Raw genomic sequence first — 134142 nt, forward strand, 5'->3', positions numbered from 1 at the left:
GAACATGAGAGTATCTCCATGTAGCAGATGCACTGGGGCCCGTCTGACAGATACTCGCTCTTCTTCTCGCCCAGCACCGCCTCCCGCCATCGATTATGATTTGACAACAGTGGAGATTTATATGACTTCTGTAAAACAAATGATCAATTTGCAGCAATTGCTGTATATTTTTAATGGTTAGAGGCAGCAGTGGGGGAGAAATAAATGATAGTTAGGAAAACGTCTGGGGGAAAATTGCCTTGATGGTCGGTGGTCCAACTGAGAGGCTGAGTTTAAGTGTTAGTAATTAGATCACATTTGAACAGAGAAACATTTGAAAATGATTATTTTGTTACCTACACACAGTACACATAACCTTCTGTTATTCTCAGAGGGGATGCTAGTTGTTTGAAACCAGGGCCAAACCAGATGTTTTGGGAACCAAGCGAGGAGTCCAATTTCACTTCCTACTTCTTTGTTACTTTTGTTGTTTTAGTGCAGGAAGAATAAAAGAATGTTACTCTGTGAAAAGAATATGTTCAAAGCATGCATAGTAATTGCTTGGCTTTTGAAGTTTCCGGTTAAAGTTGAAGCCAATGTTTCAACGCCACAATGTCCACAATGAATATTAGCCAGTCGGGATGATTAGGGGTTAACTCAACCCCAAAATGCTGCTCTTTGACAAAAATGAGCTTCTCAAAAGCCCACAATTTGCTTTGACAGCGGAAGCGGAGTGGGGAAGCTTTTATTTTGATTTGATTATTGGCGTTGTTTCATGTCACCAGTTTCTAAATGCTCACATTTCAGTGTGTAAAGTAAGCTGATCTGCCTAAACATAAGGGACTAAATCCTTTTGCATAACCTCCAAACAAATGTTATCTCTCAACAGGGCGCATGACACAAGAAAGAGTAAATTCAACAATGACTGTGATACAATCACTATCTGTTGTTGCAATGTAAGAAAAAAAATGCTGGTCTTGTTTTCATAGCCTGCTCATGTTGTGACATACTTAACAGGGTTTTTCACATTTCAGCAAGTAAAACTGGAGGCTATTTTAAGACCATTGCGAAGGCAATTTAAGACCCATTTCACATCGAAGATTGGCTCAAACAGTGAGCTAAAATGAGGTTTCTCATAATGAAATGAGTCAATCAAAATCATTTAATGTAAGAGGCCTTTTCCTCTTCATACTTCAGGACATCAGACTCAGGGATCGTGGCTCACCTATGTCCTCTTTGTTATTATAAGACTGATTTTTAACATATGTGTGCAAAGTCTTGTATAGATACAAATGCTACAGTTTAATCACTTTAACTTCATAATCTGGACCTGTCAAAATTCTGTTTATGATCATGAAAGTTGCAAGACATAAAATCAAGGGAGAAAACACCAGAAAAACACCTTCTACAGCTCTGTCATCTCTGTCCAAATCAAGACATTAGAGAAGTGAAGCCACTTACAGAGTATAGCAGTAGAGTCATGTCTGGTGTGGATGACAGCAGTTAATAATTACCCCAATCAGTCACAATTCAAACCCTCTTACCTGTCTGAAAACACCTGTGAGCAGCCAAATCTAGTATAGAGCATATTTAGTATATTTCCTACAGCCCGAGACGAGTCCAGAAAAGGGTGTCAAATCTTGTTTGCTGACAGACAATCTCCTGAAAGGTAATTGTAAAATGTCACTTTTTAAGGACCTGAAGAAAACTTGCTTTACTTTATGACAAAGTGTTAAATCACTTGATTTTACAAATCAAAATATTACGTTAATCATCACAGACTATGTGTAGACTGAATAATTAAATAATAATGCTATTGCTACAGTATATTGTTGCCTATATATCAGTATAGCCAAGGTTAAAAAGAGAGTCTGATTTGCAACAGTGTCTGTCACAGACTAGTCGAGGGAGGCAACATGACAGTGTGACAACTAGTCTGAAGACAACGAAGAAGGAGAAGAAAAAGAAAAGAAGAAGAAGAAGAAGGCTAATATGCTGCATAATAAGTTTGATCTGCAACTGTCTCTTACAGACTAGTCGAGGGAGGCATTTCTGACAAAGAATAGTTTGAAACTACAGATAACCATCTGATTCCATTATCTCACAATTACCTTACAGTCATGATTATTCAATATATCAATTGATCTGCACGTTGTTACCATCTTTAGTCATATCACCAAGTCCTAATTATTCATTTTTTTATGGTGGTTGTGGTCTTTTCTGGTACAAAATAGTTACTATTCTAACACGGACTACTCATGAAAACTCCTACTGTTTTTACCACTGTACTTTTTGTAATTAACTTACACCTCAGCTGAAAACTACCTGCCTAAATGGCGTATATAATGGCAATAAAAATTCTTGAATCTTAAATCTCACTGAAACCAACGATGTGGAACAGCTCATAAGACAACAGTTGCACAGAAGTTAATGTGTGCCACCAAAGTGCATTAACACGCCTGAAAAATGACCATAAGCCGGGCCAGAGAGGGACCTCCGCATTGACTCACAAGGCACCGCAGTATTGGGGGTTTTCATAAATACACAGAATAAATAGGAGAGGGCCCCAGGTTTTCCACTGAGCAAACCTGTGTTGAGTTTCAAACCACACATACCTAAGGAAGTCAGCAATACCATTCTTTTATTGTGTGGGGAGTCCTCATTCACCAAAGGCTTGGGCTCAGAGGACCACCCCCGTTACAACCACACACACACTGACTCACAAACACAGAGCATACAGAGACAGGAACACACTGGGAAACATGAGATGGACAGTCCAGCAGACATTATATATCACTTCACATCAAACAGGGCTTCACAATGCTGCTGTGAGAGGAATGAGAAGGAGGGAGTCCCAGTTTATAGTTGACCTATCTACAGACTCAGGAAGAGCTCACCGTTGGCCTGATGGCATGACTCCTGAGTCCACGCGGTTACAGCGACTAAAGCACAGTGGGGCCTGTAAAAACCCAAAAATGGTACCAAATGACACCTATGGAAACACATTCAATCTTGTGCGGTGGGAGGTCAATACGCAGTTATTTACACAGACAGCAGCCCTGTGTGTTGGAACGGACAGGGCCACCATCAAAGAGCTTTATGAGCAAATATATTCTCACAGCGTAAGCATTTTAGATGTCCCAGCATTAAAGGCCTCTTGTGTTTTTCCTCCTGTTATTTAATGGCTGTAATAAGATTCCTTTTATTATGATTTCTGCTCTCGCTGCGTCACTTCGCCATGTAAGTCAGTGGATAGTTATGACCAACATGAGACATGACTTTGTCTCAGCAGTGAAACTATTAAGATGTTGGACGTTGTCACTCTCACTCAATACTCTGTGTAACAGGACTGCAATAAATAAGAACAATTCATAATCATTTAAATCTTTTCCTGTTCAGTGGTGTAGAGAAAAATTCCAAAGAATGGTGCAGAATGGGCACAGTCAATAATAAACCAACATCTTACTGGTATGACCTGCACAATATGTCAAGTGAGTTGAGATAGTATTATTATTATTGGGTAGAGGGTCCATGTTAACAATAAACATACCACTAATCCATTCATATATGTATGTGTGTGTGTGTATATGACATGTACATGTATACAGGCATGAAACTTAATTGAAATCAATTAGTTTTCGACTGGTAAATCAACTAGGAACAATTGTTGATAATCAGTTAATTAATTTAAGTTGTTAACAAGAAACAAGTTTTCTTTTTTAAGTTTCTAGTTTCCTTATTCCTCCTCATACTTCAGTGAATACCTCTGGGCTTTAGGAGGTTCTAATAGAGATTTCTCAGCACTTTGACATTTTATAAACCAACAACTAATTGATTCCTGCACATTATCACTTGCACTCCTACTAGTTTATACATACCAGTTTTTCTTGAACTGAAAGAAGAAATATACATTTGAGATGCTGAAATAAAAAACAGTCCATGTATTAGTAACATTTACAGAATATGACATTTCTCATTGGCTTTACATGTAATTTTGCTTTAGTCTCTCTACAGGTTGCAATGAAATAAACCCCATAATGATCAATATGTATTAAAAGTGTTTCCCTTGTATAATTATTACAATAAAGCACCATCACAGCAAGGATATTACCATCACTATAAACATATACAGAAATGTAAATTAACTTCAATTAGGGCTGGGCAATAAAACAGTGATATATATTGCGAAATAACTTTTGCTTGATAGAAATATGAGACATGCTAGATACAATTTCATCAGAATTCATTTGTCTATGTTTTGACAGACATGAGAACAGCCAGTCATAATTAAGTAGCACCGCACCGAACCAATCATGCTAGAGCCACGGCAAGTTAGGCTGATGCACACAGCACCGGGGTAAAAGCCAGCCACAGCACACACACTACTGTTTGGGCTGCAGTGGTTGGTAATGAGTGTTCCCTCAGAAGAAAAAGGCAGTGCGATCAAACCCCCCCTTTGGTTTTTACATCCCTACTTCTGCTTAGTGAATTTCATCCTTGGGGAACACAACCAATTGAAATAACAGGCAGGTTGTGACAGTTTTCTTCCACTTATATCCTACATTACTGGCACTAACGTTCACCTGAACTGAACTGTTGGCAGTCTCAGAATTCACAAATGTCCCCATGCACTGGGGCACCGTAAAGGGGGGGTAAATGTGACAAATTCATGGGGCCCAGCATTTGTGGGGGACCCATAGAACAGTGGAGGGGGTCCAGTGGATACAGGTTAGAAGTTGTAAAAAATTTCGTGTAAGATCCGCTTTTTAATAGAGGAATAGAACCCGGGAGTTGGACGTTGAAAGTATGTTAAGTTTCACTTTTGTTTCACGCCAGCATTAGTTACATTAGTTATGGACCGCACCCCCACGTATATAACTACCGTCCCTACCACTCACCCCCCAATCCCCCGCTCTGACAAAAAAAAAAAACATCCCCCCTCTGTTTTTTCAACACATCGCACCCTGGGGCAGTGGATATAGGTTAGAAGTTGTGAAAATTTTGTGTAAGTTCCAGCGCACAACAGGCATAGAAGCCAGGAGTCGGACGTTCAAAACATGTTAAGTTTCATTTTCGGTTTATGCCAGTTACAGTAGTTATGACAGTTACAGAACGCACCCCCATGAAAAAAACCCCAGCATTGTTTCGTGAAGTTGGTCTGTACATGCACCTGTTTTATTTATCTGAAACAGTTGTATAATGTTCTTCAGCATATCTGTCATTTTCAACTTCTGACAGAAAATAAATCTTATTGAAATCAAAAATAACCTTCTGATGTCTTCACATCTAATTTATGAGTAACAGAAAATTTAAGCTTGACAAAAACAGTGATTTGATTTATATCATGATTCACATCGATATCGTCAGATCTGAAAAAAATTATTGTGATATGATTTTTTTTCCCTGTCGCCCAGCCCTAACTTCAGTGATTTCTGTAACTAAACTAATTCCCTTCCAACACCAACAGGGATATTTTTCAAAACAGATATTTTATTCCACCATTTTTATTTTTATTTTTAAAATTCTGTACAATATTTCTGTTGGACTTACAATCACATAACACTGTAGATTATACTGGACATAACAGAAGCAGAGCCTTTAATCTGCCATAAAGGTGAGCAGCAACAAGTACAGTTATAAAGTTAAGTTATGTTATGTGCTGGTTGGGGTTGTTGAAGTATATTCTCTACATGATGTGGATTTGAATTTCTGTTCCATTTCCCAACGATATATCCGATCATACACTAATTTATACATCTGGATTTGATGTTTCAGGTGCAGCTTCATTACACAAAGTAATATTAAATATGGGCAAAATAGTATGTGACACTGTTATATTCCAGTCTTTCCACAAGAATACATGCAAATCAACTTTTTTAGCATTTATTAAAATCAAAGTTTTTGCAACAGAAAGTGCTGCTTATGTGTACAAGAGGCACACAGGTAGAGAAAAATATCCATTTTACAAATTAATTAGTGTGGATGAGGCATAAAATTAGATTAGATTAGATTAGAATAGATTAAGCTTTATTGATCTCATAACAGGGAAATTCACTGGTCAATCCAGCAACAGAATAAAGTGGCTGAAAAAAAAAAAGTGCATGCATAACCATAGTGCAAAAGACAAACAACATAAAAAAAAAAAATCGTAATAACACTAGTAATGTAACAAAAGTCTACAGACAATGGACATATTTACAAAAGAGTGGAATTACAAAATGTCAACATGCACACTTATTGCAAAAGAAGTGTGATTTAGTGATTAAATACAACACTTTAATAGATTTGTATCCTTATAACTTGAGGTTTAAACATAACTGAGACTCAAAAAACAAGACATAGCAAACAAAACCTGAAATATTGCCTGAAACACCTCATCTTGAGCTTACTGGGGAAACTCAATGTGAACAAAAAAGGAAACTGCCATAAGTACACAAATGGAAACTGATGAAGCATCAACATTAGTATGATAAGAGAAAGTCAAGGTTGTTAAACTTGATAGATCTTTGGACGACGGTGAATGTAGTGGGAAGGAGCCTAATCAGACGATAACAGGCAGAAATAAAGAAATCATTCTTTATTTGGATCACTTGGCCTCTGAAATGTGTGTTTGGCTGCACTTGGACACAGAGCGTAAGAGCTGAATAAAACGTGAATCTCAAAGGGCTCTGGTCTGTACCATGTGTCAAGTCTTTCACATAACCTGGCATTCATTGTGAAGCTCTTTGACGAACCATAAAAAATATTCATTTTGCCCTTGACCTGTTTTCCAATATAGTCTCCAAACCCATAAAAGGGTTTGCTTTTCATTTATTTTTATTTGAACAACTTTGAAATGCAAATGTTTGTTTCCTTGCACGTTGAAATTGAGAGAAGCCATCTTAAAAGAAAAATTTGATGTGAAATATGAATTCTGGCCATTTTACATCATCCCTAACATAAACATGCGGGTTCTCGGTGCAAGGCTTTTTGTGCTGTTAAATGAGTGTACTTTGGCACGCTGCAGTGTACATATACTGATGCTTTGCCTCTCTCGCTGGACTCCTTCATGGCTCAGAGCTCTTGAGGCTCGTAGACGACTGGCATCTTTACAGTGGCCCAGATTGGTCATATTTTCGTGTCAAATGACAGGTCTGGCCCTGTAAAAGTGGGCGCTGTGGTAAACTGTGCATTTACATTTACAGCTAAAGCTATCAAGGACATGCTAACAAGTCCTGTTGACTTTTGTTGAATTGTGGTTTTTGGAGCTATATGTTAAATATTTCTCTAACTACAGCCTTTTCCAGGCCTCGGTACATCCAGGCTATGCTTTATTTTTTATTTCATCCTACTTAGTTTTATAGTTGTTGCTGAACTTCCAATCTTTTTTAAAGTTGGAATAAAAAGCAGCATTCTTTAGAACAATAATGACTGTGTTATTGCAGAAATTGTGGAAGATTTATTGTTCCCAGTGTATCAAATCATTCTCAAACATTTATAAATAATGAAAAAACACACACACTGGCAGTTTACGCTGGATGCCGGTGCTCCATGCCATTTCTGTGCAATCAGATATGAGCACCAAGACAATGAAAGCACCACATGTGCATAAAAATGACTCAAAAATAAACCTGAATTATTCATCACATACAGTAACTGCCTGCACGAGTGGGATGGTTTATGTTCAACATGAATATACTCAGATTTTGACAGGATTTAGACATTTCTTGCAGAGTAAACTTTAGGACACCTGAATTGTGTGGTGTTTGTTTAACACCAAAATAGCCTGAAAATGTGTTAAACACGTGTACAAAGTGGCAGTCTGAGAGACTAGTACTGCTGTGATGAAGCTGAAAGAAAATGAGGCAGTAAAATCAAACAGAGCTAAGGGGAGGTGTGAGGGTTTAGGGTAGTGGACAACAGAAGACCACTACAATGGGACAAAAGGTCTGCAATTTACCTGTACTGGCCACTAAAATATATCTATTTTAATATCTATATTATATTTTGCTTCAGTGGTTGGGTTACTTTCCAAGAGACACTGTTATGACGCACCTCCAGCTATTAAAACCAGCTATTATCTTTATCACAAAATCATTCAGTTGAAGCCAGACTGTTAAAATCTTGGCCGTCTGGATTATGGCTGTCAGCGTGAATTGTTACTTGCTGATTTATTTTCAGCGCAAATTTAATTCAGACTGAAAGGTACACTTGTTAGCAAAGAGAAAACACGCTGATCTGTTGTGCAATCTCCTTATTGTATTTGTTTGCCACTAAAATACAACTAGATTTCATAATGCAGCTGAGTATCTTTGCTAAATCTTTATTTATTCAGCACTTTTTCCAGCTTAAAAACAAAGCACTTCCCTTGAAAGACATAATGAAATATGGAACAATAAACCTCTCTTCAAAGGGTGCAGTATTTTCTCTTCTTGTGCACACTTAATGTGTTCTGTATCATCTTACCAACAAATCCTGAAAAGCCTGTAACACAGTAGGCCTGTGTGCTCCTCTGCAAAACAGCAAACACTCTGTCAAACTTCATGGAGCGCAGCAGAACGCACCGGTCTGTGTAATGCTGTGGAACAAGCAGCAGGTATTTGTTAGTTAATCAGCGTCTGAATTAAGCTGGAGGCTGAGGCTGTGTTCAGGAGCAGCAGGGCTGTTTTGACTAAGCCATCTCAGCGAGGGCCTGGTCATGGAGACTCCCAGCATTTGTAAAAGATTAGCAGCCCAAGTCCTGATGTACTGAGCTCAGGTCAGGCAGAGTGCAGAGCTTGGACGCAATGTGAGTCTCACCCTATCTCTCCCATCTGCAGCTCTCACACAGCATCTCTGCTAGTCCAGGTACATGAGACACACTGAATAATGTGATTAAAGGTTTAGGAGCGGGGTTTGGAGTTCACTGAAGGGAGATTGAACAGGAGTTGTACGTTCAGGAAGTTGTATTTCCACTTTGACAGACAGTCACTGAGGTCATGCCATGGAGTCACTTAGAGTATCTGTAGAAGACCTGAGCAATCTCACCATCATAACATTAAATCAATAAATAATAACACTGTCCAAACTTGACCACTCCTCCCATTAGAAGATCAGAACACAGTCCTCCATCAAGGCCAATATTACACTCTTCTAAAACTACAAAAAGATTAAGGTGCACCAGTACTTGTCATGTTTACGATATTAATTGTGCTTTGTCTATTACTTATAAGCAAGACAGGCACAAATTCAGTGAAAAAAAAAAAAAAAAAAAAAATCGCCATAAATGCACCACAATGGACTTTTTTATTACGTGAATTATGGGCAGGGGTAGAACCTATAGGGAGCAGCCATTGGCAGCTGGAAGTGAAAAACCCGCGCAGATTCTGAGTGATTGAGTGCAAGTAAACAAGCAGCAGTCAGTGAGCAAGACTGAGTGGAAAGCACATGTTCAAGAAGCAAATTATGGCGAGCAGTTTTGAGGAAATGGGTGTAAATGGTTACCTTTTCGATCCAATAGTGTCATCTTAGACTGGGGTCAGTGACCAGTCCATCGCAGCCCAGGTAATCAGACAGCGCAACGAATCTGCGTCATTACCAATCCAGGAACAGCCCATGAAGGAGGCAAAATGTCACTGACCATGCCTGACTGACGGAGCAGTGACTTAGTACTCGCGCATACTTGACAACGGGCTATAATGTAAGTTTCCTGATGGAACCGCTTGTATTATACGTGATCTTTTGAAATAGCTAGCAATGAAAATTCCCTACAGGTACTCTTTAAACAACAAACAATCACAACTTTTGATCTGTGTTTTCCTCTTTTAATCAGTAGAGAGCCAAAGTCCCACCCCTTCAGCTGGTTCCCACTGTACCTAACCTAAAAAAATATGAACTGTGGTCAGTGGCGAGAGACAAGTAATGTTTTGAGCCCATTTTATGCAAAACCATTTATACATATGATGTTTGTCAATTTAAAAGCTTGCTAATTTTACAAGTCGAGTCAGTTGTATGTAAAATGACTCAGTGGACTGCATCTCTCATCGAATGTGATATACGTCACTAATATTAAAAAGTTTACTACCTTGCTAAAATTAAGGTATCTGCAGGTTTGAGGGAGCCAGATTTATGACATTTTAAGAAATTTTTCAAGGCATCTTTGATCAAATTTGAGAAATAACATTAAAAAAATAATTTGAACAGTAATGCCTAATGTCACATTTACATTTCTCCATTACTAATGTTTTTGCTACTGATGTTGAAACTGCTAAAGCTCATACCTGAACCCGTCCACCCATGAATGATTGCTAGTGACTCCATTCATTCTGATCTCTGTTTTACTACAGTGATAAACACTACAGGGTGTCCCATAAGTCTCCATACATAGGAAAAACGTTTCTTGACATAAACCATTTTTATTTATATAATATGCTCTATATGACTGCCATTTTGTCGGGAACACATTTCAATGCGTGTCCTCCACTGCTGAAGAACTATAAAGAAGAAATATAAAGAAATACATGTTAGAACCATATGTATTATGTCTCCTATGTATGGAGACTTATGGGACACCCTGTAGTTACAAATTTGACCAATTCTTCACAAAATATTCTACAAAGATGAGGTTACCGCTGCACCTTTGTGTAGTGCCACTGTGTCTGGTCTTTGTCTCCCTTTGAGGACGACCAGGTTACAAACTCTTTACACCTGAAGGCATCTCTCCCTTTAATGAGAATAAAATTTAAGAAGTTCATCTTTGGCTCATGTCCTTAAGCTTTTGTCAAGTTTCATGAAAGCCAGCACAGTATTGACAGACAACTGGAATGATGATGTAACCTGCATGGCTGAGGTAATAATCTTATAACATGGGTCGACTGCCAGTGTAACATGTATGTGTAATATAACGGAGATCATTAGATCATGGCATGTTTGTAACATTAATGCTACTGACCTAGTAAGTGTACTTAATTACTGTTATAATGACTCTTGTCTGCGTTAAATGTGTTGGTTCAGTTAACTTTAACCTGTAAAAATAAGTGTCGTATGATTTAGTCAGTGAAATTGAGTTCAGGTTATGTTCACCTGTTATCTGTAGATGTCAGACCATGCAGTGTTCTGCATTTTACATATGCTCTCCTGAAGTCATGTAGCAAAACACAATGTTAGAGAGAAGAGTAAAAACATTCTCAGTTCACTATGAAATTAAGGGATAAATTTGACTAACAGAGAATTACAGCCTGCATATTTAAAGGTTAGCACTTTATCTTGATTATGCAATAAACTGAGGTATGAATGAATGAATGAATGTAATGTATTTTAATTGTGACACCTCTCATCGGTCTGCACTTTACAGCACATTTCAAATCTAAATAAAACTCTAATCATGGATTGTGATTGTAAATAAATGGCCTGATCATCCAACCTCATCTTATCTTCTCACTGTAGTTCTCAACCCTGTGTGTCATTTGTGTACATTTGCATTATTCTTAAGTCAATTTTAGCTCACTTTGTAGTGTCAGATGTGAATACTTCCACTCGATGCCTTTACTCAATGCTGAGTAAAAGGATAACAATAGTCTACATGCTCTCAGCCTATCATTAGCCAAAAGACTAAATGAAAACCAACTGTGTGGGAACAATAAAATAATTTGTCAGGGGAGAAGGGTGCAGATAAATTCTGAAAAGCATTTTCCAATTGGCTGAGGCTCCAGTGTGCTGGGCCAAGTGCTCAGCACCTGGCTGTCACGGCTCTGATTCTGCCTAATTCATTTCAACTTTCAGAAACACATGCCTATTAGATCACTGCAGATACGAGCTCAAAGTGCCTGATTGGACTTTTTATCAGAATTAGCCAATGTGCTGCGAGCTGACTTTTTAAGGGCAAAAGTTAGATAAACAGACAGCAGAGAAGAGAGAAATCCTGCACTCCTTTTCTCTTTTCATTCTCTCCATTCATCTTCGAAACATGTGACTCAGCTCCAGTGAGGACATACTGGGGGAAACGCCAGGTACTCATCCTAAATATTCTTGTCAAAAACTGCTGGTGATATATAAGAGACATTTCCTGCTAGGGGAAGGTTTATTGGTTATTGAAGCCGTGTGAACCCATGTGTCTTGTCTGTGTGGATCCAAGACTCTCAGCGTATCAGTTTTAAGGTGAGTAAAGCTCCTCTTTATAGGTTTTGGCTTTGTTGTAAAGGCTGAACACTGAGCTGCGGGAAAAGGCTGTAAATGCCCAAACAGATAGGACACTTATACATTCTAATTCCCATTCGACCAAACCCACCCCCCATTTTCATTTTTTAAAGTGACCCTCCCAATGCCACCAACTTATTGATAACAGCATCTCTCTCTCTCTCTCTCTCTCTCTCTCTCTCTCTCTCTCTCTCTCTCTATATATATATATATATATATATTTATATTTATATATATATATATATATATACAGGGTGGGGAAGCAAAATTTACAATGAACATTTAGTTGTTTTCTCTCAGCAGGCACTACATCAGTTGTTTTGAAACCAAACAGATACTGATGTCATAATCATACCTAACACTATTATCCACACCTTTTCACAAACTTTTGCCCATATGAGTAATCAGGAAAGCAAACGTCAAAGAGTGTGTGATTTGCTGAATGCACTCTTCACACCAAAGGAGAGTTCAAAAATAGTTGGAGTGTCCATAAAGACTGTTTATAATGTAAAGAAGAGAATGACTATGAGCAAAACTATTATGAGAAAGTCTGGAAGATACTATTAAAGAAGAATGGGAGAAGTTGTCACCCGAATATTTGAGGAACACTTGTGCAAGTTTCAGGAAGTGTGTGAAGGCAGTTATTGAGAAAGAAGGAGGACACATAAAATAAAAAACAGTTTCTATTATGTAAATTTTCTTGTGGCAAATAAATTCTCATGACTTTCAATAAACCAATTGGTCATACACTGTCTTTCAATCCCTGCCTCAAAATGTTGTAAATTTTGCTTCCCGAACCCTGTATATATATATATATATATATATATATATATATATATATATATATATATATATATATAAACAAACTGAAAACTGAAAACTGACAAACTGAAATCCTACAAGAAATTAGGATCTGAAGATTGTAATTTCAGTCTGTCCTACGATTTCGCCATCACTATTCCAGCTGAATTATTTTCATATCTTAGATACAGTATATGGCCCTTAGGTCAATACACATTGTAACCAGGATGCCAGCCGTCCTATCTGGTCCAACCTTATTCAATGGCCCTTTGTAACTGTCATTGGTATGTAAATGAGACACATTTGTATTCAGAAATCGGTAGAATTTGAAAAACGTACCTGTAAACAACCCGTTGCCATGGCAACATACAATTTTATTATTATCTAATTGTTGCCAAGCCATTCAGAAAATGTACAATGTTAAAGTTGGCATTGGCATTTTGCTGGCCCCTGGTCTAGATGGTAGGGTTAAAAGTAAAAGAAACAACAATATTCTTACAAACCATGATTTTATTCAGAATTTACACAGACTTTGAATCTAATATTCTATAGCTAAGCTTCAAAGACTTTTTCTAAGACTTAAATGTGCTGCATACTACTCACTAGTTAAGTGACAATAACCTTAGTCTATAGTACTAACTTCAAAATTTCAAACAAGTAATACTATAGAGGTTTTGTCAGTTGTTTTTTTCTAATACTTAAAGGTGCTCCATACTACTCAATAGTGACAATGAACTTAGTCTATAGCTAACTTCAAAATTTCAAACAAGTAATACTACAGAGGTTTTGTCAGTTATTTTTCTAATACTTAAATGTGCTACATACTACTCAATAGTGACACTAACGTTAGTCTACAGCTAACTTCAAAATTTCAAACAAGTAATACTACAAAGGTTTTTCCTTACACTGAAATGTAAGAAAATGTGTTAGGGTTAGGGTTAGGGGGGGTTGGGGGTTGGGGGGGGGGGGGGGGTTAGGGTTAGGGTTAATCTTCAGATCCTAATTTCTTATAGGATTTCAGTTTGTCCTAGGACAAACTAAAATTTCAATCTGTCCTAGTAGGATTAGGAATCCTACTGGATTTCAATCTCTACTGTGACATACATATATATACATATATATATATATATATATATATATATATATATATATATATATATATATATATATATATATATATATATATATATATATATATATATATGGGCTGAACAATATGGACAAAATTTCATATCTCAATATCGATACGATATGATATGACTACAGGTTCCATGACTACAGGTTTGGTGAAAACCAAGCATTTTTCAGAAGAATACAAACATCATAATACAAAAGAATGTGGAAAGTGCAGTTTTATTCATAAGAAATCTATATCGTTTATATCATTGCTTTTCGATGTTAATATCTTGAATGTTCATATCTAGATATAGATATGATAACGATATATCTTTCAGCCCATATAAATATATATATATATATATATATATATATATATATATATATATATATATATATATATATATATATATATATATATATATATATGTCAGGGTAGAGACTGCGATCTGGTAGGATCGGCAATTCTACCAGTAGAGACTCCGATCGTAGTCTCTACCAGTAGAAACTCCGATCACAGTCTCTACTGGTAGAAACTCCGATCCTGCCAGTAGAAGGGTTAGGGTTAGGGTTAGGGGTTAGGGTTAGGGTTCGGATTGGAGTTTCTACCAGTAGAGACTCTGATCGGAGTTTCTACTGGTAGAGACTACGATCGGAGTCTCTACTGGTAGAATCGCCGATCCTACCAGATCGCAGTCTCTACCCTGACATATATATATAAATAAAGGAGAGCTATGGAAACTCCAAAAGGGTGCTTTCTCAGGCAAATTCTTCATATATAGATATATAGATAAAAAGACTCCACATCTACAAAAAACACATGTAATTATGAACAGTTGGTTGACACAATAACAGACACAGATGAATATTTCAAATATTAAGTAATTAATATTGTGTGTCCACTGACAGAATCAACTTTCCACCGTCTGAATGCAGGGACCACCAACACTATAACATATTATCTCTAATATTGCAATCACTGAGGTTCCAAACAAGACAAACCAATGAAAGTACTAACTATGGTATAAAATGATGCAGATCACAGACTGGTCAATCCCGAATTGTTCAGTACACATTTGTCAAAATGTGAAGACGTGGGACACCAAGTTAAGGTAGCAGGAAAGCTCCAAAAATCTTGGAAATTTTCATGTAGGTTCTATCTTCATAAATTAAAAGCAGATTTGAAGTGAAAACTATATTCTCACCTGGAAAATCTTACCATAACTAGTTTTCTTTAACATTACATATTAAATTGTCATCCTCTGCAAAAGCTGCGTCACTTGCTTAAGATGTCACGATAGTTGATATTGTGTCACTATGACACACTAAGGTAGTAATAAACTTACACTGAAAATGCATTTACGAGCCAAGTCGTGCAAAGTGCGTGGAAAAGTAGAATAAGCATAGATAGTGTATACCAATGCCCTCTACCATAGAAAACATTGAAAATTAACCAAAAAAATGCCTGTGGTTAATAAGGTCCTTAAAAAAAGAAAGAAATCAGTGACTCAACAAAGTTGTGAGTCCCCTGTTGGTACCTCACAACAAATAGTATAAGAGTGTCGCAACCAATATTGCCCTAAAGCCAGAAAAAAAGCCAAAAACAACAACATTCTGCACTGAAATCTATTAACCTCATTGTTAGAGTTTCCTTTTGAATCTCCACTCTAATTAGCTGGAGAAGTTTTTTAAGTTTTTATAAGTTCATGAACTTATGCATTTTGTTCTCCACAGTGACCCAAATTTAAGCACACACACATACATGTGCACGTGCGCGCACACACACACACACACACACACGCACATGCACACACACACACTCTGGCCAAATCCGCTCACTGCTAAGACTGCCAATAACGAGCCACATAAGGGATCCTAAGTGTCCAATATCATGTTTGTGTTTAACAGTGTATTATAGAAGCCGCTTTGGGTCTTTAGGGGAATGTTAAGCATGTTAATGAAGAGTGCATACTGAGGCTATTACGCAAAGTAATATGGATCCATTTAACACACTTAATGTGCAGCCCAGTTCAAATGGAGAAATGGGTCCAACATTTGATCTCAGCAGCATTAAATCAGAATCAGAGAAGACTGTCCACAACAAAACTGCTTACAACAGAATTATTTCCCCATTTAGGATTACAGGAACTCACTGTCAAAAGAGAAAAAGCTCCACAGGGTTCTTTAAGACGTAACTCCATGTAGTGAATATAAACTAGGGGAATACAACAGGAGCCAAAAGATAACAGATGTATTCACTGTTTCTAGTGGAAACTTTTGGACAGGAGATGTGGTTTTCGATTCCAGAGGGTGAAATCAAGTTGACATCTTTGGTAGGTAGCGACATCTGTACAGCAAGTATGAGCCAAAGTCAGCTTAGATTTCTTCAACTCCCTGTTTGGCAACCAGTCTGTCAAAGACCATTAAACAAAATGATTAAACAAAGTTCTGACATGTGACCGACACGAGAAGGAGAACAACACTTAGGCAATGGTTGGAAGAGTTGAGAAAATGCTTAAGCGTTGTCAAAGAACCCTGAAGTCACTCAACCTCCATCTGGGTTTGTAGTTAAATAACAAACGTAGTCCAAACAAAGTAACACAGAGAATAACAAACAGTCCCTCTCTACTACAAAACAAGTACTTTGGAAGAAGCAACTTTCTCTGTGCCGTTCAAAACTACTAGAAGCTATTTTTAATATTTCTACTCACAAAGCATTGCAAAGACACCTAATATTATCATCATTGTGGAAAATGGTGTTTCTGATGTTACGCCACAGATTTCACAGATTTTTCAACTGTTAGCAAAGTAACTAACTAGCCTCAGGAAATGCACAGCTCTTTACCACATTAACACATGTATGTTGGTGCCGACTGGATCAGCAGGAGTGATGATCTACTCTGTACGCAAAAGTAACACATTTAAGGCAGTTAATGTCTCATTTCAACACACCGTACTGTTTGACAAAGCAGTACAAAACAAGTAAAAAAGTAAATGGAGCTTCCCATTACCACTGCCCAGTTGCATAACACTTAGCCCCTCCTGCTCACAGATACCCCTACGCAGGGATTCATTTTGAGTCTTGACTTTCAATCTTTAAAAAAAAATATTTCAAAAGTTTGTAAAAAAAAAAAAAAAAAAAAAAAAACTGAGAGAAAGGCACATGGAAAAAACATGTGCTTGAAATTTTAAAAGAATCTTGTAAATAGTGTCTGAGAAGTCAACCGGACAATTTTTCTACGTTAAAATGTTCAAAAATTTGTACAAAAAAAAAATTAAAAAATAAAAAAAGAGGAAAAAATCCAAAAAAATTAATTCAGCTATCAAACTGTGCACTGAAATTTGAAAAGAGAAATCATTTGGACAACAGTCTCCGACAGAATTCCTATTATAAACACAGATGGATACTGTTGTCCTACTAAGTTTTTTTGTTTTTTGTTTTTGTGTTTTGTTTTTTAAATCACATTTCCTATCCCCCTCACTAAAAAGCACAAAAAACACAACAACAAAACAAAAAAAGCAATGAACATGGAAAACTAGCTCGAATGAAGAACACAAATTTTTTGTGGCCACTATATCTTCTTGAGGCCATCAGGGTACAAAGACTGAGAAAAAGAGAAGGAGAAAACATCTCACGCTAAGCAAACAAACATAAGAACTTAACGCCATTTGCTTAGAAAATCCAGACTTTTTCATTGAACGTGAAGAGTGTGTAAATTGGATAATTTTTAAGAAAGATGTTGAACTTTATTGTGGAAAAAGCAAACTTAAGATTCAGTACATAACATTCCCTTGTGTTTGTGTGTTAATGTGACACTAGATAATCTGGGTGGAATCTAGAGTTGCACACTGCTGCTGTTGTAGAGGAGCAAACAATAAGCGCTGAAGTACCCAAAAGAGAGCAGGGATTTTGACAGAAAATCCCCCTCGAGTCCTCTACACAAAACTCAGTGTTCAGTCTGTTTTCATGGATGCAGGCAACAGAAACAGTCATTAGAATATTAATGTTAACAAACAGACTCCAACACAAGCTTCACGTAAAGATACAAGAGCAACAGAATCATAATCAGTGTTTCCTGTGGAACTGATCTGTTGGTGTGGTTGTGTGTAACTGGGAGGGGGCACGTGCACGGTTTGGCCGGGGTGGGGGTATATGCACATGTGTTTTGGTGGGTGGGGGGGTACATGCGTGCGTTTCGGTTGGTAATGCCCTACTTATAATACTATGGGGGTACAGGCCGGTGCAGGCTGTGCCCCCCACAGAAGTGAAAGTGAAACTTTATGCTCATTTATCTAGGGCTGCACTGATACCATTTTTTTCCAGACTGAGTACAAGTGCGAGTACTTACATTTGAGTACTTGCCAATACTGAGTACCAATATGAGAACTTAATAATACCATTACAGTTCTTAATAGTTACTTTTGAAAATGTGCTTTATTGTCGTTGTCATTAGTCTGACTGGAACAAAGTGCTGCTACTGGCATTTAATGTGTTGGAATGAGCATTTCTAAATCAATCCACCAGGGGGAGCTACTCTTAATTAACCATACTGGCGAAATACCACAAAAAAAAGTAAAGTTTTTTGAGAAGAAGAAAGTCAGTAATAATAAACAAGGAGATGATAGAGGTAACACTAATGTGGATACTAATGTTGTAGCGTTTCCACTGGTAAGGTTTAAAAGCGGAGCTTCAGGAGGGAAAAGATAAATGAATGTTAAGTTTCGTTTTCACTTCTGCTAGCGGTGGTCCGTACCCCCATAGTATTGTAAGTGGGACAGAAACCGGCCCAGCCCTGAGTAGTTGTCTAAAATATGTCAGTAGTTTTTCTCCAACTCACACAGTCGCTCTTTGAACAGATCCACTACCTCCACAGCTCCTGGTGGTATTCTCTGTCTGAGTACACATCCGCGAGCACCTGGAATATGGATGGAATGTACGCAGAGGATGAACAGAATGCTCCGTCCGTATCCATCTGTGTCTTTAACGTTACATGCAGTTAGCGTTACTTTTGTCACAGGCATTCATTTTGAAAAATCTCCACACTCTTCCCAATCCCCACACATTATTCCACCGCCGCGTACCTGCTGCACTGAGCTGCGAATGTTACGCTGCCATAAGTGGTAACAGTGTAGTTGTATCAGAGTACTTTTACGAGTACAAGTACACGTGCTGAGTATCAGACCCGATCCCTACATTTATCATTGCTTACCTCCTGAAGCTTTGCAAACTTTCATTTGAGGGGGCACGACATTTGTCCTGGCCTGTTATATATTACACATATGTATAGTAACTCTAATGCAACAGTGATGATTTTTTTTTGTATGAAATGTTTGGTGTGGTGGCAAGGATTTTGCCGTGGTGCTGCACCACAGCAAAACCTTACCAGCTGAAACGCTGATAATTATTGAACCTTTTAACTCAACTTATCATTGAACGCAAAGTAGTTTTAAAGTGTCTAAACTTACACAAATATATCTTTAAGTGAAATCCCACTACTATAAAATGTTATTTTCTTGTTTGTTGTTTTAGTTCTACATGGGCAGTTCTCATGAAGAAGATATTCCCACACAATGAAAAAAAACTCCAAACAACATCACATCATGGGAAATTGCATCTTCTTATCATATACACCATCTCCTTGCTCTGAGTCCTCTGAAAACAGGGTTCCCTTTCAAATATAATTGTCTGTAAAAGTCTGTAAAAATAACCCTAAGCACTACAGATCACAGTGCTGGCACAGAGCCTCTAACCTTTATTAACATCCAGAGTCAGCCTGGCAACCCTCCCAGCTCCCTGCAACTTTAACTTCCAACATTAACCTGAACATGGGACCAGCCTCACCTTTCCAAAATCCTTCACTTCCTCCCATCATGCAGCCCTTTTCTGTTCAGATTTGATTCAAATGGGCTAAAAAGAAACATTTGTGTCCACCTGTGCTAAGTGAGTACAGGACAACCAGGATGATGTCACTCAGCAATGAATTACCCTTAGAGATTTTGACTTCAAGCAATAAAAAAACAATACGTAATCACTCGAGTTTTGCTTTCTGTCACATTAAAACGTATCCTTGGAGGACTAATTCAATAGATACTAGTGTGATGAAACCTGGCTCTCTGTCTTGGACAATAATGTGTACAGATCTCTATCTGCCAGTATAATGTGCATATCTGATTCCAAATCTTCAGAGGACAGAGTAGCATTGCTAAATGTTTGTGACTGATTATGACTCACATCATTCACGAATGAGAGTAAAGAGCTTTTCTAAACAGCACTTTTCTTTGCTTCATCATTTGCCTTCATGCACTTATTAGTGAGAGAGTTAATATAGTGCAGGGGCTGGATTGGATTGCACATGACTAGAGAATAAGTAATTCTTCCAGAGCGCTAGGCTTCTATTAACGAGCACTAATAAAACATATAAACTGCACTATTAGACTTTATAATGTCTTTCATAGTCCTCTGGGGCGACGCCAGCCAATCATGCTGGGAGCTGACTGGGCACTGCCCCATGGCAGCTTCCTGGCAGAGACGGAGAGAACAAGAGAGAGGATAAAACTCAGGCTTTTTGGCTCCCTTCTCCTCTGCTCTAATGAAGGCATTAAAACAGGCTCGGCTCGCATCATGTTTGCCCATTTGTTTTCGATCACTCAGTTGTAGCCAATGTTTGATTGGCTGGATGATTAATCTCCAGCATGACCAACCTTGTAAAAAGACTGTAAGACACAATATAATCTGAGTCGGACCATTCAGAAACTATTGTTATATTAAATGCTGACCTGTTGACAACATTTTTTTGCTCATTTAGCAAATATTAAATGCTTGTGATGTTACTCAGTTCTTGGTCACAGTTTAGCTGAAACAGCAGCACACTCACTGGTGAGAAAGACGGGCCAGCAGCTTCATCAAAACTGACTCAAACCCTATCACACTGACCCAGCAAGTGCATTTGCTGTTTATTGGGGGAGGTCATTAAAGCCCTGATCCTACTGGCCTCATGTCTATCCTGCCATCTCTGTCTTGCTCTCTCCAGCTGACAGCTGTGTTCGGCCCAATCAGCTCTCAGCCCTGCTCTGGCAGAGGCAGCTCAGCGGCGGACGGCCGTCTTAACTGCCACAGTCAGAGTGGAGCGGATTTTTCTTTGATGAAACACAGCAGTGTCGGGCCAAGAACAGCAAGTGGCACAGCCGAGATGTAAATCAAAAACCCACCCATGTGCTAAGTCATACACAGAAAGGTCTGCAAGAGGAGTTGCTGCCGTCTAAAAATGCATGAGTAACACAGACACTATAGACATGTGGTCAGCTGCTGCATAAAAGAAGTACATGAGTCTCTTTATCATTGGCTAGAAATAGGTAATGGTAAAACAATCAGATGAGCTGGCAGCTTAATCCCTTCATCAGCATAAACGTAGTGTGTGAACCTTTCAGAGAACTTCTCAAGTTAAGGTTTGGCTAAAAATACATTTTTATGATGACTTATCAGAGCCAACTCTGAAGCTTTTTCTTGATTATCCTGGGGCTTAGAGCACATTTGCTCTGGTATTCCAGAGATATTTCGACACTTACTCAAACCAGATCATATTTTTGCTGTTTGAATGTTTGAATGTATTGGCTGAAGACACAGCTCTTGAAAATCAGAATGCCTTTGGTTACCGAGAGATGCCATAGTCATACCACACTGGTCACACAAGAATGAAACCATTTGACCTGAATGGCACTGACTGTGAAAGTGAAAAAGGACATCAGAGGCCCGAGTGCTAAAATCCAAAGGTTTGACTGCGTTCGCCTGTTTGTTCATAGTTCTTTTCCAGCATCATGGAATGGGTGCTGTTCTGGATCATGCTCCCAATTTTGAGCAGTTCAGAGCAAATAACTCGGTCCATGGTTTGGATCGGTAAATTTAGTTCCCATCTGGAACAAAAAAAAGCATTAGGTTTTCCTTTGACCTAAAGTCTAAACTGTGACAACATCAGTGGGCGTGTCATAGTCTACAAACTGAAAAGAGAAGATGAATGTTGAGAAACAGTGGATTAAAAAAGGATGTGCAGCAGCCTGCCGATAAATTCCAGTACTTGGTGGTGATTTTGTCATCTCGGTTTCAGGAAAAATTAGAAAGTAGCACAAAAAAGAGTAAGCTGAATGCCAAACTACAGAAAAACCTTACAGACTTTACAGCAAAGAGTGGCCAAAACGAGTATCTGGACCACAGATGGTATAAAAGACAGGGATGTAGCAAGTGTGATGTCACCAATTAGGCTTTGGACTTCTGATTTCAAGCCTGTAGTTTGCATTTTTTCATCATCTCTGCTGTTTGACCAGATAAGACCATATTTGGACAAATGTTGGAGCTGTTATACAGCTTTGCATGAGGGTTGACGGGTGAAACTTGCCAAAGGAATGCTAACGCTAATGTACCTACACATTAATACAGTATCCCCCATGAAAGAGTTGCTGAACAAAACGTTTGGTCTTGGTAATGTCAACTCTTAACAGCAAATGAGCTGTCACTGAGGAAAAAAAATCAATCAATAAATAAAAGCTTTGAAAGTCCAGCCCAACAGGTGAGTGAGCTGTCAGTCACAGCCTAACACACAGACATCCATGTCTTCAATTAGCAGGTCAGTAATGTAGAGAGGGATGACAAGCAAGCATCCATTTAAAGCAAGTGAGAACAGCATACCCCGTGGAAAAATGCACTTATGACTTTGTATGTTAGTGAGAGGTTCAGTGGAAGGGGATTCCCAAAGTGGTTCACCTGGTACAATGTAGTGCATCCCACATACCCCAAGCCCTGAAGTAGTTTCCCGGCCTCAGTCCTTCACTGCATATCATCCTTTCTTTCACACTCTCCATCTTTTCTGTCTCTCCCTACTACACACTATCTCTAATAAAGGTAAAAATGCCCAAATAATAAAAAAAGTTCAATATAAGTTTATAGGAGCAAGGCTTTTTTGAAACTAGCATCTAATGGCTATTTATGGTATTTAGCCTTCTGCATATATACTTCTGCATTGGCTTTAAAAGTTACCTGTTGTGAACTTTCATTGCTAGGTATTTTAAAAGATCGTGTATAATACTAGCAGTTCCATCAGGTAACTTATGTCATTGCCCGTTGTCAAGTACATGTGAGTACAAAGTCACTACTCCGTCAGTCAGACATGGTCAGTGACATGTTTCTTCTTTCACAGGCTGTTCCAGTATGGGTAGCAATGAAACCTCACTGTATTGTCCGATTACCTGGGCTGTGATGGACTGGTCACTGACCCCTTGCAGCAAACACCAGTCTAATGCCACGTTTCCACTACGTGGTACCGGCTCAGCTCGACTTGACTCGACGCGGCCTTTTTGCGTTTCCATTACGAAAAAGGACCTGGAATCTGGTACCCGGTACTAGTTTTTTGGTATCATCTCCACCAGGGTTCCAAGACTGGGAACCAGATACTAAAATGTAACGTGTAAACACTGCAGACCACTGATTGGTCAGAGAGTTGTCTCTGTGACCTGCCGTTTTACAAAAACCAGATGCAGAAGTTTACAGTAAATGTAGCGGTAGGTTAATCCACATGATGACAGCCAGAAAAAATACACCATTCAGTCAGGAGATTCAGTCTTTGGTGGCCGACATAAAAATTCAGCATGAGTTTGACGAGACAACACGCAACGAGTGACTTTATCAGCGACTCTCTGAGCAGACGACACGGAAGTAGCGCACCGCATCACTGTGACGTCCAGGTCACTGTAAAGTCGGTAGTATCCTGTAATGGAAACGGTCTCCAGGAATAGTATCTGGTACCCAAGTTGAGTCGAGCTGAGTTGAGCCGAGCCAGTTCCACATTCTGGAAACGTGGCATTATCGACCAGTGTTGGGTCGCGTCTCTAGGACAATGGCAGAGTGCAGAGCTTACAGCTGCACAAACAACAAGTGCGAACACATAATTTCCACTCAATCTTGTTCACTGACAGCTGCTTGTTTACTCGCACTCACTTACCCGCAATCAATGACAGGTACATCACTTCTGGCCAGCAATGCCTGCTCCCCTTAAGTTCTGCCCTGCCCATAATTACCTCTGCCAAGGAACGGCAGAGGTTATGTTTTCTTCTGGGTTTGTTTGTTTGTTTGTTTGTTTGTTGATAACTCAAAAGGCAAGATAACTCAAAAAGTTATGGGCGGATTTTCATAAAATTTTCACGAAATGTTGATACTGGCACAAGGAACAAATGATTAAATTTTGGTTGTGATGGGGGAGGGGAATTTTTTGTTTGTCTGTCTGTTTGTAAGATAACTCAAAAAGTTATGAAAGGATTTTGATGAAATTTTCAGAAAATATTGATACTGGCACAAGGAACAAATGATTAAATTTTGTTTGTCTGTCTGCTTTTCTAGTTCACAGAACAAAAAGGTCCAATGTGGTGCATTTATGGCAGTTTTTTTACTGAATTCATGCCTCTCTTGCTTATAAGTGATACACAAAGTAATTAATGTCATAAGTATGACCAATACTGGTACCCTTTAAGTGAAATGTTACTGTAAGATCCATTCATCCATTGTGTCCTACCTTCAATTAATATGTGCCCTTAATGAGAGTGTTTTAGTGATGGTAGAAGGGTGACATGGCCTACTAGAAAGGACCAAAATCCCAAAAAGGACCAGTTCACAAACCTGAGTTAATTCAGTGGAAAAAGTTCCACAGACTCATTTTCCAACTTCAAGAAGACACCAGCAGAAACAGCCATAACCTTCCATAAATCTCTTTCTCTCACTTTTGAGTCCAACCTCAGTCGAGTTGATGCAATGCTCATCTCTTCCTCTACGACTTATCTCCTGTTTCCACCCACGTCATGTGAACACTGGCCAAGTTTGATTGAGGTGATTCAGCCAGCCAGATGCCAGACCAGAGGTGCTCTCTAACTCTCCCTCTCTAGTGGCTGTGACTCAGGAAGCGTGCTCATTCCATTACCCAGCATTCCCTCCTCAGCGTCTCAGCCAGACAGACGTTTTTACGGGAATGCCGCTGCAGAATCATCACCGGGCCTCGGCTTTATGAATCAATGGAACATGCTGCAAACATTACACCCTGCCCAACACCCTTCCCAGGCAGCACCCGCACATTTACCCATAACTCACTGCTGAGCTCACAGGAGACCTAAAGATGTGGGCTAAGGTTCTCCATTTGGCTCATGGGAATGTCATGACTATTGGGAAACCTTGTAAATACAATATTACTATCACTGCACTCATTTGATATAAATAAACATGCCTCCAGGTGTAGTTACACATGATTTAAAGGCATAAAAGCAGAGCAGGACTTGCTGTTTGTTGGTGAGTTTCTGTTGACACATTCCTCTAAAATATAGCTTAGTGCAAAAAAAGGCAAGAAAGTACTGAAAAAAATTCTTCTTGGTCAACCTCAGTAGTTAAACTAAGCGATCCGAAAGTTCAATAAAAGGTCAAATCCTTTTTAGTGGTAGTGACAGAATTTGGTCTTTCACAACATCTGGGAGGAACAGCTGCTCCAACCTAACCCCGCTGCTTTAACGTTTTGGCACACGACTGACAGTGAGATCCCCGATTACTGAGCAAAACTTTACGTGCAATGACTAAAGACAGATTCTGTTGCTCATGCTCTGTCTTCTGAGAGGTGGCAGGCATTCATAGGAGCTCGGAAGAAGACATATCTCATTCATTTCAGACAAGGATTCCAGTTGGCCCTGAGTGTTAATGAAACTCACAGATCAGCAGCAAAAGTATCAATACAATAGTAAATACTCGAAGAATATCAGGATTTTTTTTTTTTTTTAATATCATAGAAAGTGCTGATTGACTGTTTAAGATGACTGGTGTTCAGAGCAGATCCTCTGGTTTAAACTGGTAAAACTTCACACTAAATATTTGTACTGTGCAACTTCCTGATCGATATGTATTAAGGGTGTATTATGTATATTCTCCAAATAACACCACGCAGCTAATTCGTTCATTTATAGAAACTGCTGTCACGCTTCTTGTTCTACATGATAAACATTTTCATTAATTACAACATATTAAAGCCAACATTAAAGCAATTAGGAGTCAGTATTTTGGGGATTTAGAGTAAATGCAAAACCTCTTGAAACCAGCTTCCAACAGGAGGGAGAGGAAGATATGAATAATTAAATGCATACCAACGTGTAGTTATATTTTGATGACAGTGATGAATCACATTAATCTAATGTAACAAAAAAGATTTACATTACGTTAGGCTCATAGTATCATTGCCTAAGTCATGTTTTTTTCATGTCATAGCCAAATGATGCAAAATAAATCAGCAGTGTTAGGATAGGACAGCTACGCAGATATCACAATTTGGCCAGAAATATGACTTAGGAAATTATGCAATGAGGCTAACGATTAGTTTGTTTGTTTTTTTGTTGTTGTTGTTTTTTTTTACACCAGAGAAATTAATTAAACTATGTAATCTATTTGTACCAGCTGGTCCACAGTGTTACCCACAGAATCTAAACTGCCTACTCTTTGTTCTCTGAGGAATCATGAAAAAAATAAACAACCCTGTTTGAGCACAGCAACTTCACTTTAGCAAAAGCACTTAATGTGTTTCTCTGAGTGCGCACAACCAAAACGGTTCACGAGCCACTGGGAGGCTGTCATTAAGCCCTTGACACAGCAGAGGCTCAAAGCACAGTCGTAATGGCCGGTTGTTTCTCATAACAGTCAGATTATCGCCCCGCAGTCTGACGTCTACAAATGCTGCTGGGGAAAACACAGGAAACTAAGTCAGTTTGAGGGAATTCAACATCGGTGCCAATGCCACTTTGCCACAAAAATGCATGTGTGTACATACATGTGTGGGTTTTAAAGTGTGCATTTTGCTGTATGTGTACAGCATGTGGCATGGTGTCGATATGTATTAGCAGCCGAGGCCAGAGAATTGTTGTGCTAGCATACAGGTGTGTAGGCTGTATGTGTAAGTACTATGACTTAAAGAAAACATGTCACGATGATGTGTGTGTACGTTGGCATGAAATGACACAAAACAGCCACAGAAATGTACTGACAATGATCAAATCCATTACTCATCACTTTACAGGCTGAATCAACACACAAACCACTGCATTTATCTAAGAGACGGAGTGTGGGATCCAAACACACTGCTTTTACTCAAACATTTTCCTCAAATAAGCTCATAGAGTCGACAGCATCGTCCCAGCCAGGAGAAACTTTAGTAAGGTATCAAATGATGCTAGAGTACACACTTCATTCAAACCTGATATTCTTTTACAAGAGGGGTCAAGTGTTTTTCTTTGCAAGCTAAATATTTTCTTTGCTGGTGGGCACTAATATTTATAGCACAGGCTCTCAGTATAAAGATGATAAGCTGCTGGTTCACTCACGTAGGCCGTTGCTATACACACACTTTCCAAACTAAGCACCAGGTGTGACACGAGTCATTGGGATATGTGCTGAATTCAATTTGCAAAGAAAAATATAAGGAACATTTGCCACTTTCTTGAAAAACATTTCTGAATATGTACTGGCACAGCAACTGGTGTTGAATGGTGGCACCTAGGCTAACTGTTCGGATGAAATAATTATTTATGCGTTTAGAAAAACTGGCCGTACAAATTATATTATATTAGATCAAACTTTAAAAATAAGAAAATAAGCATCTTCTGAAAAAGTGTCACTTCACTATTTATCATTAACATACAAACTGCAAAGATTTCTCCCAAATGTAGATTTTAAAATAAGAAAACTGGCAAAACAGCACTGAAAGTAAACGTCTGACGGCACAAGAAGAACACGACTGCTTCCCCTACAAAACATCCCTAAATCTGAGGATTACATGAATCAGTAGTGCATTATATTTTATAAATTACATCAGTGTATAATCTTTTGGATGTTGCAATCCCACTGTAAATGTCAAAGGCTAGAAATCTCACTTCTGAGGTATGTTCTTCCTCTATGGTTTCACTTCCATCAGGATTAATATTACAGTCCGTGTTTTTTCAAAGATTCCTTTCAGTATGAATCTAAAGTAATGGTAGAGAATGCAGTATAAAATCCAGCTCTGTCCCCAAAGGGGAGTATGTAATACATTCAGCCTGAAATCAGGCAGAAACAAAAGACTGATGAGAACTGAGATCATTTTCATAGTCCACGCTCACTACAAAATGACCCAACAATGCTTGGAATACAGAACGTACACAGAGTAAAACTGCAACATTAGAGGAACAAGTTACATTGAATAATATTTTTTTCCCATCAACATAATGTAAAGTGTATAACTGTCAAATCTTTGATGCATAGTTTATGGAGTATTTGTACAAAGACAAATTCTAGACGCATGTCTCTGCACATGCAATTCTGCACTCCAAAAGAGGCTCTACAACAATTTTAAATCATAAACCACAAGATATTGAAATAGTTAAAATATCACTAATGTGCCTCATTGGATCGGAGCGAAATAAACAGATATGTACGTGTCTGCTTCAATGTTAATATGCACTACATACAAACACATAACACATCTTGCGTTGCCACAATTTACGGGAAGTGAGTTCAAAAGCATTGGGAAGACAATGAGACGATTCATTCTGCTTCGGGATGCAGGAGATGGAGGGCTGAGGGCACAACTGTGCTCCAAGAGAACTCATAAATGCTGAGACACTTTCAGAAGACATATGGTTTGTGTTTAGCAAGAAGAAACAATAATCAAATCCGTTGATCCTCTTCTTGCTGCAAGGATGATTGCTAATATAAAAGTCTGTTCCGTCTAATCATAATTTAGGATGGGGCTGTAATTACCTCCGCCCTCTCACAACAACACTCTGCCTAAACAGGATGGAGCAGTCTGCCACAGAGACCCAAAGCCCAGTTTCCACTCTGGTTGCTATCTGTGCCTATTTCATCTATGTAATTGTTGTTTTAAAGTTTTCGCTTTCACTGATGAGCCCATGTCAACATTTTTTTTTTTTTTTTTTCTTTTTAGAGCACAAGGATTCAGGCATAAACAAATCATTTATGACATCTTTATCATAAACGAAGAACAAATCAGAAAACACAATTTTATTAATTGTTTTGAATAGTTAATTAAAACTGGTAAAAGTTTAACTGTGCTGCATTTAATCTAAATGAGCCAAGAATCCAAATAATCTCTCCCATGAACTTAACTCTGCCATGGCTTGTTAACATCTATAGGAAATGCACACTTGCTTGGCAGCTTTTCCTCATACTGTACATCACTTCACACGGCCTGGTGTGCTGCACAGACTTTGACTCTGGTGTTATTTATGAATTGGCTCAGGATCCAAGTGAGATCTGGGTTTAATTACCAGACCCGATCCTAAACTGCAAACAAGGCTCTCAGCAGAAATGGAGTGCATCAAAAGGATGCTCCTCAGGAGCCATATGGGAACAGCAGTATTTAAGATGATGGCTTTTATCATCTCAAACAACCTCGAAACTGCTAACTGGTCAAATTGGAAGCACTGGCACAGCTGGAGTTTGACTAAAGTTGATTTGTTTCTCCTATAGTTTATTCTAATGGGGGGTACAGTCATCATTACAATAGCTGTTATTACTGTACAGCTACTGTATTTACGTGCCTTTTTAACAACTAAATCAGTGCAGTAAATGAACTCTGTAGCCTGAAAAAAATCTTATGTGCCTCACATGAGGACTCAACTTGGCCTACCTTGCAGCGGTGACAGAGAAAAGCAGGAGCGGGGGGCTTTGGCTGCCTGCTGCGCTTTTTCCTCGGACGCGCTGAGTCGCTTCGGGCTGGCGCAGTTCATGTGAGCCGCGGTGTCATGAGGGTTCCGGCAAATCTGAGTCCCAAACCCACCGCTGCCGGGTCTCCGCGCACAGAGGTCCGCCTTGCTGCCGTACACGGACAGCGTCAAGCCGCTAAAGTCTGCGAAAGCCGGGGTCTGACAGTGGCTGACCATCCCGAACAGCGCTGAGGAGTCCTGCATTAATGCCCGGGCTGTTCCATGCAGAGGGACCGCCGCTCACATTACCTGCACATGTGGAAAGAACAAGGAATAAACGCACTGGAAAGCGCTTTATTTCGCCCCTTACAGTCCGTGCGCAGAATTGTACAAACATGAATTCATTTTAACAGGGAAAAAAAAATCAACACATTGGGAGAAAAAACTGTGACACCTTTAGTAACACCCACTTTTTCCAATTAGCCTTTAAGCAGGAGAAAAACTGCGCACATCAGCATGTTTATCAAACTGAAGGCATCTGTACGCCTGGTCGACAGCATCCTCTCAGTAAAGATCCGTCATCAGCATCCCATCTCTCTCTCTCTCTCTCTCTCTCTCTCTCTCTCTCTCTCTCTCTCTCTCTCTCTCTCTCTCTCTCTCATTGGCACCAATAGCTCCGCTGCCATGCAGGATTCAGAAGCACCAATGACGACTGCGTCTGTGTTCCAGTGGGAGGATATACTACCACTACTCTATCTCTATCCAGATGGATGTGTTGTAACTTTGAAAACGGATGTGGAGTTTCTGACCCGTGTGGGGCAATCCACACAATGTAGTATCATGTGCAAATGTCACAAACATCTGAGTAAAAAAAATAACAAAAAACAAGTTCACAGTGCGATAAGAACTAATTCGTGTTGGAACATGTAGAGATAATGATCACAACAATGTGACAAGTTAGAACATCTCCACTCTCCAGTCCCCTGTTTAACCCATAACAGGCCCGTAGAAGTGATTTTTTTGAGTGGGGGGGCTGACCCAAAAGGTTTTTTTTTTGCCTCGCTACGCTCGGCCTGATTTCACTACTTGTTTCTGCACAATACTTTCACCATTCCATTCATAAATGCATAATAAACAAATTCAGTAAATCAATTCAACACTCATATACACTGATACAATATTTACATTTACTATGTAATATAAACATTTATAAACATTTATACAAATCCAAGGTTCAACACTTTACATTTCAAATGTCTTAGATACCTCAGATTATTGTATTAGTCTGTAAACTACTGCTAACTATTGGCTCAACGTCAATGATCCAATGATAAAGTAGTTTTTCAGAACAATGATTGTTTTAGCAATCATGGACTGAGATTATCTTGCACATTATGAAATGTCATCCTCGGAAAAATTTCCAAATACTGCCAATCTATGCTCATGGCTCCTAGCAAACTCATTGCCAACATCTACTGGACTCAGTTTGTCATTCTCCTCTTTGTAAATGTGAAGAACCATTAAATTATTTAGCATCTTCTGTGTCATAGTTGACCTCATATATGTTTTAATTCTCCTCATACAACTGAAGGACCTCTCACTTGTTGCATTAGTGGCAGGCATGGCCAAAATGAGGGATAGGACTGTCGCAACTTCACTATAAAGAGATACACCTGTGCTTTTTATGTGTTCTTTCACAGACTGTATGGTTGGCTTTTGTCTTTCATCCTCAGGGAAATTTGTTGCCAGAACATTCAGTTGTGTTTCCAAACTTTTTCTATGTCTGAGCTGTAGAAGTTCTGAACAGATTCAAGCTCCTCTGTGTAGTTTTTCCCCTGAGACTGCATTTAGCAGAAGGTTCTCAAGATTCATATAAACCTGATATCCTGGTTGGCTAAATCTTTCTTTGATACAGTTGATGAGCAAGTCTAATGCCTCATAATATATATGGCCCTGTAGTGTTCTTCTACACTTGGTGGATGGTATGGTGTTCCACCATCATCTAGACATTTTGGTGGTCGTCTTACTCTTGGCAGAACTGGCCCAGGAACACTCATGTCATCTGCCATTTGTGTGGTTTTCCTCCAGAACAACATATTTGACTGCAAGCAAATTGAGGGGGGCCTAATTTTCAGTAAACAGGTTTTGAGGGTTGGGCCAAGATTTCACTGCATAGCATTTGAGGATAGTTATTGTGACTAAAATAACAGAAGCATAAACATTAAAATAATTTCTCCCATCATGCTTTTTTTATCCAATATCCTTTAAACAGTATTTAGTGGAATCTGCGAGGTTATTTAAATCATACCTATTTCATGTGGATATTACCCGATTACCACATCCATGTGCTGCGGGGGGGGGGGGGGGATTTCAGTTTGCACCATAGAGAACAGAATGTGCACCAACTGTCTGTAAGAGAGGGTCAAGGTTATATCAATATTTCATTGCTCCATACAAAATAAAGGCGATTACTCTAGAATGTTTGTCGTCATTTATCATGGTAAGGGGGCTAAGGGACAACTCATTACATGGCGTAATGCATATTAAATAGACCATTTTAATTTACTGCTAAAAATTCAGAATCCCTCTTTGGATGCCACAAAAGTGGGGGGGCTGAGCCCCCCCTTGCCCCCCCTACTTCTACGGGCCTGTCATAAAGACCCAAACCCCCCTGCGACCAAAACCATCTACTGATCTAAACTGTTTAATAAGTTCTGATCCACTCATCCTATTAATCCATGTAAATAATTGGTGTGAAATGCATTTTGTCATCTTTTCATGGTCATCAGATATGACCCATTTGGACATTCAGAGGCTCCATAGTTACCATGGAAATACCATCATCTTCTACAACATTGATTCACCAGTAAAAACCCATGGAGTTGGATCAATAACAGCGGTCATAGACGCTTGTTTTATGTTCAATTAATGATAGATTTTACAGAAAAAGTCACTTTTTTTCAGTTTTCTCTGTTTTTTGGTAAAATAACCCTCATGTTTTATCTGAGCTTTTACGTGGAAACACCATCATCTTCTATGACACTGATTCACCAGTAAAACCCATGGAGTTGGATCAATAACAGTGGATGGAGACACTGGGTTTATGTTCAGTTAATGACATATTTTGCTAAAAAAGTCACTTTTTCATCACTTCATCCTAAACCTTAAGCTTTAATGGACATCTATCGGTGAATTAAATATAGGAAAATACCTGATTTTCACTGAAAGAAAAAACGCAAAATACAGAACATAATATTCTAATAATTGGGAGTAAATTACTTAAGAAAAGTTAAATACGGAGAAAAGAAATATTTTGGAACTGCCACAAAAGTAGCTCTGGGTCTTTATGGGTTAAAGATGTGTCGGCTGTTTAGGGAAAGAAAATAAATATGCAAATAATTTATTTAACACATGTTTTTGCAATAAGTGGGTGTGCATTCAGGAAAATAGTGACTGCAGGTGTCATTAGAATGAGGTGCGTACTGTTTATGGCATATAAAGTTAAGGGTAGCCAAAATTTATATCAAAAAAGGCATATTAATAGGCACATAAAGAACCTAAATTAAGACTATAGTTTTATAGGCTCAGTCAGTGGGTTACTTGTATATCTCTCAGTGCTTGCTATTGTCTTTGATATTGTTGTTAATTTTAAAGTGCACTCTATACTTTTCCTAAGATCACAATTCCATGATTAAATAGCTTGATTTAAAATGACAAATAGCTGTTGACTTGAAGGCTACATTATAAAGAGTAATCCTTCAAGTTCTTCCATATTCTAAATCTCATATGAAATTGTTCGTCCTGTTGAGAAAGACACTATTCTGCAGCTCCATCTAGTGGTATCAGATGGAAGTGCAGGTCCATGAACAGCCATTACACATCTGTATACTGCTGAGGGAGAGGGTTGTTTTTTCTGTGGACACAATCTAAGGTCTCAGCTGTTACAAAAAAAAAAAAAAAAGAGGGAGGTGAATACGGACTGGATATGACGCAACGTAACTGGATCTGATGCTGCCTTTGAGTGCTGCTGGAAATTTGACACCCTGACATGTTGAATTCAATGAGTCCTTGAATATAATTCCGATCCTGAAATCTTGGGCTTTCATGTGATTTTTGCATTTTTAGTCTCAGTTTTGAGTATTTGTGTCTAAACAGATACACATTTTTAAAAGGTCACTGCAACTTGGTCACATGTGTAATCTCATCATACAGAGCAGTCATTGTGACACCCTAACTCATTCAGTCCGCTTGAGAAAAATGCCACAAGGCTCAAGTTGCTGCAATTGTAAAAAAGACTCAACACTCATTTCAGGTTAGTCTGACTCCTTCCCAGAGCATGTGGTGTGAGTCTTGGATTCAGTCTCAGTGTTTTTCCAAGTACAGCCTCATGACCAGCCATTGCAATTAAACTATATTGTTACCAGTGAACAAAACCTGAGATCACTGAGACCTCCTTCTATTGTCAATATAAATGTTTTCTATTCTTTCCTCGAGTCACATGCTTATCTTACCAATAGAACCCCGCTGTCCTTGTCCCCACTGATACCTTCAAACAGATAATGAAACACCATATTTATCTGATTCTTGGTCATCGTTGTCATCTAACATCATGTTTCAGCACAGTATAATTCATTCAGCTTTATCTCTGTCGACATGCCTCTCACATCAGTAAAATCCAGCCTGTCTTAACCCGCTGTACCTGATGTAGGCCAGCTGTTTCAAACAGTGGGTCAAAAAAAGATCACAATAAAACTGTACATGTATACTAACTTGAAAAAAACACATCTGATGTTTCTATACAAATAGATTGTGACTTGATCAACACTGGAAAATCTGGGTCCAAAAGTGACATCAGTTGAGATCCACTACTTGCTGGTTTCATATTCATTTACTACTGCACTGTGGGATGAGAAGAGTCCAAGATAAAACCTCTGGCAATAGTCCAACATACATTTGCACATGGTCTTCAACCAGAAGAATAGGATGTTTTGTGTTGTGGCAGCTATTGTTGATACATGAAAGGCACAAACTGGCACTGGTGGAACGTGTTAACTATTCTTATTCAAGTACGGTATACATTTTAGATACTTATTCTTTACTCCTGTATTTCTATTTCATACTTCTTATACTCTACATTTGTGTGACAGTTTCAGTTCCTTTTCAGATCATAGATTTCCATGTCTTTTATTTCCTGAAAACTGCACATCTCTGAATTCACTGATTTTCAATATTTGTCATAAACTGTCATAAAACATATCCTTCTTAAGCAAAAGTGACTTAAAAAAAACCCTCTTGGAGCAGCTGAAAAATGCACAATGGAAAGAGAACTGTGTTACAGATAAAAAAGTTGACTTTTCAGAGATATTCTCAGAGGTTTTCAAAGGAAAGCAATGCTAAACATGTAATGACCTTATAGTATATAACACATTAACACAGATTAATCTATCATCATTATTAATCTGATTAAACATTTTAACGCAATTAACCCATCTGCAGTACAGAATGACTCTGAACATCTCTGGTAAAGCATTTGGGGCAGGTGTTTGTCCAAGTAGAGTTACCATTGCACATGCGCAAATGGGCAGTTGATCCAGTCTTGACAGGCAGCAGAACCAACCCATAAAGATGGAAGACACTAAACAGCACATTGACCCTCTGGATGGAAATATGAGGACAAAAAAACCAAGACAGAACAGTTGTTTCAAGTTGTTTTGCTGAAACTGCTGAAAGTGTTTAATAAACATGTTAACTGCATATGTATTCCCTTCTTTCATGAGTCTGTTTGCTCATGCAAAAAGATAGATAGATAGATAGATAGATAGATAGATAGATAGATAGATAGATAGATAGATAGATAGATAGATAGATAGATAGATAGATAGATAGATAGATAGATAGATAGACTTTTCACACTCGGAGTACATTTTACTAACTGATGCTAGCTACTATATTTTGCGTAAGATTATGAATACATACATTTTACTAGTAGTGTATTTTTACTTCAGGGAAAAAGAACTGAGTACTTTTTTTCCACCACAGCCAAGTGGAGCAATAGTGAACCAATATGTGATGAACTGTATGATATATTCAGTGTCACGTTATTGGCGTATTTGCAGCAGTGGCGATTTCTCATAGACTGCAAGGGAGGCCAGGCTTCCCCTAAAATTACGAAAATTAAATGATTAAATATGTTCGGTTGTGTTGACATTTTATTGACTACAAATGTGTTAGAACACGTTCATCTCAAAGATGAGTTCGTTCAGAATCAGCTTTATCACAAATCAATGGACGCGATGTTGTTCACTTCTCATCCATTCCCATTGCGCTGTTTTCTCATACATCTCTGCTCAGTGCATTTGTCTGTAGACACCGGGCGTCTCTGGGCTTCAATGGGACTGAGTGGAACAGTTTTTTTCATTGCCTCAAAACTGGACGGTAATTGGATAAATACCACGATGTTGTCCCGCCCCCAGACGCCGGGCGTCTTTGGGAGTGAATGGAGCTGTGGGCGGAGCTCGGCCGGGCTGAACGCCAGCTGACGTGCTGATTGGAGGATCAGTCGAAAGGCTGAATCCCGTTTGATTGACAGCTAGTTCGAGCTCTCCTCCTTCACTGACACAGTTCAGTTTAATACCGTCGCACATTCTGCTGTGAAATCAGAGAAACCACTACGAAATTACTCGTTCATTTCTTGCACTGTAAATAAAACACACTCATTGGACTTCCTTGTTTCAATTTAACAATTTCAGCGTTTTCTTGTTTCAGTTACATAATTTAATCATTTCTTGTTCGAGTTTAATATCGTTTTGTAGATAGTTTAAATCAATCAAACTGTCGGCTAGGTCGGAGTGAAAGGAGCATCTGTTGTTTAAAAAGGCTGAAGTCTTACACCCACAACACAATGGGCCAAGGCAATCTAAGCAGCCCAGCTCTGCTGGACATTCAGAGGACACTGGTCCAGTCCCTGGAAAAGACGCCTACTGGGTACGATAAGGTCACTGAGCATTTTCTTAAAAACGAACAGAGGGCCGAATGTATGTTTAAATAACTTGACTTTTTTTTTTTTTTTTTTAATGTAAGCTAACAATGAGCTTCCCATGTCTGAAAGACGAGCAGCCGCCGCTGATTTGCAGTAAATTAGACATATACGATTTCCAGCTGCGGCAGCCCATCACTGGCTGCGTAAACTGCACAACGTAGCATGACAAAAAGAGCTAAAAGCAAACAAATGCAACATTTGACACTTATATAAGTTATTTTTTAGGAGAGGAGTAAGAATGCTCTTACATTCTGTTTATGGTACAAAGACAAAGTGCATTGGACCGCCATGTCCCCCGGGCATAATTTGGTTTCCTCTGCTAACCATAACAAACTAATCATGAACAGTATTAGCAGGTGACAATAAAAACGGACCAATGGCTGCACATGTTTTGGTTGCCATACTAATGACGGCTTTTCATTGGTGGACTGGGCGGGCCTAATGGCAGCGGGCTGAAGAGTGCCATCAAAAGTGGATCCTAGAGGCACTGGCATAACGTTTTTGTTTTTTGATTTATTTATTTGATTTTTTTAATTTTTTATTTTTCCAAGTTTACAGAGCTTGTTATTTATTACGGAGCTCCTTAAGGGACACTGGGGGAAAAAAAGGTTTTTGCAAAACTGTATACATTAAGAGCAATGTTCTTCCAGGTCATCCATGCTCAGAACGGAAACAAAACAGACACGACAATAGAGTGGGAGAAGTTTATTGAGAAATCAGTATTTTAAAATGACTGGTACCAACGGAACATTATATTTGTTGCAGATTTAATGGATTGTGACGGTAACCTTCTAAGATAGGCAGATTTTGTGGAAAAATACAATTTAGATTGTTCTATGAGTGAACATAACAAAATGTGTGGAGGGATCCCTTTACCTTTACTCGATCTGATTAGAAATTTCTTAAATTATAATACATTTGTACCAACATTACCAAAAATATTGATGGGTGAATGTAATCTGTTTGAAAGAAAATGTAACAGTAGATTCATTAGTACTGTTTTAAAGTCAAGGTTGAATCATGATTATTGCAGAGAGCTCAGATGGCAGACGCCCACCTCGCTAACATCTTGTAGATTGAACAAAGCACACTCTAAGTTTATAAAATGGCCAATCTTGCCAAAGGTTAAAGAAACTCACTTTAAAATCATAAACAGGATTTATCCTGTAGCAGAGTTCCTTAAGACAAGATTTAAGTTTGAGGTGGATCATTGCTCCTTCTGCAATGGTAGTGATGAAACCTTAAAACACTTATTTTTCTTATGTCCTGCATCACACGGTTTTTGGTCAGACATAAAAAATTGGATTTCACTAAAAATTAACAATATTCCATGTTTTGAATTATATCATATTATTTTTATATGGATAATTTGGCCTCATCTGTTTCAGATATTATTAACATAATTTTATTATTTGGTAAATATCATATCCACTGTGCAAAATGGAGAAATAACAAGCCCTCCTTTTCTGGATTTACAAACGAATTTAAAATATTTGTTTTGTCCCTAAGAAAATTTGAAAAAAACAGAACTGCAATGAAAATAAGCCAGAACATTGATCGTTATCTATTATTTTAATTTAAAAAGTCTTCTCTGTTGCATCTCTGCTCCTATACGTTAATTTAAAATGCCTAATGATTTGCACTGTATTGTATTTGAATGTATTTTTGCTCTTGCCCTACATATCCCCATGATTTTTGTACTTTATTTTATTTGTGTTCATTTGCATTACTTTATTATTATCCTCATTGAAAGTTTGTAATTTTCATAAGTTCAATTAAAAAAAAAAGAGAGAGAAGTTTATTGAGTTTTATTTTGACCTGGGCCAGGACTTGATGGATGGATGTACAGTTCCTTTAATGCCAATCTCACTTCCTCTTTCCTCACCCGTAGTCCACATTCTCTGCATTTCAGGTACATCTATACTTGTGAAGCTGTTCGGAGTAATGCATTTGGTTCTTAATGAAATCAACCAGGACCACAAGATCCGAATACGATTTGTGACAGGAAAGTCCTCTCCAACTGAAGAATCTTCTTAGATGTCTCCCACTATCATCGAACCCATGTCTACCGCCAAGCACTGTTTAATATCTTTGTATTTTAGGCCCAGGTCAAAATAAAACTCAGTAAACTTCTCCCACTTTATTTGTTTCCGTTCTGGGCATGGATGACCCGGAAGAACATTGCTCTTAATGTAAACAGTTTTGCAAGATCTTGCAAAACTGTTGCAAGATCTTCCAAAACTTGACACTATTTTTTTTCTCAATGTTTCTTTGTTCATTCTTTTGCAGTTAGTGATGGATTAGTGAGTTTCTGGAACAAAAATCTTAATAATTTAGGAGACAACCATGCACCAGTAAAAGTTCCTGGATACAAAGGGTATAATGAAAGTCATGGGTAAAAAATGACTGAGGGTAAAATTAACCCACAGAGGCAGCCACCGGTGACACAAACCATCTACTGATATAAACTGTTTAATACCTGTTGATCCACTAATCCTGTCAATACATGTAAATCGTTGGTGTAAAATGCAATTTGTCATCTTTTCATGGTCATCAGATATGACCTATTTGGATGTTCAGAGGCTCCGTACTTACCGTGGAAACACCGTCATCTTCTACAACATTGATTCACCAGTAAAACCCATGGAGTTGGATCAATGGCAGTGGATGGACACAATTGTTTTCACATTCAGTTGGCAATATCTTTGCTGAAACTGTAATTTTTTCTTCATTTTTCTCTGTTTTGATATAATTAACTTTGAATGTACTTTAAGTTTTCATGAACATCTACATGATCTGTGAATTAAATACAGGAAAATACATGATTTACACCAACAAATGCAAAATACAGAGGATAATTTTATATTTAAAAAAATCATGATAAATCAGTTAAGAAAGATAGAAATAAAGACAAATTCATTTGGGAACTGCCACAAAAATAGGACTGGGTCTTTGTGGGTTAAAAAAAAAAAAAAAGTCATTTATTTGGAAAAAATAGTGAAATTTTTTTTCTTTTTGTTTTTTGTTGTTTGTTTTTTGTTTTTGTTTTTTTCAATGAGGCATGGACCAAACAAGACATTAGTGTCAAAAATCATATGAAATATGATAATATTCATATATGAAAATCATTGCTGTATGACAGTGGTTTCCAACCTTTTCCGGATCGTGACTCCATTTTAACATCACAAATTTCTGGCGACCGCAGACATTCAAAATGGAGACTTTTTTTTTTTTTTTGGCTAAAATTAATTTGTTTTTGATCATGTAATAGTTTGCTATACTATGGTGCAAATGAAGGTTAATTTCAGACAACGTTTAGTCTACAGTATGTATATTATTATGGACGGAGGCAGAAAAGCCAGGTGTAGATTACTGCAGCAAAGTGAGAACTTTATTTTCTTTGGTCAGGATATGTAGAGTCAGTCCAGCTTGGATTTACAAGGCTGACAATTAATACTGAACAAACAAGAACTCAAACTATGAATTAAGAAAGAGCTGCAGCATCTGAAACCGACCGCAATGAACATTTGAAAGATAAACAGTACCACAGTGCTTCAGTTTCAGCTTCAGAGTTTGTCATGTCTTTTATGGATTGTGATAGTCTCTGTCAACTCACCATATATATATATATATATATATATATATATATATATATATATATATATATATATATATATATATATATATATATATATTTTATTTTTTATTTTTTTTTTTTATTAATTACTAGAAATTTCAGGTGATCCCATTTGAATTCCAGGCGACCCCACGGTTGAAAAACACTGCTCTACGAGATAAGACTGCATGTGATTATAGAATTTACGAGCTCTCAAACGAGGCCGTGAAGGCACCGGTTACCAAACTTGAGCGGAGTGGGCGGTAGCCGACATGTTTTTCTTAAACCAGATGACACTTTGGTGGAAGACGCAGAGAGGACGGGACCTCACCACCAAAGGGCAAGCATGTTTCTGCAAAAGCTGGGGGTCTATTTATCGTCCGTATATTTGTTTTGTTTTATGTTAGCGCTCAATGCCATTCTCAACATCATGCATTTTATCTCACCAAGCCTAACTAAGAAGATCATCCTGAAATGTGGCGAACGGACCACCATGACCCAGAACCCAAAGTTCACATATGAAGACTGGGGTTTGACATTCAAATCTACGGCGTTTATCTCGACGGCAGTGTACCATATGTGGCTGTCCCTGGGCCAAGAGGCGTTTGCAGGAGGTCGAGCCCCGGACTCACCTGTGGTCACCATGGACGGAGTGAAGTCCACTATCTACAAATACATGAAAGGTCCGTCTGGACTCTGCACAGCCTCCCCACTGTGGAGTCAATTGCACTGTGATTCATAAATGATCAACTTTTTCCTGCAGATGGCAGACCGCTGGTGTTGAGCTTTGGCAGCTGCACCTGACCCCCGTTTATGTACAAACTTGAGGAGTTTAAGCAACTCGTCAAGGACTTCAGTGATGTGGCTGACTTCCTGGTGGTCTACATCGCAGAAGCTCATTCATCAGGTGAGTGAAAATCATCAGGAGCTTCACTGTCAAATGTGATGCATATACTTTAAATATGTTCCAACAGTGTGACAGGTCAGCCTTTTCTGATAGAAGCGCTTAGAAATAACACAAGTGCTTAGTTGAATGTACTGAAAGACTTTTCAACCCCATCAGTTATTAATTACGGATTTAAAATGTCATCCCATGTTTATCAGTGGCATCTAGTGTTTTATGTCAGTCATCATAAAACAAAAACGTTTAATGTCATAAAGAAGTTTTGTGATTAAAATGAACTCCAAAAACAGTAGATGTCTGGTTATATCAGTGTTTTGATGAGCTGGCTGTAACTTATCATATCTGAAAACAAACAAATGTGGTGTGTTTTCTGTTTCTTAACTACTGCTGCCTTCACTGTAACAGTGAAATTGCGTACTTTTCCTGTGTTCCAGATGGTTGGGCCTTCACCAACAACTATGACATAAACCAGCACCAGAGCCTGGAGGACAGGCTCTCTGCAGCCCAGATCCTGGTTCAGGAGGATCCCCTCTGCCCAGTGGTTGTGGATGAAATGTCAAATATCACTTCCATCAAGTATGGCGCGTTGCCCGAGAGGCTTTATGTGCTGCAGGCTGGGAAAGTTGTGTACAAGGTGAGGTCTGTGCACCCCTGACACTGGTTCATTCTTTCTTTGTGATCCTTACTGAAACATTTCCAGAAGCAGAAGAGTGAACTCTTGTTACACATAAACACACTCCATCACAGTGCATTGCTGATGTAATGGCGTGACAAGGAGTAATAAACTAGTACGGTGGTAAATGTCCTGTGTAACTCTACTCATGCAATTGCGTGTGGATGAAACAGTACACTTCCTGGCTTGGGGCCAGAGCAGTTTGAGTTATGACAGAAATGTGGAAATACTTGTTTTTTAAACTAACAAATGAACACATCTTTGTGATGTGTATTCAGATAAAATTATCACATATCATGCATTCCTCACTTTGTGTCACCTAGGGGCGGATGGGGCCCTGGGGCTACGATCCACTGGAGGTACGTTCGTTCCTGGAGAAGATGAAATAAGATTGTTTGCATCAAGCCATGTAATAGCCATCCAACGTGTCTTATATGTAAGGATCTTGATGGTCAGCGGGGAAACAGGGTCGTCTATAATGTAACCAACATAAATTACTGCTATAATACAATACTAGAGTCTTTCACCAACAGTCACACAACAGCCACTAGACTAAACATGTTACTGTTACAGCTGATGTAATACTTACATGAGTAGAAATGTTATAAATAATTGCACTCCACTACAATTTCCAAAAAATGCAAAATCAGGCTCAGATTCACCTCTGTGTGTTTCTTAGTGACGGCTACAGATTAAACCTCTGGCTTTTGTAGTCTGATGAATGAAAACATAGCGTGAGTGAGTCTGCCCAGAATTTGTGTTTTTAGATCTCCAAGATTGTACAGGATGTGTGGCGTGCACCGGTGTGTTTGTGTTTTTACACCAAGTTGTCTTAATTTAAAGTTTAGATAATGTGTTTCATCCAAAATTCTTAGTAAAGGAACATATTAATCTCTACAGATGTGTTTTGTAAATGGATGCTCTAATGTAGTTAGATAGGAGACTACTTTTTACATGATGATTACAATGCAAACCTCTGGTAACTGTAATTTGACGGACAATCTAAAAGTATTCTCTTCTCAGCATTATGTTAGAGCATTCAAGCCTTGACACTTTTGTATAATAACCACTTTGCAAAACTTTAAACATTCCCTTTGAATACATTTGTATTAGAATAAATGCACTTTTATGATGAGTTGGCTTTTGTGGACATTGATGATTGCTTCATTAAAGCAGGCTCTACAACATTAGGGGAGGTACAAAATATGTTTTTTTACTTTGTTTACTACACCATTGATCCCTGAATATTGTTACAGTTTGACGTTTTTGCTGACTGTCTACAAACTAAAACAGTACCATGGAGGTCAGAGTGGGTAAAAGGTATTACTTGAACTATATTTTCCCCAAAAAATATGAAGCAGATGTTTAAAAAGTCATCACTTCTACTGAGTGCAGTAAAATCCCACCACATGCACACCAGAACTGTGTATAAAACCATTGTTTGCCACACATCTGCAGTTATACTGTCTATTGTAATCTCATAAATCCTTACTCTCCATTTAGAAGGAAAGAGATTGTCTGCAAAGCCACAGAGGTCTTCATTTTTTCCAGTATGTTTCTTCAGACAAGATGGCTGCACAGCTTTTCATGTTGACATGCACAGCAGTTTTTCCACCACATGAGAGTCTGGCAGTTGTTTGCTGTCGTGTCTGGAAGTGATAAATGTAAACTGTGCTGTTCTGTGTGATGGTTATGCAAGTTCAACAGATCAGCTGCTAACACACGTATTCACGCCCAGATGTGAGTTAATATCTAACTGTCTTATCTCTGCACATTGATACCAGCCCTTACTATTAAGGGTGAGGCCTTAACATTTCTCACTGGTGAGTTTTGTGGACTTTTAAGGTGTCTGTAATTTAACCCTTTATAGTTCACTCATAGAAATAGTCTGAAATTCAACATTTCAACCTTAGTGTGTTATTAGAGGACATAAGACTTTATTACTTTTGTGGAGTTTTTCAAGGTGTTTTATTTTCATGTAGGAAATCAAGGTCAATGAAATTACCATATTTGATTCCTTACCTGTAAGTGGCAAAAAATAAATAAATTCAAGAATATATATAAAAAATACAAGAAAAACATAAGTAATGTGAAAGGAACATTGTATTTTAGAACATCAGTTTTAGAACATTAGACCAACATAAGTGCTGATCCAGACCCCTGTCCACATCCACACTATCCCTTTGAACATCATTCCTTACATTAGTACCATTACTTCATGGTACTTAACAAAGCAGGTACACTCACTGTTCAAGCAGAGGTGGACCTTACAGACTGTTGCCTCACTGACCTCATTTTAACTGTTGCTGTCACTGTCGTGCAATGTGTGTGGAAATGACCAAAAATAGTCACTTGCCTGATAAAGGGTTAAGTATGAGGTAAATAAATACAATGCTACATGCTACAGATACACAGCATTAATGCAGACCCTTTATCTTTCGTCTTTCCTCTTTGATATAGATCTTGGTTCGTCTAACAGTCTGGCACTAATGTTATAACCTCCTCAAGTAAAACTCCGATTAATTCCAGTGTGGGCTGTGACTTGTCAAAGTGACTGTAAAACACTTTCAACCACTGTCATTTCTTCATATTCACAAAGCCTCCAGGATTAAAAAGAATTAAAAGAAATTCTGATCATAACTCATGGTAATAAGCCTAATAATAGGATGCAGTCATGAACAAAGCAGTTTTGTGTTGCCACAGCTTTCATAACACATACGAGCGGAGACGCAAACCCTGCATGGGGAGGAATACCCATCTTGTGTAATGGGTACACTGTTTTGTTTCTCCTTTTCACTAATAGATATTCACTCTGGCAATATACACACTGAGTCTCCTAAAGATCAGTGCATCTATTTATGCTGGTCACACGCTCACAGACATGGACAAAAACAATACCCTTCAGGGTAACTATGAATCCGAAGTGAAGGTTTGGCTCCTGCCCAGCCAGGCCACATCCTGTGGACAGCAGCCAGCAGCCTCAGCCTCATTTCCTATTGTTAGACAGGAACCAGCACACTGTGGGATCCTCCCAACCATGTATTCTGTCAAGACCCACATTTGAATCCGAGAACAAAACCGCGGGTTCAACAGGTACAACAGGTACAACAGGTACTGTGTTTTCAGTTACTTACAGGGTGTGGTAAATAATGCAAATAGGCCAGAGGTATCTGTGAAGGGTCCAGGACCACTGATGCCCAACAGAGGGCGACCTGGAGTCATCTTCCTCCATCAGTACAGCAACATAGACTTGGAGACAATGTTCCTTCCTATTTGTGTTTTTTAAAGCTGTGAAGTGTGTTGGGTATTTTAGATGAAGAAATCTAAAACTCACTTTCAAATGAGTATAACTTTAACTGTAGTTAGTGTTGGAGGTCAGGCTAAATCAGGAACATGTTGACTACACCTGGTCCAGGTCTAACGAGACTCTTTACCCAGTTATATCTACTTGATAGAACAACAACAAATTAAGAAATCCCTCTTTTGTAACACCTTAATCACATCAGACGAGATCCAAATCAAAAACCTCTCCACCAAACTGGGGCTGATTCATCCTAATGAAGCTAAAGGTGATTTAAAGCACATTTTCCAAATTATTAAAACTTGAATGTATTTGTTAAAAGAAATGACTGCTTTTTAAAAACATCTTGACCACATCATATCCAGATCAAAACCCACTAGAACTGCAGATGGCTTTCCTGAATGTATATACTGTATATCCATTATTTAACCTGTATCATTGTTCTGTCAGCGGTGGATGTCTGTGTGTTCGAACAGATGAATGTGTTTTCAGTATTGTTCCAATAAATTAAACAATTTGGACTTCTGTCACCGTTCAGTTCATTTCTGGCAATTAATAAAGAAACCACTGAAGAAAAAGATCTTATAGCTAACCTTGTCAGTGTAGTTTAGGATTTGTGAAACCTTTACTCTATGAGTAAAAATACCACAAAAGAATTTCATCATATTTTTTCCACATCATTGAGAGACAAACATATCATTCATTTCATAGTGAACATAAGTTTGTTGCAGCGGCATAAAGATGCCAAACTACTGCATCAATTTTATATTTCAGGATTACAAATTTTAAAAAAAAGCACAAACTAAATATTCCAGTAATGTGAAATGTAGTATTCAGGTGAATGTAAAGAGAGAGAAAAGAGCTATGATTTTTCGGTAGGAATAGATTTGAATTCAATAAAACAGACGCTGTTTTTAATAAATCTACCCAAGACTCACTTACAACAGGAGACTTGGCATAGGTGGTGTGGTCTAAATAATAAAAAAAAGGAAAATCATGCTGCTGCCCACTCAGCTAGGTGGTCGAGTGCTGGATGAGTCATGAGTCACACCATCTCCACAGTGACACTATTGAAGGTGTGAAAAATCCCTTTAACGGAGGGGGAAATGTAGGTGTGATAGAAAGATTATGAATTTTAAAGAGTTAAACTCTCAAATCTTATGTTAAATCCAATTCGTATATAGTTATACCATAATACGGAATGATATTAACACCACAAAATTCAGTGAAGGAACACATTTGTTTCTTTGTATTAACATTATTAATGGTACTGATAGTGTTTACGTTGATGAAAGCCCTAATGATCTGAATAGATTTTATATAACAATATGGAGGAGGTGCTTTTGTTCTTATAAAGCCTGTAGAGAAACTGTTGAAAGGTCAGTTCAGATAACAGACTCATCCACCAGTTTCCAGGACTTAAAATCTCACTGAATTTTTCTTTTAGTCTCACACCAGGTTTAATCCATGTCTGGGAAACTGGGATATCTTACAGATTCACATACATTTTGAAGACAATATTTCAACACTTTTCCATGATGTTTCAAAGGCTGATGTAATTTCCACAACCAGTCACAACCTCATCATGAATATGGATGCACTTGAGTTAATTAATGTGGTAAAACTAAATACTACCTTTTTTCATTATCTAATTATCAGTTTCATTTTCAGAAGAACTATTAAACTAGTGACTCATTTTCTAAGGATTATCATACTACAGATACAAATTTATGAAATAAAATGCATGTTTTTATTTATACAACAACAATAAAGACTCATTGCAGCAGCTAAGAGCTCCACATTCCTAAGGAAAACCCTGATGTCTACAATTTTTTTTTTTTTTTTTTAACTTTATTTCAGTGTTCTGTTTTGTCAGTTTTATTACAGAACAAATTCAGGGTAATTTGTCAGTGGTGAAAATGGTGATAAAGATCCACTCTGTGAAGGTAATGTTAATGATATCAGCTATAAATTGTGAATTTACATCAGATTGTTGCATCAGAGTTGGGTGAAACACACCATAAAAGGGATCCGAAACCACAGTTGTTTTGGGTGTATTTTTTGTTGATAAGGAGTGACATGTTGTCTTTAAAAAACTGCAGAAATTAATGCCCCCCAGGGAAAATGTATCTGGTGTACACTTCTGAAACACTCTTGTCTTCCTGTAGCCAGATATCTGAGCAGGTTCCGTCCAACTGCAGAGCATTTCTCCGGTTACAGATTCTCCTCCACAGTGTGGGAGTTCCTGTTGTTGGTCTTTGTATCTGATCACCACAGCATCCTGTGGCTCTGCTGCGAGCACGAGGGAGTGAGTGGTGATCTGCTGAGGCCAGCGTGTGAGCTGTTACTGGGGAACAGGAAATGGGAATGTGATGTTTGTCAGGTGCTAGCTGTGGAGCTGTTATACCTACACCTGCGTTTCCCCCATACGGTACCTGTTAGAACCAGGTGCTATTCTTTGCTCCAAGTAAAAGCAGGAGATAAATCCATCTTGTTTTCCACAATATTATAAAACCACAAACAAATCAAATCTGGGTTTGTGCTTTTGTAATCAAATCCTTCACATTTTGAAGCAGATCCATGAAAAGGGATATTTTTTACATTTTCCTAAACACCCCATTAGACGTCAAATCTGGTTCCTGATTGTGATATGTTCTTTTTTGTTTGTTTTTTTTCTAAATAAAGTAAGACTTTACTCATCCCACCATGGGGAAATTTCACTGTTAACAGCAGCAACATACAACAAGCAAATGAAGAGAAACGACATAGAAAAAACAATGAACAAATGAAAAAATGAAATATAGACAAAAATAAGAAATCTGGTATTTATATGAATTTAGAATAAAATGTAAATATCATATCATGTCATAGCTTTCACATTGCTTACATTATATTACACTCTAATATATCCATATTTAACCTACTGCAATTTCGTCTGGGCTAACACCTATCCCACCAATCTCCATAAGCACTATCTTCTCCAGAAACGTTTTGTTAGAAATGCTACAAATTCAAATTTCAGGGCCCCATCCTCCCTGCTGTTTTCCAAACTGAAAATCTTAACTATATTTGATATTAACATCATGCAAATCTGCATCTTCATATACAAAGACATCCATCAGAGTGATGTATTACCTGAACAGTTTTAGCAATACTTTAGCTTAAATTCAAGTTTTCACTTGTATGCAACAAGACAAGCAGGTCACCTGCGCCAGCCCTGATGCAACACCACCAGAATGCAATACACCATCAAATACAGGGGGACACTATTATGGAACGAACACCACAACCTAGCCGACAGCCCTTCCTCCATGGCTATTTTCAAAAAGAGACTATTGTCAAAATGAACAGAACAGCAAAAATTGGTTTGACTGTTCAATTTTAATCTCCTATGTGCCACATGTTTTTTGTTTTGCCTTTTTGGTGTGTTATTTTAACTAAATTTAGCTGTATTAGGGTTCTTTTCCCTTTGGAATCTCACTTCTTCCCATCCATCTATGTATTCATTTATCTATGTATTTAGTGTTTCTACTACAACTAGTATTATCGCATTATTATTATTATTATTATTATTATTATTCACTTCGTTTTATTCTTTATTATTGAAAGAAATTATGTTTATAGATATATAACCAGCATTTCTTTTACTTTTATCTAATTTTTTTCATGGAAGGTATGCAAATGACATTCTTTTATTTTGTTTAAAGTACAACTAAGTCAAAGGTGAGGTCATTCTATAAGCCTTTTGGGTGTCCGACCTCACCTGCACATTTTCATACCCTTCTCTCCATCAAGAGAGATATGTACATGTATTTTATACCATATGTGCAAATAATGAATACATAAATAAATAAATCTTATTTTGGGGGCAACATTATCAGACCTCCACTTAACTTTATTACAGAACTCTGACTCTCATCCCACCAACCACAACATCTGTTTGGTGGATTATGATATTTTAGTTTCTCAGACCAGCTGAGTTTTGTGTGTGTGTGTGTGTGTGTGTACATTTTCTTTTCTGGAATTATCAGCACAAGCATAATGCAACACTAAACACAGGCTTAATGTGGACACCTTTGATATATCCAACTTGAAAGACCTATGGAAACAGAAATCCTGTGAATATGCATTGACATCCTTCTGGACACTAGGAGGTGTAGGAGAAAAGTAAGAACGTGGATGTTTGTAAAAATGTGGGTGTTTGAGGGAAGACTGGGTTACAGTCAAAATGTAACTCAGTCTGTTGCACTGGTTATAATGACTGGTTGTAAATGTTGCAATAAAGAATTAAGGATAAAGAAAACCTAGAAAACTCCAGATGAATTAAAAGATTCAATTTGAAATCCATCTGGAACCATTAAATAAATAACAATAATCACACCAAACTACAACATTAATTACAAAGTTACTACAACATTAAAAAATCAGGGGTCAATGGAGTCCACATCACAGCTGATGATGACAATGCCGGAGAATCAAACCACTGAAATCAGTTTCAGAATGATTTGCTGAACAGCCAATCAGAATACACCTGAATTTGGAAAAAGTCATGTTTATGTTGCGTGTCACTTGTGGCTTTGGTTCATCAATAATATGTGTAATAAAGACCTGTACGGACATTTTGTGTGAACTTCAATCTACGAGTTTGGCTTCTTTTTAAATATTTTGTGGAACAAGCCAATTTTGTAAAATAGGGGATTCATAACTGCTTGCAAATAAAATACAACAAACATCTAGCAGTCATCATTACCTAGTGAATACTCCATCAGGTGATGATTATTCATTTTGTGGTTCAGAGCTGGAACACCAGCAGCGTGGACACAACATTATTATAGTTCTTGGTGTGGCTGACCCTTAAGACCATTTTTACCTTGGCAACAGTCAGTTAAATGAACCACTGATGCCAGCTGACAAGAAGGAGGAAAACATGGGTCATAATCGGTACTTTATTTACATTTAACAAGTTAAAGAATGTTAAAAACCATTCCAGCCTTGACCCCTTTCAATGGATCTGCTCCAAGATTTAAGGGATTCATCCTCATCACATGACCTTCTCTTCTACCAAGCTTCATGAAAATCATGGCAGGTTTTTGATGTCATATCGAATGTTAACATTGTGTGTGTTTTCTGTTGCTTTAATATTACCCGTCATGTCCACAGCTGCTGTAGCATATTCTCAGTTGCGTTCAAGTGTCATTACTCAAAATGCAGACAAACCAAAAAAGAGACCAGGCGGTTAGTTAAGTTATTGTAAAATTATATTAACAAGCAATCTTTCCTCAATTTGAAATAAAAAAATATCAGCAAATAAAGGCAACATAGATGTGTATAATGCGTAATGTTCACAGGAGAAAACAAAATGAAACAGAAATTCTCATCACATTTACAAGACTGCTGCTAAGTTTATAATGATGCCTACTAGAATCAGTTTAGAAAGCTTTGACTAACTCTGAATAACTGGGGCAATATACGTAGTCAAAGATTGTATCAAAATATAAAAAAATGTGTAGGTGGGCAAGAAGGGGCAGCGCCAAGGGGATGTCCGATGATGCAGGAGGGAAAAAGTGAACAACCAATAGGCATGAGGGATTAAAACGGGCAGCTCATTCAAAGCCGTTTGAACAGAAACCGACCAGACTGGAAATAACACAGAAGTCTACGACAATGAAGAGCACAGAGTGTTAAGCACAGGCATGTAAAGAGATATTACACCACATCTTAAAGCAGGTGTCCACACAGAAAAGAGCAGCACTAGGTAGTATGTTGTACACAGATTCTCAGCATTCATGCACTCGCTTCTTAACGCCGAAGTCTGGCTTCCCTTGACAGAACGCAACAGCGGTCCAGCTGTTGATATGAAACAGCGGAGAGCGCAGTGTTGCTGTCAACGATAAAGAGACTGGAATTGATCAAAAATGGGATCAATTAGACGGTGTAAGAACCATCTGAGCACTTACATACTGCGGAAGGTTGTCACAATAAAAGCAGTATTCTTTCACATCTTTTTTTCCCCCCTTAAAAACCTCTTTAAATAGCAGGGTGGGCGTTAGGAAGAATACATTATTCATAAAGGTGGCCGCACAGTAAAAGGCAAATTCTGAGTCCTATGTCAACTGACTTTTGTTGTGGTGAGAAGTAAAATGACAAGACAAAGACTTTCCAAGCTCACAATGCATATGCACACTCTCCAGTGTTTTAAGTGACAAAAAGCGGAGACATTTCCTGCACATCTTGCACCACAAAGCAATAATTAAAAAGTACAAGAGGTAAACTTCAACCTTTTTTTTTCTCTCTTCGCTCTGGGACTGAGGAGATTGGATGGGCAGGGAGTGGGGCGGGGCCCTGCGAACAGAAAACGTGTCATGTATGCGTTTCAGTAGCTGGTTTTGTCACACTTTGGGGGATGTGGTTAATGGAGAAAAATTGTCCTTCATTTTGAGCAAGGAGCAGTAGTCGCCAGCCATTTTGGTTTTCCCCCTCCCGGATCAGCATTCTGGCATGAGTGTGGAACCAAAAATGGCGCCCATCTGTCCCTGATTCGATGCTGATGTGTTTGGCCGTGTCCTGTTGTGAGTTCAGATCCTCGGAATGATGGCAAATAATGTTGGTTTGGGTGGGGGTGGGGGGGTCACACACTCATCGTCATGGTTGGAGAGTACTGAGGAGGCAGATAGGAGATGGTTAACACACACAAACACACACCTTTTTCCCCCAATCACAGGGTCACTACAGTCAGTGATTCTAAAAATGCTGTGACTGCAAGGTCAACCTCGCTCTGCCTCTGGATTCATCAAAGTTCTGCACTGATGTTTTCCACCGCATGGTCCCGGTTCAACACTACTCCAGGAAGTGCTGCCCAATACACCAGTAAACTGGTTTGATTTTTCCTGCACTGGATGAATTTTTCCATGTAGCTATATACTGGGGGGCTTAAACATCAGCTGAAACACTTCATATAATTTTATTATACTGCCATGTTTGTGGAGCTGCCCAATTAATCCAATAATCAGCCTATGAAACCATAGCCACAAAAAGCTGTAATTCTTAAAGGTACAGTATGTGGATGGTGTATTTTGGATTCAGTGTCTAAATGTGCAAAAGTTGTTGCATTTATTATACCATTTCAAGTTTCATTTGAAAAAGAAGTATGTTTCAGAATCATCTGTAATCTGTGCAGTGTAAATAATAATCACAGATCTCAAGTCAAATTGTAATTATGTCACCGTAATGCAGCTTAATAGTTTGCCACTAACAGCTCAACAGAACAGTTGACTGTAGAGGACAACTCATCCAACCAATGGTTTTAACTTTTAAAGACAGAAATTGGACCTTTATAAATAATATTTTGTTTTAAAGTCAAAGCAAGATTAGGCAAAAATGCAGAAACAATAGGGGATACTAAGAGAATGCTGTTCATGATTCGTTGGGTCTGTTTGTAACCACTAGGAGACTCACTTTATTTTAGGAAAGGCTTAAAAGGTACAGGGACCCAAAAGTTATTCATTCAGTACCATCTCACACAACAATGATGCAGTGACACTGACAACCTCTCTAACCAGCCAGCATTCTGCAATGTTTTCATGACTTTTTACCTGACAGGTGATGCTAAAATTAAGTATCAGGTACTAGCCACAACATTTGACTTATGGAAAACCAACAAAAGTGAGTAGAGTCGAGCAGAGAAACTAAAAAGCAGACTTACGTTCTCGCTCTGAAAGGAGTGAAGGAAGTTTCCACTAAGCTCCCCATCATCCCTTGGGGTCCCAGGAGGATTGCTAATGCCACTTAAATTGTTTGGGGAATTCTGGAAAACAAGAAAGAACAAAATTTTTATTTCATTGTTGCATGTATAGCATTTGTGTGTGTTTAGATATAGATGCAGGTAAGTTATATTTACCTTGTTCATTCCATCCATATCACCAGAGCCTAAAAATAAAAAAACAAACCCTTAATCATAGTTTGAAGAGTCATTTTTATTCTTTTTTTTTTTTTTTTTTTTTTTTAAATATAGTTGCAGAAAAAAAAAAAAAATCAGACCACCCTTATTTTCTTCAATTTCTTGTTCGTTTTAATGCCTGGTACAACTTAAGGTACATTTGTTTGGACAAATATAATGATAACAAAAATAGCTCATAACAGTTTAATTTAAGAGCAGATATCTAGCCATTTTCCATGGTTTTCTTGATAATAACCAAAATAATTAAAGTTCTTACATCATTAAATTCTTTTCTGTCTGTTTTAGTCACATGATACACACAGAAGTTTGTACTTGATTGCATAACCATTGTTTTTGATGACTTCTGATGGTTTACTAACTTTTTACGTGACTGTATACGCTACAAAAATTTGACATTATTACATGAAACACTGTGCAACTAAAATAGACTCAAATGTCCAAAAATGCAGCTACCACATTTGTGTTGTGTGCGTGGAACTGAGTAGTGTTACCTAGTGACCCGTTTATGTGATGTGGTTCCATCCCAGCCATGGCTCCCAGGGGTCCGTCAGAGCCGGGGCCCATAGGGAACTGGAGGAGAAACAGAAGAGCATGGACTCCCTTCCCATATCTCCACAGCACATAACAACAGCGAGACTAGCTGCTTCTAAGTGAGTGTCTTTCATAGAAATACAAATAAGTTTCACCACAGCAGGACAACTGGACAAATACATCCTATAAGGGCCTCAGAAAATGTTATGTAGACAGTAGAAGGGGACTGCAGGGTTTTTTTTATTTCTTCACATCACAAATTTCTGTGCATCATAAACCCACTGAAATTAAAATCATCTTCAGTGGCAGGTATTTACTTTTATTTAACCAGGTAGGTCAATTGAGAACCAGTTCTCGTTTACAATGACGACCTGGCCAAGAGGCAGCAGAGCAGGAAGATAAAACAGCAAAAACCAAACAAAAACAAAGAAACCACCATGTGTCTGGAAGGTAAATAATAAGTGACACATACATTATTTCGGTTGCCAGGTCCAGTGTTGATCATGGTGTACAAATTGTCACCAGAGTTGTTTGAGTCTGCAAAAGAGCCAGTTGTACATTAAATTAGCGACATATGAAAAGTCTGTTGATGATGAGCAGCTTAGATCAAAGAGGTGCTAACCTGCAGGGCTGGGCATGATGGGAGTGCCTGGAGGCCCACCTCCTCCAGATGCCCCCTTCAAAAGAGCACAAAATAAAAAGGCTTGTTACAAGTGGTAAAGGTGTTGATGTAAATATTTCTTCCTGCGCTAAAATTCATATCGAGTGACTAAATTTGGCTGTCAGGATATGTTCTCACCCCGTATGCGCCAGGAGAAGGTGATGAGTAAGGCATCTGCAGGCAGAAACACAAACATTACTGGGCAGAAATGGGAATATAAACCCTTTCTATACCTCAAAATGTCATCATTCATCATTTGATCATCCTAACACCATTACAGCCGTCTGTGGAAACCATGACACATAATACTACAATTACATCTCAGGCTAGGACCTGGGAGCACATTAAACCTCCACAACTTTGAGAGGAGATCTGGGTGCAATCTGAACCAGCATTTCACAGACCCAAGCGTGAGTGTGTGTGACAGAGTGTGTGTATCAGTACTTACAGAGTTGGCATTGTTGGGATTGGGCCATGGCCGACCAGTCCCTGGGCCCCTGCATTGTAAGGCCAAGAGAATTCTTAACATATTGCACTTGTATTTCAGTGACTTAAATGTATGGAAATACAGACAGAAAACTGCCTCACATGTTCACTCCTGGCATACCAGGACCCATGGTGTTATGTGGAGGCCTCATCCCACCACCGAAGTTCTGAAAAGACAGCAAAGAGTCAAACACTCATCTTTTATGGGTCGATGAGTAGGATTTAGTGGCATCTAGTGATAATGTTGCAGACTGATGCCAACCAATATCCCATTCTCTTCAGGGATGTGAGACTACTGTAGAAAGACACCAGCACAATATTGTGGACTCCATATGAGATGATCCACTCCCTATGCAGATGTTAACGTCTCACTCTAAGGTATCAGAAGCATTTTTACTTTCTGGTGGTTACACCAATGAAACTAACATTTCTGCTGATCCCCTTGTACAACCCCCATAATTTGTAGGTGGTCACTCAAGAATTGAGTCACTGTCTGAACAATATGAAATATGAAGTACAGACCCATCCTCATCTTTTTTCCCTGAATTATGGTATTGAATAATGGCCACTAAGATGCAAATGTTTTTACAGAACATTATGTCAAAAACATAGATTAGCTTTGGCTGAAGCCCAATTTTTTATTTCATGTTTCAAATGGGAACTAGAGGATTTTTTCCACAGTCCAGGTGCATAATCATGCTACATTAAAAAAAAAAAAAAAAAAAAAAAAAAAATCTGCCACGTTGTACCCAAGATGAACAAGAACAAGAATGAACAATCTAAAAAACACACCACCTATGCCATGGCTGTCATTGCCATGGGTTGAGGAACACAGAGCTAAAAACCCTAAAGAATTCTAATATGTCCCTTAAAATATACATAGACATGTTATTAAAAAAGAAAAAAAAAAGTACATAGAGTAACAAACCTGGGGGCCAGGTCCCATGGGCCCCATACCTCGGGGACCACTCATCCGCTGCATTGGCCCCAAGTTAGGATGGCCTGAAAAGATAAAGTCAGTTTAGACAAAGAGAAACAGAAAGAAAAAGAAGAAACATTTGTTTTTCATGCAGATTTTGTTATTTACTGCAGATTCTGTTATTTACTGCAGATTCCCACCTTGTGGTCGTGTAGGGTCCATATTGGGCAGCATGGGATGAGGACCAGGCCCTCCACCTGGTGGCTACAAGGGAGAAAAAAATATTTTGTAACACATTTACTTCAGAGTTAAAATGAGTGACATGTATTGAACTTAGTTTTGGAAACTCTACCTGGTTGCCAATCCTAATGGGTGGGCCTCTTGGACCTCCAGCGAAGCGAGGCGACATGAAGGACTACAGCAGAAAGACAGTGGCCTCATTAGTTTAAATGACTATCGATGGAAAATGTAAGTCAGGTATTTAAGGATTGTCTTTATTTGGATGTTTGTGTGAATACTGGAAGCAGCAACAAGCACTGAGCTGAGACGTATGCCAAAGCATGAAGCATCAGCACTGAGAACTCAAGTTCCCAAATGACTGCAGACAGCAAAACAGAGAAAAAGAGAGAGATAGATGGAGAGGGAGTGTTACCTGACTGTGAGGTCCCATCATACTGTTAGGGGGAGGAGGCTGAGGGTGAGGAGAGCCCTGGGGACCAGGAGGACCCTGCGGCATTATAAAAATGAAGACGCAAGGAAAAAGATTGAAGAGGGAGAGAGGGGAGGTTGAGACAAAGAGGGAGGGAGCAAGAAACATATGTTGACAAAAGAGGGGCAGAGAAAGAAGCAGGGTTACTGCAGGGAAGAGGACAGTCGGAGTGCAAGAACCAAAGTGTGGCGCAAAAAATGTACAAAATTAAGATGCTATTTTTCATGTACCAAACACAGTAAGAGACTGAGCAGAGAAGAGCAAGCGAATGACTTAGCTTTGAATGAGAGAAAAGAGGCCGGGAGATGGAGAGGATGTGTGCTCTTTTGCCTGTCAGTCAAGACATTAAGAAGCCTGCTGCATGCAGCATGTTATCAGTGCTAATTTTCCCTGAATTAACAGCATCAATTAAGCTCTATGCAATTAGCTTTATAACAACACTAAACACCGGCACTGTGTCGCTAATGTTGCTGATCTGACAGAGAGGGGGTCTAATTGGGCCTCCTCCAATAGATTCTGGTATGGAAAGTGGGTGCGCTCATAGCACTACCAAAATGTCTTTCCTGGTATTAATATGATCATCTAATCAGTCACAGCTTTGTGGTTCGTACCATATAATGAGCTGGTGGATTTAGTGTGAATCGTTGGATCTAGAAGAGGCAGAGCACCACTGAAATTTGTCACCTATTGGAGGCAGTTCCACACAGCAGTCTGCCAAGTGTTTATCCTCATGACATATTGATTTACAGTAGGTGCTGCACCTTTCGATTTCTCCATTAGGGAAAATGGCCAGGCCACGCCTGCCTGTTTACAGCACTGGAGGAGAACAGGCAGACAGGACGTCTATGATGTTTACTACAAACTCACTGAGCACAGTCGAGCAAAACACAAGAGAAAAGCAGCACAGCCACCAAAGTGGAGACCTTCAGCTCAATAATATATATAGTTCAACAGCACAGCAGCTATGACACTCATCAGTTTGTTAACCAATTTGTACAGCCACAGAAACTTAGTTTACAATTCTGATAAGTGAGCTACCAGGAGAAAATACTAAGGCTTGAACTGGGTCATATTTCTGTGGTGGCAGACTGACCTGGAAAAAGCCAGGTGGCATGGGTCCTCCTGGCATCCCCTCACCAGGGGGCATCCCTCCCATTACAGGACTCGGAGCTGCTGCTGCACTCTGAGAAAACAGGAGAGACAAAACACAGGTGTTAACGTTCATAAAGGTGCTATGTGAGAATATAACATTACCTTTAGCAAAACAACTGCAATCTCTATACAGGTGTAGAACTTCTAAATTTAGGCAAACCTATCATTAGTCAGGTTTAACAATTTTTCCCAAGAAGAGCAGAGAAAGAATAATTTTTTGACAAATACATTAACACGAGTTACACCTAGTAGTTCACCTTAAATCAGGGTGTCTACAAGCACCAGAAACTTAAATTTAATAGTTTTAGATCCATTTGAGAAATGCTGTTTCTTATTTGAGCACTAAAGTTAAGTACTATATATGCAGTTTGGTGCACAGGTAGATTTGTAACATTAGGAATGTGGACTTTTCAAAAGAGAAGAGTTTGACTCACATTAACAAAAAGAAATTAGATTAGATGTTTGTGAGAATTAAGACTTCATAAATTCACATTTTACTTGTGACTTTTACATGACTTGCCATTATACTAAAGATTTGAGTTAAATGTTAAGACTTTTGATGGCATTTAACTGACAGTGATGTTTCTTAAATGAAAACATGAACATTCATCTGACAGATTTACATTATGCTGTATGTGAATAGGAAGGGGGTAATAAAGGGGTCCCTGTGAAAGGTTCAAAGCCCTGCTGATCCAAGATCCAGTGGATCAGATAAACATCAGTGGGATTCACTGAGTCAGTGGCTCCAAAGTGCTGCTACACAGCAGGGGCTCGCTGGGCCGATTTCCTGCTCAAACCGCAGCCCTAATTCACTAATGTGCCATTTGCTTCGGTCACACGCTCTTAATTGACTGAGTTTTTCTTCCCTGTAGCTGGAGCGATCTGAGAGGAGCTAATGTCTTCAGAGCTGTGGGGTTTAGCTTCCAAACAAAGCTACAGAGTAGCAGCAGCTCCTCCGGTCTCATTTGTTAATGCATAGCAATACGATAGACGTATGCAAACTGGCAATAATTTACCACTGATAGGATACACTAGCATCTGACATACGCAAACGCTCCTTGTTTCTGTCCAGAGCCCTACAGACATCACTGGTCAATAGCCAACCCATTGGTATCGACTGCACCTTCCCTAATTATATCTGCTCCGGCTGCCACTGCAGGGCCACTGTGAAATACCTCAGCAGGGAGAGAAGTGAGGCCGGAGGGAGAAGTCACATCTCATCAGGCCCCACCACCACTGGGACATGAGCACAGAGACAGAGTGTTTATTTAAAAAAAAAAAAAAAATCTTGCATCTTTAGTAGGTGACGCCATAGAATGGTAAATCACTGCACTGAATGGGCAGAAACAGAATTAAAAAAAAAAAAAACTATCAATGACCTTTTTTCCCCAATGTGTGAACAGTTCATAATGTTCCTTAAAAACTGAGACCCTTTCCAGCATCCAACATAACAGCGTTGAATTATTTCTATGCAGAGGACATGAGTCACATTAACTGCATCTCAATGCAAAACGGGCTACTGTTAGCATAGAAAAAAAAGTCTATAATGTCCCTAAACAACCAGCAAAATGTTATATACTGCACTATTAAAATCTATGTAAAGCATTAATAAAGAGTTCCATAAATGTGTCAGTAAATTCAATTTATAAAATTAAGTTTCAAGATCCCAAACTAAAATAAGTAAAGTATAGTATTCTCTGCTCTGACAAACAGGAGCCAAGTTGGCTTAAGAGGCTGAAAATACAGCCAGTTACAGGAAAGGTTCAGTCCCCCTAAAGTTCCACAGAACACAACAACCCAAAAATCTGATTCTCCACAATGAAAAAGTCACACAATATAAAAGCAATATGTGACCACATAAAAATATGAATACCTTTCATGAAACATTATGGAACATTAGTAACAAACCGTGCAGTCTGTATTCGCTAGGAGACTGTTTAGGAAGTTTACTGGACTTGCCATTTTGAGTCACCAGAATCTACTTCGTAGCCACAAGACACTGATCGACTGCAGAATCAGCCTCATTCATCTCAGACAAAAGACAAATCTGTCGTCTCTGGAACCAATGATGGAAACAGCCAAGAAGTGAGCGACCTCACTACCTTCTGTACATGCACATCAAGCATGACAATTGATCCTTTGCTAAGCCCCTCTCTAAAACAGCTACTGTCCAATCCCACATTAGTAACCATAATTAGGAGTGAGAGGCCTGGTAAGCTGAAGCCAAGTGCAAATGAAGCCTATAGATACACACTTTTATATATTTAGTCACTTCATGTGTACCAGTGATTAATATATACACCATTTATCAATTAGAAATATTACACCACTGTTTCCGTCAATAGTTCACGTCATAATTCAATGCAATTTTCAAAAAATCATGCTATGTATGGGCCCAGGATGCCATCAAATCATTAATTCTGTCCTGCCCCCCAAAAAATTCATAACACACATATTTGCAGTAACTATTTTCAATCACGTATGATGCACTTAAAAGCACATTTCTGAGTTACCTTTACACAGATTTCCAACCTGGTCACACACGTGCATTTCATGTGCTGACATAGCTGTAACTACCAAAAAATTTAAATATTCTGCTGTTACAAATGTCTAAGACTTGAAAACATCTTTTTTCTAAATAAAACAATCCAGTAAAGCAGACAAGGATACTGTTCTCAGAATGTGTAAAGCAGGGGCACGGACTAAATACATGCACACATGATGGTATAATGAGGAGAGTAAGACTAAGACATACTATATCAGCACTGAAATAATATACTGCTGTGAGCTGTATATGCAAGTAAGTATTGTTTTATTCTTTAAGTAGGTCAGTTATGTTTTCATTTTCTCTCACCTGCATACTTTGCAGTACCAGGTTATTGTCACTTAATACTGATGTGACAGTATTGGTTATTAATTGTCAGAGGGATAGTAATTTCACATTTGCATCCATTTTTTCTTGTTTCAGCTCAATGCATCCCTAAAATGACTTCAGTGAGATTTTGTCTTTGTTGTTTTGGAATTAATTATACTGCAACCACAAATGGTGTTGATCATTTACTTGGAAACACTATAGGTTTTGTTTTGTTTAATAAAGAACACTATTGGCTCTGGGGATGGGCGGGTGGGGTGGGGTGGATGATATGTTAAATTGTATGGGTTTTTTTTGTTTTGTTTTTTCTTCTTTTCTTAGCCTATCAATGCTGTTTATTTCTGAATGTTCGTTTGTTGTGTTGATATTAAATGTGAAACATGGTGGGCCAATCGGGGGATTTCAAACCTGTACTGTGATGAAGCTTCGAATTAAAATTTTTGAAACATAAAGAATACTATTAATTAAAGCACTGTGATCGTGTGATAATAGTATGACACTTTCTAGACAAAAAAAAAAATGCATCTTGAATTAAATGTGTGAGCATCGTACTCGCGCACAGTGAGAGGGATAAGAGTGTTGCAGGATTCACCAGTTCATCAATTATGCTGTTCCATACCATATTCAATCTGCACATGCATTTATTCATTAGTTTTCTTATCTGTGTCTGACATGTGGGAATATTCACACCAGAGATCATGTGACTAGCACTGTAATATCTAGGCACAACACCATCCTCATAGGCATTGTTGTAATCACATTTAAGTTTCTGAATACTGTTCTTTTAATACCTGCAACAAAAGGTAAGCCAGTAACCAAGGGCACACAGTGAAACGTTGAAATAATCAGACGCGTGTAATACATACAAGCATATTACTCGCAATTTTCATGGCAATGGATGGATGCAGTATTGAATTTAATCAAATAATTTTTGCAGAGCATTATGCAAGAACTACCCTTAAAAGCAACCCCTAAAATAAACCAACAGATGCATATTTGCATGCACTGGAAGCTGTTCTTTGTTTTTTAATCTCCATTTTTAATGACCTAAAACCCGATTTACATGTGGGTGAGATGCTGAAAAATACAGAGAAAAATATCTTTATTAGTTTGGACAAAGAGCAAGAAAATATGTGTTTTGTCAGTGGTTATCACTATCTGGCCTGCTGTATCCTTCCTGCAGTAGATCTCCATGTTGACCACAAAAGTGTGTACATCAGATGAACACATGCAGCAACCAGGCGTCACTTTTATACAGTATATGAAACAATCACATTTCATATAAAATAACTGCTTTCTTCCTTTGTAAACACTAATTGTAATTACAGATCTATGTACCTACTTCCCCTGGGCCTCAACAACAAGTTGTGCTTTTATACTTAATGACTGAGTTAATCAAATCTAGTGGATCATCACATTCTCCTCTCTCTAGTAGCATTCAGATGAAATGCATAATATATGTAACGGCCTCACATACAAGCATTACACCCTGGATAGAATTCCTCCACCTTGAAGGTTTTTTGTTTTTCTTTCTGAAACAGAGTTGGTTCTTAACCTAAGAAGACTTTCCTTGTTTAATTGTACACAGATGTGACTTTGTTTATCATGATCTCAGAGGAGATAAAGCTTCTAGGGTTTATTGCCTCTCATATGAAAAAGTATATGCTTATCCAAACACACTGTCTGGACTCCTCAGTGAACCAGCAGCTACGTTTTTTAGCTCCTCTACCCTAATCCAGTTTGGAAACAGGTCTGCGCTGAAATAATGAAGTAAATGAAGTTAAAGTGGTGACCACCGAATAATAAAACAATGTCAACACTCTACCTAGCCAGCCTTGTAGAACTCACAAACCAGCTCAAGAAGCAGCGTGCATGGCGGGTTCACAGGCATGTTATGCAAGATCTTTATCTTGTCTCGCTAAAGCCCACAGCTGTACTTGCTGGACTGTTCCAAACAGCCTGCTGCTGCTCTCAACTGAAGCAAGCCACGTCTGTCCACTTACTCTGGTACAGGAAAGGGGCAGATGTCTCAGTCCTGCCCCAGGCTATGAGCTTCTTGTCTGGGGACTTCCTTACACTTCCCAGGGGGCCTCCTTTAAGACAGACAAACTCCCCCCACCAGCCTTCATACACCATGATTCAGCGTGTATGAGTGTTGGTACATTTAAGAGGATAGAAGCAATTGCAGCCAAGTAAATTTCCCTTGAATCTCTGAATTACTGACGGGGTTTACAAAAGGCCAGAGTGGCGGCAGATGTGCTCTCACTCCCTTTTAGAAAAACAAAAAGGAGGAGAGGGTGGAAAAGATGGGGGGTGGGAGGAGAAGGACAGAGTATGGAGGGTGAAGATGGCCGAAGAGGTTGGCTGAGGTAACAGTGAAAAGCAAAGAAGAGACAAACATTGAGCAAGAGACAAACGGAAAGAAGAAAAGAATCTAAATGGATGAAGAAGAAATAAAAGGGGGGTTGGGCTGAAACACAGACCACCCAGACACCATCCTGACCTCGCCTGCTCTTAACATCCTCACTTCTTCCACTGCAACCAATGCTCAAAGAAAACTGGTCCCTATGTTTAGCTTGTAAATGTTTAACCATCAATCAACATCATAAAACCCTCTCTGGATCTCTGACTGGATGCTCTCCCTCCACTTCTCACCACCACCACCCCCTCCTTTTATTCCCTCAGCTCGTCCTCCGCGGTAGATGCTGGGCATATGCCACAGTGCCACTCCCCTTTCCTTTTTCCAATCTGCCCTTCAGCTCCATGACAGCCATCAATCAGCCACAGACGCCATGGCGACCAGGGCCCCTTGGGGAGCGTTCGTCAGGCCCAGCGTGAATACGCAAGGGTTTTTACGAGCACTGCCGGCTAACAGAGCAACTCTCACCTCCCCCACACCTAGACAAAGGCAAGGGTCCAAGGACTAGTACTGTTCACACACACACATTTTCCTGACCCTAACCACAAAAGAACACAAGGAGAACCATCACGGCGAAGGGCAACCACGAAATGATGGGGAAAGTCAACCACATCGAACCTCTCAAAGCCCCACACCACAGCGGTGCACTGATGTTTCACTGTTTCCTCATTTGCTTAACGCTTTCCATGTTATGAAAATGGTCATAAAGGGTGCACATTAACACCTGGTTTAGTTTATTCTGTCAAAACTAGTCTAGGGGTTCATCTGCTTTATAATGACAAAAAAAAAGAATCATACACCTACAAAACACATAGAATATGTTTTCATATATATATATATATAAATAAATAAACAAACAAAGATACTAAAGTCAATTCTTGTTTTTGTTAAACAAGGGACCAAGGAAACCAAAGATATTACAACGACACAACAGAAAGTAAGTGAATTAAGACAGTATTTTAACAAATGCAAAACTTCTGTCTATGCATGAACCTACATCATCATCATCATCATAATAATAATAAATAGAAAGGGCAAAGCCATGCTGTAGCCTCTCCACTGGATCCCAGGTCACCTGCCAGATCAGGAGGCCCGTTACCCTGACAACCCTATCTGCCAAGAGCAGGGCCAACGTCTCCATTTTAACCTCTTCCTGCCTGATGCATCACGAACCATCCTACAAGCTTGGCACTGTACTGGTGAGTGTATTTTTGTGACAGTGCTCAATCAGCCAAAACTGTTATTCTAATTTACCTCAGCAATACAGCGCTCATCTTATGAGCCTTTTGAGGTAAAGGTCTGAGACGCACCAGGACAGCAAAAGCATCTGATGAGCAGTTCTCACTTTCTTTGAACCACATGAGGATCTTTTTGATGCTGCCTTTGATTGCTGACTCAAATGGGGCACATGAACACACCATTATCTCAAAAAATACAAACTAGTAAAACGGCCATGTCATGCATATGTGAATACTTTAATATATACTTGAGATTCACTTCCATAAAACCATTTGGAGGACAAAAAAATAACATAACTGTGTATCCGACATTCTGCAGAAAACACAGCAGGTCCTTTTTAATCTTCACCACTGAAGGAAGGTGGCTAAAGGAGGAGAGCACAGGTCTGACTCAGGACATGCTGACCTCAGCATCATTTTCCCAGAAGCCCATAAAGCTCGTTGTTGGGCGCATCATTCGACCCACCAACTGAGCAAAATGACCACTAGTTATTTCAAAAAAAAAAAAAAAAAAAGGGGGGGGGGGGGCTACATTTAGTATCTGAATACTGCTACAAAAGAAGTTGCTAGGAATACATATCATAAACAAGAGACAAATCACAGCAAAGAAGGCCTGCAAAAATGAAGAAATCTGCCTCCTTGGAAGTGAAATATAATAAACAGGAATCAAGTATACCAGCTGTTATCTGCGAGGAGAATGTGGAAGATTTGACACTTCTTTGAGTGTTAACAGGCAGAGTTTAGAAGCACTCCAACAAAAAAGATTAGCTCAACACAAGATAGAAGCATGTTATTTACACCACTTCTTAGACCTGATAGCAAAGTTTCTCTCTTCTTTGGCAGAAGGCAGAGCAATAAGCGCAACAGTTCTCATGTAAGCACTACTCACATAATCATGGAAGGCTTTCGCTTCGCTGGAGTGGTCACATGTCTCTCTCCTCTCCGGAGCAGCACAATATAAGTCCCAAAATACACTGTGGACAAGACAGGTCATGAAGCACACAAAAAACCACACAAACAACCCCCGCACATGTTTACAGGGAGATGAGAACATTATCACTTACCACCACCAGGAATGTAGGAATCCAGGGGGTTCTCCCAGTGTTATGTTTTTTTCCCATCGGATCTAGAAATGAGGAATTTTAGTAATTAAATATAGGTGTCAACAAAAAAAAATAAACTTGTATGACTAAAATGATTCAGTATGTGCAGTTGTTATGCAAGTGTTTAAATCTTAAAAAAGGCTACATATTTAGGTTGAATTTCTGCTTAATATTCCACATACCTCTGATAAAAAGGTCTGTGCAGACTTCTGTGCTCCTATGTGTAACAAATACTCATAGACGTATAGAGCCAACCTGCAAAAAATGAATACGAGGATAGATTTAATTTTTTTAGAAATGACCAGTGGTGGAAAATAAACATCAGAGAACAGGTTAAATCGTCTTCCTCAGGCACACTGAGTGAATGGAGTCGGTACAGGCCCACTGAACAATGGCTGCCAAATAGCCTATGCCAAAAAATTAAATGGGGACTGGGAAACCTAGCCAAACCCTGGTGGACATTCACTACAACCAAAATGTTTGACAAAGTAGAAAAAGTAAGAGTAAAAATTCACGCCATGATGTAAAATCTGCCAGAGCCTCAGCAGGCAGCTGTGCATTAGCTAGGTACAGTATCCTGGTGGCACTGATGGGCTGAGGGAAATAAAAACGCAGCCTATCCAGAGCGCAACAGAGAAAACAATGTACTGTGTGTTGCAAGGCGATGTTATTGTTTTCTTCTCACTGTGCTCTCGAATGAAAAAACGAAAAAATATTAAACAAAACACAGCCAAACTGCACTCGGAAACGGTCGGGAATGTGTTAAGACGCAGCATTAAACCAAAGATAGCAGAAATACGGCACAGAGGAGGAATGGCGAGCAGACAAGGCGGTTCATTCAATTCCATTCTCGGTAGGAGGAAATCGCCTCTTGCTAGCCTGTCCAGCAAACAACAGAGAACAGGAGGGAGCAACTTACGATGTAGAAAATACACAATAATAAACGTTTCAGAGCTTACTTTTCCCGTGCTTGGCCGTCCGACGGCACCGGGGTGCCTTTGCCTTTGGGGAACATTGTTTTGTGTGGGAGGACGCCCGCCTTCTCTTTCTCTTTTTCGCTATTTCATCTGTCAGATCATCGCGGCCGCGACCCTCTCGCACTCCAACCGCACTCCTTTTCAACCCAGCGACTCAACCGAGCCTCGTCCGGGGGGAAGAGGCGGGGCCGGAGCTGACGAACACTCACTAAAACCAATCATCGTCCGCTGTTTGCCTTAAGGTCTGCCTTTTTGTGCTTTCAGTTTGCTGTTTTGACGCCGATAGCCGCGATATTAGTGACTGTAATATGATAAAATAGCTGAAGTATTATTAATTTACACTTTACCTGTACTTGCCTGACATTTAGTGGTATGATCAAAAAAGGAAGTAATGAATAACTAATTATCTGTAATATAATGAACATTTATAATATTTATAAACAAGTTTCTTCATACACCCATATGCGTAGTTCACAGTGCTTCGCATGACTAAAAGTAAAATAAAAACAAGAGCCCAATAAATAAAATATCACATGTAAATACTGAAATATAATTGCAATTGTGCATAAAAGTATAATAAGATACACTTTAAGGAATTATTAAATGACTGGAGGAAATACAGAATTATACAGCAATAAGCAATACATCATTAACTCATGAAATGTTCTGTTCTCTATAACAGTGCAAATTCATCATTTTACCAACACAATACCATTAAATCAATTCTCAGAAAAAGACGCATCAATAAAATAAAATAAAATAAAATATGTTCAGGAATGTGTTCGACTGTGTCTAGGATTTGTGTTTTAAAGGACCCACGCATGAAGTGAATTTCCACCTTAAAAAGTGTGTCCGTAGCAAGGGTCGGTGTGTCTCCACCTCTCTCTCCCTCCAGCGGTGAACGGCTGAAGCACAAAGCCGTGGTGTGTGTGTTTGTGTGTGTTTTGCTGTGTTGTGTTGAGCAGAGGAATGGGTGACGGACCCGGAGCCGCTCTTTCTCAGCAGACTTGAATGTTCTGTTGCCGACATTCATCGGGACTCGCGTGGGCTTCATGTCGGTTTCACCTCCAGCTCTAACTTTCCTACCGGGTAAGCACTTTTATGCAACGTCAAATGCGTGTTTACTCCAGACGGGATAAATAACTGGCCTAATAAATGCCGTCAGTCCGCCTGATTTTTCTAACTCTCCTACAAAGTTGCGGCTGGAGTTCATGGTGCGTGTGTGTGGAATGTCTGAGTCCATGTAAAGGTCACTACACCTGTCACCCATAACAGGACAGACAGGTGACCAGTAAATGACCAGAGGCCATGTGTCTCCCTGAGGGGCAGAAGTTATGGTCAAACACTTGTATCCACACAGATAGTTTCTATGAATATCCCGTGAAGCTGCCTGTCTTAAAATACTTTGAAAAGTGTGTCAGTCTGAACAAAAGTGCCTTACAACCAGAATACTGTGCGCAGTCACATAACATCTACATGTTTCTATAAATACGTGCTTGAGCTTTTTGCAGAATTATTGAGCAATTCCTTTACTACAACCAGATTATTTAAAGCGTCTTATATGAGAGCATTGGCCCACACTGACTGTGCAGATTTGCTATGTAAATAAATAAGACTGTATATTTTATGTTTTCAGAATCGTAATTTCATGAATCATAATTTTAAATAATTTAAAAAATCATTATGTACCAGCCTTACTTAAATGACAGCAACTAATGATTATTTTCACTGTCATTGATCAGTTTTTCAGTCCATAAACTGAATAAAATTACGAGATTTCCAAAAAACAGCATAACATCCTCAGATGGCTTGTTTAGTCTACATCCTGAAAAGAAACCGGGAACCGTAAGAAACCAAAAAATATTCATATTTAACAGGCTGGAATCTGAGAATTTTCAACTCAAATTGATTTTCATCTATCAAAAAATCATTCAGTGTAGTCCCGTCTTGCTCTATGAATCACTGTTAGATACAGTAAACTTACAAACCTGTTCCAGGACCTGGTTATATGCTTCTGGACTCTTTTGCAACTATAATATGTAAAATTTTACTAAATGTCACCTTTTTACAGCATCAGAAGACAACTTCAGTTTCAAAGTGTCCAGTTCCAGACAGATGAAGTCTTAAGATTAACCTGAATCATAAATAATACTTTTACCGCGCATTTGTTCTTACATTGACATTGAAAATTCAAGGTGGAAGGTGACTTCTTTCTGCTGGTGCATTTTCCTGCATTCTTTCTTGTTTTTGTTAGTCACAATGTCAGACTGGAAAGATCCGGACAATGTGCCAGACCCGCAGATTAACGGGGAATCATACCGCAACCCCACTGAAGTGAAGATGAGTCAAATCGTGCTGCCCTGCCATGCAAACCACTGTGGGGAGCTGAGTGTTGGACAGCTGCTCAAGTGGATGGACTCCACCGCCTGCCTATCTGGTACACAGGAATCACAGCAGAACAGCTGTAATTTAAGCATTTAGAGTTTGTTCTTACATGACAGGGAGTGTAGAACCAGTGGGTACATTTTGATAATGGATTTCTTGTCTGCCAGCTGAAAGACATGCAGGTTGTTCCTGTATCACTGCTTCTGTGGATGACATCCATTTTGAACACACCATAGGGTAAGGTGTTACCTGTAGTCGTTGCTTGTTTTTACATATTTCATGCCATTCCCAAGGAACTAAAAGTTTGTCAAAGGTATGTACAAAGAAAAGTGGACATAGTTTATGAGGAAAAATCTGTATCTTATACATACATGGGTACTCAAAGTGGGTGTGTTTGGGATAAAAAGCCTCTATATTGATAGGAAGACCCTTTCTTGGGTGGGTGGGTAGTTTAACCAGTGTTCTAATTTTATTGATAGATGTCTAGTGATGTGATATGTTTGGAAAAAGCTAATTTAAAAAAATGCATCATTAACCCATAAAGACCCAAACAACCACTGGTGACCAAAATCATCTACCAGTATAAAATGTTTAATAACTTCTGATCTATTAAACCTCTCAATCCATGTAAATAATGGGTGTAAAATACAGTTTGTCATCTTGTCATAGTCATCAGATATGACCCATTGTGACATTCAGAAGCTTCGTAGTGAATGTGGAAACACCGTCATCTTCTACAACATTGATTCACCAGTAAAACCCATGGAGTTGGATCAGTGAAAGTGCATGGAGACACTTGGTTTATGTTCAGCAAATAATATATTTTGCTGAAAAAGTCAAGTTTTCTTAATTTTTCTCTGTTTCTGATATCATGGCAATTACCTTTAATCTCAACTTTTATGAACATCTACATAATCACTAAATGAAATATGGGAAAATACCAAATTTTTATTGAAGAAATGCAAAGTACAGAGGATAATATTATGATAAATGGTGATAAATCACTTAAGAAAGGTTAAACAGAAAGAAAAATTCATTTGGGAAATACTGCAAAAGTAGCACTGGGTCTTTATGGGTTACAAAACAGAAAAGTTTAGTATCTACAGTATGTAATGGTTGGGAGATCGTGTTGCTGCTTCTGCTGCTGCTGTGTGTTGATAGTAAAAACAAGTATCTGTTAATGCAGGGTGGGAAAGGTTGTCAACATCATTGCAAAGGTCAACAGAGCCTTCACGTCAAGTATGGAGGTTAGTTGACATATTTTTGTTGGTTAATGTGGATCTTTGAGTTATTTAAGACATAAACAGTTGCGATTTTGGTGCATTGTTTAGGTGGGAATATTAGTGACCTGTGAAGACCTGTACACAGACAAGCAGTGGAAGGTTTGCCATGCCTTCGCCACCTTTGTCGCCAGGCGAACCGAAGCTGGAAAGGTAAAAGGCTGGACTTGACATAGACACAGACAGTGTTGTGCAAGTTACTTTCAAAACTATAATACATTACAGATTACATGTTACTGTTATTTAAAAGGAGTTCCTTACCTTACAATGTCTCACAATTGTAATGTGTTACATGACTCTTGTAATGCTTTGGAGTTACATACAGACACTTGTCATAAATGGTGCATGCGCAGTAGTTTTTTCAACATTTGACATGTTCAAACAGGGGGCATGGCACTGAGGATGCTGGTAGATGAATCCGCAATTGATAAAGAATTCTAACTAGTCATAGAAATGTTAGCTTATCTTGTAACTGCTGGTCACAGGGACCATGCTAACTAGCTTCTGTAAAGCAGGGTTAGGGTTAGTAATGAGCATACGTCCATGTGGACAATGGACTGTCTTCTGCCGTCTTCACCCACTGGCTGAACTCCAACAGGAAATGGAACTTTTCTGCTGCTGATTGCTTAAGGTCTCATGGTTTTGCTGTTTTGTTTTTTTCAATTGAGCAATTAAATTATAGGTGAAAGGTGTGTTGTAACGCAAGCGCCATTGAATATGTACCGAGTAAAATATTATTGAAAGTTGATTAGTAATGCCTTACACTACTGTGCTACAGCAAAAAGTAATCTATTACTGTAATGCTTTACTTTTGTAACGCGTTACTCCCAACACTGGACACAGAGATGTTTAACTGCAGCCTTTTCAACATCAGCTGTGTGTGTGTGTTTATGTTTACAGGTACAGCTGAAGCAGGTGATGCCACACACACAAATGGAGCAGATGGAGTACAGCCTGGCAGCAGAGCGGAGGAGGATGAGGCTCATCCACGCTGAGATCATTACAGACCTACTGAGCAGCAGCACCGCTCAACTGGGTACAAAGTGTAGACAGAAGGCTTTGTACGAACAAAGCAACCGGGCAGGCGTTTGCACCACTTAAAACCTGATTGATTAAAGCTGCTTGTTGTTGTTTTCTCACTAGGAGAATGCCAGGAGTATGAGGACGCTGTGCCAGCTGAGAGGACGCGGGTGGAGAGCGTAGAGCTGGTTCTGCCTCCTCACGCCAACCACCAAGTCAGCACCTTCGGGGGCCAGATCATGGCTTGGATGGAGAATGTGGCCACAATTGCAGCATGGTGTTCACCTACTGACTTTTTACTTTAAAAAAAATGTTTTTCAAGATTTATGTTTGTGCTTGTTGTTTTTTTTAGTAACCACCCTCCTCTTGTATTTCTTGATGCAGCCGCTTGTGTAACGCTCACCCAACCCTGAGGACCATAGATATGTTCCATTTTCGTGGCCCGTCACACATTGGTGACCGATTGGTACTAAAAGCCATTGTTAATAATGCCTTCAAGCACAGGTGAGTCTTCATTGCACTGGCGTTGGTTTAATGATATGTAGCAGCAGTGAGTGTAGTATGTAGTGGTTTTTAATTGGTGGTTTTTAACCTGTTTTAACCAGGTTTTAATCCTTGGGTTTTTCCTAAACTGTGTGTGGTTGCTGTTTTTGTTTTGCATCTGACATTTGTTTTTGATGTGTTTACTGCTGGCTGTACAATAATTTGCCCCTAGGAGATAATAAAGTACCTTGAACCTTGATTTTTTTAAATTAAAAGCTAAGGGATGTAGGAAAATCAATATATTTGAGCATCATGATATTAAGATGTATGGTGTTTTATTGGCTTTCCAAAACTCTGTCAGTTTTTAATGAATAATTCACATGCAGTATTTGTGGGAAACGGGTTTATTTTGTATTATATTGAAACCCCCAAAATCAAATATGCATATCTGACAGTTATAATTCCTGTAAATAATACTTTTTTTTACTCAGATATTATGTCTAGGGTGGCATGGTTCTTAACACTATGACATATTCACAAGTAGATAAAAACAACCCTATTCAAAATCATATAATGAATGAAACACCAGAAACTAATAATTCATGTTAACATTATGACTCTGTGTTGGCAGTGTGCAGTACCATGTCTGAGAGCATGCATGTGTTTTTGTGAACCCACTTGTGTGTTATTTTCTAGCATGGAGGTGGGAGTGTGTGCAGAGGCCTACCAGGGAGGTGAACCTCTGCGTCACATAAATAGTGCCTTTATGACCTTTGAGGTTCTGGACAGTGACAGGAAACCACGAACGCTGCCGCGAATACGACCTGAGCCTGTGGTGAGTTTTCTGTTGCTGCGATTAATATATGGAACAAGTGGTGCCAGGCACAACAAACCCCGCCCCTCGCATGTATTATAGCTTATTTTGGCATCGATCCAGCTGATGTCATCATGTCTATGTGTGAGCTGATGTCAGCATAGACATAGACAACATAGACAAATTTCGGCCATTATAAGTAAACTACCGCATCGACCTGTACAAATCCACCTGTTCTAGAAGCAGTAGCGTTGATAAAAGTGGGGAGCTGAGCTAGGTTTACTGGTGTAATACACAGATTAGGTAAAAAATATAATGGCTCTCATTTTGTTTTGTGATGAAATGAAAAGTAACAGATAACAATGCATTCATAGTTACCTTATATATTTGTTCAAAGGGCTTTACATCATTACTGTATGACTTCCTCACATTCACATGACTTGATGACTTGACTAAGCTTGCTGATGTAACACACAGATTAGACAAAATTTAGTGGTGTAACACAGATTAGACTAAATTTAATGGTGTAACACACAGATTAGGAAGAAACAGAATGGCCCTCATTGTGTTTTGTATTGACATGGATGTGGACCAGAGACTTTTACACAGGACTGAACATGACAGTTTTTTGCAACTCACCCCCATCCTGTGTGTGGATCCGAACTCTGGTCTGTCTGTCACCTTGTTATGGTGTCGGGGTGGGGGGTGGGGGGGTGGCGTTAACAGGCAGGGTCTGATCGGGGACTAGCGGAATGGAACCAGGCCACAGTAAGAACCAGACTGACCTTGTTAGTGTGTGATCACAGCCGTACCCAGTTCTCCCGTTGTGTCCTGGTGTTTACATTGATCTGGATCCACCCCCCCACTCCCCCATTAGCAGCTGTGAATGGACTCATCCGCAGGCCGCCTGTAAACCCATTGTAACTGTAAAAACTAATAACTCCAAAAGTATTGGTCGTATCAATATGCAGTTTTGGCCTGTCTGATCCTTGAGCCAAAATACATAAGTACTCCAAAAGGCACAGCTAGATCTGTCCAGTTTATCAGTTATAAAGATGATACACATACACGTACACATGCATGCACACACACAGAGGTCACTTGGCTTTTATAATATAGATGGGAAATTTTTTTTTAAACTTTGACCTACTTTTCCCAAAATGTAATCACATCTATTCTGGGTCACTGGCAATCTCTAAACCCAATTTGGTGTGAATTCAACCAATAGTTTTGCTGCAAAAGTGTTAACAAACAAAGAAACAAACCAAACCAAAAACAATACCCCTTGCCTTCTCTTTGGGGGGCGGGGTAATTAATATTGAATCAAATTAATATGGAATTGTTTGTAAGCAAAAAAAATATCCCTCATTCACAATTGGCATTCTCAGGTGAAGACTTGTGGTTTTATTTTCCCCGTGTCCTCCAGGATGGAAAGAGACGTTATCAAGAAGCCGTCGCCAGGAAGAAGATTCGACTTGACAGGTTAGTGTCTCCTAAGGTCAGATTTTATATTTTTATGGAGGCTGACTGATTCCTTCAGAGCCTGGCACTAGTTTATTGCAGACAATAATACCATATACTGTATGTGTGCTGTCAGCAAGTCCACTTACTGTCTGTCTCCCAAAGGATTTTACCTGAACAAAGGCAGATATATTTCTGTTGAAACAGAGAAATGGAATAGAATCATGTGTTTCCATTCAGCTAGTTTAAAGTCCTAGTTTCACTTTGCACATAAAAATTAGAGTGGGTAATTGTGAGAAAAACTCTAAATACCACAAAAATGTGGAATGGAAAAGTTGATGTATTGATAAAAGGTAAATGTGAATGAGTGTGATGGAAACAGATTCAGCAGTTATGTGTGAGGACCAAAACACAGGCTGTAACATTCACTGAATTAATAAAAGAAACAAAGAAAAATGTCATATTAGATGGAAAACTGAAAAAAAGCCCCTATGTATGAGGTGCTGTAGACAGACATGTCAGACAAAAGGCTTTAAAAAAACATGGAACCGTTTGGAACAATATTATATGATCCAGACCAGTGTTTCAGTTTGGCTTGGGGGAGAAAGGCTAAAACCAGCTTCATCTTTATGATAAAACCCCTCACACACCATCAACCCACACTGTCTAAGTTTGACCATGATGATGATGAAGTCCCAGCCTTTAATATTCACATAGTGGATGGAAAGACGCATTAATTAGCATTTTCTGTGGCACAATTTTTCATAAAAGTTGTGATACATTTGGATTGAAACTGGTCTATTGAAGAGACTGTGTTTATTACGTATGCATCTCTATCTGTGACTCATACTAATGTAGTTATAGATTATAAACTAATAAAGAAAATCAGACCCATCAGAAAAGTGGCTGAATGCAACAGTGATGTGAAACAGTAGAGAATGCTAAATAGTGTGATCATTGCGTCGTATTTTTACTGTTGAGCCTGGAAAGTCTTTGTTTACAACCCTCTGCAGCTGCACATGACTTGGCAGAGCAGCATATCGGAGCTGAGCAGACTTTGGTGCAGAGTCTGCAACACATAATACTTTCATTGTTCAACTGTAAAATGCGCTGCCTCCAGGATAATCTTCCTTCAAATACTTGATAGTCAAACGTGAGCGTTAAGGTCAGGATTTAAAGTCTACACACTAGTCAAGCTGTTCCTTTTTACTGTGACTTTCTTTCACTACTTTTCACCTTCCTATTCATTTTAAAGGAAATACATAATGTCCTGCAAGCAAACTCAGGTGCCCCTGTCAGTACCGTGGGATCAAAGTAACCAGGTACTTCTGATCCCTTTTGGCAGACTGAAGAAACATATTGCTTCTGTGCTCAACTTATGAGCTCAGTCAGTGTTGTTTGTTCCCCAGATGTACCTGAGCTACAACAATGTATCAGCACTGAAACTAATGGATGCTAGAAACAACTGGGTATTAACCTCTGAGAAAAATAAGGTCAGTGATGTTTGTAGAGGTGATGCATTATTCTTGAGCTCATTCATTTCATGCATTTGGTTTTATTTTAACCCATAAAGACCAAGTGCTGCTTCTGTGGTAGTTCTCAAATGAATTTTTCTCTGTATTTAACCTTTTTTAAGTGATTTGTCACCATTTAATATAATATTATCCTCAGTATTTTGCATGTTTCACTGTAAATCATGTATTTTTCTATATTTAATTTCTCATATTTAATTTAGATGTTCACGAAAACTCAAAAACTGAAAGGCTGTTATATCAAAATAGAGAAAACTGAAGAAAAACGAATTTTTTCAACAAAATATATCAATAACTGAACATAAACCCAGTGTCTCCATCCACTGTCATTGATCCAACTCCGTGGGTTTTACTGGTGAATCAATGTTGTAGAAGATGACGTTTCTACGTTCCCTACGGAGCCTCTGAACGTCCAAATGGGTCATATCTGATGATGGTGAAAAGATGACAAACTGCATTCTACACCAATTATTTCCATGTATTGATAGAATTAGTGGATCAACAAATATTAAACATTGTACATCAGTTTGGTCACCAGTGGATGTTTGGGTCTTGAAGTTGAAAAAGCACACTCAGCGCTTGCTTCAAGTATAATATTAAATAATGCAGATTAAGACAGAAAATGATGCCCAAAGCTGATTCTCTAAACTTGCTTTTTCTTGCTTTTTTAGGGACATTCTTTAAAGTTTAGGACAAAACTTTGTTGTTGTAAAACTGTATAATTACCACATTTAGAAGCACTCATGCACCCACCAATTAATATGCCACTTCTGGTCATACTGGAACTGTAAATGCCTGAAATAAATGGGCTTATAGACACTGAACCGACCTCCTCTATGTGGATGTTTTCCCAGGTCAGACTGTACACATCAGAGGAAAACCAGATGCTGTGTTTTAAGGTGGAGATGCATGTCAGCGTCCCAGCTGAGCAGACGTTTCACCTGCTGTCAGATCTGAGGAGGAGGAAGGAGTGGGACCAGCACTATGAGTATGGCATATCACACCAACAGAGAGTAACAGCAGCAGAAAACCATTACATTCCACTGTGTAGTGTTGTACATTTATGCCTCAGTGGCCAGAAGTGTTGTGTTTTCAGGTTGTTTGTTCATGTGACCAATTCTCATGATATCCCCAGAAGAACTTGGTAGATTTTCTTCAAATTCCTTCCTCACATTCCTTCAGGTTCAAAGTGGTTGATTTTGGTGGCCTAAGGTCAAGGCTGTTCTGAATGCACAAGGCCGCATTCATACTTAAAGGTTTAGTGCAGGAGTGTCAAACATACGGCCTGAGGGCCAAAACTGGATCACCAAAGCGTCCATTACAGCCCGTGGAATGAATTTGCAAAGGGCAAAAATAACACTGAAGATATTAAACGTCAGAATAATAACCCACAAATGATGACAACTTCAAATTTTCTTCTTGGTTTAATGTTAAAACAAGTGGTGCCAGGCACAATAAACCCTGCTCCTCGCAAATATTGTAACTTATTTTGGCATCGATCCAGCTGATGTCATCATGTCTAAGCGTGTGCTGATGTCAGCATATCAACTGCCTCTATATATGTACCAAGTTTGAAGTAAATTGAAACAAATTGATGTTTTTATAGGCATTTGAAATTGTTCCCATTATAAGTAAAAGGGAGAAGAAAAAACATTTAAAACATTCATAAAAAAAAATTTAAATTTGGCCTTCTTTTCCCAAAACATAATCACATCTATTCTGGATCACTGGCAATCTATAAACTCAGTTTGGCATGAATTCAACCAATAGTTTTGCTGTTGCAGACATGTGAAATTTCGCTCATTATAAGTAAACGGGAAAAAAAAGATGAAAAAAATTCATTAAAAATGTGAACTTTGACCTACTGTTCCCAAAATGTAATCAGATCTATTCTGGGTCACTGGCAATCTATAAACCACATTTGGTATGAATTCAACCAACAGTTTTGCTGCTAGAGTGTTAACACACAAAGAAACAAATGAACAAACCAAACCAAAAACAATACCCCCTGCCTCCCCTTTGGGGGGTGGGGTAAAAAAGTAAAATGACATGATGAAAATGTTTATATTTACCACCTATCCTTTCACAATGAACTATGAATAATCTGCACAAATATGAACAACCTTAAATAAGTGCAATTTTAGCAATATTATACCTGTTACTAAATATTTTGTGTATTTGTAGATCCTCTGTAAGTTGTGTTAAGGATCGGCTCTCTCACTCTCTCTCTTGCGTGGCACGAGAGAGAGTGAGAGAAAAAGAGAGAGACACGTCTCTCAGGAGTCGGTCCTGGTCTAATGGTGATGTGCCACTGATGGAACCGGGCATGGGGGGCAGGCCCATAAAGTGGAGGGGCCGTAGTCTCAAATTATTATTATGTTTTTCTTCCGTCACTCCAGAAATGTTGATGTGGTCAGATCAGATTCATTCTCTGCGTTCCCTTTGGTTGTGCCCATGCCTCCTCCTTGCCACAACTACTGCAGCCAGTTTTGCACAAAGTTAAAACCTGCCTTTCAGACGCGCTAAATATAGATGCAAAATCAGCCACTGCAATCAGTTTCAGGTTTGATAAATCATATTGCACGCACTAAATAAAAATTTGCATTTACTCCTCCCAATAATTTTGCGTGTTCTGGCAGAAACACCCATATTGCATATTCATCAGGGCAAACACGCTGAATGGGTTGTGTGAGCTATTTTGCGCATTTGAGAGGCGCAAACCTCGGTGCGCCCTGTTAGTAGATAAACTTCAGCGTGTTTTTGCGTGCGCAGTCAAGTTTGCGCACGTTTTTACACACACAAACCTTTAGCAAATCAGGCCCTATGTGTGTTTCCATAAATGGGAATTTCTAAATTTCAAAATGGAAAATGTTTATGGAAAGAGCAATATGTACAATCATAAATGATGAATTTTGCAAAAAAGTTATCTTTTTTTCACAAAAGAGTTCATGCACATAGACGAAATGGGAATGAATTCTGATAGAGAAAATGTAACTAACATCATTGATTTGGTGACTTATCAGAGAATATTCTGGTTAAATGTCAAACATGTCTGGTACAACAGATGATGTGGACTGAAAACATTTCCAGCTCCACTGCTTTCCATGCGAGTCAGTTCAGGTCTGAGACCAGTTCACATTGGAATCTGATATTGGGCACTAAACTCAGATGTGACCCATAAATGTAACTCTGGCTGGCAGTGTAAATGTTGCTGTGGACAGACATGGATGTAAAATGCAGTTTGACTGTGAGTCTGTAATTGTCATTTCTTTGTGTACTACATGGAACAACTGCCTCTGCTGTTTGTCACCACCACCGATCTCGCAGACTGCATATCGTTAAGAAACTGCATTAGTGTTGAATGATGAACTTGCTCATTGATTTGTTACCACTGCAGGGAGTGTGAGTTGATCAACCAGGCAGATGAAGAGGATACTCTTTATCGTGTGACTACGCCGTCTGCCAGTAAATGGGGCAAAGGCATGGAGTTTATCTTACTGGCATCTAGGAGGAAGCCATGTGATGCCAGGTGTGTTATACTACATACTGGAAACAAAACACATAACATTTCACATTTTGTTTGTTGCTGCTTTGCATTCCAGTACTTGTATTTTCTTCATCTTGACAAGGAACCTTAATGTTTCTTGACTTCTTGATGTTCCACCTTTGAATATCTTCTTTTTTTTATCCAGAGTTATCACTCTTCTGCCTCCTACTTGCTCTTTCATAAAGTCTCATGATGCTGTCCTCTTTTGTCCCTCTCAGGGACCCATATCTGATCGCTCTTCGCTCTGTCACTTTACCCACTCACCCTCCCACTGAGGATTACACCAGGGGAGAGGTGCTCTGTGCCGGCTTCACGATCTGGGAAGAGTCCAGTTCTGTCACCAAGGTTGGACAAATGAAAGGGACATGGCACATACTCTCACTGTCATTTCGCTCACACACTACAAGCCTCACCTGCAAAGCAAATAAAGTGGACCGAGCATCACCTCCTGTGTTTTTTTTTTTGTTTTTTTTTTTTCAGATCACCTACTACAACCAGGCCACACCAGGAGTCCTGCCCTATATCTCCACAGACATTGCCGGCCTCTCATCCAGCTTTTACAGTGCCTTTTCTGCTTGTAGCCACTTCCTGGAAGCCAACAAAGACAGCCTGGTTGCTCTGCCGCTTTCCACTCTGCAACTGGACAGTACTACCACAGCCTCCACACAAGAGGAGTAGGTGGAGGAATTAGTAGGAATGCACTTTCTCCTTAATATCTCTTCTAGGGAAGAGCTGCTCTGAGATTATAATATTTTTACTTTTTAGATTTTATTTTATACTGTGTCCATTCAGAAAATGAAAAAACATTCTCTTGTAAATTGTACACTACAGTGCATAGATTTATTAGTGATTATTAGTGACTTTTTTTTATTGTCAACAAGAGGTATGAAGCAATAGTGAACCAGTCTAAAGCTTTTTAGGCTGTATTGCAACCAATATGCCACGCATAAACATCTGTGCAATACTAATTTATGCATCACCGAGTCATGTTTTGGTACGTAGTTTAACAGGATGTAATGATCTTGACAGAGTCCTGTTTTTTGTTAAAGCCAAGGCCAGTCTTTACAAGGTAAAAATGAGCTGCTGCAAAGTAGCCCATGCTGTTTAAATCAGTCTATTACTGTAGGAAGATAATGACAAAATATATTTTCTACCTCCTTTTAAAACAAATTACAATATAGACGAGACAAGATGTATATTTAAGTGTATGTTGATGCTGTTTTATGTTGACACTGTGATGTGTAGTTGTAGAAGTTTTAGATTATAATATATGAAGATGTAACACTAACTGCTAAGCTGTCTGTGATTTAACTGAAACAATAAACAACACAATAGACCCCCTCTGCCTCACATTCTTACCATTCCTCAAGCATTTTTTCATGTGAAAAAACAAACACAGCTTGCAGTTGCACTCCGCTATATATTGTGATTTTTTTGTAGTGTTGTAACAGGTGCAGGCCCATAGAGGGGTAGTATAATGAAGTCTTGAGAGAAACAGTCCGCTCTAAGCCCTTTCTGGCTGCCTCTGAGTCTCTTGGAGTCGGTAGCTCTGCTCGCTTTCCAGGTATTGTGTTTGTTCCATGGTCATCCTGTTGAGCTTACACTACTTCCTGGGAGGCCAAAATGGAAAGCAAGGACATAAGCTGAAGTGTCTGCAGCGAAGAACATAAATGATGCACAGTCCAACATGAGATCTCACGTAAAAAACAATAATAATAATGGCATAGTAGCTATCTGTCATCTCTTAAAATCATGTGGAAAATCTGTCCAAAGCTTCCTTGGATTGGGTGTCTTGTGTGTTTTTTGGCCCACAGTTTCACGCTCACTGCCAGTTCCCACTGCTCTGCTGGTCACTGAACAGCGTCTGATGTGTGCTATTCTTGTTAAGGCTTCAGTCAGTGTGAGACAAGCTGCTTCCCCCTTAGGGCCTTCATCAGTGCCCACTCTCTCAATCCGTCCACCTCCTTCAGTCTCTAGTACAAAATACAACATGCCAGTGCAGTGGCCATGCTGCACCTGCCCGTCCCCACTGGCTCGTAGCACTTTCAGAGCGGCCGCCTCCATCTGCGTGTGCGCTTTTGCCTGCTGTCACGCTGCCACGCTGCCAATGTCTGCCATATTCCATGGCTGTTCTGGCTTTAGAGATGGTTTACCAACTTATTTTTTACCCCTTGTCTTGAAAGAACTGGTGGCACACTAATTAATTTAGCATTTTGTTAATATTCACATTTGTCACCAATAATCAGAAGTTTGATTCAGAATCAGAATTTTTTTATTAATCTGGGGGAAATTGTTGGTTGTTACAGTCGCTCCATTTAAGTATAATTAAAGTAGCAGGAAAGAAATGATCAATACAACAAAAAGAAAAACTAAAACTTATAATGCTCTAAATATACAAACACACACACACACATATATAGTGTATTATATACTGTATATAACCAAATATACATATTAAAACACTCTATTAAGATACAAAATTAGAACAGCAATTTGTACAATATGTACTGCACAATATATTATCAATTAAATTAACAATATAGTTGTGTGTAATATAATTATGACGTTATAATAATTTTGAGGTTATATATTTGTCAAATATTCAACCACGAGGACAGCAATATATTAAAACTAACACGTTGACCTGTGGGGAACCAAGGGTTCTAGATCCTCTCATACAGTTCATTCCTTTACTTTCTTTACTTTATTGATAAATTCCACTGGCATTTTGACTTTAATAACCTCTCAGCTGACATGTCTGTTTCTACACATGAAATTTGACACCAGTTGTTTGTGCCAGGTTGTAATGAGCATACATGATTATTTCTCAATCTCTTTTTTAAGATACAACAAGACAGAAAATATGTGCACAGTGTCAAAAATACACCCAAGATAAATGCAACATTTCTGTAATGAAATAGACTAAATATGAAGTTGAATATACATATTTAAACCATGTATTCATTAAACTTTAAATAATATCAGTAGAAAAAGGCAGGTGAAATGACATTGATTTGATTTTAATGTAAGAGTGAGAAAATTAGATTTATTTGACTCATTTTAATGTGATGATTTCAGCCATTTTCAGTTTCCACTTCATTATGTTTCTTATAAATTAACATTTCACACTTTAACTAAATGTATAACAACATCATATTCTGATTATTAAAAAGTTCTTACTAAATGTAACTAGATTTTATCATAGTTTTTCTAGATCTGACATCTATATATTCAAGTACCAATCTACTGTAATTTGTTGTGAGCTGTTTACTAAACATTAATACATTTTTGAATGTAAGTTTGAATCTACTTGTTTTGTAAGGTTAAAATGGTTATATTGAATATTCAGGCTGCACAGCACATATAATATATATGTGTATCTTGATGAAACAGCTTTAAATCTACTCAATAATGATACATGTTACTTGTTGTGATTTACAGAGTACAGTTAAAAGTCAGTATTTAGTGTAAGGTCTGTTCCCATGGCACAAAGTAACCCAAACAATAGGAAATGTTTGACATGTGATGAGAGAAACATCAGAAAATTGGGACAGTTTATCTGCATAAAATATTCAAGGCATGTTAAGACAGCATGTCATACCAAATATTTGTCAATTTGGTCTATTGAAGTGTTTTTACCTCCGCCAAGGAACAGCGGAGGTTATGCTTTCATTGGGGTTTGTCTGTTTGTTTGTCTGTTAGCAAGATAACTGAAAAAGTTATGGATGGATTTGGATGAAATTTTCAGGAAAAGTTGAAATTGGCACAAGGAATAAATGATTACATTTGGTGGTGATTGAGGGGGGGTGCTGATCTGCCTTGGCGGAGGTCTGTGCTCTGCGAGTGCTTTCTAGTTTCTTCTGAAATTTTAGTTTTTCCCTTTCCACTCTTTCTTGCATCTTGATCCAGAGACTGAGAAACGCATATGACCCAGCTAAAACAACAAATCTAAAGGTGGCCTCAAGCTTTTGCATAATGCTGTGCAGGAGACTATGCTGATGCTTTTATACTTTGGTGATACTAAGATGTTTGCTTTTAATCAAGACAAACAGACTCAAGAACAGTTTTTACAACAGGGCAATAGCCCTAGTCAATGTACATACTGAGTTTGGACATGACAAAGTAAGTAATGTTTATTTATATAGCACTTTTCACAGAAGGGAATTCACAAAGTGCTTTAAAGTAAAATCTGAAGTAAGATACATAGACAAAGACACATACACAGGCATAAAGACATAAAAGCAAATAGTCATAAAACCCTCACCTAAGTAAAATCCTGTCTAAACAACAAGGTCTTCAGCTGCTTTTTAAAAGACTCAATAGAATTTAAAGTGCAAAGTGACTGACGATGCATTCCACAGTCTAAGGGCCACTGCTTGAAAAGCTCAGTCGCCTCTAGTTATGAAGTGGGTGTGGGGGATGACCTGCAGGCACTGACTCGAGTGGGGCTGGCACATGTAGAGTTATGTAATTTTAGCAACTCGGAAATGTAGACAGGGGCTTGACCATTTAAAACTCCAAAAGTGAGGACTAAAATTTAAAAATGTATCCTGAAAGGAACTGGGAGCCAATGTAGTTCTAAAACTGGTGTGATGTGAGCTCTTTTACTGGTGTGAGTTAAAAGTCTTGCAGCAGAGTTCAGATCTTTCTGGCTTAGACAAATAAAAAAGGCTGTCACAGTAGTCGAGGCGGGAAGAAATAGCCACGTTTCTTTTGACAGTGGGCCATCAGTGATACATTTTACACGCTGTATCTATTTATTTTGCACATATGCATTTTTTTTTTTTTTTACACATATAGATTTTATTCTGTGTATATTTTGTTTTTATCGTTGTGTGCTTTCTCTTTTGCACCATGTGGGGCAGTACTCCACTTTCACTGTATCATGTACTTAGTAGGATTGTGCAATGACAGTAAAAATGTATCTTAAGATGTGTTAAGATCCCAGCATCTGTCCTTCGTAAAACACAGCAGTTATGTGAATGAGTCATGCAAATATGAAGCAGCTCATTCTATAAGCCAACATTTGCCATGAAGAGCAATAACAGCCCTGTAGTAAGATATAATTTCTGATCAATATAGGCCATATTTTTGATTAAATATTAAACAGGCAATATCCAAGAAAGAAAACACTTACAGGTTTGTTGCCTGTCATCAGTGGATTAGCTGATGTATGCAGCTCACAATTAGTCACACTCAGAAAAAATATGTGATTGATTGTACTTATTTGCTGACCCGAGCTGATTTATTGACATAGGGTAAGTGGCTGTTTGCAAGGTCAGATCAGTGACTGTAAATGATGTTTTAGTACAATATTACTTCAAAGGCTGAAAACTACTTGGAAAACTAATTACTTCACCCTGGAAAAAAATGAACCATGGTACTGGTATTACTAAATTATACATCATATAGTACAAACTGTTTTCTTCTTTTTTTTATAAAGAGACATATTGTAATGTGCTATTATGTCCTCCCAACGTCTCCTTTTCAAGTATTTATTCTATTTTCATTTTCTATTTATCTTCTCGATTCTTCATTTGAACCATTGTTTGATTCCTTCTGATCCCTAACTTCTACCCATAGCATATGTTGGTTTATTTACTATGTTATTTTCTATGCTCATTTTATGCCCCTATAACATTAGTGCAAACTCCTGATGATATGAATATTTAATTTCCCAATAAACCGATTTCTGTGTGGAGTTTGCATGTTCTCCCCGTGTCTGCGTGGGTTCTCTCCGGGTACTCCGGCTTCCTCCCACCATCCAAAGACATGCACTGATAGGTTAATTGGTTAATCTAAATTGCCCATAGGTGTGAATGTGAGAGTGGTTGTTTATCTCTATATGTCAGCCCTGCGATGAACTGGCGACTTGTCCAGGGTGTACCCCGACTTCGCCCCTATGTAGCTGGGATAGGCTCCAAGCGACCCCCGTGACCCTAGTGAGGATAAAGCGGGGTCAGAAAATGAATGAATGAACATGCATTTTTCTGTATTAAGATACACTCTGGATATATGGGAAGTATGTGTAGCAGTAAAAACAGAAGTTTCAGGGAAAAAAAGTATTAGTTTTTATTTTTCAGGGGAAAAAAAGCTTCTATAAATCAAAGTGGCAGTATTTGGGATGACCTTCCTTTGCATTTAACATGTCTTTCAATCAGACATTCTGAGTTTTATTGCATTAACTTTCTGATGTTTTATATCAGGTTTCATTCAACACATGTCAGATGTTTCGAATTACATTTGTGCTGCTTCTTGTCATGGGGACAGGGGTCACACTGAATAGTGACTTTAGCCTTTGCAACCCCTTTAGGTCAGTTGTTTGAGTGTCTTTTAAGGCTGTTCACATATTTTCTGTGTTTTCTTGTTATATCTGAGGAAAAGTGATAAATAAATAAAGTAATAAATATGTATAGTTTTTTCAACTATGCAAATAAGTGTTATAATGCCTTGCTACCTCTATTCATACCAGTCACTCTAGCCACTTTATGCCCATACCTGCTGCTGTGCCTATCCACCTTCAGGGTTTGCACATGCCTGAGGCACAATTTATTTATGTGAGTTTAATAGCCAGTAGTTTATATTAGTTTTACTGTACAGTTTATGTAAATTCTTGTAGTCTTTAGTGTTTAATTTTATTGTTTGTATATTAGTCTTATTGTATATATTGCTACTTGCTTACTTTTGTGTGCACATGATGGTGTAGCTTGACATCTCGTTGTACTTGTATAACGACAATAAAAGGCTTTCTATTCTATTCTATTCTATTCTATTCTATTCTATTCTATTCTATTCTATTCTATTCTATTCTAAAAACAGAAAAAAAAAAAAAACCAACAAAAACACTTTTGCACAATACTCTATATTTTCATTTATTATTTTTTGTCTTAGAGGCAAACTTACTATTTACATATTTATTATTTTTGGAGTTAGTACTTTTATTCCTACCAAGATAAATATGTCAGTGGAGGCGGGCCCGTGACGTAGCATCTACGTAATTACCACGTGATTACACCCGGAAGTAAGAGATACAGATGTCAGATGTCTAAAACAAATCATCTCCGTTCCAGAGGATAAACTTCTCTAACAGTTGTTGCACTTTGGACAGGACAACATGAGTGAAGAGTGTGCCAGAAAGTTACAAAATGCAACCAGAGAAAAGCTCCGAAAGTTTAACTTTCTCCGCGGTGAGTTTTATACGGAGCTACATATAACTGCCTTCATTTTACTGTGTCAGAGAAAGTGAGTAGGCTGAGTTATGAGTGTTTATTCTCCGCGTTCAGGTCGGGAGGTGCAGCCTGGTGAGTTCTGGGATGTGGTGGTTGTGACTGCTGTGGACGAAAACCAGAGGGACGCGTACGAGCTGCAGATCAGTGACAAAGTGGACAGGAAAGAGCTGCCTCTCGGGGTGAACTACCTGGTCTTTTCAGATCCGCCTGGATCCAAAATAGGTGAGAAAATCACAGCCCACTCGTTGTCCTCTGAATGCTGTCACAGTTCACTTCATTATCGTGATGACTGTGTGTTTTGCAGGGAACGGGGGCTCCACTCTGTGCGCACTGCAGCAGCTCACTGACATCTATGGGAAGACTCTGAACACACTGAGAGTCATCCTCATCCACGCAGGTTTGACACTGAAGCCTTTTTCCACTGCAAAACATTCGATCTCTTTGTTCCCATACCATACCAACCTATTAAGAATTAAGATGTTGTTTGATACTAGAGCTTGATCAGTTTATTTGCACTGATTGTACATTTTATTATTAACTATTGTTACTGGCAGAATCTTACTCTAATAGTGGCTGATGGCTAATATTTAACTTATAAATCATAATAATTTACTTTGACAGAAAATAATGGATGCAAACATAAAAGTACCGCCAAGAAAAATTGTTTGATGGTTTGATGGTCAGTTCCAGATATATTAAGTCAGTCTGGCTTTGATAGTCATCCAGATATACTTACGTCATTTATCCATTTAGGTATTTATTACATTGCCTTTAAAGTTTAGTATTTTGGACATCAGATTTTGTAATAAAGTCAAAAACATTTTCCTTAAGTGTTTTTTTTTTTTTTTGGGTGGAGGGTGATAAGGTTTCTTTCCTGGAGGACATTACCCGCCTAAAAAAAGGTTACATGATCAATTTATAGTTGGATCTTTAAAATAGCGAATGCCAACAGTGACAATGTGTGTTTTAATTTTCAAAAACTACAGGTGATGTAATCATACTCATTTCTTATTCTAAATGTACATCTTCATTAAAAATGACTTTTTACTGACTTTGTTTTGCATACAGCTACAGTATTTATGTGCCAAGTTTTTACTTTCAGCATTTAAAATAAAAGGACAAACATCAGCATTTTATAATATTGTATACATTGTGACAGTATGTAACAAACCATGTGTTTACAAACAGAGCCGGGAGGTAACTTGGGCATCTTCGGAGTGTCGCGACCTGCATTGTGGGAAGCGAAGGCTCGCACAGCCGCCTGCAGCGACAGCTGGAACAGACACGATGCAGAAACGGCAGGAGCTCCCTTCCCTCTATGCATATTCCTCGAGCTGTTTCTGCATTTCAGCCGTTTCCGCGTCGGGTTTATTTCATCCATATAATAATCATATGGTTGCGCTGCCGCTGCTGCTGTCAGGCAGATGCGTGAACCTCCCTTTCCCACAATGCATGTCGCGACAAAATTCTGAAGGTGCCCGAGTTACCTCCTGGCTCGGTTTGTAAACAAATGGTTTGTTTATGGTGGATGGCAATTCGAAATTGTTCACCGTAATGCAACAGATTCAGGTGAGTAATCACAGAAAGACTTACAGATTCGTGATACTTAGGCTATGACAGGGGTTTTACAGAGCTGATGAAAAATTGGTCACGAAAGTCTCCTGCACTGTTAAAGTAGGAGGAGCAGTTTGGCTTACACATAGCAGTCAATCATATGTACAACAAATGATAATGCATATAATATAAATTATGTATACCTACACAAACAAAGGTACACAGGTTTATATCACTGTTGTTGATGTCAAATTGTCTATTTTCACTCAGACAATCAGAGAGGTCAGTAGAGAAATAGAAAAAAATCAGATGAGAGTCCATCCATCCATCAATTATCTGCGGCTTATCTGGGGCTGGGTCGCAGGGGTAACAGTCTAAGCAGGGATGCCCAGACTTCCCTCTCCCCAGACACCTCCTCCAGCTCTTCCGGGGGGACCCCGAGGCGTTCCCAGGCCAGCCGAGGGACATAGTCTCTCCAACGTGACCTTGTTCTTCCCCGAGGCCTCCTGCCAGCGGGACATGCCCGGAACACCTCCCCAGGGAGGCGTCCAGGAGGCATCCGAAACAGATACCTGAGCCACCTCAGCTGACCCCTCTCGATGTGGAGGAGCAGCGGCTCTACTCCGAGCTCCTCCCTGGTGACTGAGCTCCTCACCCTATCCCTAAGGGTGCGCCCAGCCACCCTGCGGAGGAAACTCATTTTGACCGCTTGTATCCGGGATCTTGTCCTTTCAGTCATAACCCAAAGCTCATGACCATAGGTGAGGGTAGGAACATAGACTGACCAGTAAATCGAGAGCTTCGCCTCTCGGCTCAGCTCCTTCTTCACCACAACAGACTGATACAGTGACTGCATCACTGCCAACGCTGCACCAATCCGTCTGTCAATCTCACGCTCCATCCTTCCCTCACTCGTGAACTAGACCCCAAGATACTTGAACTCCCCCACTTGGGGCAAAGACTGTCTGCCGACCCAGAGAGGGCAAGCAAACCACCTTTTTCCGATCAAGAACCATGGCCTTGGATTTGGAGGTGCTGATCCTCATCCCACTCGCTTCACACTCGGCTGCAAACTGCCCCAGGGCATGCTGAAGGTCCAGGTTCGATGAGGCCAACAGGACAACGTCATCTGCAAAAAGCAGAGACGAAATCCCGTGGTCCCCAAACTGGACCTCCTCCGGCCCTTGGCTGTGCCTAGAAATTCTGTCCATAAAAATTATGAACAGAACAGTTCTGTTCAGATGAGAGTTGAAAATCTAATTGTGCAATAACTGACTGAATCTATTTTTTTTTCTAGGTGGGCTGAGTCAGCGTTTGCCCAGTGCGAGTGCCCTGGGAAAAATCTTCACCGCTGTGCCTCTGGGAGATCCTCTTTACCAAATGCTGGAGCTCAAACTAGCCATGTATGTGGATTTCCCGTTGCACATGAAGCCTGGCGTTCTGGTGAGCTGTGCAGATGACATAGAGCTGTACAGTATTACAGATGATGAGAGCGTTAGGTTTGATAAATCTGGTTTCACAGCTTTAGCCCACCCTTCCCCACTGTCTATTGGAACTACTCATGGGGTGTTTGTGTTGGATGCAAATGAAAAGTCGTACAACTCAGAAATAGACACCGTTTCCTGCCTGGGGTTTCTGCATAAGCCAACCATAGATAAAATGCGGGACAGTGGAGCTGTTTGCCAGAGACAGAGCAGCTGTATTTCTGTATGTGATACTGAGTTTGTCTACACGGACAGTACGTATTATGTCGATTTCAGCACGGCAAAGTCTCTCCTTAACCTGCTGAAGGAGGTCGGGCCTTTGGACTGTGAGATAGACGCATATGGGGATTTTCTCCAAGCACTGGGTCCTAAAGCTACGATAGAGTACACCTACAACACAGCTAATGTCACCAAAGAGGAGAGCAGTCTCGTCCATATCCGCCAGAAGATCTTCCACCTTCTCAGAGGAACTCCTTTACATGTCATCCTCCTCAACAACTCCAAGTTTTATCATGTCGGCACCACGTCAGAATACCTCTTTCACCTCACCAAGGATGTGAACCTGAGAACTGAGCTGGGCCTCTCTTCGTCTGCCTTTAGTCTTCATCTCGACAAGAACTCTGAAGACTCCACAAGGTGCTGCCTTATGTCCAGCATACTCGACCCCAGCTGCTCTGTGGGATGTGGATCAGTGGTGGAGTACTCCAGAGTGGGAGTGGGAGCGTCTGTTGGAAGGGGCTCCATCATCAGTGGCTGCTGGGTCAGTCCTGGCCTCTCGGTGCCTGACCAAGTCTTTGTGCACTCGCTGTGTGTGAACCACCAGGACCAAACTGGGTTCATAACTGTCATCTTTGGGATTAATGACAACCTGAAGCAGAGTGTTGAAACCCCTGCTCAAATACAAACGCTGAAGCTCTTTGGGGTCAGCCTGGTGGAGTGTCTGTGCCACTGGGGGCTGGACCATGAAGCCCTGAAGTTTTCTGGTGACGCATCTTGCTGTAGTTTGTGGAATGCTTGTCTGTTTCCTCTTTGCAATGACCAAAGAAGCTCCTTCGCACTATCTCTGGAGATGCTACATGCCGTCCTAAATGGAACCTCCATCACATTACCAAAAGACACAAAGCTCATGTCTATGCAGGAGTCTTTACAGTCTAAGAACCTGAAGGAGATGCTGAAGTTAAGAAAGGGGCTGTATGACGACATTAGACAGAGAAGAGTCAGCAAATAGAGGTGTTTGAGGTCAGGGTCAAAGTTTTAGTTTGTCCCTCAGTACGTGATTACATTGTGCTGTCATTGATGTAAGACTGAAGAGGATAAAACAATCAATCTATGAAATTTTACCTGTATAGATCAGTTTTCAGATTGGTTTAGTTTAAGGGCAGAAGACTTGTAAACTGTAATAAAGTCAAATAAAAAATAGAATAAATATACTGAAATGCTGGAGGTAATACATTTTTTAAAATGTATACATATAGAGCTGGACATATAATCATATTTCAATGTCAGGCTGTGGAAGTTTGTAAAAAGGCTGCACTGATTGTCTGGTGATGTTTTTGATTCACTGACACTAAGCAGAGAGAGGTACTGTGTAAAATACGCAAAATATGAGTTGTTATGTCTTATTAAGAATATTTTTTAATTTTATATTTAATTTAATGAAATAATTCTTATTTTAAAATTGAATTTCATGTTTTATTTGTGTAAACATACACATTTCAAAATGATCAGTAATCAGTGCAATTTCTTGTTAAACCAATTGAGTTGACTCCAATTGTAAGTACAAACTGCAATATTTTCATAATAATCACAACACAAGATCATGTAGCCCCAGATTAATATTTAGAAATAAAAATAAAAAAGCCAGGATCGTGAGTTTTTGTAACAAATGCAAAAATGGATTCATCATCACTTCTAGGCTACTGTTTTATGAAGAATATCCATGAATGTTGTTTTTTTTTTTAAATTCATGTAATTAATTAAAATGTGACTTTTGTACTTTTAAAAAGTGATGGAGCTTTCTATTTTCTTTTTTGCCATTTTACCACACACATTTATCATCTACACAGTTTATGTATATATAAATTTAGTTTTTTTAACACTGTAATGGAAAGAGCAGTCATGTAAACATGCATGCAGATTGCCATTATGATTGTAAGCTTGACATTTATCATTTTATAAGAACATTTTACTCTTCAGCTAACATGCAGTAAAGTTTTGAGGAAGTTGCAGTTATCTACAGCTCTTAGAAATCAAAACATTTCAAACATTTGTGAATAATGTCCGAAGTTTTTAGTTTTTATTTATTTATTTTTTCCCCAGTGGTTTCAATAATTATGGAAACAAAATTGCAAAAGAAAAAAAAAGCTAAAATGTTCCCATTATCCAGTGGAAACACATGATGGAAAAAAAAACCCACACCTTCTGTCGAGTCACATCACTTTCTCATGCTTTAATATAGAAACATTAACAAGGTCATAAGCTGTCAGCCTTTACTGTTTTCAGCTGCTGTCTTAATATTTAGTATAGTATTTCAGATATCAAATATCAGGTTAAGTTAATATAAATTGTTCTGTTTTTTTTCCTGATTTTGCACATAGTGTTCAGACTTACAGTGGATAATGTCCTCACTAGAGTGTAAAAATGCTCTTGGAAATATTCAAAACCTTTCTGATAAAGATGATATTACTCTGAGACTGTACATCATATTTACCAGAGACATAGCCATGTTTTTCTTCTTCCACACATCACTGCCAAAGCCCAATAATTTCCGGAATTTGTAATGAGCCTCAAACTACCCCATTAAGACCAATAATAAATAAGAACAGATTAAAAAAAAATACATACATAATATGTCATTGTTTTTACATCACTGTGTCTCACAGTTTCCACTAAACCTACATATAATTCATATAAATGTGATCAGGTGAGTCTCCTCTGCCTCATATTGATAAGGTGATATGATGGTGATTGGTGATATGATGTACTCTAACTCAGAAACCTCTGTTTGATCCCTATTAGATTTCAGTCATGGCCAAGACCAAGCTGACTGGTTGCTATGGATTTTATAGCATCCAGGAGGTCCAGGATGTCTATGATGTTCCACCAGCAGACTGCATCTGTGTGTGTGGGGGGGGACTGGTCACCTGCTTTTCTTTATACGAAATGAGTTTGTCCACACACACACACACACACACACACACACACACACACACACACACACACACCCTCACCCTCACGCACACACACACACACACACACACACACACACACACACAGTCATACTAATGCACACATTCAGTTGAGGGAGATCAGTTGTCATAGTTGTTCGGCATTCCACTCAAAGGTGTTTATTTTTAGCTCACAGTCATGATCCCCCCCTTTATCTGGACCTGTGCGATTGTGGAAGACTGAGTGATTGTATTACTGCTTTACTCTAGTTCATACACCTACAGCGCACACAAAAAGGGTTGGAATCGATGGGAAATTACAAATCAAGACCTTCTCAGACGTGCACAGGTAATGGCTCAGTGTGTGTCTGACTGTGTGTCTTAATTTCCAACTGTGAACGAGGCTTTAGGTGTAGATTTGAGCTGTTTAGCCCCTTCATGCACACTGAGGAGTTATGATAATGCCTTGGTGTGTTTATAATGAAATATACCAAGTGTTTGGGCTCAAATCTATACAAAACTTGTTGAATCAGCAATTCTGTTTAAATGAAGGAAGTAATAAGAATGATGACAACTCCTCGATTCTTCATGTTTATGTTTATCTGTGATGTGACTGTGAAGATGAGTGGAAGAAGAAGGTCAGTGAATCCTACTCTGTTATCATTGAGAAGTTAGAAGATGACTTCCAGCTTCCAGAGAACAGTGTACCGGAGCTTAAACTGGCCTTCAGGTGACAGAAACAATCTCTTCTGGAAGTGTTTTTCACACCACTATATACAGTTAAATTAATAACTATTACTGTTCCTTGCCTGTTTTCTGTGCAGCGTGCTTACATTTCCTGTTAGTTTTCAATTATTACAAGCAGCTGATGTTGATTTTTCTGTGGCTCAGCTCTGATGAGGCTTTTCAGAAGGTGAACTTGAGCTACCGAACAGAAAAGGGGCTGTCTCTGCTGCATCTCTGCTGTGTCTGTGGAGGTATGCATGACCACACTCTATTAATAACCTCTAAACAAAATGTTACAGTGCAAGAAAGGATTATAGCAAACTGGCAGGCATTATTGTCCAAAGATGACCTTTGGTACAGTCCACATAAAAGTCAACAGTAGGTTTGAACACAGAGTCCAGTATAAAAAGGATATCTATCTATCTATCTATCTATCTATCTATCTATCTATCTATCTATCTATCTATCTATCTATCTATCTATCTATCTATCTATCTATCTATCTATCTATCTATCTATCTATCTATCTATCTATCTATCTATCTATCTATCTATCTATCTATCTATCTATCTATCTATCTATCTATATATATATATATATCTGGTTGTCTGGCTGTGATTTATTAATTCCTTTGAAAAGGTAAAAACAGTGATAATCTTTGTACTTTTGTCAGTTAAAACCTTACACCTTTTCGATACGTGGGGTTTATAATACTTTAGCTCAGTTTTTCACATAAATGAGTTGAACTTTTGTTATAAATATGACCCAAGTGATTGATGTTCCATCCCTGTGAATAGGGAACAAGACCCACATTCGCACCCTGATACTCAAAGGTCTGCGTCCATCCAGACTAACCAGGAATGGCTTCACTGCGCTGCACTTGGCTGCTTATAAGGTGACGACAGTTCTAAATATCTATAAAGCAGTGGTTCCCAACCGTTTTTGGCTCATGATCACATTTTAACATCACACATTTCTGGCGACCCCAGACATTCAAAACAGAGACTTTTTTTTTGCTAAAATTCATTTGTTTTTGATCATGTAATAGTTTGCTATACTGTGTTGCAAATAAATGTTAATTTTAGACGACATTTAGGCTATATAATGTATTTTATAATATGTATTATTATGGACGGAGGCAGAAAAGCCAGGTGTAGATTACTGCACAAAGTGAGAATTTTATTTTCCTTGGTCAGGATATGTACAGTCAGTCCAGCTTGTATTTACAAGGCTGACAAATACTAAACAAACAATAACTCAAACTACAAATTATGAAAGAGCTGCAGCATCTGAAACCGACCACAATGAACATTTGAAAGATAAACAGTACCACAGTGCTTCAGTTTCAGCTTCACAGTTTGTCATGTCTTTTATGGATAGGGATTGTCTCTCTCAACTCACCATATATTTTTCGTTAGTAATTTTATTTATTTTTTTTTTTATCATTTACTAGAAATTTCAGGAGACCCCATTTGAATTCCAGGTGACCCCACGTGGGGTCCCGACCCCCAAGTTGAAAAACACTGCTGTAGAGGGATATTTTATGTATTTTTCAGAATAGCTCTCTTTTGGTGCAGTGTTTGTCTTTGTCTGCTTTGTTTTTACATGCCATGTAATGAAAAGCTTCCTAAGTTTTACCACATGGTGGAGTACAAGTACACACAAAGCCAACATGACTAGTTAGTTGCATAATTGAATGGCTTAGATGTGACTGAAGGTGGAGCAGTCATCGGAAGCCTTTACGTTGTGCTGGATTTGAAAGTGATGTTGAACCAAGTGTTTGTTTTCCACTATATATATGTATATATATATGTGTGTGTGTGTGTGTGTGTGTGTGTGTGTGTGTGTGTGTATGTGTGTGTCTTTTTATTTCTTGCCTGCAGGATAATGCTGAGCTGGTGACTGCTCTGCTCCATGGAGGCTCAGATGTGCAGCAGGTGGGCTACGGTGCCCTCACTGCCCTGCATGTCGCCACATTAGCCGGACACCATGAGGTGGGGGCAGATGAATGAAAAGAAAATCAACAACAAGTGTAATGTAATGACATTTATCCACTGATATTGTGTTTTTCTTTTGCTCCAAGGCAGCTGATATACTCCTACAGCATGGAGCTTTTGTGAATGTCCAAGATGCTTTATTTTTTACTCCTCTACATATCGCTTCATACAATGGCCATGAGCAGGTAAATTACTATTTTGGAAGTACTTTTAGTAAAACAATATACTGCTGCTTTAATATGTTCTATTTTCCTGTTGTTAAAGGCAATGCTCATTCAAAGTATTTTATATAGTGTTGTTAGTTTAATTTACACTGATGCTTCATATTCTATAAGATTGTCATATGTTTGTAGCATTGTTGTCCTGTGAGAACCATGAATATAAAGAAAAACTACTTTTCATGAACTCAGAATCCTGTTTTCATCATTGTGATACATTTTTCAAATTAAAGAGGAGAATTTTCTCAAACTGTATTTTATGACCAAAAACTAACTAGAATGACAACAGAAAAATTCAGAGCAGGAAAAAGTAATTAATTAATGTTTCAGCTGCAATAAGTTCTTTAACCCATAAAGACCCAAACATCCACTGGGATTCACTGATATAAAATGTTTAATACCGGTTGATCCACTAATCCTATCAATACATGTAAATAATTGGTATAAAATACATTTTGCCATCTTTTCATGGTCATCAGATATGACCCATTTGGAGGTTCAAAGGCTCCGTAGCGAATGTGGAAACACCGTCATCTTCTACAACATCAATTCACCAGTAAAACCCATGGAGTTTGATCAGTGACAGTAGTTGGAGACACTTATTTTTTGTTCAGTTAACAATAAATTTTACATTAAAAAAATATTTTTTTTCTTCAATTTTCTTTATTTTTGATGTAATAACCCTCAACTTTAATCTGAGCTTTAATGAACTTCTACATAATCAGTACATTAAATACAGGAAAATACCTGATTTTCACTTAAAAATGCTAAATTCAGAGTATAATATTAAAGTAAATGGTGATTAATCACTTAAAAAAGGTTAAAATAGAGAAAAATTCATTTGGGAACTGTCACAAAAATAGCACTGGGTCTTTATGGGTTGATCCTGACTGATGCGGTGAGTGAGTCATTTCTTAAACAGCAATCAGTTTGATGGAAGCATAAAGACAGAAGAATTCAAGGGTTCCTCAGGCTCATTGGGCTTGAGTCCAGACCTGAACCCCATTGAAAATCTTTGCAATGTGATGGAGAAGACTAAACACAGTGGTCTGACTCTCCATCATCATAAGCTGATGGTTGCAAATAAGTGTTTTGACATTTATTGTGGCATTGCATAAGCAATGTATGGCATAAACGATACCACAGTGATACATCCTGGTATCAAAGCTGACTATGACCCAGTGAAGTACTGTATGTGACACTTTTTTTCCCAGGCAGTGGCATAAAACATACTCAAATTAAGTGCATGTACTTTATATTTATATGAGTACAAGTATTTAGTTACGTACTACCACTGTAGACTACAGGGGATGGTCAATCATACCAGGAGTGTCAAACATAAGGCCTGCGGGCCAAAACCAGCCCACGGAAGGGTCCACTCCAGCCAGTGAGATGAATTTGTAGAAGATATTAACAATCAAGGATGTCACCTCCAAACTCCAATTTTTTTCTCTTTGTTTTGGTGTAAAAAAGTAAAATTATGTGTTTACATTTACAAGCTATCCTTTCACAAAACATGTGAATTACCTGAACAAATATGAACAACGTGAAATGTCTTACTAAAATTCTGCCTGTTACTAAATGTTTTGTGTTTGTAGATCCACTGTGATCTGTAAGTTGTAATGCACATGTGTAAATGATAAACTGAGGCATAATATTGTTAAATTTCAAGTGTTTCTTAAGAAATTCTAGGTTTTCATGGTTGTTCATATTGTTCGCATTTTTTAAAAGCTACTTTGTAAGTGTTCATAATATAATGAAACCTATTTCACTCTATAACATAGAGAAGAGTTTGGAGTTTTCATTAACTGGTCCGGCCCACTTAAGATCATATTGAACTGTATGTGGCCCCTGAATGTAAATAAGTTTGACACCCCTGATCTATACACTTTTAAGGAGGTGGTATGACCACAACTCTTAATAAAGCACAGTAGTTAAGAATAACTACAGCTGTGTTTCAATGATATTATCTCCCTGTATGTGACAGAGCAGATTACATGACCACATAAAGCCAAATATGGAAGAGTTTCACCACCATTCAGTAGAATTAACATTATCATTAACAATGCATTTTTCAGTAGACAGGAAAGTTGTAAAAAAAAAAAAAAAAGAACTTAAAAAAGCCATTAGACAACTGTACTGAAATTTAATTTCATTTATTTATTGAATCTTTATTTACCTAGGTTGGTCCCATTGAGATGGGGGATCTCTTTTTCAAGGGAGGCCTGGCCAAGATGGCAGCAATGCAGTCACATCATTACAGTTTTACAATAATAAAAGCATTTGCTAACAGAGAAAAAACATATACAATCAGACAAAACATTTACAGACCAACAGCCTTGATCCCAGAGTTTTAATTCTCTCTTTAAAATCACTCAAAGGAATCTATGTGTAGATGGAGCTCAGACTGAAGCTTGTTCAAGGTATCAGGAGCTGAAAACCTAAAAGATGTTTTCCTAATTCAGTCCTTATCTTTGGAACACAGTTTCAAACTGTTCATTTAAGTAAAAATGCTTTGTCTCTTCTAAGATCTAGTTGAGCAGAAATACCAAGAAGTATAATTAAAATACAAGTTTAAGTTCACATCTGGCCAGGGATGAAAAATGAAAATGAACCCTGTGGGCTATCTGTGTCTCATTTACAGTTTCTCATGTTTCTGTTGATTGATCAGCACTGTCCTAATCAAATAAACCAATAAATCTACATAGAAATACAAGTCACTTAAATTTGTATTTGAGCTCACACAATCCTTTTATTTTTTCTTCACTATTGGTCAGATGTACTCTTCCTGCTTCTTCCAGGTGGCAAAACTGCTGTTGAAGTTTGGGGCTGATGTGAATGCCAGTGGTGAGGTGGGTGACCGACCGCTGCATCTTGCTGGAGCTAAGGGTTTTCTCGGTATCGTCAAACTCCTAATGGCTGATGGAAGCAAAGCTAACGGTTAGACCTGAGACAAAAGCATACTGTCAGTGTTGTATAAAGTACTGGAAAGTTAAGTAGAAGTACAGGTACCCTACCAAAAACTTTCTTTGGTAGAAGTTCACCAAGTGAAATGTTACTCAAGTTAAAGTCTTCAAGTATCTAGTATTTACTGTACTTAAGTATGTTAAGTAATCTGCAATTAAATGTACTCGAGTAATGAAAGCAAAAGTACAAGTAAATGTTAAGACCAACCAAAGGCAGACAGAATATTGAATATTCTGCTGCTCACATCAACAGAGCACTGACAGGTTGAGTGTGGACCGTCATTTGTACTTGCATGTTATGTGAATAGGCACAATGTCAAATCAGCTTCCTGACTTTGTTGCAGTCACAGGTAATCTCAGCGGTGAAAACACCAAATTTCCTTTGATTTCTTTTTTGTAACAAATAACGATACTGTGCATTAAAAATGTATCGAAGTAGAAGTATGCAGTTGAGTTAGAAAATGTAGTGAAGTAAAAGTGAAAGAAAACAGAATAAAAAATACTCACTAAAGTACAAATTCTCCCAAAATATACTTGAGTACAGTAGTGAAGTGTTATTACTTAGTTACTATACAACACTGCATACAGTACCTTCCTACATTCAGTTGAAGTTAACCTGAGTCATTCATCTTCCATCCACCGTGGCTCAGCTCCACTCAGAGGTCGACGCTCTGTGGGTTGGGATGGTTTCCTGGATCCCTTATTCACGTGCCTCTGACTCTCGTGCTCCTTTACAGTTAATGCCCAGGACAACGAGGATCACGTTCCACTCCACTTCTGTGCTAGATTTGGTCACCACGAGATTGTGCGTTTCCTTCTCCAGGGCAACTTTGATGTACAACCTCACTCTGTCAACATCTACGGAGACACTCCATTACACTTGTAAATGTTGTAAATGTTTATGCCGTGTGTACCGTACATCATGTTTTCTGGTAAATGATGAACAGGAGCTGAGGTATTAAATGCTGTGTTTCATCAGGGCTTGCTATAATGGAAAGTTTGCAACAGTGAAGGAGATTATACAGCTTTCTGGTACAGACAGTTTGTCAAAGGAGAACATATTCAGCGAGACGGCACTTCACAGGTATGTCTAACATCCTGTCTTCATTTAGTTATTTAAAGGTTCAGTGTGTGAGATTTAGGAGGATCTAACTAAAGAACTTAAGGATGCTTTCATCATTGTAAAAACATGAGAATGACAGTGTTTTTGTGACCTTGGAATGAATCTTTTATATCTACACAGGAAATGGGTTGCCATTCATGGAGAACTTGTTGTATTGCCATGTTTCTACTCTGAACAGACTCTTCTGCTTTTTTAGCTTTTTAAGCTGATAGACCACGAGCTATTGTGAAGGCACTGTATCTGGCGTCTTCATCACCCTCTTTGTCGCTGTCTCCGTCATCGTCTTTGTTGTCATCTTCATTTGCATTTTTCAGACATTTTATATGTAGCCTCCTTGTGAAAACATCTACAAAATTTGTTCAAAGTTTTAAGAAATTTTGGCTTTTTTTTTTTTTTTTATACAAATTTTTTTAAAAAAATGTTCCTTTACTTATAATGGGCCATATTTTCACTAAATTTAATCAGTTGAATTATCTTCCAGTGAAAGTACCACCCACTTCTATTGGGAGATTGGATCTCCTGCATCAAGACCACAGGACTCTAACGTAACACTAGAACGTGACAACCTCACAAATTCAAATTATTGATTCTTAATAGAACATGCTAGTGAGATACAGGGCCATTGGTCCTATTTTTTTCATTTTCTAGAAAGCAGCATCAAGTGTCACAGTGTGCTACTGCCGACTATGTTGTGTGCACCAGTGTACCCCCTTTACAAAACCCCAAAGCAAACACTGAGCCTAATGAGGGACTTTCATGTTTTTTGTGGCTGCTGTGGCGGTGGATAGGGGAGGTTCACTGGTTTCAATCATTGACTGTATAAAGTCATAAGAGAGAGGAACCATTACATCACCCACTGGTGGCTGAACTGCTGGCCATTGCCATATTGGCTTTTTGGAGTCAGAAGTGACCCTGTTTGGACAAAATGCACAGAACTACTAGATTCCAAGGGGTCAGAGGTCAACTAATACTTGGTGCTAGCTGGCCAAATCAGACTTTATCAAGTATTGCATATCGTTAGCCTCATAGCATGATTGCGCAGGTCATATTTCTGGCCAAATTAGGATATCTGTATAAAATGAATCAGCAGTATCAGGAAAATAAAGTTATACAAATATCAAAATTTGGCCAAAAATATGACTTGGGCAATTATGCTATGAGGCTAATGATATCAAAGTCATTTTCTAGTCTTGTTAGGAGAACATATCAAACACAAGTTTGGTCTAGCTGTCTATCAGTAAACAAGTGGTGCCAGGCACAACAAACCCCACCCCTTGCATGTATTGTAGCTTATTTTGGCATCTGATGTCATCATGCCTACGCGTGTGCTGATGTCAGCATATTAATTTGCCTCTATGCCAAGTTTGAAGTAAATTGAAACAAAGTTGATATTTTTATAGACATTTAAAATTTCGCCCATTGTAAGTAAATGGAAAAAAAAGATTTGAAAAAACTCATAAAAAATATGAACTTTGACCTACTTTTCCCAAAATGTAATCAGATCTATTCTGGGTGCTAGAGTGTTAACGATCAAACAAACAAACAAACAAACCAAACCAAAAACAATACCCCTTGCCTCTCCTTCGGGGAGCGGAGGGAAAATGTATTATATATAATAAAAGAAACCTCCAAAAGTCCAACTTGCGGTTGACAGACCTGTCAATCAAACACAACACTCATCATAGCCCTCTATTTGACCTGAGATCTGATCAACAGAGCAAACATTTAAAGATGGACCAGGTCACTTTTTAGGGGGTTCAAATAAAACAAACAATACTAGAAGGAGTTCTGGAAAAATGTAACTGACTTAATATTTTTAGAGAGAAGTTAGAAGAATAGAAGTCTATGGAAGTCGGGCCTTTTTGCAGCTGCCTCCAGTGGCTATCAGTGGTATTACAACTTAAGATACTCATTGGCTTCATTTTGAAACTTGCTCCCTGTTTACGATCAGCTTTTCCTCTGGATGTCACTAAACATCACACATTGAACCTTTCAAATGAAATACAATGTTTAAATTGCCTGTTTCTCTGAAGTGACATTTTTTTTGTCTTACAGTGCATGTACTTATGGTAAAGATCTGGAGATGGTCAAGTTCCTGCTTGACCAAAATGCCATGAGTATTAACCACCAGGGAAGAGATGGACACACAGGTTCCCTTTAAACTACTGGAACAGAATTTGTCACCAATGTGGTTAAATAAAGTTAACTGCACATTATCACTCTTAATGTGTGTAAATACTAAACACTTGGCGGCTGTCTAGCTCTGCACAGTGCCTGTTTCCATGGTCACATCCGTCTGGTGCAGTTCCTACTAGACAGTGGGGCGGACATGAACCTGGTGGCCTGTGACCCCAGCAGGTCTAGTGGGGAGAAGGACGAGCAGACCTGTCTGATGTGGGCTTATGAGAAAGGTGTGTTTGCAGGATGGTGAGTTTGATCCTGAGATTTGAAGAGTGATCAAACGAGAACCTAATTTAGGTACATATTGTACAAAGGTCTTCAGCCAACAGTATGTTTGTGGTTTTAGCAAAATTCATATGAGATGTATTTCTCAGCCTCTGTATCAAGATACAACTGGAATTTACAGAAAATATGTAACAGCATTTTAAAAGGAAAAAAAAGATTAGATTTATATAGTGCTTTTAATTTTAAACATACTCAAGGCACGTACATTGGATCCATTATTCATTCACTCACACATTCACACTCTGGTGATGGTAAACTACATTTGTAGCCACAGCTGCCCTGGTGTAGGCTGACAGAAGTGTGACAAATCAAACAAATTCAGACAAAAGTGGTGATATTCAGTGTGACAAACTTTTGCACTTGTCTTGATGTCTTTTTGCCGACATGAGATTTATTTTAACTTCAATAATCTTGCAATAATCCAACTTTTTTTTACTGGTTCCTCCTCTGTGGCTTTTATCATAGTATCAGAGTCTATTGTGCCATCTTTTGATTCTCATATGTTTTAATCATTTGCATAAATTTCCTCTGTTTGGGTTTATCTAAATTAAGAGTCTGAGAAATGACTATGTCTGCTGATTACAACACAACTAAGTCAAAGTCCTTTGCTTGTAATCTTTCTTGTGTTTTCCTCTTTCAGGTCATGATGCCATTGTCACTTTACTGAAACACTACAAACGTCCAGATGATTCCCCTTGCAATGAGTACTCCCAGCCAGGGGGGGGTGGGTGACAGCGATGAAGTGAAATTATGTGTGAAAAAAGCACATAGTGACTGCGTTAATCTGTCTGAATATTCTGACTCTTTTCCAGATGGCTCCTACGTTTCTGTCCCGTCTCCTCTGGGAAAGATCAAAAGCATGACTAAAGGTAGTGAGGTGGACTGAAGCGTGGCATCTTTCCCACACTTCACATCCCTGAGAGATAACATGATGACACAGTGTGTTTGTGTGTGTGTGGCCAAGTGAAGGGGCTTTCAGTTGCTCATAATAACACTTGGCTGCGTTCCTTCTCTGTGACGTCTCAGCTGGTGTGTCCATCTGTGTGATGTTCACATGTCATGTCTTAGGAAGCCAGAGCCTGATATGAGTATTTTATTCATATTTCCATCTGAGTTATAGGAGTATTATCAAACCTGTCTTGTGCAGATTCAGTTAGAAAGGTGGCACTGAATTATAGAAAATCAATTCAGCGCATTATTACTTTGTGTGACAGTGGGAATGCATTAAACTAAGTTGTAACAAACACTGTTACCTAACATTAGTTTCATTATTGACTAATCTGTTTAATGTCAGAAAATGATCGGTTTTTCCCAAAGCTCAACATGTGTTCAAAAATGTTGTTTGACCTGTAACTTCTACATCTTTGGTTTACAATCAAAAAACAGGAAAGAACCCCCCTTTTTATTTATTTATTTATTTTTACAATTGCTGGTGATTGATTATAAAAAAAAAAAATACACATTCACTTCATAGTCACCAATGAACTGATTGACAATTGCAGCTCCACACTACACTGCACTGCAAAAAAGACATTTCAAGAAAGTAAAGGGCCTAGATTTTAGGAAATAAATAAAAATAAAATAAAAATGGTCTAAAATTTTTCTTTCAAACTGTAATCACATCTTCTTAAACACAACGTTGGCTTGATATCTTATGCAGCCAATGCTGAGATACATTTGGCCAGTATCAAACCGAAATTACTTTTATAATGTCCTTGAAAATTCATCCATGCAGTGTGTTTGAATTAGCATTTATTCTTCTTGTTTTACTGTTTTATGGTCCATGATGGTCTTTGCGATGCTGACGCTAACTTAAACCAAGTGTCCTACAGTTTTTTTCTGAAGATAAGACACAATAACCTGGTTTTATTTGACTATATGGCTGTTTTCTTTTTGGAGCTGTTTTTACAGTGTGCTGTAAATCTGTTTATGTGATGAAGACTCTCTCTGTCTGTCTCAGAGAAGGCAGAAGTTCTCCTTCTCAGAGCAAGCCTCCCTTCTCATTTCCACCTTCAGCTGTCTGAGTTGGAGTTTAATGAAATTATTGGATCAGGTAACTCTCTTTTTCTGTGTCTTAACTACTGTGCTCCCTAAACTGATGATATCCTGACCTCAGATGTTTTTCATACTCAGGCTCCTTCGGGAGGGTCTACAAAGGCAAATGTCGAAACCAAATAGTCGCCATAAAACGGTACTTCTAGACTACAGAGACAACCACAGAAGTAATTTTGCACCCCCTATCTATCAAAGGAACCTCATGATTCGATCATTCTTCACTCTGTAGCTACCGAGCCAACACGTACTGCTCTAAATCAGACGTGGACATGTTCTGCAGAGAAGTTTCTATACTCTGTCGCCTCAACCATCCTTGTATCATCCACTTTGTGGGAGCATGTCTGGACGACCCCAGCCAGTTTGCTATTGTCACCCAGTATATCTCTGGAGGCTCGCTGTTCTCCCTGCTGCATGAGCAGAAGAGGTGAGTCCTCAACCCTAATGCATTAGACCCACAAGCGTAACATAGCATAGCGTAACATAACATAACATAATATAGCATAACATAACATGACATGACATGACATAACATAACATAGCATCGCATACCCTAAGATAACATCGCAAACATAACATAGCATTGCATAGTAGCGTAACATAGCATAGCATAGCATACATAACATAGCATTGCATACCCTAACATAACATCGCATACATAACATAGCATTGCATAGTAGCATAACATAACATAGCATAACATAACATAGCATAACATACATAACATAGCATTGCATACCCTAACATAACATTACATACATAACATAGCATTGCATAGTAACATAACATAACATAGCATAGCATAACATGCATAACATAGCATTGCATACCCTAACATAACATTGCATACATAACATAGCATTGCATAGTAACATAATATAACATAACATAACATAACATTGCATGACATAGCATAGCATAACATTGCATACATAACATAGCATTACATAGTAGTATAACATAACATTGCATAACATACATAACATCGTATACATAACATAGCATTGTATACCCTAACATAACACCGCATATATAACATAGCATTGCATACCCTAACATAACATCGCATACATAACATAGCATTGTATAGTAGCATAACATAGCATTACATAACATAGCATAGCATACATAACATAGCATTGCATAGTAGCATAAGATAACATAACATAACATACAGAACATAGTATAACATAACATAATATAACAGCATAATATAGCATACATAACATAACATAGCATTGCATATCATAGCGTAGCATAACATAGCATAACGTAACAGATGATTTTAGCTAGTTTAGCCTAACCTATCTTCATATTACAACATAATAACAAAGCCTAAAATTATATAGCATGGCACAGCGCAGCAGAATATGACATAACAAATGTAATGTAACACCACAATGTTAAACAAAATGTAATGTAACATAGAATAACAATTTGATGTAGCAAAGAGTAAGTAAAAATTAAAACAAAGATCTAGAAAGTAATGAAAATTACTCAAGAGGTCGCAAGCCTTATGTTCAGACCCTTGGAGACTCAAAACTGCTTTGGAAGCAGTGAATTCAAGAGCATTTCTCTTAGATATTCAGCCAGAAAACATCAGAAAATATCAACAACGGATGTTTGAGTGGGTCAGTGAGTTTTCCACAACACATCCTGCATTGCGCCTGTTTAGCAATTAAAGAAATTACAAAGTTATTTAGTCTGAAAAACAAGAGGACCTTTACTTTGGAACAGTTACAGGAAATGTTGTTTCTATGAACAGTGTACATTTACTAACCACTTTATGTCTTGTGTAGTACACGTACCAGGTGTGATAAAGATTCATGTATCGATCAGTGAATGAATTCACAAAGACAACTGAGTGTGTTTTACATAAAGGAAAGGAACAATCAGGATAAATTAGGGTAATTAACAATAAATAAATCAAAATATTAAAACATATAACAAAAGAATTTACAAAAGGCACTTATACTGAAGTGCAACATACTAATATAAAAAATATGAAGCAATAAATGAGATAGCCTAATAATTAAAGTAAAACAATAAACAGTAAGAATACTGTTGATTCATGAAAATTGCAAATAAGAATATTAACTTTACTCATGGATATTGATGTTACACAAAGTATAAGTTGTGTCAGTATAGAAGTATAAGACAGTATTATTGTTACTATATTTTAGAATTGTGTTAAAAGTAGATCTTGGCTGGTTTTTATTGATCATAAACCTCCAACATTATTTAAACCTCCAGTTCAATATTTCAAAGCAACATGACAAAATCTAAGCATATAATATGTGGTTTTATTTTCCACACAGATATTTTATCACAGTTGATTCCTCCCTTGTTAAACTGTGCCAAGTAAAGCAAACTGATGTATTAAATGGTGTAAATGCCATTTGATTCACTTCGCAGAGACCATATGTTAACACTGAGATGTAAAAAGACCCCAAACAACTTTAATGAGCCATTCAGTGTCTTAGTGGATTCAGGTGATTGTCGTCTCACCAATCACTCCTCCTGAGGTGCAGAGCCATTATTGATCTAGATGAAGTGTTCTGCTAACTGTGTGCTCAGGTGCGGTCTTTATAGACTGCCCCCATCGATCTGTGTTAAGTGCTGCGTGTGATTGGCAGGGACCATTGATCCGGCACTAAGTGGCTTCTGTTTTAATGATGTGTCACTGGACAGGCTTATCGACCTGCAGTCCAAGCTCATCATTGCCATCGACGTGGCCAAGGGCATGGAGTACCTGCACAACCTCACACAGCCTATCATTCACCGGGACCTCAACAGGTGGGACACACACTGATTGTATATGTGGTGGGAAGCTATTGGCAGACTGAAATAACTGCTCCCAATGATCAGTTGTTTTTTTTTTTTTTTTTGCCTCTTCCAGTCACAATATTCTGCTCTATGAGGACGGACATGCCGTGGTGGCTGATTTTGGAGGTAAAGTAGACAGAAAATGAAAGCTGCATGAACAAGAGGATTCATGGTAATATGACAGAAACCCAACAGAGTCAAACTTTACAACAGAAACCTTTGAAAGGAGAAATAACAAAACAGAACAAGCTGATTTCAGGAACTTATTTTCTTTTAGGTTTTACTTTTTCTCTTATGGTGGCTAATTATGCTTATGCAGCGCTTTGTTTAATTCTGGTGTTCCCATCCGTCCATCCATCCATCCATCCATCCTCTGAGCTGCAACTACACCCTGATAATGTTATGTGCAGCTTTGTTGTTGTTTTTTAATTTATTATTTTTAATATCACAACTTCCTCATGTGCCCATATCACACCAAGACAACTTCTCTCCCGACACTATTTTGCAAACATACCCCCCTAAAACCCCGGGAAGTAAAAGTTTTGACTTTTTTTAGCTTACCAGCCAACAGGCCGTAAGCTATTGTCGTCATGCGGCCTCCGTCGGCGTCGACGGCGTCTGTTGTCGTCGTCTGTCGTCCGTTACAAAAATTTCAATCATCTTCTCCGAAACTACAATTCCGATTGACTTCAAACTTGATATACAGCTTCTTTATGATGATGTCAACAAAAGTTAGTGAAATTATTTCAATCTGGATCTGATTCTGGATTTGGTGCGACTTTGAAAAATGTTCCCATTATAACAGATAGGAAGTGGATTGATCCAATAAATCAGTAAGTATCAATGATATCAAGTTGGAATTTGAATTTTTTACTGATCTGATCGAAATATGACCAAAACATGGGCTATTGCTGTAATATAATACATACACATAACTGGGTGATGATAAATGGCATCTGGATACATTTCCCAAAGCTTTTCATTTGGGCGGTAAGCTACAGGGCCATTGGTCCTATTTTTTTTAACATTAAATAATTGCCTTGATTAGAAACAGCCTGATGGAACAGTTTTTTCAGATACATTTTTTATTTTTTTATGGAATGTTCTTTGCAGTGGATAGCATTTTATTTTTCTAAGCAAAGTTGTGAAACTCTTGTCCCCTACAGAGGTCAAAAATGCATTTCTGGGTCTTAGGAGGATACTGTTTCAGCATCCTTCGGCCAGTGCTTCCCCAGAACACATCAAACAATGCAGATAACTTTTGTCCACTATTCCAGAGTGATGGTTGAATGTGTCAGACCTTTCTCCAGCACTGGTGCAGAGCTAATGAAGTACATTAACTAACATTGCACAACAACACATAAGACAGGAGGCAGGCTCCATTAGGTTAATCATTTAAGTCTCATCATGTTTTCTTGACCTGGACAAATAAAACCCGTGTTTCAAAGTATTCTTCTCCAAGCTTGATCCCATCAGAATTATGTTCCTCACCATCCTTCGCATTAGCTATTTATTCTGTGGCAAGAAGATTAAAATGTTCAAATAGTCATCTTTCCATTAAGAGACTTTTCAACTTCTTAATTTTCCACTGTAGAAAATCAGTCTTTCAGCAGCCAAAAAGCAGAAGACAACTATTTTCCTGCCTCTTTTGGACCCTAATATGTAGCCCTATTGGAGAAATACTGTCTTTCTGACTTTTTGCTTGAGCCACCATTACATATTGCAGACACTAGTGGCCACTGTTTAATTGAATATTACATCATCTTTCTATTTTAGCATTGAAGGCATTGTATAAAGATAGGTATACACAGAGACAATTATACAAAAATATAAAATCAAAAAATATATGTCATGAAATTTGTTAAGCAAAATTAAATAAATGCCAAAGTATCAAATATACACACATTCAAGCCCCTTGAAATTCCTTATAATAAAATATAGTTCTGATTTAAAGCCACAGTAGGCAGAAAAACAGGATTAGTAAATGTAAGAATATAACAATACACCCCCTCCTCCTCCAGCTCTGTGTCACTAATAAGCATAAACTCACAATAAACACAAGTGATACAAGGCCTTTTCATGCTGCTCTGAGAAACTGAAGCTTAAATATAGAAACATTAGTCATACCACCTGTCAGTCACCTGTTTTTATATCCCCCCTCTGTGACGGGTCAAGAGTTTCTGGAGAAGCTGAGAGGAGAAACACAAAGGTCTCGGCTCCTCCCAGTCGTCTCCTATTACCATATGCTTAAACTTAATCTGGAATTTGTGCCAGTTTTTGAAGCTTTAATAACTGATTTACACATATCTAACTACTACTGTAATATAGCTAACACTGAAGTTGGTTTTCAAATGCTTTGTTTTTTGTTACTCTTTCACTGTTCTATCAATCTGAGTTCACAGACTCAGCTCATTATACTGTATGTGACTCTGCACTGTTAACACTGAAGGTTCCATCACTGATAATGACCACTTCCTCTCCTCCCATTCTTATGCAGAATCTCGATTCCTCCAATCTGTGGATGAAGATAACATGACCAAGCAGCCGGGGGTCAGACCTGCTTCCTCTCTTTTCGGTTTTTGATTGGATGTCACATTTAAAACATAAACCTGTATATCTATGACAAGCTTTTCCCCAACGCTGATAGTGTATACTGTGTTATTTTGTGTGGAGTTCGAGCCCGTTCGTGCATCTGCTGGCACCTGCCATCAATTATCCACCAGTTTAAAAAAAAACTGCCATCATGCAGATTTTGTGTCAATGTGCTGACTCATCACTACCCAGAGTGCTTGGCCTGCAGTTTAGTGTTAAGTGTGCTACATCTCCTGGGAGCTGCCTGTTGTGAGGAACCACTTGCCCTTGCTGGGACGCAGTGTTTACGGCAGTAATTGGGCTTCATTTTGTGTGTGTGTGTGTGCGTGTGTGTGTGTGTGTGTGTGTGTGTGCGTGTGTGTGTGTGTGTGTGTGTGAAGGACTGACTTAATATCTTGAAATACAGTGAAATTATATGTTTTAAATCCAGTCTGCAAAATGAAATATTTACAGGAAGCACAGCTAAGTGCTTGCCTTTCTTTATGTGTGTTTATTTGCATATATATATATATATATATATATATATATATATATATATATATATATATATATACATATATATATATATATATATATATATATATATATATATATATATGTGTGTGTGTGTGTGTGTGTGTGTGTGTGTGTGTTTGTGCAGAACTTGCGCTGGATGGCTCCTGAAGTATTTACGCAGTGCACTCGCTACTCGGTAAAGGCGGACATGTTCAGCTACGCCCTCTGTCTGTGGGAGCTGCTTACAGGAGAAATTCCCTTTGCTCATCTGAAACCTGGTAATTTTCCATTAGATATAAATGGTTGTTGTTGGTCTGTGTTAAAGATTTAATAAGAGTTTTTCTGAACCCTGACTCTGAAGCCAAGCACACAGAAAATGACTTGTTGCAGGCAGTGTTGGAAGAAATATTCATTTAGTAAAACTACTAATACCACGATGTGAAAGTACTCCACTACTTTAAAGTAGTACTTCTGTATTCCAATGCTTGCTCAAGTAAAGGTAAATGAAACTGGTCGTAGGGTATAAAAAGTAGTCGTGCAGTAAAATGGTCCATGTCAGTGTTTTACTGTTATATATGATGTTACAGATTCATTTATGAAAACTTTCATCTGTGTGATACATATTGATGTTGTATGTGTTTAAGGTTGAACCCATTTAATCAACAGCAATGCATCATATTCTGTATGATGATTTGTTTTGTGCTACAGTTGTCCTTTTAGAACCAAGTATCTCTAAAAGCTCAGCTTAGAAAAACAGCCCTGTTTTCAGCTTTGTGTCAATATTACAGTGAATTCTCCAGAGGTTTTTAAAGGGTGTGTAAAGAGTTTATTTAGCCTAAAAAAGAGGACATCCATAATAAATGAATAAAGATTTCAGTCTTCATCCAGTTTATCACAGACATTCAAAATCAACATAAATGGTTTTCACTGGACAGGGATTGGAAACCTCATAAGTAATGGAGGTAACGTTAAGGCAATAATATTTAACTAGTGCGTTGACCCGAGGGGATCTACTGGTTCTACATGTGGTAGTTTTTATGCTGTTGTGTGTTCATTCATGCTGTGTTTGTCCAGCAGTCACCGACAAGGTGTTCTGGGTATAGCAATGTGATTGTAAGGCTATTGTATTCCAAAATTACTAATATCTCCCAAAATGTTGGTCCTATCAACTTGCCATTTTTGCTAGTCTGTTCCTTGAACAAAAATACATAAGTATGCCAAACTGCAGCAGTCAGCTCTTGCTGGATTTTGTGTGAATGCCGAGACACACATACATGCATGCACACATGCACACAGAGGCCACTTGGCTTTTATAGTGTAGATGGGGAAGAAGTAAAAAGTTGTATAGTTGCATACATTGGTAAAAGTACCTCATATTTATACATAAGTAGTTGCATTTTTACTACTAATTAGATTGAGGACATTTACTTGTTTACACTAAGTCATGACTCACTCAGGTTTTAAATGGTTTAAGGCTGATGTTAAAATGTTCCTGTTGTTGTGTTCAGCTGCTGCTGCTGCAGATATGGCCTATCATCACATCCGCCCACCCATCGGCTACTCCATCCCGAAACCCATCTCTGCCCTTCTGATGAGAGGCTGGAACACCTGTGCAGAGGTACAGGACCTGGAATTACCCTTTACCATTATAATACAAGGCCTGATAACTTGATTTCTATCAATATATGTATAAACGAGTAGGGCACTTGGAGATTATTATTAAACCACAAACAGAACATGAGTTAGATGAGATGGAGATGAAATGAGATGAGATGAGATGGGATGAGATTAGATTAGATTAGATTAGACTTCATTGATACCACAACAGGAAATTCAATGGTCAAGGCAGCAACAGAATAAAGTACAAGGAAAATTGTCCATGCATAAAGATAGTGCAAAAAAACCATAAAAAGATAATAATAATAAAAACTATACAGACTAATATACATATTTACAACAGAGTGGAATTGCAAACTGTCAGTTACTTCCTGTGATTTAGTCAGTCAGTATATCTTACAGTTATAATTAGTTTATCACTGCAGCAACTTTTGCATTATTTCTGCTGGTAGACAGATGGACACGACTGATTATATAACCTCCCTGGAAGAGATAAAACAGTGTTTTAAATAATACAAATTCCATTCACTGTGTGCTGCTGTCTGGTGTGCCAGTGGCTGCCACTGGAATAGTCTAAAACCCTTTATTGTCTTGAACTATGTTGACCCACTGATGCTGTAAAAGACAGGTTAGTTACTGTAGGATGCTGAGTCATCTCCTGCTGCTAACACATGCAGCAATAATGAAGAAGACCGACATTTCCCCAGATGATGCTTAACTGCAGACACTTATCCAGTATGATCTAAATGGTCCTCCCTTAGAGCGGTGTGACGTTCATCATTGGCCTGACTTTTTTTTTCTTGTTCTAATTAAGACACGGCCAAGCGTGTTGGCACACCGCTCCCCCAGTGCTACCTTTGTTTCCTGTTTTCAGCAGCTAGTTTGGATATCATCAAAGTGCCTCCCCTGGTAATAAACTCGTCCCACTGCCACCTTATCAGGACACTTTCTAAAAACAAGATCATAATAGGTATTTCATGTGCACACTTCTCTCATGTTCCCTGTACTGCACTGTACATTGGTTCACATGGGACTGAAAAGTAGGACATGCTGCTCTGTGTTTACAGCCTGTGGACAGAAAAAACACTGAGAGCTCAAGTCAAGTCCACTTAATTTAAATAACATTTTAATAAAAGATGCAGCTTCACATAACAATTAAATAGAATATTAAACAATAGACAATACTGTTTTTGTTGATTTTTTCTAATGATTCAACAAGACTTTAACATTACCAAAGACAGTGCAAGTAATAAACAAACGAACAAATAAATGAAGGAGTGATTAAAAAATGGCATCACATTACATCAGACAGATGCCAGATTAAGCCAGATATGATGCATGTAGCCTGTACAGAGTCTTAAGAACTGGGGTAATGTGATCCATTATCACAAATCAGAATTAACATTTAATGAGACTCTAAATTCACTTTGTGACTCCTGTCTTTACCTGTTTGCCAAAACCTCCAAGTATTGACTGTTGTTTTTGTCTAGAGCTTCCTTTGGTCCCATTGCATGAAGCCGTTTTTTCTTTATTTAGCTTTAAAAATATAGAAATGTACAACTGTGCATCATCAACATAAAAAGATAAGTGACATGGTTAAGCCTGCAGCTAAACTGATTTTTTTTCAGTAGGATAGAGTATTTGAAATTGCAATTATGTAGTTTTTAAGGCTCATTAAAGGAGCTGTATGTAAGAATTATGTTCCAAGTAATTATAAAACGGCCCTGCGTGTCACCAGACATTAAGGAATCATGTTCTTTTCAAATATTGATATCACTGACAGTGGTAGTCCAGCCAGAATATTTGCATTTGAAAAGCTAAGTAGAAGCCCATAAATACAGTTTATATTGTCATTTTGTGTTTTGGCCTGATGCTCCACCCATCACCTATCTCCCAATCAGCAAGTCAGTGGTGTTTCGGCATCCAGGTTGGCTGGAGTTATTTCCACTGAGCTGCAGCTGGAACATTTCTGATCACAAGTGTCTGACGTTACTAAACCTAAAAGGCCTCTTATTATTCCCAATTACATTGTGACAAAGTGAGAAACAAAACAAGGATATGTATAGGAGATGCTTTTGAAACATGGAGACGGCTGAAAGTGGAGAAGTATTTGAAGTCCGATATCCTCTCTCACCGGTGGCCCTAACCGGGCGGTGAGACCACAGCTTGGGTGAAGAGACTGCAGCCCGGTATTTATACCAGTGTAGGACTTGTCGCTTGCCATGGTAGCTCCTTGTAGTAGACGCTCATGCTGGATCTGGCAATCCCTAGTCTGGGGAGACAGGGAGGGGATACCATGTGCTACAGTATTTTGAATGTGATTGCAGTACTAGTATTGGCCACAAACCTACATAGGACTTCTTTAAAATCTGTCAAACTCTTGCAATAAATATATACGAGGGGGCTTCAAAACGTTTGTTGAAAAAGAACATGTCCTTGACATGGTTTAAATCGCATTGCCCTCAGTTTTTCACAGATGAACTTAAAGGCCGTATCCAGTGTATTGACCCAGATGGAGCATATGTTGAAAAATAAACATCATAACTTAAACCATTTTTTCCAACTGTCCTTTTTCCATGAACTTTTTGAAGCCGCCTCGTAAACTGTATAAATATGGATGCTAATGCAGTTTCCTCACAATAAAGTCCAAATCCACTGGTGACAGGAGCTGCCATATTCTAAATGTGACCCCGCATGGAGCTGAACTCTGCAGTAGAGATGTGGGGACATGACACCCTCAGGCCCACCAGGGGTTGGATTGGTTCATCAGGACCATCATTAGTTATTGCAGCTGTCAATCACCCATATTTACAACATTAAAGTACAAACCAATAATAAAAATGAAATCTCTCTCATAAACTCATGAAATCAGAATAATAAGATAGTAATCCCCAGAGGGAATAATAACAGATGTGTGTTTTTGTTGAATTACATAGAAGAGGTGGGATTTAAACTACAGCCAGCCACCAGGGGGAGATGGGGTTGTTTGAGCTTCACTTTTTAAGGCTGTCACTGTGTCTATCATAGATGCATATAAACATAAAACAAATTTAAAAAACAGAATTAGTTTCCATATGTATCTGTATATTTATCTGTATATGATACATATGCAGGTTTGTGAATGACGGATCGCTCTTGTTTTTTCCTGAGGTTTCTTTCATTGTTGTCATGCTATTATTCTTCACTTATGGTTTTGTGTTTGGTGTTTTGCTTTCACTTTAAAGCAGACTGAGGTCAGTTCTTGACCGCTGTCTGTGAAGTGATGTATAATTGAACAGCTCCAGGGTCAGCGGTGCTGTTTGTTCTCTTCCAGTGAGGCCAGAGATCTAAGGGCTTCCTCTGAAACCGTTCACCTCTACTTTATGTGTGGGTGGACGACAAAGAGACGACCATACAGGAAAGTCACAACATAATACAGCTGTGTGTTAAAACAAAAAAGTTGTTTTGTCCTTCAGGACAGACCTGAGTTCTCTGAAGTTGTTTCCAACCTGGAGGAATGCCTGTGCAACATTGAGGTAAATATCAATCCAACTTAAATGCATTAACCCATAAAGACCCAGTTCTACTTTTGTGGCAAGTGATTTATCACCATTTATTATAAAATAATTCTCTGTATTTTGCATTTTCCAGTGAAAATCAGGTATTTTCCAATATGTAATATATTGATCATATAGATGTTCATAAAAGCTCAGATTAAAGTTGAGGGTTAGTATATCAGTAACAGAGAAAACTGAAGAAAAAAAAATTTTTTTCAGTAAAATCTTTCATTAACTGAACATAATCCCAGTGTGTCCATCCACTGTCATTGATCCAACTCCATGGGTTTTACTGGTGAATCGATGTCGTAGAAAATGACAGTGTTTCCACGTTTACTCAAACACAGCCTCTGAACGTCCAAATAGGTCATATCTGATGACCATGAAAAGATGACAAACTGCATTTTACACCAATTATTTCCATGTATTGATAGGATTGGTGGATCAACAGGTATTAAACAGTTTAGATCAGTAGATGGTTTTGGTTGGTGGTGGATGTTTGTGTCTGTATGGGTTGATATCATACTCATATATAAAAGTATACAATTCCATTCTGTGTTATGCAGCTGATGTCTCCAGCCTCCAGTAACAGCAGTGGTTCCTTGTCCCCCTCGTCGTCCTCTGACTGTCTTCTGGCTCGAGGAGGTCCCGGCCGAAGCCACGTGGCCGCCTTGCGCTCTCGCTTTGAACTGGAGTACGCTCTTAATACCCGTGCCTACGCCTTCTGGACTCAGAGGTACTCAGACTACTCAAGCACCTCCTTAGACAGGTGAAGGTCAGGGGGCACCGCAGTAATTTACTGCACAAAGGCCTCGTTCACACGCACCCATTTACAATTTCTTTAGCATGTGTAAGTAATACTGTGGAGAGACTATTTCAGTCGCTGAAAAGCCACTGAGGGGCTGCTGTCGTGACACTGGTAAATGACAGGGGCATTCAATAACTGCTCCATCAATGCTCACTTTATTTCACATACTCTGCTCATCTATTGCTGATTCAGATGTCCATAATAACAAGCACAATTAGAAATAAACCTGGGTATTAAAATGTTGATTACCACAATATATTTTTAGACTATGATAAACATTTGTCTTTTGTCTTTGGAATTCTTTATTATTTTTTTTTCATTACTAGCTTAATTAAACACAAAACTTTTCAATGTTTTTTTTCCATACTCTTACTCACACACCATTGACAGAGGAAGTGGTAATAATATTGATTATTCATTACAATGACACCTTTCAGTAGGTTGGATTTATTTGACAGCAAGTGGACATTTAGTTGTTGAAGCTGATGTGTTGGAAGCAGCAACATAAGGAACTGAGTGACTTTGACCAGGTCCATATTATAACGGTGATGACAGGGTCAGAGCATCTCCACAACTGCAGGTCTTGTTGGGTGTTCCTGGTCTGCAGTGGTTTGTACCAACCAAAAATAGACGAAGGAAGGACATCCCAATCTCAGTTCCAATCTGTGGGACGTGTTGGACTAATAAATGTAGTCTATGGAAATCCACTTCTGTACTTCCAGGATTTCAGGGATCTGCTGTTAACATCTTGGTCCAGATACCAGAGCACACCTTCAGAGGTCTGGTGGAGTCTAGGCCTCAGGTCAGCGCTGTTTTTGGGAGAAAATGGGAAAGTGGTAATAATGTTCTGCTCCCATAGATGCTAGACTGGTTGAGATTCGGCCATTGTTATTCAGACCAGTTTTGTTTGGTAATAACCACTTTACCCTGGGAATGACCAACAAGATCTGATCCAATTCAAAAGTCATTTCCTCTTTTTTAACCTTTGAGGATTACATCAAATGCAGACTAAATCAATATTTAAAGTCCAGACGAAAAAAATACAGCATGTCTCTGCATCTGATGGCCTTGAAGACAGCATTAAGAATTCAGACTTGCTTGAAATAATAGAATAGAATTTCTGCAGTTGAATATAATATCTGCAATTGTTTCAACTCATGGTTTCAACTCACCAGATACAATAAATTATAGTATCTGCTTTGGTAATCTTTGTAAATAAAGACCGGAGTTATTGCGAGTCACTGCTGATGGCAGTGACTGGCAATAAACTGTCATGTTCAGTCCTGTGTAAAAGTCTTATGCTGCCTTCATGTGCCACCGTGAATAGTAACATTCATAAACCATTATGTGCAATCCTGTGGCAAAGTCTATGGTCCGCGTCGATGTCAATACAAAACAAAATGAGTGCCATTATATTTCTTCCTAATCTTCCAGTAAGTTTAGCTCAGCTCCCCATTTATTAACTCTACTGTTTCTAGAACCCGTGGATTCCCACGAATCAATGTGCTAGTTTTGCTTTCAGTCACATACGGTATTGGCCAAACGTTTCCGGAATGGCACAATTTGACTCATAAATGTGCATGAATGTAATTTATTTGCCAACAAGACTGAAACCTACAGAGCAGGTATAATTCTTCAGTGCACCTCAGTAATATATCAAAAAAACATCTTAAATAAATGATGCAATATTTCTGTCACTGCCAAAACATTTGCTCATAAATACTGTAGAGATGTCAATCACATATTTAAACCCAAATGTACGATTGGATCAGTCAAAATCATGAATGATGTGATACATTTCTATATCCTATAAACCCAGTCCGTTCACAAACAGAATTCTTGTTTTTTGTCAGACCACATGTGTTACAATGCTTCTGAGAAACAACGCTTAAACTATTTACGTGTTTTTCACATATTGTCATCAGTGTAGTAGTAACAAAGGTTTAGCCATGTTCACTGAAGCAGCCTTATTCACAGATTCTGTCATTCTTTTTACAATGACTGAGTGTTTTTCTCTGACAGAAAGTTTAACAGCATGTCTGAGCTTGTTCTAATGAAATGCCTGTCTCTTGTTTTGTCACTAACATTTACAGCTGATACTCAGTGCAACAGTAAGCACCGGAGTTGCTCAGAAACCGAAAAGGAAACAAAGGAAAGCAAAGGCGATAAAACATGCATGGTATTCTGACCAAGGAGGAAGGCCGCTATTAGACGCCTGGCTGTGAGCCTCTGTATTCTGTGTATGTGTGTTTGTGTGTGTGTGTGTGTGTGTGCGTGTGTGTGTGTGTGTGTGTGTGTGTGTGTGTGTGTGTGTGTGGTGGGGGTTGGCTCTTGGTAACAGTCACTATGAGCTCAGTAACAGTAGGTGGGTTATCATGATGTGGCAGCGGCAGTAGTGCCCTGGAACGCCACCAAAATGTTCAACTAATTGAAACACACTGTATTGAACAGATTATCCATATTCATTATTGTTTTCAGTATAATCATGAGACTTGGGCATTCTATGAACCTCTGTGTAGATTGTTTCTGTAGTCTCTCCATCAACCTCGCATCAATATTGCAGACTGTATACCGTAGCAGAGAAAGTGAGAGCAGTCTGATATACGGTCCCCTATAAGATATTGAATTACACTTGATCTCGTGTGCCTCCATGTACAGAACATGCCCTGTGCTTCTGGACTGGTATCATTTTCAGTAGAACAGTGTATAGAGTCATTCATTTGAACTGATTCAGTGTATTTTAACTTTACAGTGGGCGGCGCGCATCTGGAGGTCTGTCACTGGAAGAGCTGAGGAGGAGCATGCAGTTCTCACCTATTGATCGAAATGGTTTGTGTGCAGATGACAGCGTACTATTGTGACTCTGATTAGTGACATTATTGAAAAGCAAAGGTGTAGGTTTGCAAAGTGTCTAATGCGGGGGTGTCAAACATCAGGCCTGAGGGCCAAACCAGCCCGCCAAAGGTTCCAGTCCGGGCCACAGGATGAATTTGCCAAGTGCAAAAATTATACTGAAGACAAAATTGCACCAATGGTTAAGGGTGTCAAAGTCAGTTTAGTGAGCAGTATTCTCAGTGGTGGATCTAGAAAACCTTACATGGGGTGGCAATGGGGTGGCAGGATGGCATGAGAACGTCCTCAGTGTGCTATGTGGAATCTCCATGTATGTATAAGTGGAGTCAATAACACTTTTAAACTATTTTTTGAATTGTTATGCAATCGAGTAGAAATTTGCTTTATCTTCAGTTTTATCATAATTATGAATAAATAACATACATGTAAAGCTTTATGTAACTAACCTTATAAAAAGAAGGCTTTTAGTGAAAACATGCTATTTTATTGAGTAACATGCTATGTCACTGCACTGGAATCTGTATGGAAAATAAAACCACACCACGTGGACCAGCTGAAATAAGGCTGGATCCTCTGACTCCCCGCCACCACTTTCTCCATCTGCCTCCTCAGCATCTGCTTCTGTCCCTCTGTCACAAACCAAACCCTCCTCATTTTCATCCCTCACATTGACATCATCTTCTTCCTCTTCTTCACTTCCTTCCTGGTCTGTTCCTCTCTGTGGCCTTCTTCAGCTCTGACCCTCCTGGTTTCTCTACCATTCTTTCTCCTCCTTCTCTTCCTCCTCCTACCTCATTTTTCCCCAAAATATCTAGTAAAGATGTTATTTTTACTTTTTCTTTTCATTGTCGCTGCAAATGTCAAGATATAAAAATTTCAGGGTTAAAATCCTTGTATTTTTCTCACTATATTTGTTATTTTCCCAGTTTGACAGTAAGGATGTAACCTGCTTTAACTGTTCAGGCTTATTTCTACAATATTGATCACACTGTGACTGAAACTTAAGCGCCTTAAACAGTGACCTTCTGAATTCAAACATGCCAGTTTTACATATCTAAATGCTTCATCGACTGTTTACTATAGTCAGCTGACTAACCAAAGGGGTAAAAACTCCAACAAATCACACGCGAGCGAGCCACTTTTGGCAAATGATGAATGAACGTACTGAACCCTTAGTGTATATTCCATTCGTTACATATTTAACTCTACTTTAATTTTGTGTGTTAGGGAAACTGACTTCACCTGGTTAAAGCTGGACGGCTCAGTCGCTCTACTCTGCCAGGTCACAGACTCTGTTTCCACACACACACACACACACACACACCGTGTGTGTGGCACAGGAGGCTCGATTGTTACATAGGCTTTGCGTTTAATACAGGGGCGGAGCTAAGTATTTAAGGGGCCCAAGATAATTTTTAGAATTGTGATTTTTTTGGTGAAATCATCTTTTATTTCAATACTAAGAGGCTTTTGGGAATAGTGATGATTATTTTTGTTAGTATAGTTTTAAATAAAAAAAATATTAAAAGTTAACATAAAGTTAGGGGGGCAGCCAGGGGGACAAGGTTCTACAATGGGGGGGGGGGGCAGCTGCCCCCTTTGCTCCCCTGTAGGTCCACCCCTGGCAGATCTACAGAATATCCTGTTACTAAGGCTGCGTTCAGACTGCAGGCAAATGTGGCCCAAATCCAATTTTTTTGGCCCATATGGTGACCTGTATCCGATCTGTTAAGGACAGTTTGAACAGCACAATTAGATTTTTTCTAATCTGACCCGGGCCACTTTCATTTATGGTCCTAATCCAATATGTATCTGATATTTTGAAATGCGACTTCAGTCTGAATGGCCAAGTTGCATTTATTTGACCTTTACGTCATTGAAATCCAACAAACATTACAATTCTGCATCCCAGGAGTGTTACTTCCGTAAACACAGCACATGCCTGCGTGGTCACGTATTATGTCAGGACCTCTTTTGCGCATGCAGGTCACTTCAGGGTTGCACTCAGTTCATACTCAAAACTGATAGAAGTTACATTTAATGTGAAATACAGTCTACTCTCGTTATAACCGCCAACTTCCGTTCACGGCCAAATTGGCGGTATAGCGAAAATGGCGTTACAACAGGTTGAGTCCATAATGTGCATGTCTTTACTATATGATGTCTATGCTGCCTCCGTTAACCCGTTCTAATTGCGTTTCTAAATAATCTTGATTCTGTTATGTTGTAAGGGATCATTTAAAGTGGGGAAACATTTTAAGCATTATTATACCGTGTCGGGAAATGACACCCCATCATCTTGAGGCTTTGGCTTAATCCCACGTCCTCTTCCCGACATCCTGACCTACTGAGTGTTCTGCGATAAATGAACGGTGGCCGTTCCGTAGACCTACTCGTAGCTTGTCGCGATCAGCGTCTGGTGCGTTGTTTCAGTGCATTGTTAAAACTTATGTGTACTCGATGGCAATCACGCTGGCGTATAACGGTCGGGAAATCAATTGGTATAAGTGTTGCTTGTGCATGGAACTGGGCTGGCGGATGGCGATAGGCGGAAATGGCGGTAGCTAATGGAATATATGCATTGGGGATTTTTGTGCAGTGGTTTGGGTCGGCGGTGAGCGAAAATGGTGGTATAACGGCGGGCGGTTTAATGAGAGTAGACTGTAGTAACAAGCACACAAAAAAACTGGATTTCACCAAGAAATCGAATTGTGCATTAAAACCTGCTGTCTAAACGTTGCCTAAATGTTTTGTGCCTTTGTAGATTCACATATATATAGTATATATATGTAGCATATAGTATGTAGCAGATTGTATATATATAGTGTATCACTGTTGCTCTTTTGTCTTTTCCAGGTTATGTGTCTGATCCCATGAGCACCATGAGGTTCTGCTCCACCTTCAGCAGCAGCGGCAGCTTCGAGGACAGCAACTAATGCTACAATATCCTCACTAATTCATATCTTCATTACCTTTTTTTGCGACTAACTTCAGGTTTAAATGTTAAGTGTGTGTGTGTATTTTGTTGAGTTAGGAGGCCAAGTTGCACATTTTAACCAAGTGATTAAAACACTAAAGGCTGGCATTAGAGGCCATATTTGTGTCTTTTCTGAAGTTTTAATTTCGCATCCACACTCAGGTAAAGACGGTGATGACCTTAAGACTTAAAGCCATCCACTATAAACAGAAAAATGAGAGGACGTCCATAGTAGTTCAACCTGGTGAACTCTGGAGGTGAATACTCCCTCTGTCGATATAAACAACACACATTAGACCGGTCAATGTATAGATTTTTAACAGAAGTATAGGTCATCTCTACCTTTTTGTGCAACGATGGAATCCCAGTGATCTCACAAGTCCATATGAAAATTCACAGATCATTTGTTATAGTACAATTGGAGGATGATGATTTTTGTGTTTTTTCTTTAGCTGTTAGTCTGATTTTTATCATAAGCTGATATCTGAGTCTAGTGCTTGTACATTTTTCTTTTTCCCTTTTTGTACCTTGTATAAACATTAAATAAAAATAAAATATTTGGTTTAAACATGATTTACAAACACCTCTGCTTTCCACTAATACCAATAGGTTTATCTTTTGCAATATGTAAAAAAAGTTGTGTGAATTTCTCTTGCACTTTTAGAATGTTTACATACACTATTTCCTTTAAGTTGGAATAATTTTATTTTGAAACATATTCCTCTTTTTATTTCTTTTGAAACACATTAGTTATCACCTTTGACCGGTGTAATGATTTCATACTGAGTCCAAGTTACATTTTATCTATTTAGATAAATCACATTTTCACAATAATTTCATGAGAAGAGATCAAAATATTTTATTCCAACTTTAATGGACAACAGTGTATTTAGAATACTGGTCAAAAACCTGAAATGATTGAAAAATATAAGGTTTTCTCATGGGAGAGTCAAATGCTGCAAATTGTCCAAAATTATGCAGAAATCAATTCACAGATCACACACCCATACAGTTCTATCAGCAACAGTGTATTGTGTTTTTTGGGTCAATTTACGTTTGTCTGACGTAGAAGTAGTGAGTATTTGTTCAAATCCCCTAACATCTACTTGTTTTGTCAAAGAAAAAGGGCCGTAATCATTTCACTGCTGTCATTTAATTGCTTAATCACACAGAAATTCTGTCACTGAATTTTACATTGAATTATTTTTTTTAATCAAAGAAAAAAGACGAAACATCACAATTCAACCTCTAGCCATTAAAATCTAACTAGGTTTAACTTACATGTTTCTTAAAGGAGGTAGCATTAGCAGCAAATAAATACCGTGATTAGCTTTGACATTCCATAATGTTGCAACAAATGTTCTATAAGATGTAGTTCAGTTCATTATCGTAGCCTTTATTAGTGCAGGTTTCAGATCTTCCGTAACAAAACACAGTAATATTTATCGGTCATGTCTCCATTGTATTGTACTGGTCAAAGCTCAACTATGGTATCATTGTGTTGATATGTCCTCAACAGAGGCCAACTTAGCTGTGGAAGTCCGACAACTATGAATTATTCAATCATCTGTGAGCGTGAGTGGTGGCGTATCTGTTTACAGGTACTAGACGACAGCGGCTGTACTCGATCCCCAGCATAAACTACGCCTCTTTGTTACCAACAATAGGAAGAGATGACCTATTATAAACATTTAATGCCACTGTCACAACTCATCATGCAGCTTCTTTTTGGTCACTAAAGGATGATGATTATTTAAGAAACCATTGTAAACACAGAAACCACATGACACTTGAAGGTCTTAATCAGGTCAAACTGGATCGCTGTTTATCCAATGAAGTAAATAAACAAACAAACACAGTCCTTTGCTGTGGATCTCATGTCCACTCTCAGTCCTTTGCTGTGGATCTCATGTCCACTCTCAGTCCTCGGTGTGGATCTAATGTCCACTCTCAGTCCTCGCTGTGGTCAGTAAAGGGTACGAGCTGCGACCGAACAACGTCTCATGATCCACCGAAAACGTGCTCAGACGGTCTTTACTCAGAGTGTGTTTGATGTCTTGGATCAACCGGACATCCCTTGGGTCCGGGTTGACGCTCTGGTCTGATGGTTTTCGGTCTCCGTTGGGAGTCTCCTCTGAGCTTCTGTCTCCTGACTTGGACGTCATCAAATCGGTTATCTCTGTCTCTTCTCTGCTTTCATCCCCCTTGTTTCATCTTTCTCCTCTTCTTCGGTATTTTTCATCTCACCTGGATTCATGTCAAGAGAAGTCGGTTCTGGACTCCCATGATGCTCTTCTGTTTTGGACGAAGGCAGCACATCTTCAGTCTGTGTTTGCGTGACGTTAACATCTGGACCACTGCCGGTAGTTTTCTCCTCTTTTCCTTCTCATCTCCATCGGTTCTCGGTTCATTTTCTGTCTCATGTCTTCCACTCCTGACTGAATGACGACTTCCTGCGATACTTTCCACTTTGGTTTTGGAGGAATCTTTCGACTCCATCTGCATCAGACCTTCTTGAGCCTTTTCCTCCTCAGTCGACTCATCTCCTTTCTGCTCATCTGACCTCTCCTCCTTTTCTACAACCTCAGTCTTTTGTTCACTATCTATTTCTGCTTTGTCACTCTCCTTGTCTTTGATGAGACCACTCTCCTCTTCGGAGGGGTTACTCCCAGATTCCTTGTCTTTGGATCGGTCCTACACTCGCTACATCTCTTGACATTTCCTCTTTCCCTCCATCAGAAACCTTCACCTTTTTCACTGGACTCTCTGATCTCTCGCTGTCTGAGGGTTTCGCTTCTTCTCCAACAGGGCTTGATACTTCGATGTCTGATGTCAGATCTTCTAAAGGTTCGACGAACGTCTCGAAAAACTTGGACTTTCGATGTGTGGTGACCCAGTTTGAGACCAGGTCTGTGCTGTCCTCCCTTGCTAAGCTGTCTGGACTGTGTAAGGGGTCGGCGTTATCCGAGTCATTGTGCGTTTCCTGTGACTTCGGCTGAGGTTTGAGGAGGATACTCGCTTCCTCTGAGGCCTTACTCGCCTCCTCCGTGTCTCCGTTGTCTCCGTCCACGGCAAAGACGTCAACAGCGTCCACACGTTCTTCAGTGTGTGGTTGTTTGTCAGATGTGGTCGACTCCTTGTTTTCCTCATGGGTTTATTTGCAGAATCATCCACATCATTGACTCCGGTTTTTGAGATTTGTTCCTGATCTAAGATAGTCGCCTCTTTTATTTCTGCATCCTTTTATTCACTTCATCTACTTTTTCCACCTTTTCACTCCCTTCCTTAAGTCCAGCCTCAGGGGTCCGATCACTCTCGTCATTTTCACGTCCATCTTTTACCTCTTTACTCTCCCCTTCTTCTGTTGTTTCTCCTTCTCATCACTCTCTTCCGCTGTTATCTTGTTGTTTATTTTCATCTCCGTAACGACAGATACCTCCCCATTTTCAGCGTCGACCTCTCCTTTTTCAACGCCTTCAACTTCTTCGGACTCTGTGCCTTTGTTTGGCGTCTCTTCCGATGTCTGAGCCGTGTTTTCGTCACCTCTGTCCTCTGATTTCACATTTTCATTTTCATCGGCTGTTTTCGCATCATCTTTGCCTGCGGTCTCATCAGGTTCCTCTGTAATCTGTAATATTTTTTCTTCCTCCACTGTTTCATCAGTTATTTTCTTCTCTTCAGACTCTTCGCCATCTTTCCCGCCGGCTTTGGTCTTACCCTCCTCCTCCATCTTTTCTGTTCATCAACCTTTGTGTCGTTCGTTTCTTCACTCTCATTATTTCTATCAGTTGTGACTCCCTGTTGCTCAGATTCCTTCCCTTCGTCTTTACTTGTGACACATCTTCCTCTTCGCTGTTGCCTTTCTCTGTCTTTTCTGGTTTTCTTCTTCTATCTTTTTATTTGCACCCTCATCTTCCTCATTCAGAGTTTTCTCCTCAGCTGGTTCTTTCTTTTCCTGTCCTTCAGTATTTGAATCCAGTGTCACATCATCAGTTTTTTCTGCATTTTCTATGGTTTTTCCTTCTTTACTCTCATTATTTTCTGCCTCTTCTGTCTTGTCTTTCTCATCGTTTTCTATTTGCTTAATTTTCTCTCTTCTGTCGAATCTTTCTCATCTGTTTCTTTTTGTTCATTCTTCATTTCTTCTGTTTTATCTTTTTCATCTTTTCTATTTCCTTGTTATTCTCTACTTCTGTTTCGTCTTTTTCTCCTTCCTCTTTGTGCTCTGTTTCTTCTGTTTTACTTTCTCCATCCTTCTTTTCTTCCACTTATTCTCTACTTCCTCCGTTGTATCTTTCTCTTCCTTTTCTTTTTGATCATTCTCTACTTCTGACTTCCCTTTTCATCCTTTTCTGTTTTCTCATTATTCTCAACCATTTATCTTTTTCATCTTCATCTCCTACCTTATTCTCTACTTCTATCCTTCTCTCCCCATCCTTTTTTCCTTCTTTATTCTCTACTTCATCTTTTGTTTCTTTTTCATCCTCTTCTATTTCCTCATTCTCTACTTCTGTTTTATCTTTTCTCCTCCCTCTTTATTCTCTGTTTCTTCTAGTTTACTTTCTCATCCTTTTCTCCTTCTTTATCTCTACTTCTATTTTACTTTCCCCATCCTTCTTTCCTTCCTTTTTATCCCCTACCTCTTCTGTTGTATCTTTCTCATCCTTTTCTTTTTGTTCATTCTCCTTTTCTTCTGACTTATCTTTTTTTTTTTCTATTTCCTTATTATTCTCTACTTCTTCTGTTGAATCTTTCTCCTCCTTTTCTCCTTCCTCCTTGTTTTCCGGCATCTCATCTGGATTTGTTTGTTTTCCCTCCTCCCTACCATCTTCTACCTTTTCTTCTGTTTCTACTGTTTTTTTGTCGTCTCCTGTCCTACATGATCATCCTCTTTCTGAGCGCCCACTGCTGCAGACGTCCTCCTCTTTAGCATCATTTTTAATGTTGTCATCTTTAGTGTTTTCTTGACCTTGACCTGCTGTTTTTTCATCATCGGCTGTTGATTCGTCTGCTGTGACTTGTCTTTGTGATCCTGCGTCCTCGTCGTCTCCCTTCCTCCCTGTGTCGGTTACAGATGCCTCTTCACAGCTGAGAGCCTCTCGCTCCTCTGAGGGCTCCACTTTCATCTGTTCACTCGCTGTCATCGCCGCCTCTGAATTGTCTGCCGCTGCTGTCTCATCAGTCTTCTTATTGGGCTCTGATACCGATGACTCATCCTCTTCACCACTTTTTGCCCCTGCCCCATCTCCTCGGGCTGCGCATCATCCTCCACTGCAGTTTCCTCTCCTTTTTCTTCATCTTTCGCTGTTTCCTCTGCATCAGCGGACTTAGCCGCTGCATCTGCTTGAGGATCTGAAGTCATGTCATCTTCAGGCACTTTCTCTTCAGATACTGGATGTGAAGCTGCAGCTGAATCCTCTATGTCCTCTGATATAACCTTCTCTGTTGCTTCTTCCTCTTTTCCTTCTGATGAAGCCTTTTCATTGACCTCATCCGTCTTAGCTGTCTCATCCTTAACAATCTCACTGTTTTCACTGAGTTCTTGTTTAGTTTCATCCTCCTCTTCTTTCGACTCAGTATTTTCTACCACTTCAGCTTCACCCTTTACCTCTTCTTCAACGGTCAGTTGCTGTTCTGCATCTGTTTTCTCTAGAACTGCATCTGCAAAAGCAATCAAAATTTTTTGTTTAAGAAAAAACCTTTTCGGATTGCTTGATGTTTTTTTTTGGAATGAAAATAAAACTCTGGTACCCTTCTTGTCCTCTGCAGGGCCTTTATTTGTTGACTCCTCCTCTTCCTCGGTGCTGGTGTCACTAAGCTCAGGCGTAGAGCTGCAATGCGACTCCTTTAATATGGCTTCTGCCAGCTTCTCCTGCACAGACTTGGCTTGAGAAAGAGAAACAGACACGGTGCATGCAATTTTATCAGTATGTGTTTCAGAAAAAAAAACTGGATAGGATTCACCCATGATGATGCATGATGCACAAACACCACACTGTCAGAGGCCATTTCAGAACAATGCAAACACAAAGAAAAGACACAGTCACACAGTCAACAGAAAGCACGTCTCTTTAATCGTCAGGCAAAAACAAAGGACACAACATGCAAAATATAAAAACATGCACAGAAAGAAAAAGACAGAAACAAGCTTTATTCAATACACAACCAAAGGGTAAGTGTAACACTTAAATGAAATAACTAAAATAATGTAGTTTTGGTACTTCAGTATGTTGTGCAAACTACAGATGGCCTGACTAGAGCAGCAGCAAAAATCCGTGCCTGTGGTTGCAGATGATGTCTGCATCAAAAGTGGAAAAAGTGACTTGGAGGGAAACCAATAGGTCAAAATGTAGGAAAAAATGCTTAAAATGACTCCCTGATGCTAAATTCAGATGGAGGTGCTGTGCCAAGGTACGTATCCCTGCTCAGAATTGTTTCTCCTGGCTGCAGGAGCATAATTTTGACTTTTTATCTCATATGTATGACTTTCATATCTCATAATTTCCACTTTTTATCTCATAATTATGACTTTTATATAATTATGACTTTCTTATCTCATAACTATGACTTTTTATCTCATAATTTTGACTTTTTAATGTCATAATTAGTTTTCTTATCTCATAATTATAACTTTTTATGTCATAATTATGACTTACTTTGGGGATTTTTTTTTTTTTTTTATCAGAGATGGAAATGAGCTTGCTCCATAGGCTTCCTATGTATGGAAGCCTATTTCCACCACTAGAAAAAAAAATACCCATGGTAAGTCAAATTATGACATAAAAGTCAAAATTATGCTCCCGCAGCCAGGAAAAACAATTCTCAGCGGGGATACGTACTTGGCACAGCAGTGGAATGATAAATGCATGACAGTACACTAACCCATGAAGAAAATAGGACTGATGTCCCTGTATCTCATCAGCATGTTCTATTAAGAATCAATAACAACTTGAATTTGTGAGGTTATCAGGTTCTGTTCTATGTTAGTCCTGTGGTCTTGATGCAGGAGATCAACTCCCAATAGAAGTGGGTGGTACTTTCACGGAGGAGAACTCCGCTAATTTAATGATAGTCCATATATGACTTCCTGTCAGTGCTCAGTAGTAAATATGTTGATATCTCTGACCATTTCCATTTTATAAACCATTATATGGCCCATTATTAGTAATGGCAAATTTTGAATTTTTAAAAAAATTTCAAACCTGCGAACAAATTCTACAGACATTGTTGCAAGAAATCTACATAAAATTGTCAATAAAAAGGTCATGGACTCAAATTAAAGTCCATATATGACTTCCTATTAGTGCTCATAAGTAACTACATTGATATCTGTAACTATTTCCATTTCAAAAACCATTAAAATACAGCCCATTATAAGTAAAGACCCATTTTGTAATATTTAAAAAAAATCACCTAAAACTCAAAAATCTAAATATCTCAAAACCCCAAACAGACTTTGTAGACATTGTCCCAAGGAAGCTACATATAAAATTGGAAATGAATCTGATCGGTTCGTCGTAGGAGGAGTTTGAAGAAATTGTTAATGAATATGCAGTGCCTTCACTATAGCTCAAGGCTGAAACTAACAAAAGATTTGAAAACTGAAAAAGAAGTTTGAAGTGGAAAATGAAGATTTATTTAAATTCCTACAAATTGGGCACTGTTGGACCATAAAAAGAGTACCAAGGAAATTATGCTCAAACTAGACCGGGGTTCTCAGATAGAGATGAAATAAAACCTGAAACCTTAAAACAAAATGGGAAAACTAACTGAATCCAGAGATCACACAGGGGTTGAATATGGAAAACTGAACGCTCATCTTCTAAATCAAAGTAGAGAATTTAGTTCGAGGTTTGGTTTGTTTCTTTATCAAGCCCCAAATTAAACATTAGCTAATTGAGGCTCAACAGCTAGAGACAAAGTGGAAACATAGACACCAATCATTCAGTGGTAATGAGACTAAAGGGGCAGATAAAAAATGGAAGGACCTGTCAGAGGAAGAGATACTCAGTTCAGATATTAAAGAATATCTGATGTAATTTACCCTCACTGATTAAAGTACGTGGCACCCTAAGGTTTTTTGTGTTCAAATCTGTGAACATCACAAAAAAAGTAAAAAAAAAAAAAATCCCACTTTTCTGCACTTAGTTTATGTGTTTAGTTATTTATTCCTTTGAGTTATTAGTTCATTTCAGTTGTATCTAGTTTCTATTAATATAGAGCATATTTAATAACAAACATGAGTATACATTTTTCACTGTCAACTGTTTTGGGTCAAGGAATGAAGATAATATCAGCTATTTAATTTTAATTGTATTTAATAAAGGACAAATCCGGATGTAATTGTTTTTCTGATTGATTGAATTAGATTCTGCTTTGATATGCTTTTAAGGAAATTGTTGCTGTACTTTTGGTACCTTTTAAATTATTGATGGTGTTTCATATGTATGTTCTTTGTTAAGTAATTTATGTACGGTTTTAGAACTGAGTTTTATTATGTGTTTTATGTCTATTTTTAGTGTGGATGTATGGCTGTGATTTCTACTTTCTGTAACTTCTGCTGTTACTGAAAGATTTTGAATCTCAATGATTTTTTCCTGGTTAAATAATGGTTAAATAAAATAAATAAAATAAATGCATCTTTTCCCTGCTCCATACTGTTATATTGGCCTTTAAAACTCCTCTAGTGCAAACATACTTCAAGAACACAGTGTGAAATACCTTTGGTTGTTGCAGTTGAATGATACATGTTCATCAGTATGTTGAGGTAAAAGTATTTACAGTAGTATTCTAAAAGAAAGAGGCTGAAAATCCAGAAGAAGACTGGTTCATACCGTCGCTCATAACAGCCTCATGTTTTGTGCTTTTTTCTGTGATTGTTTTCACAGCTCTGTGGTCATCTGGAATGACCACGGACACTGAACAGAAAATCAGATGCAAAATGAGGACACACATAACAGGGTTTTCCCTACGGTTTAGGTGCATACTCAAGCCATTTTAGGCTACATTAATGTCAAATAACGTGAGGAGCATCCAAACTAACTAAAATGACCAGATCTTATGACTGCAGTGAACTTCATTAACTGGTTGTCTCATACTTTTATTGTCTGCTCTAGTTTTATTAAATCTATGTTCAGATATTCACTGTTACCCATAAAAATGGAAGAATTTTGTATTCAGCACACTTCTATCTAATCTAAAACAAAAAAAACAACAAAAAACAAAAATTACTATATATAATATTCTTAATTACTCTTTTTATTCATTTTCTCCACATCAGTAATCACATTTGACCAGGAACAGTGGTTACATACTGAGTCCCAGTTACACTTTATCTATCAAGAATAAATCCCATTGTCATAATCATTTCATAAGAAGAGGTAAAAACGATTTCATTCCAACTTTAATGAGTAACAGTGTATTTAGAATATTGGTCAAAAACATGAAACTACGTGTTTTTATTGAAAAACTATAAGGTTTTTCTCATGGGAGAGTCCAAAATGCTGCAAATTGTCCAAAATTATGGGAAAATCAATTCACAGATCATACAGCCATATAACCCCCCCTCCCACTGCACCCACAGCACCCACCCACAGGACACTGGGGAAAGCCCTGCATAAGAAACAAACCATGCACACATAAGATTTAAAAAAAAAGAAAAATAATAACAATAATAATAACACAAACACAGAAGTAATTTTTCCACTATTCAAAAATGTTAAAATTTTCGTAAGATTTTTAATGTGACAATAAACTACTTCACAGTCATACAAAGCAGTTTGGTGGTGACAATAGTGGAAAAACCCCACAGAGATGTACTGATCCACGTTGTCACTCCACTGTGGTATCTCTGGGATCACACTCACCCCTCTCCTGTTCCTCCTCCTGTTTGCGCTCATCTGTCCTGGCCTGGGCCTCTCCTTCTGTGGCGTTACTCTCTTTATTCTCGTTTCCTGAGGGGACGCTGGAGTCACAGATGGGTATCTCTGTGCTTTCTCCTGCACTGTCCACCAGCTCAGGGCCCTTGGTCACCGCAGAGGGGGCTTCCTCAGGACTGACTTCATTTTTCTCCTCTGCTGGAGTGATAGTTTCCTCCTGGTCACGCTGCTGTACATCTTTAGGCTGCTCTGCCTTTCCTTCATCTCTGACTGCGTCTTTAGTTTCTTCTACATCGCTCTCCTCTCTGTCGCTGCCTGAGAAGCTGGAGCCCGAATGAGACTTTCTGTCATCTGTGCAAGAAATATAGAGCAATTAGAAAAATCACTCTCTACACCTGCAATTTATGATTTATAGCAGAAATACTTTCCTTAGTAGTCGAAAAAGTACACATTAACCCATAAAGACTCAAACAGCCACAAGAAACCACAATCATCTACTGATCGTTTAGCCTCATGGCACAATTACCTAAGTCATAGACTATATGGACAAAAGTATTGGGACACGTTGAATTCAGGTGCTTCTTTTCTAACAGGGGTCTGGGCTATAAAACAATCATGACAAACATCATAATTTAGTTTTATATTGTGATAAATATCATATTGATGATTAAAATTGATGTTTATATCTCAAATCAACATGAACAGAACATCTTACAGCTGTAGACATGATATGTCCCAATATTTTTGTCCATATAGTTGATAAACATCAATATTTCTTTTTTTAAGTTGAAAGGAATACTTTTCTATCTAAGTGAGATGTGAAGAAAGTAGATGGTTAGTTGTGGCAGAAAATCATTTACAGTCAGACCATAAAATATATTTTAGATATTTAGAGGTAGAACATGTATGGTATACCACTAACAAAATCAATGTTGAGAGAAATTAAGTAAAAACCATCTCTGAGGCATTTTGGAGGCAAAGATAACAATTTAAACCAAACTAACCAATGCAATACAATGATTTATCCCATTATAAAACTATATTATGACATTTGTCATTATTGTTTTGTATCCCAGAGCCCTGTTAGAAAAGAAACACCGGACTTCAACGTGTCCCAAAACTTTTGTCCATAAAGTGTATGACTTAGGCAATTATCTATGAGGCTAACATAATGTAAAATGTTTCATACCTGTTGATCCACAAAACCTATCAATCCATGTAAATAATTGCTGTAAAGTACAGTTTGTCATCTTTTCATGGTCATCAGATATGACCCATTTGGATGTTCAGAGGCTCCGTAGTTACCATGGAAACGCCGTCATCTTTTACAACATTGATTCACCAGTAAAACCCATGGAGTTGGATCAATGACAGTGGATGGAGACACTTGTTTTTATGTTCGGTTAATGACATATTTGTTGAAAAAGTCACTTTTTCTTCAGTTTTCTCTGTTTTTGGTATAATTACCTTCAACTTTAATCAAAGCTTTTATCAACATCTACATGATCACATAATTAAATAAAGGAAAATACCTGATTTTCACTGAAAAAAAACAAAACAAAACAAAAACTAAACACAAAAAACAGAGGATAATATTGTACTAAATGGTGATAAATCATTTAAGAAAGGTTAAATAGAGAGAAAAATTCATTTGGGAACTGCCACTGGGTCTTTATGGGTTAAACCAAGAAAGAAAGCATTTATACAGTTTAACATTTTCAACTTAGGAGAAAAGACAAAACAAACTGAACATAACACTGCAATTTCAGTTTGATAGAGAAGCAGAATTATAAGTTTACCTAGGTTTGTTTTTCTCTATCAGAAACATGTCGAACATTTGTATGCTGATCACAGATCCAACTGTAAAATATAAAACACTATCATATCAAATAGTTTTCAAATCAATCCGATCATTTTCTATAACTAGAAGCACTCGGAGAGCGCAGACCTCCGCCAAGGCTGATCAGTGGCCCCTCCGTGGGCCCCCCACGCCAAGGAGGTTATTTTTGCCAGGGTTTGTCTGTCTGTCTGTTTGTCTGTCTGTCTGTCTGTTTGTCTGTCCGTTAGTGTGCAACATAACTCAAAAAGTTATGGACAGATTTTGATGAAATTTCAGGGTTTGTTGGAAATGGGATAAGGAAGAAATGATTAAATTTTGGTGGTGATCGGGGGTGGGGGGGCCCACGGGGGGGGGCACTGATCAGCCTTGGCGGAGGTCTGCACCCCCCCCGTGGGCCCCCCCACCCCGATCACCACCAAAATTTAATCATTCTTCCTTATCCCATTTCCAACAAACCCTGAAAATTTCATCCAAATCTGCCCATAACTTTTTGAGTTATGTTGCACACTAACGGACAGACAAACAGACAGACAGACAAACAAACCCTGGCAAAAACATAACCTCCTTGGCGGAGGTAATTATTCTGTTGGTAAAGTATTGATTTCTTTAGCAAACAGAGTCAGATAAGGTACAGTGAACACCGTCCCTGTACATTATCCCTTACGTGTTCCTCTCAGTAATCATGCATACTTTAAAGATGTGTCTGAACATGAGATTCACTCACCTTCCTTCTCACTCTCCTCACTCTCAGAGGTCCCTCGCTTCTCAGCCTTTTTCTGTTTCATCAGTCAGAGATGGGGATTTCTTTTCTTTCTCCTCGTCCACAGGGCCTTCATCGTCTGCCTCAAAGTCTTCTTCATAGTCTGAGGAAAACACAAGCCACACCGTTTCCTGTGTTTTTCAC

General features: G+C 38.7%; 6 protein-coding genes across 9 annotated transcripts in view; 4 read left to right on the forward strand and 2 right to left on the reverse strand.

Moving 5' to 3' along the window:
• Positions 1-30343, reverse strand: part of glis1b (GLIS family zinc finger 1b) — a 114038-nt gene extending 83695 nt beyond the window's left edge. Inside the window, exons 1-2 of one of the 2 annotated variants that reach the window (XM_030132805.1) lie at positions 30209-30343; positions 29739-30063 (exon numbers count right to left, since the gene is read on the reverse strand). In XM_030132805.1, the coding sequence (XP_029988665.1) occupies positions 29739-30018 (280 nt within the window). In that variant the 5' untranslated portion in view covers positions 30019-30063; positions 30209-30343. The remainder of the gene's footprint in view (positions 1-29738; positions 30064-30208) is intronic. The other variant, XM_030132804.1, reaches the window with a different exon arrangement.
• Positions 30344-40685: 10342 nt separating this feature from the next.
• dio1 (iodothyronine deiodinase 1) lies at positions 40686-43123 on the forward strand. Its single transcript, XM_030132878.1, has 4 exons — positions 40686-41092; positions 41173-41316; positions 41748-41947; positions 42310-43123. The coding sequence occupies exons 1-4, from the start codon at positions 40756-40758 to the stop codon at positions 42373-42375; spliced, it is 747 nt and encodes a 248-aa protein (XP_029988738.1). The 5' UTR covers positions 40686-40755; the 3' UTR covers positions 42376-43123.
• A 7404-nt stretch (positions 43124-50527) lies between these two features.
• ssbp3b (single stranded DNA binding protein 3b) lies at positions 50528-66468 on the reverse strand. 2 transcript variants are annotated; one of them, XM_030132858.1, is made up of 18 exons: positions 66294-66349; positions 65517-65589; positions 65296-65357; positions 65121-65205; positions 57644-57733; positions 56494-56568; positions 56194-56256; positions 56042-56105; positions 55851-55924; positions 55025-55089; positions 54885-54933; positions 54575-54610; positions 54398-54452; positions 54248-54312; positions 53736-53814; positions 53185-53213; positions 52990-53091; positions 50528-51945 (listed from the first exon to the last, which is right to left on the reverse strand). In XM_030132858.1, exons 1-18 carry the CDS (start codon positions 66347-66349, stop codon positions 51916-51918), a joined length of 1152 nt encoding a protein of 383 aa, XP_029988718.1. In that variant the 3' UTR covers positions 50528-51915. The 2 variants fall into 2 exon arrangements, with proteins under 2 accessions (XP_029988718.1, XP_029988719.1); XM_030132859.1 differs by lacking the exon at positions 56494-56568 and having other exon boundaries at positions 51916-51945; positions 66294-66468.
• Positions 66469-67204: 736 nt separating this feature from the next.
• acot11b (acyl-CoA thioesterase 11b) lies at positions 67205-80176 on the forward strand. Of its 2 annotated transcripts, XM_030132831.1 has the most exons (16): positions 67211-67400; positions 68566-68748; positions 68864-68933; positions 69883-69943; positions 70028-70129; positions 70877-71012; positions 71120-71273; positions 71381-71500; positions 72176-72314; positions 73720-73775; positions 75010-75076; positions 75164-75247; positions 76141-76274; positions 78684-78815; positions 79052-79178; positions 79314-80176. In XM_030132831.1, the coding sequence occupies exons 1-16, from the start codon at positions 67364-67366 to the stop codon at positions 79509-79511; spliced, it is 1800 nt and encodes a 599-aa protein (XP_029988691.1). In that variant the 5' UTR covers positions 67211-67363; the 3' UTR covers positions 79512-80176. The 2 variants fall into 2 exon arrangements, with proteins under 2 accessions (XP_029988692.1, XP_029988691.1); XM_030132832.1 differs by lacking the exon at positions 79052-79178 and having other exon boundaries at positions 67205-67400.
• A 5675-nt stretch (positions 80177-85851) lies between these two features.
• fpgt (fucose-1-phosphate guanylyltransferase) lies at positions 85852-90505 on the forward strand. The gene is made up of 4 exons (XM_030132834.1): positions 85852-86020; positions 86117-86284; positions 86367-86459; positions 88914-90505. The coding sequence occupies exons 1-4, from the start codon at positions 85948-85950 to the stop codon at positions 90326-90328; spliced, it is 1749 nt and encodes a 582-aa protein (XP_029988694.1). The 5' UTR covers positions 85852-85947; the 3' UTR covers positions 90329-90505.
• Positions 90506-92467: 1962 nt separating this feature from the next.
• Positions 92468-121692, forward strand: LOC115418413 (serine/threonine-protein kinase TNNI3K). The gene is made up of 25 exons (XM_030132885.1): positions 92468-92616; positions 92889-92997; positions 93159-93244; positions 93792-93889; positions 94878-94988; positions 95078-95176; positions 98011-98149; positions 98913-99057; positions 99155-99259; positions 101354-101448; positions 101560-101709; positions 102405-102488; positions 102577-102633; positions 103725-103817; positions 103898-103955; positions 104049-104243; positions 106508-106612; positions 106716-106768; positions 109140-109192; positions 109875-110007; positions 111238-111347; positions 114802-114861; positions 115449-115618; positions 118443-118519; positions 121400-121692. Exons 1-25 carry the CDS (start codon positions 92577-92579, stop codon positions 121477-121479), a joined length of 2505 nt encoding a protein of 834 aa, XP_029988745.1. The 5' UTR covers positions 92468-92576; the 3' UTR covers positions 121480-121692.
• Positions 121693-134142: the final 12450 nt, after the last annotated feature.

This window comes from Sphaeramia orbicularis, chromosome 4, assembly GCF_902148855.1.
Source record: "Sphaeramia orbicularis chromosome 4, fSphaOr1.1, whole genome shotgun sequence".
In the NCBI taxonomy this organism is placed as follows: domain Eukaryota; kingdom Metazoa; phylum Chordata; class Actinopteri; order Kurtiformes; family Apogonidae; genus Sphaeramia; species Sphaeramia orbicularis.

Excerpts from the sequence above, each read along its gene's own strand:
- fpgt (XM_030132834.1), top strand. The coding sequence starts at position 85,948 with ATGAGTGAAGAGTGTGCCAGAAAGTTACAAAATGCAACCAGAGAAAAG. Across the intron at positions 86,021-86,116 it reads AAAGTTTAACTTTCTCCGCG|GTCGGGAGGTGCAGCCTGGT; the intron begins GTGAGTTTTATA and ends CTCCGCGTTCAG. Across the intron at positions 86,460-88,913 it reads AGTCATCCTCATCCACGCAG|GTGGGCTGAGTCAGCGTTTG; the intron begins GTTTGACACTGA and ends TTTTTTTTCTAG.
- ssbp3b (XM_030132858.1), bottom strand. The coding sequence starts at position 66,349 with ATGTTCCCCAAAGGCAAAGGCACCCCGGTGCCGTCGGACGGCCAAGCA. Across the intron at positions 54,611-54,884 it reads ATCCCAACAATGCCAACTCT|ATGCCTTACTCATCACCTTC; the intron begins GTAAGTACTGAT and ends TTCTGCCTGCAG. Across the intron at positions 51,946-52,989 it reads ACTCCTTTCAGAGCGAGAAC|TACTCTCCAACCATGACGAT; the intron begins GTAAGTCTGCTT and ends CTGCCTCCTCAG.
- acot11b (XM_030132831.1), top strand. The coding sequence starts at position 67,364 with ATGTCGGTTTCACCTCCAGCTCTAACTTTCCTACCGG. Across the intron at positions 68,749-68,863 it reads CTCCACCGCCTGCCTATCTG|CTGAAAGACATGCAGGTTGT; the intron begins GTACACAGGAAT and ends CTTGTCTGCCAG. Across the intron at positions 73,776-75,009 it reads AAGAAGATTCGACTTGACAG|GAAATACATAATGTCCTGCA; the intron begins GTTAGTGTCTCC and ends TTCATTTTAAAG.
- LOC115418413 (XM_030132885.1), top strand. The coding sequence starts at position 92,577 with ATGGGAAATTACAAATCAAGACCTTCTCAGACGTGCACAG. Across the intron at positions 93,245-93,791 it reads TCTCTGCTGTGTCTGTGGAG|GGAACAAGACCCACATTCGC; the intron begins GTATGCATGACC and ends CCCTGTGAATAG. Across the intron at positions 114,862-115,448 it reads AATGCCTGTGCAACATTGAG|CTGATGTCTCCAGCCTCCAG; the intron begins GTAAATATCAAT and ends TGTGTTATGCAG.